At 44.5% G+C, this 144179-nt stretch overlaps 1 protein-coding gene across 1 annotated transcript; it reads left to right on the top strand.

Annotated features, from left to right (window-relative positions):
• The first annotated feature begins 53425 nt into the window (after positions 1 to 53425).
• Positions 53426 to 117573, top strand: PSAT1 (phosphoserine aminotransferase 1). Its single transcript, XM_077249009.1, has 9 exons — positions 53426 to 53580; positions 78676 to 78736; positions 82009 to 82078; positions 88671 to 88876; positions 95652 to 95824; positions 99221 to 99390; positions 110099 to 110227; positions 115981 to 116118; positions 117004 to 117573. Exons 1-9 carry the CDS (start codon positions 53521 to 53523, stop codon positions 117104 to 117106), a joined length of 1110 nt encoding a protein of 369 aa, XP_077105124.1. The 5' UTR covers positions 53426 to 53520; the 3' UTR covers positions 117107 to 117573.
• The last annotated feature ends 26606 nt before the right edge of the window (positions 117574 to 144179 follow it).

Below are 144179 nucleotides of genomic sequence, written 5' to 3'. Positions count from 1 at the left end.
GAAAATGGTCTGTGCTGACTAAATGGAATGATCATGCTTTGGGTGCAATTTTCAGAAAGGGTCTTTCTGAATCTGTTAAAGATGTTATGGTGGGGTTTCCCACGCCTGTTGGTCTGAGTAATTCTATGTCTCTGGCCATTCAGATTGATCGGCGCTTGCGGGAGCGCAGAACTGTGCGCGCTGTGGCGTTGTCCTCAGAGCAGATGCCTGAGCCTATGCAGTGTGATAGGATTCTGTCTAGAACGGAACAACAAGGATTCAGACGTCAGAATAGGTTGTGTTTTTATTGTGGCGATGCTTATCATGTCATTTCAGTCTGCCCTAAACGTAAAAAGAGAATCGCTAGTTCAGTTACCATCAGTACTGTACAACCTAAATTTCTGTTATCTGTGACCTTGATCTGCTCATTGTCGTCATTTTCTGTCATGGCGTTTGTGAATTCAGGCGCCGCTTTGAACTTAATGGACTTTGAATTTGCCAGGTGTTGTGGTTTCCCCTTGCAGTCTTTGCAGAAACCTATTTCTTTAAGGGGCATTGATGCTACACCTTTGGCTAAAAATAAACCCCAGTTTTGGCACAGGTGACCATGTGCATGGCGCCAGCCCATCAGGAAGATTGTCGTTTTCTGGTGTTGCATAATTTGCATGATGCTATTGTGCTGGGTTTCCCATGGTTGCAGGTACATAACACTGTGTTGGATTGGAAGTCTATGTCTGTGACTAGTTGGGGTTGTCAGAGGGTTTATAATGACGTTCCTTTGATGTCAATCTCCTCTTCCACCTCTTCTGAGGTTCCAGAGTTTTTGTCTGATTTTCAGGATGTATTCGATGAGCCCAAGTCCAGTTCCCTTCCACCGCATAGGGACTGTGATTGTGCTATTGACTTGATTCCAGGCTGTAAGTTTCCCAAGGGCCGACTTTTCAACCTGTCTGTGCCTGAACATACCGCCATGCGGAGTTATGTTAAGGAGTCTTTGGAGAAGGGGCATATTCGGCCATCTTCTTCACCGTTGGGAGCGGGATTTTTTTTTGTTGCTAAGAAGGATGGCTCCTTGAGACCCTGTATTGATTATCGCCTCTTGAATAAGATCACGGTCAAGTTTCAATACCCTTTACCTTTGCTTTCCGATTTGTTTGCCAGGATTAAGGGGGCGTTGGTTTACTAAGATTGACCTTCGGGGGCATATAATCTTGTACGTATCAAGCAGGGTGATGAATGGAAAACTGCGTTTAATACGCCCGAAGGCCATTTGAAATACCTTGTGATGCCATTCGGACTCTCTAATGCTCCATCTGTTTTTCAGTCCTTCATGCATGATATCTTCCGGAATTATCTTGATAAATTCATGATTGGATTCAGCCCACATCCGTGAAGAGCCTTCAGAAATTTTGGAGCTTTGCTAATTTTTATCGCCGTTTCATTGCTAACTTCTCCAGTGTGGTTAAACCCCTGACTGATTTGACGAAGAAAGGCGCTGATGTAACGAATTGGTCCTCTGTGGCTGTCTCTGCCTTTCAGGAGCTTAAACGCCGATTTACTTCTGCCCCGGTGTTGCGTCAGCCGGATGTTTCTCTTCCGTTTCAGGTTGAGGTTGACGCTTCTGAGATTGGGGCAGGGGCTGTTTTGTCTCAGAGGACTTCTGTTGGTTCCTTGATGAAACCGTGTGCCTTCTTTTCCCATAAGTTTTCGTCTGCTGAACGTAATTATGATGTCGGCAATCGGGAGTTGTTGGCTATGAAGTGGGCGTTTGAGGAATGGCGACATTGGCTTGAGGGAGCCAAGCACCGTATTGTGGTCTTGACCGATCATAAAAATCTGATTTACCTCGAGTCTGCCAAACGGCTGAATCCTAGACAGGCTCGATGGTCCTTGCTTTTCTCCCGTTATGATTTCGTGGTCTCGTATCTTCCGGGTTCTAAGAATATTAAGGCTGATGCCCTCTCTAGGAGTTTTTTGCCTGATTCTCCTGAGGTACTGGAACCGGTCGGCATTCTGAAGGAAGGGGTGGTCCTTTTGGCCATTTCCCCTGATTTGCGACGGGTTCTGCAGGAATTTCAGGCTGACAAACCTGACCGCTGTCCAGTGGACAAACTGTTTGTTCCTGACAGATGGACTAGTAGAGTGATTTCTGAGGTTCATTGTTCTGTGTTGGCAGGCCATCCTGGTATTTTTGGTACCAGAGATTTGGTTGGTAGGCCCTTTTGGTGGCCGCCTTTGTCGCGTGATGTGCGTTCTTTTGTGCAGTCCTGTGGGACTTATGCGCGGGCCAGGTCTTGTTGTTCCCGTGCTAGTGGGTTGCTTTTGCCTTTGCCGGTCCCTGAGAGGCCCTGGACGCATATTTCTATGGATTTTATTTCAGATCTTCCGGTTTCCCAGAGGATGTCGGTTATCTGGGTGGTTTGTGACCGGTTCTCTAAGATGGTTCATTTGGTGCCTTTGCCTAAATTGCCTTCCTCTTCTGATTTGGTTCCGTTGTTTTTTCAGCATGTGGTTCATTTGCATGGTATTCCGGAGAATATTGTGTCCGACAGAGGTTCCCAGTTTGTTTCTAGGTTTTGGCGGGCCTTTTGTGCTAGGCTGGGCATTGATTTGTCTTTTTCTTCCGCATTTCATCCGCAGACAAATGGCCAGACCGAGCGAACTAATCAGACTTTGGAAACTTATTTGAGATTCTTTGTGTCTGCTGATCAGGATGATTGGGTGGCTTTCTTGCCATTGGCCGAGTTCGCCCTTAATAACCGGGCTAGTTCAGCTACATTGGTTTCGCCCTTCTTTTGTAATTTTGGTTTTCATCCTCGTTTTTCTTCGGGGCAGGTTGAGCTTTCTGATTGTCCTGGTTTGGATTCTGTGGTTGACAGGTTGCAGCAGATTTGGGCTCATGTGGTGGACAATTTGGTGTTGTCTCAGGAGGAGGCTCAGCATTTTGCTAACCGTCGTCGGTGTGTTGGTTCCCGGCTTCGGGTTGGGGATTTGGTCTGGTTGTCTTCCCGTCATGTTCCTATGAAGGTTTCTTCCCCTAAGTTTAAGCCTCGGTTTATTGGTCCTTATAGGATTTCTGAGATTATCAATCCGGTGTCTTTTCGTTTGGCCCTTCCGGCCTCTTTTGCCATCCATAATGTTTTCCATAGATCTTTATTGCGGAAATATGTGGTGCCCGTTGTTCCCTCTGTTGATCCTCCTGCTCCTGTGTTGGTTGATGGGGAGTTGGAGTATGTGGTTGAGAAAATTTTGGGTTCTCGCCTTTCGAGGCGGAGGCTTCAGTACCTTGTCAAATGGAAGGGTTATGGCCAGGGGGATAATTCTTGGGTTTTTGCCTCTGATGTCCATGCTGCTGATTTGGTCCGTGCCTTTCATCTGGCTCGTCCTGATCGGCCTGGGGGCTCTGGTGAGGGTTCGGTGACCCCTCTTCAGGGGGGGGTACTGTTGTGAATTCTGCTCTTGGGCTCCCTCCGGTGGTTGTTAGTGGTAGTGCAGTTGTCTTGGGGTTGTAATCCAGGGCAGGTGTTTCTGCTGATTGCAGCTCTACTAGGTATTTAGGTTTGCAGGATCCATTACTCCTGGCCAGTTGTCCATTGTTCTTGGAGGGATTGCATCTCTCTCTGGTTCCTCATGCTCTGCTGCCAATTCAGCTAAGACACTTGTCTGTTTTTTTGTCTGTGCACACATGCAGTGTGCTTTGCAATTCAGTGCAATTCATTGTGTTTTTGTCCAGCTTAGACTTTGTTTGGATTTTTCAGTCATGCTGGACTCTCAGGAGTTGCAGATATACTTGCTATGTCTTTAGTTAGATGTAGAATATTTTTATTTTCTGCTGTGGATATTTTTAGGATTTTAATACTGACCGCTTAGAATTCTGTCCTATCCTTTTCTATTTAGCTAGAAGTGCCTCTTTTGCTAAATTCTGTTTTCTGCCTGCGTGTGTCTTTCCTCTAATACTCACAGTCAATATTTGTGGGGGGCTGTGTTATGATCCTAGTGGCAAGGATCGCAGGTCGGACTAGCTAAGTAACTGAACAGACTACTAGCTCTGGGGAAGTGGTAACTAGATTGACCGCAACCTGATCCTATCCGCAAACAACTATAGGCAGCCGTGGAACGGTACCTAAAAATCCTAGACGTCTCGTCACGGCCTGAGAAACTGACTATTCCTGGAGGGAAAGTAAGTCCTCACTTGCCTCAGTGGAATGACCCCAAAGATATAGAATAGCCCCCCACAAATATTAACGGTGAGTTAAGGGGAAAGCACAAACGCAGAGATGAAATCAGATTAGGCAAATGAGGCCCGCTAATACTAGATAGCAGAAAATAGGAAGGAAACTGTGCGGTCAATAAAAAACCCTATTCAAAATATCCACGCAGAGATTGCTCGAGCCCCCGCACCAACTAACGGTGCGGGGGAAGCAACTCCGTACCCCAGAGCTTACCAGCAAAAAGAAATCACATGTTAGCAAGCTGGACTAGACTCATCATACACAGAAATCTTATTGCAGGCAGATGAGCAAAAAATATTCAAACAGAACTTAGCTTATCCTGAAGAGGCAGAAAATGAGATAATCAGGAGAAATCAGAATAGCACTGAATACATTGACAGCCGGCAACAAGTGGAAGTGAAGCAGAGCTAAATAGGAGCCTCCCTGGTGAATAACGAGGCAGCTGATCCAGCAGACCCGCAGGATAATAAACCAAACCACCAGGGGGAGCCAAAAAACCAAAGTCACACAATACCATCTGTGACCACAAGAGGGAGCCTGAAAACTGAGTTCACAACAGTACCCCCCCTTGAGGAGGGGTCACCGAACCCTCATCAAAACCCCCAGGGCGATCAGGGTGAGCCACATGGAAGGCACGAACCAAATCGGCCGCATGAACATCAGAGGCGACAACACAGGAATTATCCTCCTGACCATAGCCTTTCCATTTAACCAAATACTGAAGCCTGCATCTAGAAATACGAGAATCCAAGATCTTCTCCACCACGTATTCCAATTCTCCCTCAACCAGCACAGGGGCAGGAGGCTCAACCGAAGGAACCACAGGCACCACATACCTCCGCAACAACGACCGATGGAACACATTATGAATAGCAAACGATGCCGGGAGGTCCAAACGAAATGACACAGGGTTAAGGACTTCCAAAATCTTATAAGGACCGATAAACCGAGGCTTAAACTTAGGAGAGGAGACCTTCATAGGAACAAAGCGAGAAGACAACCACACCAAATCCCCAACGCGAAGTCGGGGACCCACACAGCGACGGCGGTTGGCAAAGCGCTGAGCCTTCTCTTGTGACAGCTTCAAATTGTCCACCACATGATTCCAAATCTGATGCAACCTATCCACCACAACATCCACTCCAGGACAGTCAGAAGACTCCACCTGACCCGAGGAAAAACGAGGATGAAACCCTGAATTACAAAAAAAAGGCGAAACCAAAGTAGCAGAACTAGCCCGATTATTAAGGGCAAACTCGGCCAATGGCAAAAAAGTCACCCAGTCGTCCTGATCAGCAGAAACAAAACATCTTAAATAGGTTTCCAAAGTCTGATTAGTGCGCTCGGTTTGGCCATTCGTCTGAGGATGGAAGGCCGACAAAAAAGACAAATTAATGCCCATCTTAGCACAAAAGGTCCGCCAAAATCTAGACACAAACTGGGATCCTCTGTCGGAAACAATATTTTCAGGGATCCCGTGCAAACGAACCACATTTTGAAAAAACAGAGGAACCAACTCGGAGGAGGAAGGCAACTTAGGCAAGGGCACCAAATGGACCATTTTAGAAAAATGATCACACACCACCCAAATGACCGACATTCTCTGAGAGACAGGGAGATCTGAAATAAAATCCATGGAAATGTGCATCCAAGGCCTCTTCGGGACAGGCAAAGGCAACAACAAGCCACTGGCATGAGAACAGCAAGGCTTAGCCCGAGCACAAATTCCACAAGACTGCACAAAGGAACGCACATCCCGCGACAAGGAAGGCCACCAGAAGGACCTAGCCACCAAATCTCTGGTACCAAAAATCCCAGGATGGCCTGCCAACACCGAAGAATGAACCTCGGAAATAACTCTGCTGGTCCATCTATCCGGGACAAACAGTCTCTCCGGTGGACAACGGTCAGGTCTATCCACCTGAAACTCCTGCAGCACTCGTCGCAAATCTGGGGAGATGGCAGACAAAATCACCCCTTCTCTGAGGATACCAGCTGGCTCTGAATCACCAGGAGAGTCAGGCACAAAACTCCTAGAAAGAGCATCAGCCTTCACATTCTTCGAACCAGGCAGGTATGAGACCACGAAATCAAAACGAGAGAAAAACAACGACCAACGAGCCTGTCTAGGATTCAGCCGCTTGGCCGACTCGAGATAAATCAAATTCTTGTGATCAGTCAAGACCACCACACAATGCTTAGCTCCCTCGAGCCAATGTCGCCACTCCTCAAATGCCCACTTCATAGCCAACAACTCCCGATTACCAACATCATAATTCCGCTCGGCAGACGAAAACTTTCTAGAAAAGAAAGCACATGGCTTCATCACAGAGCCATCAGAGCTTCTCTGCGACAAAACAGCCCCCGCTCCAATCTCAGAATCATCAACCTCAACCTGGAAAGGAAGGGAGACGTCTGGCTGACATAAGACCGGAGCCGAAGAAAACCGGCGCTTCAGCTCCCGAAAGGCCTCCACAGCCGCAGGAGACCAATTAGTAACATCAGAACCCTTCTTGGTCAAATCCGTCAATGGCTTGAGAACACCAGAAAAATTAGCGATGAAGCAACGGTAAAAATTAGCAAAACCCAAGAACTTCTGAAGACTCTTAACAGATGTAGGCTGAGTCCAGTCATGAATAGCCCGAACCTTGACTGGGTCCATCTCAATAGCAGAAGGAGAAAAAATGAAACCCAAAAAAGAGACCTTCTGGACTCCAAAAAGACATTTTGAGCCCTTCACAAATAAAGCATTGGCACGCAGGACCTGAAACACCATCCTGACCTGCTTAACATGGGACTCCCAATCATCCGAAAAAACCAGAATATCATCCAGATACACAATCATAAATTTATCCAGATATTCGCGGAAGATGTCGTGCATAAAGGACTGAAAGACAGAAGGAGCGTTAGAAAGTCCAAAAGGCATCACCAAGTACTCAAAATAGCCTTCGGGCGTATTAAATGCAGTTTTCCATTCATCACCCTGCTTAATACGCACAAGGTTATACGCACCACGAAGATCTATCTTGGTGAACCAACTAGACCCCCTAATGCGAGCAAACAGATCAGATAACAATGGCAAAGGATACTGAAATTTGACCGTGATTTTGTTTAGAAGGCGATAATCAATACAAGGTCTCAAGGAACCATCCTTCTTAGCCACAAAAAAGAACCCCGCACCAAGAGGGGAGGAGGAGGGGCGAATAAGTCCTTTCTCCAAAGACTCCTTTATATAACTCCACATAGCAGCATGCTCCGGCACTGACAAATTGAAAAGTCATCCCTTAGGAAACTTACTACCAGGAATCAAATTTATAGCACAATCACAATCCCTATGAGGAGGTAGAGAACTGAGTTTGGGCTCATCAAATACATCCTGGTAATCTGACAAAAATGCAGGGACCTCAGAAGGAGTGGATGAAGCAATTGACACCACAGGAGCGTCGCCATGAATTCCCTGACAACCCCAACTTGACACAGACATTGCTTTCCAATCCAGGACTGGATTATGAGTCTGCAACCATGGCAGGCCCAACACGACAACATCATGCAAATTATGCAATACAAGAAAGCGAATCACCTCCTGATGAACAGGAGTCATGCACATGGTCACTTGTGTCCAGTACTGAGGTTTATTCGTAGCCAATGGTGTAGCATCAATTCCCCTTAGTGGAATAGGGAATTTTAAAGGCTCCAAAACAAAACCACAGCGCCTGGCAAATGACAAATCCATCAGACTCAGGGCAGCACCTGAATCCACAAAAGCCATAACCGGGTAAGATGACAGGGAACAAATCAGGGTAACAGACAAAATAAACTTAGGCTGTAAAGTACCGATGGTGACAGATTTATCAATCTTTTTTGTGCGCTTAGAGCATGCGGAGATAACATGAGCTGAATCACCACAGTAAAAGCACAACCCATTTTGCCGTCTATAATTTTGCCGTTCACTTCTGGTCAGAATTCTATCACATTGCATAGACTCAGGTGTCTGTTCAGAAGACACCGCCAAATGGTGCGCAGGTTTGCGCTCCCGCAAACGCCGATCAATCTGAATGGCCAGAGTCATTGACTCATTCAGACCTGCAGGCGTAGGGAACCCCACCATGACATTCTTAATGGCTTCAGAAAGACCTTTTCTGAAATTTGCAGCCAGGGCACACTCATTCCATTGAGTAAGCACCGAGCATTTCCGAAATTCCTGGCAGTACACCTCTGCATCATCTTGCCCCTGAGAGAGGGCCAGCAACGCTTTTTCAGCCTGGTTCTCAAGATTAGGTTCCTCATAGAGCAATCCAAGGGCCAGAAAAAACGCATCCACACTGAGCAATGCAGGATCCCCTGGAGCCAATGCGAAAGCCCAATCTTGAGGATCGCCACGCAAGAAAGAAATAATAATCTTAACTTGCTGAACAGAATCCCCAGAGGAACGAGGTTTCAAAGAAAGAAACAACTTGCAATTGTTCTTAACCCCTTCGTGACATGCGCCGTACTAGTACGGCGCTGCCGGCACTGCATTAGTGCCAGCCGCAGTACTAGTACGGCGCCCCGATCACCGCGGTCTCACGCTGAGCGCCGCGGTGATCGGGTGCGGGTGTCAGCTGTATATGACAGCTGACACCCCGCAGCAATGCCCACGATCGGCGCTGTCGCCGATCGCGGGCATTTAACCCCTCTGATGCCGCTGTCAATAGTGACAGCGGCATAGAGGGGGATCGCGCAGGGACGGGGGCTCCCTGCGCTCTCCCACCGGAGCAGCGCGATGAGATCGCGCTGCTCCGGTGACCTGGAAGGAGTCCTCGGATCCAAGATGGCCGCAGGACTCCTTCCGGGTCATAAGATGACCCTGCTTGCCGGCGTCTGCTGAGAATCCTCATAGCAGGCGCCGGCAAGACCCTGCAATGTGCCTGGCACATCGGTGATCAGACCGAGTGCTATGCACACGGTCTGATCACCGATCTGTGATGTCCCCTCCTGGGACAAAGTAAAAAAGTAAAAAAAAAATTTTTCCACATGTGTAAAAAAAAAAAAAAAAAAATTCCTAAATAAAGAAAAAAAAAATATATATATTCCCATAAATACATTTCTTTATCTAAATAAAAAAAACACCACACAATAAAAGTACACATATTTAGTATCGCCGCGTCCGTAACAACCCCACCTATAAAACTATATCACTAGTTAACCCCTTCAGTGAACACCGTAAAAAAAAAAAAAAAAAACGAGGCAAAAAACAACGCTTTATTCTCATACCGCCAAACAAAAAGTGGAATAACACGCGATCAAAAAGACGGATATAAATAACCATGGTACCGCTGAAAACGTCATCTTGTCCCGCAAAAAAAAAGCCGCGATACAGCATCATCAGCAGAAAAATAAAAAAGTTATAGCTCTCAGAATAAAGCGATGCAAAAACAATTATTTTTTATATAAAATAGTTTTTATTGTGTAAAAGCGCCAAAACATAAAAAAATTATATAAATGAGTTATCGCTGTAATCGTACTGACCCGAAGAATAAAACTGCTTTATCCTTTTTACCAAACGCGGAACGGTATAAACGCCCCCCCTAAAAGAATTTCAGGAATTGCTGGTTTTTGTTCATTCCGCCTCCCAAAAATCGGAATAAAAAGCGATCAAAAAATGTCATGTACCCGAAAATGGTACCAGCAAAAACGTCAACTCGTCCCGCAAAAAACAAGATCTCACATGACTCTGTGGACCAAAATATCGAAAAATTATAGCTCTCAAAATGTGGTGATGCAAAAACCATTGTTTGCAATAAAAAGCGTCTTTTAGTGTGTGACGGCTGCCAACCATAAAAATCCGCCCAAAAAACGCTATATAAGTAAATCAAATCCCCCTTCATCACCCCCTTAGTTAGGAAAAATAATAAAATTTTAAAAAATATATTTATTTCCATTTTCCCGTTAGGCTACTTTCACACTAGCGTCGGTACGGGGCCGTCGCGCTGCGTCGGCCCGACATACCGACGCATACTGTGCAAGCGCCGCACAACGGGGGCAGCGGATGCTGTTTTTCCACGCATCCGCTGCCCCATTGTGAGGTGCGGGGAGGTGGGGGCGGAGTTCCAGCCGCGCATGCGCGGTCGGAAATGGTGGACCGTCGGCACAAAAAAAGTTACATGTAACGTTTGTTGCTGCCGGCTGTCCGCCACAACACGACGCAACCGTCGCACGACGCTTGCGACGTGTGTCAATACGTCGCTAATGTTAGTCTATGGGGAAAAAACGCATCCTGCAGATGACTTTGCAGGATGCGTTTTTTCGCCAAAACGACGCATTGCGACGTATGCAAAAAAACGCTAGTGTGAAAGTAGCGCTAGGGTTAGGACTAGGGTTAGGGTTGGGGTTAGGGTGTCAGTTAGAATTGGGGAGTTTTCACTGTTTAGGCACATCAGGGGCTCTCCAAACGCGACATGGCGTCCGATCTCAACGCGTTTGTTTGCGTTAAAAACGCATGCGTTTTTATAGAAAAAAAACAGAACACACTGAAAAGTCACCCACCACCATCAAGGTGATAAAGGGATCCAAACCCTAACCCTAACCCTACCCCTAAACTCATCCCTAACCGTTTAATGAACATTTTCTGACAGTCATAGTGCCACGTATTTCAGTGCCACGTATTTCAGTGCCACGTATTTCAGTGCCACGTATTTCAGTGCCACGTTATTTCAGTGCCACGTATTTCAGTGCCACGTTATTTCAGTGCCACGATATTTCAGTGCCACGATATTTCAGTGCCACGATATTTCAGTGCCACGTATTTAAGTGCCACGGTATTTCAGTGAAATACGTGGCACTGAAATATCGTGGCATTTACGTGAAATACGTGGCACTTAAATACGTGGCACTTAAATACGTGGCACTTAAATACGTGGCACTTAAATACGTGGCACTTAAATACGTGGCACTTAAATACGTGGCACTTAAATACGTGGCACTTAAATACGTGGCACTTAAATATCGTGGCATGTACATGAAATACGTGGCACTTATATACGTGGCACTTATATACGTGGCACTTATATATGTGGCCACTGAAATATCGTGGCACTTGTATACGTATATACGTATATAAACGTATTTCAGTGCCACGTATTTCAGTGCCACGTATTTCAGGTTAGGGGTAGGGGTAGGGTTAGGGGTAGGGTTAGGGTTTTTTGATTTTTTCTTGTTTTCTTGTGTTTTTCTATAAAAACGCATGCGTCTAAAAAAACGCATGCGTTTTACCGCGATTACATGCGTTTTTTCACACATGCGTTTTTTAAAAAAACGCAAGTGTGAAACCAGCCTTATCCTTGGGAAAATAAAAACATGGGGGCTAAAATATAATTTTCGTGGAAAAAAAAATATTTTTTATTTTCGCGGCTCTGCGTTATAAACTGTAGTGAAGCACTTGGGGGTTCAAAGTTCTCACAACACATCTAGATAAGTTCCGTGGGGGGTCTAGTTTCCAATATGGGGTCACTTGTGGGGGGTTTCTACTGTTTAGGTACATCAGGGGCTCTGCAAATGCAACATGACACCTGCAGACCAATCCATCTAAGTCTGCATTTCAAACGGCGCTCCTTCCCTTCCGAGCTCTGCCGTGCGCCCAAACAGTGGTTTATCCCCATATATGAAGTATCAGCGTACTCAGGACAAATTGGACAACAACTTTTGTTGTCCAATTTCTCCTGTTACCCTTGGGAAAATAAAAATGTGGGGGCTAAAATATAATTTTCGTGGAAAAAAAAATTTTTTTTATTTTCATGGCTCTGCGTGATAAACTGTAGTGAAACACTTGTTGGTTCAAAGTTCTCACAACACATCTAGATAAGTTCCGTGGGGGGTCTAGTTTCCAATATGGGGTCACTTGTGGGGGGTTTCTACTGTTTAGGTACATCAGGGGCTCTGCAAATGCAACATGACACCTGCAGACCAATCCATCTAAGTCTGCATTTCAAACGGCGCTCCTTCCCTTCCGAGCTCTGCCGTGCGCCCAAACAGTGGTTTATCCCCATATATGAAGTATCAGCGTACTCAGGACAAATTGGACAACAACTTTTGTTGTCCAATTTCTCCTGTTACCCTTGGGAAAATAAAAATGTGGGGGCTAAAATATAATTTTCGTGGAAAAAAAAATTTTTTTTATTTTCATGGCTCTGCGTGATAAACTGTAGTGAAACACTTGTTGGTTCAAAGTTCTCACAACACATCTAGATAAGTTCCGTGGGGGGTCTAGTTTCCAATATGGGGTCACTTGTGGGGGGTTTCTACTGTTTAGGTACATCAGGGGCTCTGCAAATGCAACATGACACCTGCAGACCAATCCATCTAAGTCTGCATTTCAAACGGCGCTCCTTCCCTTCCGAGCTCTGCCGTGCGCCCAAACAGTGGTTTATCCCCATATATGAAGTATCAGCGTACTCAGGACAAATTGGACAACAACTTTTGTTGTCCAATTTCTCCTGTTACCCTTGGGAAAATAAAAATGTGGGGGCTAAAATATAATTTTCGTGGAAAAAAAAAAATTTTTTATTTTCATGGCTCTGCGTGATAAACTGTAGTGAAACACTTGTTGGTTCAAAGTTCTCACAACACATCTAGATAAGTTCCGTGGGGGGTCTAGTTTCCAATATGGGGTCACTTGTGGGGGGTTTCTACTGTTTAGGTACATCAGGGGCTCTGCAAATGCAACATGACACCTGCAGACCAATCCATCTAAGTCTGCATTTCAAACGGCGCTCCTTCCCTTCCGAGCTCTGCCGTGCGCCCAAACAGTGGTTCCCCCCAATGTATGGGGTATCAGCGTACTCAGGACAAATTGGACAATAACTTTTGTGGTCCAATTTCTCCTGTTACCCTTGGGGGAAAAAAAATTGCGGGCTAAAACATCATTTTGTGGAAAGAAAAAATGATTTTTTGATTTTCACAGCGCTACATTCTAAACTTTAGTGAAACAACTGGGGGTTAAAAGTGCTCACCACACATCAAAATAAGTTCCTTAGGGGGTCTTCTTTCCAAAATGGTGTCACTTGTGGGGGTTTCCACTGTTTAGGCACGTCAGGGGCTCTCCAAACACGACATGGGTTCCGATCTCAATTCCAGCCAATTTTGCATTGAAAAGTCAAATGGCGCTCCTTCCCTTCCGAGCTCTGCCATGCGCCCAAACAGTGGTTTATCCCCATATATGAAGTATCAGCGTACTCAGGACAAATTGCACAACAACTTTTGGGGTCCAATTTATCCTGCTATTCTTGGGAAAATAAAAAATTTGGGGCAAAAATATCATTTTTTGTGAAAATTAATATTAATTTTTTTTTACGGCTCTACATTATAAACTTCTGTGAAGCACTTGGAGGTTCAAAGTGCTCACCACACATCTAGATTAGTTCCTTAGAGGGTCTACTTTCCAAAATGGTGTCACTTCTGGGGGTTTCCACTGTTTAGGCACGTCAGGGGCTCTCCAAACACAACATGGGTTCCGATCTCAATTCCAGCCAATTTTGCATTGAAAAGTCAAATGGCGCTCCTTCCCTTCCGAGCTCTGCCATGCGCCCAAACAGTGGTTTATCCCCATATATGAAGTATCAGCGTACTCAGGACAAATTGCACAACAACTTTTGGGGTCCAATTTATCCTGCTACCCTTGGGAAAATAAAAAATTTGGGGCAAAAAGATCATTTTTTGTGAAAATTAATATTAATTTTTTTTACGGCTCCACATTATAAACTTCTGTGAAGCACTTGGAGGTTCAAAGTGCTCACCACACATCTAGATTAGTTCCTTAGATGGTCTACTTTCCAAAATGGTGTCACTTGTGGGGGTTTCCACTGTTTAGGCACGTCAGGGGCTCTCCAAACACGACATGGGTTCCGATCTCAATTCCAGCCAATTTTGCATTGAAAAGTCAAATGGCGCTCCTTCCCTTCCGAGCTCTGCCATGTGCCCAATCAATGGTTTACCCCAACATGTGGGGTATCGGCGTACTCAGGACAAATTGTACAACAACTTTTTTGGTCCAATTTCTCCTGTTACCCTTGGTAAAATAAAACAAATTGGATCTGAAGTAAAAATTTTGTGAAAAAAAAGTTAAATGTTCAATTTTTTTTAAACATTCCAAAAATTCCTGTGAAGCACCTGAAGGGTTAATAAACTTTTTGAATGTGGTTTAGAGTACCTTGAGGGGTGCAGTTTTTAGAATGGTGTCACTTTTGGACATTTTCTGTCATATAGACCCCTCAAAGTCACTTCAAGTGTGAGGTGGTCCGTAAAAAAAATGGTTTTGCAAATTTTGTTGCAAAAATGAGAAATCGCTGGTCAACTTTTAACCCTTATAACTCCCTAACAAAAAAAAATTATGTTTCCAAAATTGTGCTGATGTAAAGCAGACATGTGGGAAATGTTGTTTATTAACTATATTATGTGATATAACTCTCTAATTTAAGGGCATAAAAACGAAAAATTTGAAAATTGCTAAATTTTCATAATTTTCGACAAATTTCTGTTTTTTTCACAAATAAATGCAAGTCATATCGAAGAAGTTTTACCACTATCATAAAGTACAATATGTCACGAGAAAACAATCTCAGAATCACCAGGATCCGTTGAAGCGTTTCAGAGTTATGACCTCATAAAGTGACAGTGGTCAGAATTGTAAAAATTGGCCGTGTCACTTAGGTGAAAACAGGCTTTGGGGTGAAGGGGTTAAAATTCAGGAACCTAGATCTATCTCCAGAAAACAACTCCGGAATAGGTATTCTAGGCTCTGACATAGGACTGTGCACAACAAAATCCTGAATACTTTGTACCCTTGCAGCAAGATGATATACACTGGAGGCTAAACTCTGGATATCCATATCAGCAGCTGAACTCAGAGCCACACCAAGATTAAGAGGAGGAGAGAAGCCAGACACACAGCAGCTAGACACACGGCAGCATAAAAAAAAAAAAAATCTCTCCAAGCTTCTTTTCTCCTGCTTCTGCCATGCAATTAACACTTTATAGGCCGGCTGTACTGTTATGATCCTAGTGGCAAGGATCGCAGGTCGGACTAGCTAAGTAACTGAACAGACAACTAGCTCTGGGGAAGTGGTAACTAGATTGACCGCAACCTGATCCTATCCGCAAACAACTATAGGCAGCCGTGGAACGTTACCTAAAAATCCTAGACGTCTCGTCACGGCCTGAGAAACTGACTATTCCTGGAGGGAAAGTAAGTCCTCACTTGCCTCAGTGGAATGACCCCAAAGATATAGAATAGCCCCCCACAAATATTAACGGTGAGTTAAGGGGAAAGCACAAACGCAGAGATGAAATCAGATTAGGCAAATGAGGCCCGCTAATACTAGATAGCAGAAAATAGGAAGGAAACTGTGCGGTCAATAAAAAACCCTATTCAAAATATCCACGCAGAGATTGCTCGAGCCCCCGCACCAACTAACGGTGCGGGGGAAGCAACTCCGTACCCCAGAGCTTACCAGCAAAAAGAAATCACATGTTAGCAAGCTGGACTAGACTCATCATACACAGAAATCATATTGCAGGCAGATGAGCAAAAAATATTCAAACAGAACTTAGCTTATCCTGAAGAGGCAGAAAATGAGATAATCAGGAGAAATCAGAATAGCACTGAATACATTGACAGCCGGCAACAAGTGGAAGTGAAGCAGAGCTAAATAGGAGCCTCCCTGGTGAATAACGAGGCAGCTGATCCAGCAGACCCGCAGGATAATAAACAAAACCACCAGGGGGAGCCAAAAAACCAAAGTCACACAATACCATCTGTGACCACAAGAGGGAGCCTGAAAACGGAGTTCACAACAGGGCTGCCTATCCTTTGGGGTTCTGCTCTGAGGCAAGATAGAATTCCCATTTCCACCTATAGGGGTATTTAGTCCTCCGGCTGTGTCGAGGTGTCTAGGACGTGTTAGGCACACCCCACGGCTACTTCTAGTTGCGGTGTCAGTTTAGGGTTTGCAGTCAGTACAGATACCACTTACTCCTGAGAAAGTCTCTCATGCGGCTCCAAGGTCACCGGATCATAACACATGCTGAAACCCCCTAGTGGCAGAACGAGAGGACGGAGGATCAGCGTGGTGCCTGGGCGGGACAGGAAGCCCGGGGACAGCGGTGGAAGCAGCCACAGCAGAGAAGTCGGCGGCAAGATGACCAGAGCGGCGGGGGGAAGAGGAGCAGCGGACTCAGAAGCGGAGACAGCGGCAGGCACGACCGCAATGGGAGAGGAGGCGGTGCGATGCCTGGAGCGGGAAGTAAATACAGCAGATGGAGCAGCAGCCATAACAGTACCCCCCTTTAAAACTCCCCCTCCCATGATTGGCCAGAAATGTTTTCAAAATATGTGGAGCAGTAACATTCTCATGGGTTCCCAAGACCTCTCCTCTGAACCGAATCCTTTCCAATCGATAAGGAAGAAAGTCTTCCCTCTGACTTTCTTCATGGCCAGAAAATCTCTTACTTCAAAAATATTGTCTTCACCTAATGGCAAAGGTAAAACTGTAGGAGCAGAAGGAAACCTATTAAGAATAACTGGCTTAAGGAGCGAGACATGGAAGGCGTTAGGGACCTGAAGCGAAGCAGGCAACCTCAATTTATAAGCCACGTTGTTAATGGGTCCAAGAATCTCGAAGGGACCAATATACCAAGGACCCAGCTTGTATGACCGGATTTTCAAGTGAATATGTTTAGTTGATAGCCACACTTTGTCACCTGGATGATATGGTGACAGATCCCACCTCTTATCCGCATGCCTATTCATCCGAGAGACAGCTAGAACAAGAGCATCCTGAGTCTCCCTCCAAACCTGAGAGAACTCTTGAGAAAGGACATCGGCTGCAGGAACGCCAGAAGATGGGGACACAGGAAGAGGCACACCAGGATTTCGACCATAGACCACAAAGAATGGAGACTTGGTGGTAGATTCACTGGAATGGTTGTTATGAGCGAACTCTGCCCAGGGAAGAAGACTTACCCAGTCATTCTGATGGGCGTTAGTGAAGTTGTGCAGATAAGATGATAAAACTTGATTATTACGCTCCACTTACCCATTGGTTTGTGGATGATAGGAAGAAGAGAAATCCAGAGATATACCCAGAAGCTTACAGAGCACTCTCCCAGAATCGAGAAGTAAACTGGACCCCCCTATCAGATACGATTTGCAGAGGTAGCCCATGCAATCTGAAGAATGAAGATTTTGGCTAATTCTGGAGCCGAAGGTAAACCAAGCAACGGAACGAAATGGGCCATTTTGGAGAATCGATCCACTACCACCAAAGTAGTTGTGCATCCAGAGGAGAGGGGCAAGTCAGTGATGAAATCCCAGGCGATATCTTGCCAAGGACTCTGCGGTACAGGCAAAGGATGCAGAAGTCCGAAAGACAATTTTCTAGGTATTTTATTCCTTGCGCAGGTTGCTCAGGAGGCTACAAAGTCAAACACATCTTGACGAAGGGAAGACCACCAGTAATAGCGAGAGAGGAGGTTGAGAGTGTTCTTGGTTCCAACATGTCCAGCGATTTTGGAAGAGTGTCCCCAGTGTAGCACCTCCAGTCTCTTGTCTTGCGGGACGAAAGTCTTACCAGGCGGAACAGGAAGAAAACTCACGGGAGCTACTGTGAGGAATTTGACTGGATCAATAATATGCGAAGGAGCCTCCTCTGCCTCTTTGGATTGTGGGGACCGAGAAAGTGCATCCGCTTTAGTATTCTTACCACACGGTCGAAAGTGAAGCTTGAAATCGAAGCAAGAAAAAACAAAGATCATCTGTGTTGTGAATTCTGCTTTTGGGTTCCCTCCGGTGGTAGTAGGTGGTAATGCAGTTGTCCCTGGGTTGCAGTCCTGGTCAGGTGTGTCTGCTGATTGCAGTTCTGACTGGGGTATTTAGGTGTGCAGGATTCATTAGTCCTTGCCAGTTGTCAATTGTTGTTGGGAGGTGTTGGACCTCTGCCTGGTTCCTCCTGCCTTTCTGCCAATGCAGCAAAGATAAGTGTCTGGTTTCTTTTTCTGTGGCACACATGCTGTGTGCTTCACAATTCAGTGCTATTCTTGCGTTTTCTTGTCCAGCTTAGATTGTGTCAGTATTTTCTCAGTCTTGTTGGATTCTCTGGAGTGGCAGATATACATTCCATGTCTTTAGTTAGATTGTGGAACTTTTTGTATTATCTGCTGTGGATATTTTTGGAAGGGTTTTAATACTGACCGCCTAGTAATCTGTCCTATCCTTTCCTATTTAGCTAGAGTGGCCTCTTTTGCTAAATCCTGTTTTCTACCTGTGTGTGTCTATTCTTCTCCTACTCACAGTCATTATTTGTGGGGGGCTGCCTATCCTTTGGGGGTCTGCTCTGAGGCGAGGTAGCATTCCTATTTCCATCTATAGGAGTATTTAGTCCTCCGGCTGTGTCGAGGTGTCTAGGGTTTGTTAGGCACACCCCACAGCTACTTCTAGTTGCGGTGTTAGTTCAGGATTTGCGGTCAATACAGGTTCCACCGACTCCAGAGAAAGTCTCATGCGGCTCCAAGGTCACCGGATCATAACACATCTGGCTTGTCTGGAATTGAGTCTTTGTGCTGACTGGAGATAGGCAAGATTCTTATGATCGGTGAATATCGTAAAGGAATGAACGGCCTCTTCCAAAAGATAACAGCATTCCTCCAGAGCCATTATTATGGCCAGGAGCTCCCGGTCTCCCATGGTATAATTGCATTCTGCGGTAGAAAAAGATTCAGAGAAGAACCCGGAAGGAACTAGACGTCCCTAGGATGACTTCTGAGAAAGGACCGCCCTGGCCCCTGTGGAGGAGGCATCAACCTCCAGAACGAAGGGCTTACTGGCCACTGGCCAATGCATAACAGGTGCAGTAGCGCAGGCAAGGCCCGTTTCAGGACAACAAAGGTGTCTTCAGCCACCGGCGGCCAGGAATGAGGTTTAGATCCTTTCCGGGTAAGGATGGAGAGCGGCTTAGTCAGAGAAGAGAAATGAGGAACAAATTGTCTATAATAATTTGCCCAAGAAACGTAGAATGGCCTTAACCCCAAGTAGACATGGCCACTTAAGCACAGCGGACAGTTTCTCGGGGTCAATTTTCAAGCCGTAGTCTGAACTAATATAGCCCAAAAAAGGCAAAGAGGTTTGTTCAAACAGACATTTCTCTATTTTGGCATAGAGACGGTTCTCCCGAAGACGTTGCAGGACCAGGCGGACACTCTTTCTGTCGGAGGAAAGATCGGGAGAAAAAATGAGGATATCATCCAGATAAACCACAACACAAGAATACAGAAGATCCCGAAAGACCTCATTGACAAACTCTTGGACGACTGCCGGAGCCTTACAGAGACCAAAGGGCATGATCAAGTACTCATAGTGACCATCCCATGTGTTAAAAGCAGTCTTCCATTCATCACCGGCACGTATTCGGACCAAGTTATAGGCCCTCCGCAGATCCAGTTTCGAAAAGATTCGGGACCCTCTCAGGCGATCGAAAAGCTCAGTAATAAGCGGAAGAGGGTATCTATTCTTGATCGTGATGTTATTCAGGCCCCGGTAGTCTATGCAAGGCCGAAGGGATCCATCTTTTTTCCGAACATAGAAAAATACGGCCCCTGTCGGAGAAGATGACTTCCGGATGAAGCCCTTGGCCAAGTTCTCTCTGATGTAATCGGACATGGTCGAGGTTTCTGCTGGTGACAGAGGATAGGTTCTCCCTCTGGGAGGCGTGGTGCCAGGAAAAAGCTCGAAGGGGCAATCATAAGCCCGATGTGGAGGAAGAGACTCCTCCTCCTTTTTATCAAAGATGTCAGCAAACGATTGATATGCCAAAGGAAGACTGGGAAGATCAATGGATGCTTGAGAGGAAGTAGGAGTAACAGACCGGAGACAATGTTCATGACAGGAATGACCCCAGCGAAGAACCTCCCCGGAGCACCAATCAAGGACTGGCTCATGCGACCTGAGCCAGGGTAGACCTAGAAGCAAGGCGTGAGTCAATTTGGGCAAAACATAAAAGGCGATTCTTTCTCGATGAAGGGCTCCAACTTGCATCTCCAATTCGAGCGTAATGGAGGTGATGGGAACTGGTAACGGTCCGCCATCCACAGCAGTAATCCCATGCGGATCCTCAAGAGAAACAATTGGTATTCGGAATTTCTCCACCTCCTCTTGACGAATGAAATTGCCAGATGCACCCGAGTCCACATACACCTCCAAAGATCTACGCCCCCAACGTAAAGAGATCAGAACTGAAAAAGTTAGAGGTAGAGAGGAATTTGTCACCTAGGAAAGTCTCTCTTACCCTGACCTAAGTGGAGGAGTTTCCCACTCTCTCAGGGCAAGAAAGGATTAGCTCCTCCGCAGTAGAGGCACAACCCCTGCGCAGGTCTATCCCTGCGTCGCTGGTCCGACAACTTTATACGGTCAACTTGCATGGGTTCTGGGGAGAAGCACTGGGAATACTGGTCGAACTGGGGACTGAAAACCAGTTAAACCTAGGAGGTCTCCTATCCCTACCTGTCTCTCGAGAGCGTTCCTGGAACCATAAATCAATTTGTGTGGCCAGATATATAAGATCCTCCAGAGTGGTAGGGGTATCCCGACCAGCGAGCTCGTCCTTAATTTTACCCGAAAGTCCCCTCCAAAAAGCCCCAACCAGAGCCTCATTATTCCACCCTAGTTCTGAAGATAGGGTTCGAAAACGGATAGCTTATTGCCCCACCGTAAGAGTTCTCTGTTGAGGACTGAAAAGGGACTCGTGGTGGAGGCCTAGCGCCCGGGTTCATCGAATACCCTCCAGAAAGTTTTGCATATTAGTGACTACTGGATCATCCCGCTCCCACAAGGGATTCACCCAGGCTAAAGCTCCCCCCTCGAGATGGGATACGATAAATGCCACCTTTGCGCGATCTGAAGGGTATTGCTGGGGCAAAAGCTCGAAATGTAGGCGGCACTGATTCAGAAAACCCCAACATAATTTGGGATCTCCTGCATATCTAGAAGGTTTACTCAAACGAGGCGGCGGGTGACACACAGGATCACGGTGAGGAACCGAAACTGCTGTGGCCGCCGAGGACTGAAGAGACAGTAAATGGTCATCGACGGACGCCATGTACCTAAGAATATGGGACTGAGTATCCTGTTGCTGTGCAAGCTTCTGCTGAAGTCCATTCAAGAGAGGAGGGTTCCCTGGATCAGAGGACTGCAAAGCAGACAACCGGGTGTCCATAGATTTCATAACGGACATGATCCGGGTCTGATTCTCAAGCAAAAAAGTTATTATTTTTGTGTCGCGGCTGAGGAACCAGCAGGGTCCATGGCCTGATTATACTGTTAGAATGGCGGGAGAAATGTGAAACGAGAGTGGACCCTCTGGGTCATGGCACTGATGCTCCCATGGGCGAGCGGACCTGGGAAACCAACCCCTATACAGGGATCGTGAGGAGCAGGCCCGAGGGAGTCAGATACCGCAACAGCTGGAGCCAAGAGGGACGGCTCAGGAAGAAGGTATAACGGGACGGAACTCAGGTGTAGAGAGACAGACAGATCCGAACAAGAAGGTTGGAAGAACCAAATAAGCTAAATTGGTCAGGAAATGGGCCAGAAGCACACATGGACTGAACACGATAATCAGGCGTAGCCAGAATGGTGGAGCTGCCTGATATACCCAGGGCTGCAGACTGATTGGGATGCAGGGGCTGCTAGGAGGAAGCAGAGAGGGTTAAAATGAGTGAGAAATGTGCACCCGTGACCTATATGGAACAGAAACAGGCCAGGAAAATGAATGAGAAAGAGCACCACGATGAAACCCCCTAGTGGCAGAATGAGAGGATGGAGGATCAGCGTGGCGCCTGGAGCGAGGAGAAGTAGGCGGGACAGGAAGCCCGAGGACAGCGGCTGCAGCAGAGAAGTTGGCGGCAAGACGACAAGAGCGGCGGGGAAGAAGCGGAGCAGCGGACCCAGAAGGGGAGACAGCGGCAGGCACGACCGCAATGGGAGAGGAGGCGGCGCGACGCCTGGAGCGGTAAATAAATACAGCAGAAGGAGCCGCATCCGTAACACTGTACTTAGCCATACAGAGACTCTGCAGGAACGAAACACTATTTGCCTCCTGGAGCGCAGATTTTCCTAGAAGAGTTTGCGGACTCCATATACAGAGCCCCTCAAGTGACCCCATTTTGGAAATTATACCCCCAACGCATTGTTGAATGACAATTTAATGTACCATTACTACATTCCAACACTCTTATATTTTCATCCAGTGCTGTATCTTCTTCTTTTCCTTCTCCCCTGCTCCAAATCAGGGCAAATAGGGCCAGCACAGCAGGGTGAGCTGTCAAAGAGCGGGGGGCGCCATTGCGCAAGATTAAGGGTGCCAACCTCCGCAGGCAGGTAGGGGTCAGTTTAGTGTACTACAGGGATAGGCACCTCCCCTGGTATTTTTGATCTAGTTTGATACTAGTAATTTTTTAATCAAAATTTATTAATAGAACCAATAATTTAGTATACTCCTACATTTACTTTATTCTGCGAAAGTCACCTTTTATAGCAGAATTAAGTGAATGAATGTGAATACAGATATCTTTTCCTCTGCTTTTACAGTCTTAACATTGTGCTTAGTTTTGCTGGAAATTAAATTTAACCTTTAGACCACAGGTAGTATCACATGCTTAAGTAGTGTGTTGGGTTCATGTAGTTCATGCCTGTCTATGCACATTTTACTGACTGCTTTATTTCTTTTATGATAAATCAAGGCTACATTCACACATCTGTAAATGTAACCTGAAAAGGGAAGGGAGAGGAATAAGGAACGCTATCTTAACCCCTTTACAACTAATGGCGAACATAGCACATCATGAGAGGGTGTCAGTTCCCGCATCACGACGCGCAATGCCAGTCCTGACTTTAAACTGTCACTGTGTGTAAACACACAGTGACAGTTATGTGCCAAAAGCTGTCGGTGACAGCTGAGGGGCACAGGAAGAGATACGGGAGACCCATGTCATCGGTTCTATTCTGCCACCGAGGGTGAGGTGTGTCTGAGCGATGTGAACACGGTCCTCTGTATAAGCAATAGCAGATAGCGTTAACTCACTAACTTGTGCTAATATTTCTGTTGAGCTGCACGTGATAAGTTCGGTAGGATGATGCAGTGATGAATTCAACAGGTTTTATTTACAGTACCTTGATGAGATGAGGTGAGATATCAAAATACACGGATGATAACCCAGATTGGCAAAGAAAGGTGTAAATTTAGTGGAGGCGCTCTGAGAATTATTATATGAAAATTCGGCTAACGGCAGCAACTCCAACCAATCATCCTGGAGATGGCTGACATAGCATCTTAGATATTGTTCCAGCGTCTGGTTGGTACGCTCAGTCTGACCATTTGTCTGGGGATGGTAAGTGGAAGAGAGACAGACATTAATATTGAGTGCAGAGCAAAACCCCTTCCAGAATCTTGAAGTGAACTGTACTCCACGGTCAGAGATGATCTCATCCGGAACCCCATGCAACCTAAAGACATTCTGTATAACCAAGTTCACTGTATCTTTAGCTGAGGGGAGGCCAGTTCATGGAACAAAATGAGCAGCTTTAGTCAGGCGATCAACTACCACCATGATTGTATTCATGCCCCCCGATGTAGGCAGCTCCACAATAAAGTCCATTGATATAGACCCCCAAGGGCTGGACGGAACAGGTAATGGTTGTAGAAGACCCGTAGGTGCCACATGAGGAGTCTTGTGACGGGCACATACCTCCCAAGAGAGAACATAGTCCTTGGCATCCTTCAGGCAAGTTGGCCACCAGAAGAATCGACTCAGGAACTCTTGTGTCTTCTGTACACCCCTGTGACCAGCCAACTTGGAGTCATGTACCAACTTGAGGATCTGCGGACGGACGACCTCAGGGACGTAGATACGTCGATCTCTGAACCACATGCCACACTTAAAGACAAGATTAATATCCACAGGTGGGTTGGCCAGAAATACATCACCGTCATAGGCCTCCCTGCACTCCTTCCACAAGTCCTGGTCGTGGATAACTCCGATGAAATTGGCATCAGATAGAATGGTCTTGGACGGGGCTCCAGGTACGGAATCCGCAGCATGGATTCGGGATAAAGCATCAGCCTTCCCATTACGAGAACATGGACTGTTATGGACCTGGTGGTTAGGAGCACCCGAATTGACCTGATGCTTAAAACAGAAAACCTGGGACAAGCTCTGAGGAGGTGGTAACTCTACTGACCGCAATCCCTAATCCTATCACACACACTAGAAATAGCCGTGGAGCGTACCTAACTCTCCCTAGACGCCTCTTCACAGCCTAAGAGCTAACTACCCCTAAAGATAGAAATAGTAGCCTACCTTGCCTCAGAGAAATTCCCCAAAGTAAAGGTAGCCCCCCACAAATATTAACTGTGAGTTAAGAGGGAAGTGACAAACACAGGAATGAAACAGATTTTAGCAAAGGAGGCCGAAACTTCACTAGATAGACAGAGGATAGGAAATGGATCTATGCGGTCAGTATTAAAGACTACAAAAACCACGCAGAGTGTGCACCCCCAGAGCTTCCAGCTAGCAAGGAAATATCATAATAGCAGGCTGGACTAGAAACATAGCATGTACTGAAAAATATATTCAAAAACCGATGAACAGCAAATGACTAGCAAGGACTTAGCTTCTGCTGGAGTAGACAGGTCATCTGAGAAATCCAAGAGAGATCTGAACCAGTACTGAGACATTGGCAGCTGGCATGAACTAACGACCTGGGCCGAGTTAAATAGGGAAGCGAGCAGAAGCAATAAACGAGGGCAGCTGAGAAAGCTAACCTCAAAGATCAGCAGTTCCACTCAAAGCCACCAGAGGGTGTCCAAGGACAGAACTCACCAAAGTACCATTCACGACCACAGGAGGGAGCCTGAGAACGGAATTCACAACAGTACCCCCCCCTTGAGGAGGGGTCACCGAACCCTCACCAGAGCCCCCAGGCCGATCAGGACGAGCCAAATGAAAGGCACGAACCAAATCGGCAGCATGGACATCGGAGGCAACAACCCAGGAATTATCCTCCTGACCATTGCCCTTCCATTTAACCAGGTACTGAAGCTTCCGTCTCGAAATACGAGAATCCAAAATCTTCTCCACCACATACTCCAACTCCCCCTCAACCAACACCAGAGCAGGAGGATCAACGGAAGGAACCATAGGCGCCACATATCTCCGCAACAACGACCTATGGAACACATTATGGATGGCAAAAGAAGTTGGAAGGGCCAAACGAAATGACACAGGATTGATAATTTTGGAAATCTTATAAGGACCAATGAAACGAGGCTTGAGCTTGGGAGAAGAAACCTTCATAGGAACATAACGAGAAGACAACCAAACCAAATCCCCAACACGAAGTCGGGGACCAACACAGCGACGGCGGTTAGCAAAACGTTGCGCCTTCTCCTGAGACAACGTCAAATTGTCCACCACGTGAGTCCAAATTTGTTGCAACCTGTCCACCACAGAATCCACACCAGGACAGTCAGAAGGCTCAACCTGCCCTGAAGAAAAACGAGGATGAAAACCAGAATTACAAAAAAAAGGCGAAACCAAAGTAGCAGAACTAGCCCGATTATTAAGGGCGAACTCGGCCAATGGCAAGAAGGTCACCCAATCATCCTGATCAGCAGAAACAAAGCATCTCAGATAGGTTTCCAAGGTCTGATTGGTTCGTTCGGTTTGGCCATTTGTCTGAGGATGGAACGCTGAAGAAAAAGACAAATCAATGCCCATCTTAGCACAAAAGGACAGCCAAAACCTAGAAACAAATTGGGAACCTCTGTCCGACACAATGTTCTCCGGAATGCCATGCAAACGAACCACATGCTGAAAAAATAATGGAACCAAATCAGAGGAGGAAGGCAATTTAGGCAATGGTACCAAATGGACCATCTTAGAAAACCGATCACAAACCACCCAGATGACAGACATCCTTTGAGAGACAGGAAGATCAGAAATAAAATCCATGGAAATATGTGTCCAGGGCCTCTTTGGGACAGGCAAAGGCAAAAGCAACCCACTGGCACGAGAACAGCAAGGTTTGGCCCGAGCACAAGTCCCACAGGACTGCACAAAAGAATGCACATCCCGTGACAAGGAAGGCAACCAAAAGGACCTGGCAACCAAATCTCTGGTACCAAAAATCCCAGGATGACCAGCCAACACTGAACAATGAACCTCAGAAATAACCCTACTAGTCCATCTATCAGGGACAAACAGTTTCTCCACTGGGCAGCGGTCAGGTCTATCGGCCTGAAACTCCTGCAGCACCCGCCGCAAATCAGGGGAGATGGCAGACAGAATCACCCCCTCTTTAAGAATACCAGCCGGCTCAGGGACTCCTGGAGAATCAGGCAAAAAACTCCTAGAAAGGGCATCAGCCTTCACATTCTTAGATCCCGGAAGGTATGAGACCACAAAATCGAAGCGGGAGAAAAACAGTGACCATCGAGCCTGTCTAGGGTTCAACCGCTTGGCGGACTCGAGGTAAGTCAGATTCTTGTGATCAGTCAGGACACCACGTGATGTTTGGCTCCCTCAAGCCAATGTCGCCACTCCTCAAATGCCCACTTCATAGCCAACAACTCACGATTGCCGACATCATAATTACGCTCGGCAGGCGAAAACTTTCTAGAAAAGAAAGCACACGGCTTCATCAAGGAGCCATCAGAACTTCTCTGAGACAAAACAGCCCCGCCCCAATCTCAGAAGCATCAACCTCGACCTGAAAAGGGAGCAAAACATCTGGCTGACGCAACACAGGGGCCGAAGTAAAACGACGTTTAAGCTCCTGAAAGGCCTCAACGGCCGCAGGGGACCAATTCACCACATCAGCGCCTTTCTTCGTCAAATCAGTCAAAGGCTTAACCACACTAGAAAAATTAGCGATGAAGCGACGGTAAAAATTGGCAAAGCCCAGGAACTTCTGAAGACTCTTCACAGATGTAGATTGAGTCCAATCATAAATGTCCTGAACTTTAACAGGGTCCATCTCGATAGTAGAAGGGGAAAAAATGAAGCCCAAAAAGGAAACCTTCTGAACTCCAAAGAGGCATTTAGAGCCCTTCACAAACAACGCATTACCACGAAGAACCTGGAACACCATCCTGACCTGCCTTACATGAGACTCCCAATCATCCGAAAAGACCAAAATATCATCCAAATATACGATCATGAACCTATCCAGATACTTCCGGAAGATGTCGTGCATAAAGGACTGAAACACAGATGGAGCATTAGAAAGCCCGAATGGCATCACCAGGTACTCAAAATGGCCTTCGGGCGTATTAAATGCTGTTTTCCATTCATCGCCCTGTTTAATACGCACAAGATTATACGCCCCTCGAAGGTCAATCTTGGTAAACCAACTAGCCCCCTTAATCCGAGCAAACAAATCAGACAACAGAGGCAAAGGGTACTGAAATTTGACCGTGATTTTATTGAGAAGGCGGTAATCTATACAGGGTCTCAGAGAGCCATCCTTCTTGGCCACAAAAAAGAACCCTGCTCCCAACGGCGACGAAGACGGGCGAATATGCCCTTTCCCCAAGGACTCCTTTACATAACTCCGCATAGCGGCATGTTCTGGCACAGATAAACTGAACAGTCGGCCCTTAGGGAACTTACTACCAGGAATCAAATTAATAGCGCAATCACAGTCCCTATGAGGAGGTAGGGCACTGGACTTGGGCTCATCAAATACATCCTGGTAATCCGACAAAAACTCAGGGACTTCAGAAGGAGTGGAAGAAGAAATTGACATCAAAGGAACATCACCATGTGTCCCTTGACAACCCCAACTAGACACAGACATAGATTTCCAATCCAATACTGGATTATGAACCTGTAACCATGGCAAACCCAACACAACAACATCATGCAAATTATGCAACACCAAAAAGCGAATATTTTCCTGATGTGCGGGAGCCATGTACATGGTCAGCTGAGTCCAGTACTGAGGTTTATTCTTGGCCAATGGCGTAGCATCAATCCCCCTTAAGGGAATAGGACTCTGCAAAGGCTCCAAGGAAAAACCACAGCGCCTGGCAAACTCCAAGTCCATCAAGTTCAGGGCAGCGCCCGAATCCACAAATGCCATAACAGAGTAGGACGACAGTGAGCAAATCAGAGTAACAGACAAGATAAATTTAGGCTGCAAAGTACTAATGGTGACCGATCTAGCGAACCTCTTAGTGCGCTTAGGACAATCAGAGATAGCATGAGAGGAGTCACCACAGTAAAAACACAGCCCATTCTGACGTCTGTGTTCTTGCCGTTCATCTCTGGTCAAAGTCCTATCACATTGCATAGGCTCAGGCCTCCGCTCAGAGGAAACCACCAAATGGTGCACAACTTTGCGCTCGCGCAAACGCCGATTAATCGGAATGGCCAAAGACATTGACTCATTCAGACCAGCAAGCGTGGGGAACCTCACCATAACATCCTTAAGGGCTTCAGAAAGACCCTTTCTGAAAATTGCTGCCAGGGCACACTCATTCCATTGAGTAAGCACAGACCACTTTCTAAACTTCTGGCAATATACTTCTGCCTCATCCTGACCCTGACATAGAGTCAGCAAGATCTTTTCTGCCTGATCCACAGAATTAGGTTCGTCATAAAGCAATCCAAGCGCTAGAAAAAATGCATCCACATTAAGCAAAGCAGGGTTTCCTGGCTCAAGGGAGAATGCCCAGTCTTGCGGGTCACCATGCAACAAAGAAATAATAATCTTAACTTGCTGAATGGGATCACCAGAGGAGCGGGGTTTCAGAGCAAGAAACAGTCTGCAATTATTTTTGAAATTCAAAAATTTAGATCTATTCCCAGAAAACAAATCAGGAATTGGAATTCTAGGCTCTAACATCGGATTCTGAACTACATAATCTTGAATACTCTGTACCCTAGCAGTGAGTTGATCCACACAAGAGGACAAACCTTGAATATCCATACCTACACCTGAGTCCTGAACCACTCAGAGGTTAAGGGGAAAAGAAAGACAAAACAAGCTGCAAAGAAAAAAAAATTGACTCAGAACTTCTCTTATCCCTCTTTTGAGATGCATTAACACTTTGTGGGCCAGCTGTACTGTTATGGACCTGGTGGTTACGAGCACCCGAAGTGACCTGATGGTAAAAACAGAAAACCTGGGACAAGCTCTGAGGAGGTGGTAACTCTACTGACCGCAATCCCTAATCCTATCACACACACTAGAAATAGCTGTGGAGCGTACCTAACTCTCCCTAGACGCCTCTTCACAGCCTAAGAGCTAACTACCCCTAAAGATAGAAATAGTAGCCTACCTTGCCTCAGAGAAATTCCCCAAAGTAAAGGTAGCCCCCCACAAATATTAACTGTGAGTTAAGAGGGAAGTGACAAACACAGGAATGAAACAGATTTTAGCAAAGGAGGCCGAAACTTCACTAGATAGACAGAGGATAGGAAATGGATCTATGCGGTCAGTATTAAAAACTACAAAAACCACGCAGAGTGTGCAAAAGGACCTCCACACCGACTCACGGTGTGGAGGTGCAGCTCTGCACCCCCAGAGCTTCCAGCTAGCAAGGAAATATCATAATAGCAGGCTGGACTAGAAACATAGCATGTACTGAAAAATATATTCAAAAACCGATGAATAGCAAATGACTAGCAAGGACTTAGCTTCTGCTGGAGTAGACAGGTCATCTGAGAAATCCAAGAGAGATCTGAACCAGTACTGAGACATTGGCAGCTGGCAAGAACTAACGACCTGGGCAGAGTTAAATAGGGAAGCGAGCAGAAGCAATAAACGAGGGCAGCTGAGAAAGCCAACCTCAAAGATCAGCAGTTCCACTCAAAGCCACCAGAGGGTGTCCAAGGACAGAACTCACCAAAGTACCATTCACGACCACAGGAGGGAGCCCGAGAACGGAATTCACAACACTGGACGGTACGAGATAACAAAGTTAAATTGATTTAAAAATAAGTTCCAAAGAGCCTGACGAGGAGAAAGACATCTAGCGGATCTAAGGAACTCTAGATTGCGATGGTCAGTTAGCACTATGATCTGTTGTGCAGCTCCTTGCAGATGATGCCTCCATTCTTTGAAAGCTGCAATAATAGCCAGCAATTCCTTGTCTCCCACGTCGTAATTCTTCTCTGCTGAGGTTAGTCTACGGGAAAAGAAAGCACAAGGATGTAGCAGACCCTTCTCTCCAGTTCTTTGGGAGAGAATAGCCCCCAAAGCATTATCAGAAGCGTCCACCTCCACAATGAAAGGATGTGTTGGATCTGGGTGTATCAACAGCGGTGCTGATGTGAAACAGAGCTTAAGCCGATCAAAAGCTTCTTGAGCCTGTGATGACCACTTAAAGGGCTTTTCCTTCTTTGTCAAGGAAGTAATGGGACGGACAATATCAGAAAAATGTAGAATGAAGCGTCTGTAGAAATTTGCAAAACCAATAAAACGTTAGACCTCCTTATCGTTCTTGGGTACCGGCCAGTCAAGGATAGCCTGAATCTTACCAGATTCCATGTTCAGCCCCTGGGGAGAGATGATATAACCTAAGAACTGTATTTCAGAACGATGGAACTCGCATTTCTCTGGCTTGATATACAGATGGTTCTATTTCAGACTTCTTAAAACAGCTTTGACATGTTCTTCATGTTCCTGAGAGTCAGAAAAGATTAGAATATCGTCCAAATAGATCACCACAAACTGGTCCAACAAATCTCTGAAAATGTCATTAGCAAGGTGTTGAAACGTTGCAGGGGCGTTACAAAGCCCGAAGGGCATCACAAGAGATTCAAAGTGTCCATACCGGCATCGGAATACTGTCTTCCACTCATCCCCTGGACGAATACGCACCAAATTATAAGCCCCACGAATATCCAGTTTAGAGAACACCTTAGCATGGCGGACTCTTTCCAGTAATTCGGGAATCAGAGGCAAAGGGTAACGGTTTCGTATGGTTACCTTATTGAGTTCCCGATAGTCAACACAGGGTCTCAGGGTCCCATCATTTTTTACAAAAAATATAGGTGCCCCCCCTGCTGGTGAGGAAGAAGGTCGTATGAAGCCTTTGGCCAGATTTTCATCAATATACTCAAAGGGTATACGTTACCAAAAAGAATAGCTGCCCCAGGAAGCAGCTCAATGGGACAGTCATAATGCCTGTGTGGAGGAAGCTGATCTGCATTCTTCTTGTCACAGATGTCAGAGAACTCTTTGTATGCTGGAAGTAAAGAAAATACCTGCACATGTGGTTCCGTAGCCGTGGACTCAGGGACAGCTTCTGTTAACGCTGAGTTGCTCCTTGTTGGAAAGATAATCTCCTTGGTCTCCCAGTTGATAATTGGGTTCTGAGAACGCAACCAAGGAATGCCTAAAATCACAGGAAAATGAGGAGAAGAAATTAGCAAGAAAGAAAGTTGCTCCTGATGATTAGGCTCCAACAAAATTTCAAGGGGTACGGTCTCCTGATCCACAGGCCCAGAGATTAAAGGTGACCCATCCACTGTTTCCATGGTAATTGGAAAGGCTCTTTGCTGAATTTCAATACCATGTTTCTTGGTAAATGCGATATCCATGAAATTGCCACCTGAGTCAATCATAGGTGCACTGGAAATCCACTGTCCCGAACACAGGATCTTAATAGGGAGAGAACAGTGAGAGTTCTTCTCCTTCAGCTCCTGTGGGGGTGAAGTCATGGAAAGTGAATGGAATACAGCGTTTAAAGGCAGGCTACATTCAGAGATGTCAGATTCATCATCACAGTTGTCATACTCCCCTACTGCTGCTAGCACCTTGTTAGGACGTCTAGGACACTTAGGACAATTGATCAAGAAGTGGTCAGACTGGCCGCAGTAGAAACATAGACATTCACGAAGGTGATGCTCCCAGTGCTCATTGATCTCGCGCCTCTGAACGGAATCAATTTGCATGGGCACCTCCTCCACCTCCCGAGAGGTTTTACCTGCAGGCTCTTTGGAAGGAAGGGAAAAGTTAGAAATACGGTTATATGCAGCAAATTTCTCCTGCCTACGCTCAATAATGCGAATGTCTATGCGCACACAATGCTGTATAAATGTCTCTAGCTCTTGTGGTGACTAGTTCATCTTTTATAATACTAGACAGACCCCTTTTAAAAATAGGCAATTGTGCATATCTGTCCCAATTGGAATCTACCGCTAATCTCCTGAATTCAGTGGCATACTCAATAACAGAACGTTTAGCGTGGCGTAAAGACAACAAAGCAAATTCAGTGGTTGCACAGACATTAGGGTCATCAAACATTAATGCCATAGCGGCCAAGAAATCATCCAAGTTATTTAACCGTGGGTCACGAGACTCAATCATTGGATTCGCCCAGGCAAGCGCTCGTGAGGTCAGTAGCATTATTACAGACAATACTTTGGATCTATCAGTAGGAAAACAGTCAGCATGCACATCAAAATATAGCATACATTGATTCACAAAGCCACAAAATTTGTCGCGATCAACATTAAATCTGAATGGGGGCAACTTAGGTGGGCTAGCTGGTGGCGGTTGCCCAGAGGGTAAGGTAACTTGTGCAGCTATTTGCATGCTTATGTCCTGAAAAGCCCGTCCATACTGGGACTCTATGCCAGCAAGTTTGTTTTCCTGGGCTGCCATGCGGTTGCTTAAAGGGACACTGTCACCCCCTCCAGCCGTTATAAACTAAAAGAGCCACCTTGTGCATCAGTAATGCTGCAGTCTAACAAGGTGGCTCTTTTAGTTTTTGTTTCTGTTATTCCCACAATAAATGTATTTATAATTTAGCACTGCGCTTGTCAGACGCTCCCCCAGGCCCCCCGCCTTCCAGCGTTGTTCTGTGCGACTGTTCCAAACACCTGTATATTCCGGCAACGCTGGAAGGCGGGGGACCTGGGGAGCGTCTGACAAGCGCAGTGCACATGCCCAGGAATCCCAGCCCCGCACTGTGCATAATGCATAACACAGTGCGGGGCGGGGATTCAGTAACAGGCTGGCCGCACTGCCCGCACAGGCGCAGAACGGAACCCGGCACCAGCGCTATGACGGCAAATACTCTATGCTCCTGCAGAAGGCAGAAGAGCAGAGCGCACAATAACAGCGCTGAGGGGGCGGCGAAAATCAACTCAAGAGATGACTGACGGCGGTTGGGCGCTTCTAAGAGGAGGCTTCAGACCCGCCTCCAGGTACAAAGAGAGGTATTTCAGCTAAATTATAAATACATTTATTGTGGGAATAACAGCAACAAAAACTAAAAGAGCAACCTTGTTAGACTGCAGCATTACTGATGCACAAGGTGGCTCTTTTAGTTTATAACGGCTGGAGGGGGTGACAGTGGCCCTTTAAGTCCTGCAAAGTTTGTCCAAACACTTGTTGATTGTGTTCAAAGCTTCCAAACTTCTTTTACAGACCTTCCACATCTTTCTGCAGTGATCTAATTATGGAAAACACCTGCTCTAATCTGCTTTCTGCAGTCATTGTTCCAGCAGTCTCCTTTTTTTATGGCTAGAGTATCCTGTAATAATTATAGGGGATAACTCAGGAGACCTCTTTGCGTGGAACAAGACAACTACAGGACACAGTTTTATAAGTGGTAAAGTCTATATTATCACACGGTGATTCAAACAGGTGCAGAGAGAAACTCAAGTCCACAACACTTGGTGTAAATATTAAACGCAGCTTAGCAGTCTATAGGAAACTTCAGAGGAAAATGCAATCAAGCAGAAAGTCTATGAAGCACAGTTATTCTTGAGGATACTTGACACGAATAAATCCTTGTCTTAGTCCAAACACAGATAGATAAGCTTATAAGGCAGTTCAAATCATATCTTCGCTCAACCAGGGATGCCTGGTTAATAGTCTCAGGTTTTTGCAGAGCAGAAACAGCTTACATGTCCAGCACATGCAGATGGAAGTAAACACGAGCAGCAGATGAAGGAGGATTACTGAAAACTGGTGTATGCAGCAGGAACTCAGAGCAGAATAGCAGGATCACCACACAGGTTCACAGGAGCAGGTATATAGCCAGGGAGTAATCAGAGGTCAGGAGCTGGATGCAAGGCAGAATACTCTAGCACAGACTGAAGGCTGGGGTGGAGTTTTATAGCAGGAAGACACAGTGCACATGAGACCAAAGACGCCATCTTGGAAAAGGGCAGTAATGCACAAAAGGTAAAAAATGTTCAGAGTCCTGACACTCCCCTGCCCAGGAGCTGAGGTATATTCTGTACACGGTCAGACACAGAAATTTTAAAATGAACTTTCGTTCGTGGGAAAACCCCTTTAAATAGCAAATATCAACACCAACATGGCTCCTTCTAAAAAGTACGCCAATGACAATGAAAGGAAAGCATCAAAGGCACAACACAGCAGACAAGGGGGATAGCACATGGTGTAGACAGGTCAAAGAAGATAGCACAGACGGGAGAAGTCAGCACATGGGGAAAGAGAGAGTGGATAGGTGGGTGAGCACATGGGGGGGAGAGATTCTCAATGCTGCAAAGCCCACCCCCATCGTGACATTACCGCCCTCCCGATGTTATAGCATCTGGCCTCCATCTAGTACATTACATAATGTCCTATAATGACTGAATGTCTTGCAAAATATTAGCTAAGAGCACAGGTTCCCTGCACTCACAGGGCTCTGATCGGTCAGTCAATCTGACTAACCGATCACAACATGATCACGCAGGAGGTGCTGAAATATCAGCACCTTTTCGCCTGATCACAGCAGGAGCTCAGTGCTGTTAGTGGCCGAGCTCTTGCACTAACAGCCAGGTATGGTGCCAGCATCGTCCTTCATTATTTGACCGCCTAAATGCTGAGATTGACAGCAATCGCAACATGCAACATTTAGGAGGGGGCTCCCTCTGCCTTCAGATCTGCAGGGGCCCGATCGTTGCCATGGTGACCCAGTCTCAATGCATGGCCTAAGAAGCTTCTGTATAGGCATAATGCATTGTAATGCTGGTACATTGCAATCCATTATACCTGCGATCAATGTGAAAAAAGTGAAAGTCCCATAGATGGAATAAGTTAAAAAAAAGTACAAATATTTTTTTAAATGTCAATAATAATAATAATAAAAAATTATAAATATTTGGTATCGCTGGAACGACCCAATCTATAAAAGTTTGATATTACTTAATCCCTTTAGTGAATGACGTAAAAAAAAATAAATTAGAAAAAATGTGGCAAACATTGCTTTTTCATAATACTGCTGGAAAGAAGTGGAATAAAACTCAATCAAAACGATGAATGCAAAAAAAAAGTATAGCTGAAAACGTCATCTTGTGGAGCAAAAACAGCTGCCATACAGCTCCATCAGCAGAAAATTTAAAAACTCTCAGAATAAGGTGATGCAAAAATCATTATTTTTTCTATAACCGTTATTGTGTAAAAGCACAAAAACATAACAAAATGACATAAATCGGGAATAGCTGTAACCATACTAACCCAAAGAATTAACCTGCCTGGTAGGACCTTATGTGACAGCCGAAGTGGAGCAGTGTCCCGTATAAAGACCTGAGTGGCTGTACACTGCTCTACCAGTCCGACCACCTGGTCCAGAGGGCCCAGTTTCCCTTATCCCACCCAACGCTGTACGGCTGCTAGCAGAGTCCTCACCAGCCAGTCGACCACCACACTCTCTACCATCTGGAACGGGGGGAAAGCCTCAGACTGGAGCCAATTTTTTTTTACCAGCTGCGGCAAGTCATATGCTTGAGACCTGGCAGGAGGAGACTCCACAAAGGACCACTGGTACACCCACTGAGCACAAAAATATGTATTAACCCCTAGTCAGGCAAGGATCTCACCTCTCAGCTTCTCATAGTCAAGGGCATCCTCCTGACTGAGGTCCAGTTAAGCCTTCTGGGCATCTCCCGTCAGGAAGGGGCCACCACTACAGCCCACTGGGATCCTGGCAAGCTCTCCTGCTCTGCAGTGCATTTGAAGACTGTGAGGAAGGCCTCCATGTCGTCCTCAGGACTCATCCTCCTCAGCGCGGTCGAACTTTGTACCTGGTCTCCGACTGGAACGCGGTCGCTTGTGGGGCTGCCTCTTGCATAGCTGCGATCTGCTGCATTAACAGATTATTTGTCTGCTGCTGTTGCTGAAACTGCTGCTCCTGCCGTTGCTGAGCAAGGACCAACTGCTTCAAAAGTTCCTCCATGTTTCCAGCAGGCTTGAAATGTAGCAATGCTGGCTTACTCATGGATATGCAGCACGCTTTGGGGTATGCTTCAGTTCACACTGCTCTGCATTCTCCAGCCATATGTAGTGCAGTGGTAGCACGTTGTGCAGTGATGAGGCAGTGACCCAGCAAAGTTCAAAGCAAACGTCTCTTTAATGTTTAACACAAAAAACACAGCACATGTTATCCTCCGGTTCGCAGCCGGGAACCATACAGTATACAGTATACTCCAATATACTCTAGATTGCAGCCAATAAACACGCCAGTCCACCTCCTGAGACCAGTTGTCGTGGGTGACTGCACCACTGTGGGTGCCAGGCTTTTCCAGCTCCCTTGGCCGTTTGGCTCTGTTTTGCCTCACTCAGTTGAGCTTTGCAGAGCCTGCATGCAAGACCAAAAATGACATACCCAAACTCTTTACTGCAGGGATTTTAACTAGCAACCTGTGGCCCTAGGCCACCTGGAAAACCCAGCCAGGGATGGAAACAGACCAACCCCACTACCTTCCTGTAGTCCGTTTAAAAAATAAAAGCCCAAGGGTATGTTTCCACGGTCAGGAATGGCTCAGTATTTGTTCAGGATTTGACACAGGTAAAATCTGCACCAAACCTGCATCTGAGGTCACTGGTAGGTCACCTGTTATGATCCGGTGACCTTGGAGCCGCATGAAACTTTCTCAGGAGTAGGTGGAACCTATACTGACCGCAATACCTAAACTGACACCGCAACTAGAAGTAGCCGTGGGATGTACCTAACAATCCTAGACACCTCGACACAGCCGGAGGACTAAATACCCCTATAGATGGAAATGGGAATTCTATCTTGCCTCAGAGCAGAACCCCAAAGGATAGACAGCCCCCCACAAATATTGACTGTGAGTATTAGAGGAAAGACACGCAGGCAGAAAACAGGGTTCAGCAAAAGAGGCCACTCTAGCTAAACAGGAAAGGATAGGACAGAATGCTAAGCGGTCAGTAATAAAACCCTGAAAATATCCACAGCAGATAATACAAAAATTCCACCATTCTAACTAAAGACATGGAACGTATATCTGCATCTCCTGAGAATCCACTTGACTGGAAAAATCCTGGCACAGTCTAAGCTGGACAAGAAAAAACAATGAATAGCACTGATCTGTAAAGCACACAGCATGTGTGCTGCAGAAACATAAACCAGACACTTATCTTTGCTGAATTGGCAGCAGGGCAGGAGGAACCAGACTCAGATCCAAACCTTCCAAGAACAATGGACGACTGGCAAGGACTAATGAATACTGCAACCTTAAATAACCCAGTCAACACTGCAATCAGCAGGGACACCTGCCCAGGATTGCAACCCAGGGACAACTGTATTACCACCAACAACCACCGGAGGGAACCCAAGAGCAGAATTCACAACAGTACCCCCCCCCTTGAGGAGGGGTTACCGAACCCTCACCAGAGCCCCCAGGCCAATCAGGACGAGCCAGATGAAAGGCACAAACCAAATCAGCAGCATGGACATCAGAGGCAAAAACCCAAGAATTATCCTCCTGGCCATAACCCTTCCATTTGACAAGGTACTGAAGCTTCCGCCTCGAAAAGCGAGAATCCAAAATTTTCTCAACCACATACTCCAACTCCCCATCAACCAACACAGGAGCAGGAGGATCAACAGAGGGAACAACGGGCACCACATATTTCCGCAATAAAGATCTATGGAAAACATTATGGATGGCAAAAGAGGCCGGAAGGGCCAAACGAAAAGACACCGGATTGATAATCTCAGAAATCCTATAAGGACCAATAAACCGAGGCTTAAACTTAGGGGAAGAAACCTTCATAGGAACATGACGGGAAGACAACCAAACCAGATCCCCAACCCAAAGCCGGGAACCAACACACCGACGATGGTTAGCAAAACGTTGAGCCTCCTCCTGAGACAACACCAAATTGTCCACCACATGAGCCCAAATCTGCTGCAAACTGTCAACCACAGAATCCACACCAGGACAGTCAGAAGGCTCAACCTGCCCTGAAGAAAAACGAGGATGAAAACCAAAATTACAAAAGAAGGGCGAAACAAAAGTAGCCGAACTAGCCCGATTATTAAGGGGCAAACTCGGCCAATGGCAAGAAAGCCACCCAATCATCCTGATCAGCAGACACAAAGCATCTCAAATAAGTCTCCAGGGTCTGATTAGTTCGCTCGGTTTGGCCATTTGTCTGAGGATGAAATGAGGAAGAAAAAGACAAATCAATGCCCAGCCTAGCACAAAAGGCCCGCCAAAACCTAGAAACAAACTGGGAACCTCTGTCGGACACAATACTCTCGGGAATACCATGCAAACGAACTACATGCTGAAAAAACAACGGAACCAAATCTGAAGAGGAAGGTAATTTAGGCAAAGGCACCAAATGAACCATCTTAGAGAACCGGTCACAAACCACCCAAATAACCGACATCCTCTGGGAAACCGGAAGATCAGAAATAAAATCCATAGAAATATGCGTCCAGGGCCTCTCGGGGACCGGCAATGGCAAAAGCAACCCACTAGCACGAGAACAACAAGGCTTGGCCCGTGCACACGTCCCACAGGACTGCACAAAAGAATGCACATCACGTGACAAAGAAGGCCACCAAAATGACCTACTAACCAAATCTCTGGTACCAAAAATACCAGGATGGCCAGTCAACACAGAACAATGAACCTCAGAAATCACTCTACTAGTCCATCTGTCAGGAACAAACAGTTTCCCCACCGGACAGCGGTCAGGTTTGTCAGCCTGAAATTCCTGAAGAACCCGTCGCAAATCAGGGGAAATGGCAGAGAGGACCACCCTTTCTTTCAGAATGCCGACCGGTTCAAGGACCTCAGGAGAATGAGGCAAAAAACTCCTAGAGAGGGCATCAGCCTTAATATTCTTAGAACCCGGAAGATATGAGACCACGAAATCAAAACGGGAAAAAAACAAGGACCATCGAGCCTGTGTAGGATTCAGCCGTCTGGCAGACTCGAGGTAAATCAGATTCTTATGATCGGTCAAGACCACAATACGGTGCTTAGCTCCCTCAAGCCAATGTCGCCACTCCTCAAACGCCCACTTCATAGCCAACAATTCCCGTTTGCCGACATCATAATTGCGTTCGGCAGGCGAAAACTTACGGGAAAAGAAGGCACATGGTTTCATCAAGGAACCAACAGGATCCCTCTGGGACAAAACTGCCCCTGCGCCAATCTCAGAAGCGTCAACCTCAACCTGAAATGGAAGAAAAACATCCGGTTGACGCAACACCGGGGCAGAAGTAAATCGGCGTTTAAGCTCCTGAAAGGCAGAGACAGCTGCAGAGGACCAATTCGCCACATCAGCGCCTTTCTTTGTCAAATCGGTCAAGGGTTTAACCACGCTGGAGAAGTTAGCAATGAACCGGCGATAAAATTTATCAAAGCCCAAAAATTTCTGAAGGCTCTTCACGGATGTGGGTTGAATCCAATCATGAATGGCCTGAACCTTAACTAGATCCATCTCGATAGATGAGGGAGAAAAAATGAAGCCCAAAAAAGAAACCTTCTGCACTCCAAAGAGACACTTAGACCCCTTCACAAACAAAGCATTATCAAGAAGGATCTGAAATACCATCCTGACCTGCTTCACATGAGACTCCCAATCATCGGAAAAGATCAAAATGTCATCCAAATATATAATCAAGAATTTATCAAGATAAGTCCGGAAGATATCATGCATGAAGGACTGAAAAACAGATGGAGCATTAGAGAGCCCGAATGGCATCACAAGGTATTCAAAATGGCCTTCGGGCATATTAAACGCAGTTTTCCATTCATCACCCTGCTTAATACGAACAAGATTATATGCCCCCCGAAAATCAATTTTAGTAAACCAACTAGCCCCCCCTAATCCTAGCAAACAAATCGGAAAGCAGAGGTAAAGGGTATTGAAACTTGACCGTGATCTTATTCAAGCGGCGATAATCAATACAGGGTCTCAAGGAGCCATCCTTCTTAGCAACAAAAAAAAAACCCGCTCCCAACGGTGAAGAAGATGGCCGGCCGAATATGCCTTTTCTCCAAAGACTCCTTAACATAACTCCGCATAGCGGTATGTTCAGGCACAGACAGGTTGAAAAGTCGGCCCTTAGGAAACTTACAGCCTGGAATCAAGTCAATAGCACAATCACAGTCCCTATGCGGTGGAAGGGAACTGGACTTGGGCTCATCGAATACATCCTGAAAATCAGACAAAAACTCTGGAATTTCAGAAGAGGAAGAAGAGGAGATTGACATCAAAGGAACGTCACTGTGAACCCCCTGACAACCCCAACTAGTCACAGACATAGACTTCCAATCCAACACAGGATTATGTACATGCAACCACGGAAAACCCAGCACGATAACATCATGCAAATTATGCAACACCAGGAATCGACAATCTTCCTGATGGGCTGGCGCCATGTGCATGGTCACCTGTGTCCAAAACTGAGGCTTATTTTTAGCCAAAGGTGTAGCATCAATCCCCCTTAAAGGAATAGGATTCTGCAAAGGCTGCAAGGGAAAACCACAACGCCTGGCAAACTCCAAGTTCATTAAGTTCAAGGCGGCGCCTGAATCCACAAACGCCATGACAGAAAATGAAGACAATGAGCAGATCAAGGACACAGATAACAGAAATTTAGGTTGTACAGTACTTATGGTAAATGAACTAGCGATCCTCTTTGTACGCTTAGGGCAGACTGAAATGACATGAGAAGCATCGCCACAATAAAAAGACAACCTATTCTGACGTCTGAATCCCCGTTGTTCCGTTCTAGACAGAATCCTATCACATTGCATTGGCTCAGGCATCTGCTCTGAGGACAACGCCACAGCGTGCACAGTTCTGCGCTCTCGCAAACGCCGATCAATCTGAATGGCCAGAGACATGGAATCACTCAGACCGGAAGGCGTGGGAAACCCCACCATAACATCTTTAAGGGATTCAGAAAGACCCTTTCTGAAAATTGCCGCCAAAGCATCATCATTCCATTTAGTCAACACAGACCATTTTCTAAATTTCTGACAATACAATTCTGCCGCTTCTTGACCCTGAGACAGGGCCAACAAGGTCTTCTCTGCTTGATCCACAGAGTTTGGTTCATCATATAATAATCCTAAAGCCTGAAAGAAGGCGTCTACATTAAGCAAGGCCGGTTTCCCAGATTCCAGGGAAAATGCCCAATCCTGAGGATCGCCACGCAGCAGGGAGATGACAATTTTAACCTGCTGAATGGAATCACCAGAGGATCGAGGTCTCGGAGCAAAAAACAGTTTACAGTTATTTTTAAAACTCAGAAATTTGGAACTGTCACCAAAAAACAAATCAGGAATAGGAATCTTAGGCTCTAAAACCGGAGTCTGAACAATATAATCAGAAATACCCTGTACCCTAGCAGCAAGCTGGTCTACACGAGAAGCTAATCCCTAAATATTCATGCTAGCACCAGACTCCTCAGCCACCCAGAGAAAAAGAGGGAAGAAAAGACAAAGCAGGCTACAGAAAAAAAAATGGCTCAACACCCTTCTTCCCTTCTTCTGAGATGCATTTAACTCATTGTTGGCCAGTTGTACTATTATGATCCGGTGACCTTGGAGCCGCATGAGACTTTCTCAGGAGTAGGTGGAACCTATACTGACCGCAATCCCTAAACTGACACCGCAACTAGAAGTAGCCGTGGGATGTACCTAACAATCCTAGACACCTCGACACAGCCGGAGGACTAAATACCCCTATAGATGGAAATGGGAATTCTATCTTGCCTCAGAGCAGAACCCCAAAGGATAGACAGCCCCCCACAAATATTGACTGTGAGTATTAGAGGAAAGACACACGCAGGCAGAAAACAGGGTTTAGCAAAAGAGGCCACTCTAGCTAAACAGGAAAGGATAGGACAGAATGCTAAGCGGTCAGTAATAAAACCCTGAAAATATCCACAGCAGATAATACAAAAATTCCACCATCTAACTAAAGACATGGAACGTATATCTGCATCTCCTGAGAATCCAACTTGACTGGAAAAATCCTGGCACAGTCTAAGCTGGACAAGAAAAAACAATGAATAGCACTGATCTGTAAAGCACACAGCATGTGTGCTGCAGAAACAAAAACCAGACACTTATCTTTGCTGAATTGGCAGCAGGGCAGGAGGAACCAGACTGAGATCCAAACCTTCCAAGAACAATGGACAACTGGCAAGGACTAATGAATCCTGCAACCTTAAATACCCCAGTCAGCACTGCAATCAGCAGGGACACCTGCCCAGGATTGCAACCCAGGGACAACTGTATTACCACCAACAACCACCGGAGGGAACCCAAGAGCAGAATTCACAACAGTCACCTGCGTTTTTGATGCGTTTTTTCGTTGCATGCGTTTTTTGTAACTTTAAATAAAGCTAATTGAAAGTTGGCTTCTGGGAAGGAAAAGAAAAGTGATTTCCTGTTTGCAAATATATTGGGATATGTTCCCATGGTCAGTAAACGCTATCTATCGCTATATTTATCGTATCTATCTATGGCATCTATCTATCTTATCTATCTATTATCTTTCTATAGATAGATATATCTATAGATAGATAGATATATCGATAGATAGATAATAGACAGATCTGTAAGATATGATATATATATTGATATAGATAGATCTGCAATCCCGGCGCTTAGCCTCTCTTTTCTCACTGCCCTGTAGTGGTGGCATATGGGGTAATAAGGGGTTAATGTCACCTTTTGTAAGGTGACATTAAGCCAGCATAGTAATGGAGAGGCGCCAATAAGATACCTACCATTACTAATCCTATAGTTAGTAAAGGGTTAATAAAACACACACACATGCAGAATAAAGTATTTTACACTCCCACGGCCTTAATACGCCTCTGTGCGCATCTTGGGGGGAACATACTGTGACCCTCACATGTGACATCGGTCGGTCACTGCCTCACACCCTATATATGTGTTGCTGTGCTAATGTAACATTTTGCCCCTGTATAGTGTATGTGTAGGAGACTATACACATTGTACCAGTGCTATGTGTTGCTGTGCTGAGGTAACACTCTGCCCTTGTGTAGTGTATGTGTAGGAGACTATACACATTGTACCATTACTATGTGTGGCTGTGCTCAGGTAACATTCTGCCCCTGTATAGTGTATGTGTAGGAGAGTATACACATTGTTCCAGTGCTATGTGTTGCTATGCTGAAGTAACATTCTGCCCCTTGTACCATTACTATGTGTGGCTGTACTGAGGTAACATTCTGCCCCTTGTGACAGGGTCACAGGTGTCGTACATGAGGGGAGATATGTGTCACAAAGATTGCTATCCTGCGTGATGTGAAAGCCATAAGGGTATGTTCCCACAGTCAGTAAACACTGCGGATTGGACGCTGCGTACATCCGCAGTGTCCAACCCGCAGCGGCCAGATGTTACAGCATAGTGGAAGGGATTTCAAGAAATTTCTACTATGCATGCACGGATGCCTCCGGCTTCCCTGCAGAGACGAACATGCGGCACGTCTTTCCAGATCGCAGCATGACTATTTATCTTGTGAAGATGTTCAGTCTCCACAAGAATCACCTGCATTCAGAAACCGGCAGCGCTTTGGACGGAGCGACGTGCGCTGCAACCAAAGTGCTGCCGATTACTGACCATGGAGATGTAGCCTTTGTGTTTTCTCCAGCATGATATGTGCTGAGAGCAATCCAGTCGCTATATGGGCATGGCTTTTATGGTGGGTAGGTCAGAGATGGACGCCTATTATTATTATTATTATTATTGTTTATTTATATAGCACCATTAATTCCATGGTGCTGTACATGAGAAGGGGTTACATCAAAATACAAATATCACTTACAGTAAACAAAACTAACAATGACAGACTGGTACAGCGGGAAGAGGACCCTGCCCTTGCGGGCTTACAATCTACAGGATTATGGGGAAGGAGACAGTAGGTCAAGGGTTGCAGTAGCTCCAGTGGTGTTGAGGTGGCCGTGTAGTCTTTACAGGCTGTAAGCTTCTTTGAAGAGATGGGTTTTCAGGTTTCTTTTGAAGGATCCAAAAGTAGTGGATAACCGGATGTGTTGGGGCACTGAATTCCAGAGAATGGGTGATATTCGGGAGAAGTCTTGGATGCGATTGGGTGAGGAGCGAATAAGCGTGGAGGAGAGGAGGAGATCTTGGGAGGACCGGAGATTACGTGAGGGGGCCTACCCACCATATCTCCACCAACAGGGTGTGGCTGGAGGAAGTTAAATGTCCAGCCAGTTTTTTTTCTCTGTCTGTGTTGTGTAGAGGCAAGGAAGCATCTAGGCCGACGCTCTTGTGAGAGCTGCCGTATTTGTTTGCCCAGAAGTGCTGGGCAGGGCTGTTTATGAACTTTTTATTTCCTTTTGAGCTAGACAGGCTGTTTTTCTGTTACCATTTTGGGTTTATTATACAATAAACCACCCAGAGACTTTAACCCCACGTATTCCTGTGTCTACCTCGAGTAGCAGGTAAGTGAGCCAACCTTCCACAAGTGGTGTTTCAGATGCGGGCAAACGTTCCAGGCACAGCAAAGACAGATGGAACTACTGATTGGGAGGTCCGCAGCAGAGAAACTGCCCCTCCCTTACATCAAGGTGATGACTCCTGTCTCCGGAAAGTGGTAAGACGAGCCATGCAAAATATGACCCCAGGGGATGATAAAGAGATATTTTTGACTGTTTTTGAAAGGGTTGCAGAGCGGGAGAGGCTGCCTCCGGAGCAGTGGGCGGAGGTGCTGGCCCCCTATTTGACTGTTGAGCCCCAGAAGGCCTATTATAATTTGACATTACAAGATGCGCAGGAGTATGCCAAGTTGAAAATGGAGATATTGGCATGCTTATGGGTCACTATATCTGTCAGAGCCCAAATGGTTCATCACTGGGCGTATTTTGGTGATAAACCAAAAAGGTCATTGAGAAGGATGGTTGAGACTGGGACTACCTGCTTCCATTTTTGCTCTTTTCCATCAGGGAAGTTCCCCAGGCCTCTACGGGCTTCCCGCCGTTCGAACTCCTGTATGATCGACATCCACGAGGGCTCCTGGACTTTGCCAAGGAAACATGGGAATCTGAGGTCATGCCACACAGTAGTATTTAGAGTATGTTGCCCAGCTGCAGGAGAGAATGACAAAAGTGATGCCTATCGTGAAGGAGCATCTTCTCCAGGCACAGGAGGCACAGACAAGGGTGTATAACTGATCAGCGAAGCTTAGGCAGTTCAAGCCCGGGGACCTCGTGCTAGTGCTTATCCCCATGGTGGAAAGCAAGTTCCTAGCCAAGTGGCAAGGCCCATACAAGGTGGTGGAAAAACTGGGCAAAGTTAATTAGAAAGTACACCAGCTGGGGCGAAGGAAGCCGCACCAGGTCTATCATGTGAACTTGCTAAAGCCCTGGCGTGACCGAGAATCGCTGGACACCCCTTGCCTGGGAGCCAGTCCCAAAGTCACCGTGGACGATGTCACCACTGCAGACTCCGACACTGGCCCAGAGGCAACAGTTTCCGGAGGTTTTGCAGTGGAATCGGGACCTCTTCTTACAGTTGCCGGGGCATATGCAGGTGGTAGAGCATGAAGTGTTGACGGAACAGCATGTAAGGGTGAACCTCAAGCCCTATAGAATTCCAGAAGCATGGGGTGAGGTGATATCCAATGAGGCGAAGAGGATGCTAGACCTCTGGGTGATAGGAGAGTTACAAAGGGGATGGTCGAGTCCCATCGTCCTCGTACCGAAGCCTGACTGTGAGTGGCGGTTTTGCAAAGACTACCGCAAGCTGAATGAAGTCTCTAGTTTCAATGCTTACCCGATGCCTCGTGTGGATGAACTCATTGAGAGACTTGGACCCACAAGGTACATTACAACCCTGGACCTGACGTAGGGCTATTGGCAGATCCCCATGTCCCAGAGTGCCAAGGAGAAGACAGCCTTCTCGACGCCTGATGGGTGTTTTCAATACACCTTCCAGATAATGATGGATCGGATCCTGGATCCGCATAAGAAGTATGCCGCAGCGTACCTTGATGACATAGTGGTATTTAGCCCTGACTGGGCTAGTCACCTGCACAAGGTACAGTTTGTTCTGGATGCTTTAAAGGGAACCTGTCAGCAGATTTTGCCACTATAAGATGCGGCCACTGCCTTTCAGTCTAATGCTGTAGACAAGCCCCCGGTACAACCTGCAAGTGAAGAAAAATGTTTTATTATACGCACCTGCGGGGCAGTCTGGTCCAATGGGTGTCGCAGGTCTGCGTCTGGCGCCTCCCATCTTCTTGCGATGCCACCCTCCTGTTTGTTCATCGCTCCCTGGCATCGGCACTCCTGCGCAGGTGTACTTCTCTGCCCTGTTGAGGGCAGAGTAAAGTACTGCAGTACGCTGGGAAAGGTCAGAGAGGCACAGCGCCTGCACACTGCAGTACTTTACTCTGCCCTCAACCGGGCAGATAAGTACACCTGTGCAGGAGAGCAATGCCGGGGAGCCATGAAGCAAGCAGGAGGGCGTCTTCGCAAGAAGATGGGAGGCGCCAGTCCCAGACCTGCGACACCCATCGGACCAGACCGCCCCGCAGGTGAGTATAATAAAACGTATTTTTCTTCACTTGCAGGTCGTACGGGGGCTTGTCAGCATTATAGAAATCGGTAGATATTCTGAAAGGCAGTGGCTGTAACTTATAGCCGCAAAATCGGCTGACAGGTTCCCTTTAGGAAGTGTGGGGTTCACCATAAATCCAAAAAAAAGTGTGCCATAGGGAAGGAAGAGGTCAAGTAGCTAGGCTATATTGTCAGAAGGGGCAAAATTAAACCGCAGATACATAAGATCGAGGCGATTCAGAAGTGCCCGCAACCGCTTACCAAGAAGCAAGTGAGGTAGTTTCTTGGAATTCTCCTGACGAAGCTGCGGAGCCAGCGAAACGCGCGTCGAGGTATCAGTGTGACTTTATCCCTTGTCAACATGACCGCAGGTAATAGATTTACGCCATTACAATATGTCCTTTAATGGTTTTCCATCCCTGTAGATATGGGTTTGGTTCTCTTGGAGGGTTTTTGTGTTACACAAAATTAACCTATATCTACCCCCATCTATATTGGCACAACTGCAGATAATAGATTTATTTCATTATAATGTATCTGTCTGATGGTTTTTTATCCTGGTAGATATGGGCTTAGTTTAGTTGTCATGCCAAATTAGTTTATATATTTACCCACATCTATATGGGTTTAATGATATATTTATAAATCTATTTAGATATTATATTGGCATGCTCCATTAGTTTGACTCTTGAGAAGGAGCCACATTAATCCATAAACTATGGACCATTGTTGACATAACATCATTTACTGTATATTTTGGATGGAATAATGGCATTGGGATAGGTCACTCTCTATATTTTGTCTCTGTTGCCTAGTTCTAGTTAAGTCCATGTGCAGCAGTGGGTTACCACTGCTGCTTATTACATTTACGGTTATTTGTAGTTATATATAATTATGGTATATGTATAAATATATATGGAATATCCCTGTTTATATGAATAAAGAATTATATTTTATATAATTTGGATCGTGTTTGTGACTTCACTACCTCAGTTGGTTGTAAGTTTCTTGGAATTGTGGGCTATTACCAGCGGTTCATCCCAAATTTTGCTATAATCGCCACATCATTGACGAATCTTCCTAAAGGTACCAAGTCGACCATAGTTAAATGGACTGCTGACACAGAGATGGCATTCCAGGAGTTGAAGCAGGCTCTGTGTAAACATCCGGTTCTGGTCGCACCAGACTTCAGCAAGGAGTTTGTGATCCAGACGGATGCCTCAAAAGTCAGGTTGGGAGCCCTGCTGTCTCAGAAGAAAAATGGGGATGGGCATCCGATACTATATCTGAAACAGAAGCTCTCCTTATGCGAGAAAAATTATGCCATTATGGAGAAAGAATGTTTGGCCATAAAATGGGCAGTGGATACATTGAGGTATTACCTACTAGGGCAAAGGTTCAAACTCGTGTCCGATCATGCCCCACTGAGATGGTTAAGGGTGAAACAGGGTAAGAATGCCCTGGTGACTAGATGTTTCTTAGGCCTCCAGTATTTTAGGTTCCACGCAGAACATATGCCCGAGAAGCTATACCTGAATGCAGATGCCCTCTCCCGAATTCCCTGTTTGGTGTCAGAAGGTGCCAAAGCTCCCGGCTTTTGGCAGAGGGGGGAATATGTGACAGGGTCACTGGTGTCATACATGAGGGGTGATATGTGTCACAAAGATTTCTATCCTGCATGAAGTGAAAGCCATAAGTGTTTTCTCCAGCATGATATGTGCCGAGAGCAATCCAGTGGCTATATGGGCATGGCTTTTATGGTGGTCACAGATGGGCGGGATGCCTACCCACCATATCTCCACTTCCAGGGTGTGGCTGAAGGGAGTTAAATGTCCAGCCAGTTTTTTTTCTATGTCTGTGTTGTGCAGAGGCAAGGAAGCCTCCAGGCCAGACCTGGGCAAAGTGCAGCCATGCCCGCTCGCTGTCTCCATCCACGGTGACTACATTGGTGGAGGAGGGGCCTCGGGCCACTTCCACCTCCAATCATCGTGTGAAACAGCTGATGCGATAATGTCATTTCATCGCATCAGCTGTGTACTACGGAGAGTCAGCGCACTGCAGACACCGAGACAGGAGTAGAAGCAGTGTTGGGGAAAGGGACCGAGGTGAGTATGTGATATTTTTTTTTCTTTTTTAGTTATGTATATGGGATGTTTAGCTGCACATGGGGAGGCTATGGGGGTCTTACTGCGGACATCGGGAAGCTATGAGGGTCTTACTGTGGTCATGGGGAGGCTATGGGGTCTTACTGTGGACATGGGGAGGCTATGGGGTCTTACTGTGGACATGGGGAGGCTATGGGGTCTTACTGTGAACATGGGGAGGCTATGGGGGTCTTACTGTTTACATGAGGAGGCTATGGGGGTCTTACTGTGGACATGGGGAGGCTATGGGGTTTTACTATGGACATGAGGCTATGGGGGTCTTACTGTGGACGTGAGGAGGCTATGGGGGTCTTACTGTGGACGTGAAGAGGCTATGGCGGTCTTACTGTGGACGTGCTGAGGCTATGGCGGTCTTACTGTGGACGTGAGGAGGCTATGGCGGTCTTACTGTGGACGTGATGAGGCTATGGCGGTCTTACTGTGGACATGGAGAGGCTATGGGGGTCTTACTGTGGACATGGAGAGGCTATGGGGGTCTTACTGTGGACATGAGGAGGCTAAGGGGGTCTTACTGTGGACATGAGGAGGCTGTGGGGGTCTTACTGTAGACGTGAAGAGGCTATGGGGGTCTTACTCTGGATGTGAGGAGGCTATGGGGGTCTTACTGTGGACATGAGGAGGCTATGGGGGTCTTACTGTGGACATGGGGAGGCTGTGTGGGCCTCGTGCTGGACATGGGGAGGCTGTGTGGGCCTCATGTGCGGGACATGGGGAGGCTGTGTGGGCCTCATACAATATATAGAAGAGGCTGTATTCGGGTTCAAACTGTATATACATACCTCCCAACAGTCCCGGCTCCAGCGGGACTGTCACGATTTTGACAGTCTCCCCCGCTGTCACGGCCGGGACAAGTATGTCCCGCACTGGTTGGGGCAATGGGAGGTGTGCAATGTATCAGCTGGTCATCCCTGTACCCACAGAGCCTTACACCACATATTGGCTGCTCTGTGTGCACAGGACCTGTAATAAGGTCACAGGAGGGGAGGAATCAGGGGGTCACATGATCGGGACCTCCGTGGATTGCAGGACTCGGCTGTGCTGGTTGCCAACTTGCCATGGTGCTGCTGGATGAGGAAAGTAAGCTGCCTTATGTGTGGGGTCAGGAGGTGTTTACAGTGTGGATGTAGCAGAACCATGTGTGTATGAGGTGTATGGAGCGGAGCCATGTGTGTATGAGGTGTATGGAGCGGAGCTGAATGTGTATGAGGTGTATGGAGCGGAGCTGAATGTGTACGAGGTGTATGGAGCAGAGCTGAATGTGTACGAGGTGTACGGAGCAGAGCCGTGTGTGTACGAGATGTATGGAGCGGAGTAGAAAGTGCACGAGGTGTACGGAGCGGAGCCGCGTGTGTACGAGGTGTATGAAGCGGAGCGCGTGTGTACGGAGCGGAGCCATGTGTGCAAAGCGTACGGAGCGCAGCCGCGTGTGTAGGAGTAGCTATGTCTGGCCATTATACAGTACGAAGTATCATGTGCAGCCAATATACAGTATGGAGCATCATGTTCAGCCAATATACAGTATGGAGCATCATGTGTGGTCATTATACAGTATGGAGCATCATGTGCAGTCATTACACAGTATGGAGCATCATGTGTAGCCATTATACAGTATGGAGCATCATGTGGGGCCATTATACAGTATGGAGCATCATGTGGGGCCATTATACAGTATGGAACATCATGTGGGGCCATTATACAGTATGGAGCATCATGTGTGGCCATTATACAGTATGGAACATCATGTGTGGCCATTATACAGTATGGAGCACTGTGTGGCCATATTTTTTGTTTATAATTATTCTTTATGAAACAGTGTGATCAGCAGTGCTAAATGGGTGTGGTTGGGACGTGGATATGGGTGTGACTAGTTATGAATGGGTGTGGTCAGAGGTGTGGCCTAAAATTTGCCGCGATGCGCATTGCACGGCGCAAACTTTGTCCTTCTTTCCCATCTTCAAAAGTTGGGAGGTATGTATATAGGGTAATGTCGGCATACTTAATTCTGCTCAATATTGAGTGATAATTAATATTTATAATTATTATATCAATAATTATATGTTGATATTAATATTGAGCTTAATACATTTCAGCCTATTGGTTCGGCCCTCCACAACAGTCATGGTCTCTCAAGTGGCCCCTCAGGAAAATTAATTGGCCACCCCAGCTCTAGGCGGATGCTCCTGTGAGAGCTGCCATATATGTTCGTCCAGAAGTGCTGGGCAGGACTGTTTATAAACTTTTTTTTTCATTTTGAGCCAGACAGGCTGTTTTTCTGTTACCATTTTGGGTTTATGATACAATAAACCACCCAAAGAGTTTAACCCCACATGTGCCTGTCTACCTCAAGGAGCAGCTAAGTGAGCCGACTTTCCACACCCTGTATAGTGTATGTGTAGGGGACTATACACATTGTACCAGTGCTATGTGTGGCCGTGCTGAGGTAACATTCTGCCCCTGTATAGTGTATGTGTAGGGGACTATACACATTGTACCAGTGCTATGAGTGGCCGTGCTGAGGTAACATTCTGCCCCTGTATAATGTATGTGTAGGGGACTATACACATTGTACCAGTGCTATGTGTGGCCGTGCTTAGGTAACATTCTGCCCCTGTATAGTGTATGTGTAGGGGACTATACACATTGTACCAGTGCTATGTGTGGCTATACTGAGGTAACATCCTGCCCCTGTATAATGTATGTGTAGGGGACTATACACATTGTACCAGTGCTATGTGTGGCCGTGCTGAGGTAACATTCTGCCCCTGTATAATGTATGTGTAGGGGACCATACACATTGTACCAGTGCTATGTGTGGCCGTGCTGCGGTAACATCCTGCCCCTGTATAATGTATGTGTAGGGGACTATACACATTGTACCAGTGCTATGTGTGGCTATACTGAGGTAACATCCTGTCCCTGTATAATGTATGTGTAGGGGACTATACACATTGTACCAGTGCTATATGTGGCTATACTGAGGTAACATTCTGCCCCTGTATAATGTATGTGTAGGGGACTATACACATTGTACCAGTGCTATATGTGGCTATACTGAGGTAACATTCTGCCCCTGTATAATGTATGTGTAGGGGACTATACACATTGTACCAGTGCTGTATGTGGCTATACTGAGGTAACATTCTGCCCCTGTATAATGTATGTGTAAGGGACTATACACATTGTACCAGTGCTATGAGTGGCCGTGCTGAGGTAACATCCTGCCCCTGTATAATGTATGTGTAGGGGACTATACACATTGTACCAGTGCTATGAGTGGCCGTGCTGAGGTAACATTCTGCCCCTGTATAATGTATGTGTAGGGGACTATACACATTGTACCAGTGCTATGTGTGGCCGTGCTGAGGTAACATCCTGCCCCTGTATAATGTATGTGTAGGGGACTATACACATTGTACCAGTGCTATGTGTGGCCGTGCTGAGGTAACATTCTGCCCCTGTATAATGTATGTGTAGGGGACTATACACATTGTACCAGTGCTATGTGTGGCCGTGCTGAGGTAACATCCTGCCCCTGTATAATGTATGTGTAGGGGACTATACACATTGTACCAGTGCTATGTGTGGCCGTGCTGAGGTAACATTCTGCCCCTGTATAATGTATGTGTAGGGGACTATACACATTGTACCAGTGCTATGTGTGGCCGTGCTGAGGTAACATCCTGCCCCTGTATAATGTATGTGTAGGGGACTATACACATTGTACCAGTGCTATGTGTGGCTATACTGAGGTAACATTCTGCCCCTGTATAATGTATGTGTAGGGGACTATACACATTGTACCAGTGCTATGAGTGGCCGTGCTGAGGTAACATCCTGCCCCTGTATAATGTATATGTAGGAGACTATACACATTGTACCAGTGCTATGAGTGGCCGTGCTGAGGTAACATTCTGCCCCTGTATAATGTATGTGTAGGAGACTATACACATTGTACCATTACTAGAGGCTGTGCTCAGGTGAGGTTCCGTTCCGCCTCCTCCACATGTAGTTTGTTGCTGGATGGTGCAATCTCATTTCTGCCTTGCATCGCTGCTTAGCTGATCACGCGCTGAACTCGTGGACAGTTAGCCAATCAGAAATCCTGGCTGGAACATCCGTCCAACCATCGTACTGAAGCAAAAATCACCATGTGAACTTGACCAATAAGAAGCCCCTCTGCTTCATATTTACTGCGGCCGAGATGCAGAGCATGAAAACTGCTCCAGTACCGCGCTGAGTAACAGCCCCTCTGCACTGCTGCCATGGACATCATCACCCAGGTTCTTAATTTTGGTGCTGGACCTGCGAAGCTGCCGCCGTCAGTAAGTACTGCTGTGATAGTGGGGAATGATGAGCTAGGATATTGTGCACCGAGTGATAATGCCCGCCCTCAGCTGCCCGCCATCACCATGCTTTGCTATGTCGAACGCCTGCCTGCTGCTATAGACCGTGCCCTCGAAATGTACAATTACAACATAGGGAATGGATGATGTAAGTGACTGGGTTGTTCTTGTAGCCATGATCCTACGGCTTTCATACCCACAACTCCTCTAGCTGTAGGAGAGAATGTGCGAGCAATGCCAATAGTACTGCATTTCTACCTGCATAAGGCAGACACTAGGACTCCCATAGACCCCTATGGGCATGCATTTGTACTGAGATGGTGTGAGAGTGCAACACAGCAATGTGCCAGAGCTGAATGGATTATTCCTGCTGCATTATATAAGGACTCGCCAATCCTGATAAATGGAACCATTGCAGGAATGCCTGGGATAGTGGTGGGGCAGCAGGGCAGACAATGGTGGTTTGTCCTGCTGGTACAGATGAGACTCCATGCAGAGACATTGCATCAGTGTGTCACCCTCTGACCAATCAGAGGGAGGAAGAGTTCAAATGGGGGCTTGGTTTTCCCTACAATTTATCTCCCCAAGTCCCATACTCCTGCGCTGTCAGCATTTAGCCCCCAGCTATGCACATCATTGGCTGAATTGTTTTGAGTTTTGCTTTTATAAGTCCAATTCGTAAAGGGGGAAAAAAATGGAATGTGTTCTAAGAAGATTTTTCTAAATAACCATGATATAAAGAGCAATACTAATTGATGCCACATAGATTAAGGCTATGTGCACACGTTGCGGATTAGCCTTAGGCCGTGTGTCCACATTCAGGATGGCCGGCGGTATCGTCGGAGCGGCAAAGCCGCTCGGCGCTAAGCCCTGCCCCCTTCTGGGACGCGATGATGCCGGATGTGTTCATTGTACACATCCGGGATCATCGCACCCCTCGCATAGGGCCCTGTGTTATTCCTTGCGGCGACGCAGCGTCGCCGCAAGGAACACGGACATGCTGCGATCTGAAAAGACGTGCAGCATGTCCGGAGTCGCAGGGCCGCCGCGTGCGTGTTTCCACGCATAGTGGACACGGGATTTAAAAAAATCCCCTCCACTATGCTGGAACATCTGGACGCAGCGTTTCCTGAACGTGGACACACGGCCTTAGGAATTTCTGGTGCGGATTCTGCCTCTCCTGGCAGAAAACGCATCTGCGGATTTGTCGCGTTTTTTTGTGCGGATCCGCAGCATTTTTTGTGTGTTTTTGCTGCGTTTGCGGATTTGCTGCGGTTTTTACTCCTGCGGATTTCTATAATGGAATGGGTACAAAAGCGCTGCAGATGCTCAAAAAAGAAGTGACATGCTACTTCTTTTAAACCGCAGCGTTTCCGCAGCATGTGCACAGCTTTTTTTTTCCCTCATTGATTTACATTGTACTGTAAATCAATTGCGGATCTGCAGCATTTCTGCACCGCAAAAAACGCTGCGGATCCGCAGAAAATCCACAACGTGTGCACATAGCCTAACTGATAGGTCGGAGTCAAAATACCTTAGAATATGTCCGAGTGCTATGCGAGAAAACATCACATAGAATTCGGCCCAGTGTTAATCTATGGGACAGCTCACATGAGCATTTATTTTCTCAGCCATATTCGGCTTGCGTGTAAAATCACAGCAGGCTGCCATTGTCACCGATACTCGCCAATGCAGGCCTATGGGTGCGAGAAAAAAAATCGCACAGCACTTACACCGTGCGAGTGCTGTCCGATTTTTTTTTTCGCATCTGTGTCCTTATAAAAGCCCGCAATCCATGTGCTGCATAAAGTAAAATCACAGAGTGACAGGTTAGAATAGATATCCATTTATACACATATAGAAAACATAGATGTACAGATGTCAGTGACACATGTATATATATTACACAGATAGAAGAAAAGCCGGCAATTCAGCAGCCGCATAGTGTAAACTCACTGCAGGAGCTGACAGGATAGAATAGATGGATTACACACAGTAAATACATATAGAATAGGTAGATATACAGATGGCAGTGACAAATATAATTAGTACAGTGTGTGCAGCTTACTGTACATGTATTTAAGTAATACAAGATTATTTTTCTGAAAAAAAGAATGACTTGGGTTCCCGTGTAATTTTCTTAACCAGCAGAGGGAAAGCCGACAGCTGGGGGCCGATGTTTATAGCCTGGGAAGAGGGTAATACCCATGGAGCTTCCCAGGCTATTAATACAATCGCACAGCTGTATACTTAGCCTTTACTGTCTATTAAAATTGGGGGCACTAAAAAAAATGACGTAGGGTCCCTCTATAATTAATAACCAGCAAAGGCTATGCAGACAGCTGCGGGTTGATATTAATAGCCTAGAAAGGAGGCAAGGATACTGGCCCCCATCCAAGCTAAAAACATCTCTCAGCCGCCCCAGAAAAGGGGCATCTATAAGATGTGCCAATTCTGGCCTCGCTCTTCACACTTTCCCTGTAGCGGTGGCAAGTGGGGTGATAGTTGGGGGGGGTTGATGTTACATTTTGTATTGTCAGGTGCCATCAAGCCCTGAGGTTAGCAATGGAGAGGTGTCAATAAGATACCCCCATTACTAACCCCATAGTCATATCGTATAAAAACACACACCCAGAAAAAAGTCGTCCTTTAATTGAAAGAATGACAGACTCCTTTTAATAAATCTTAATTAAACCATACTTACGACATCACCCATTCCACTGACCCCATCGTCTTCTACAAAAGAGTTAAAAAAAAAACACAAAAAAACCCAACCATATTACTCACCTTTCTGCAGAGATGATAATCCATTTGTCCCAACACGGGTCTAGCTCTGCTACTTCTAGACGGCAGGCTGCATGATGCAACCATGCAGCCTGCCATCTAGCAGAGACACTGAGCACCGTGTGCTCAGTTTCTCCCTGTGAACTTCTATTCCCTGTCTGAGGGCACCACGGGGTTGAGAAAGTTCTCCTGCACACGGTGCCGTCAGACAGGTCCTGCAAGTTTAAAGCCAATGAATGAAAATTACCCACGGCGCTCGTGCTGACGTCAGATAATAATAATAATCTTTATTTTTATATAGCGCTAACAGATAGGTGAAGTGAGTTCATTGGCTGTGAACTCGCCGGACCTGCCTGACGGAATCTGAGCAGGAGAACTACATATATAAAATATATATATATATATATATATATATATATATATATATATATCCCAACCTGTCACGCTGTGATTTTTCTGTATGCGTCACATGAACTGCCTGCTTTTATTCTTTCTATCTATGTATAAAAAAGCACAGCAGCACTCTGTGAATGCCGAGACATATAGTGTCAATGGAAGTAACAACTTCCAACCGCATTGTCCCTCAGCAAGATGTACTTACAAAAAAAAGCGAAGGTTCTTGGCACATAAATTGGCAAATTCATTTGTGCCCATCAACCATGGCAAGGTGACACTTCTCTGATGGGTCCTATCATAACCCTTCCATATCCTACTGCACATGTCACTTTTGGGCTAAAAAGCCTACAATAATGGACAAAGATGTCTCTCCTGGGTTGCAAGCCTATGATTTGAATGGGCAAGTAGAATTGGTTGAGAACACTTGCAGGTCAATGGGAGGAGTGCAGTGTCAGAGCAGAGGGAGTCACATCCTCCATAGTCCAGTCAAAATACAGTTTGACCCGGAACAAATTCCAAGAAAGCGTTTTATGATTTTTTTTATTACTATTATATGTGGGGAACAGCATATTAAAAGTTTTCCAAAAATTGATCACCACAAAGGTCCTAACTATGACATAATAAATACGATGACAGCCATCGCACTAAAAATAACGAATATTCTCTATTTCAAAGCTGTAGCTTTAGGTTACACAAGAGTTTGCATTTTGTATAATATATTTTCATATAACAATTTTTATACAAAGTTTTATACTAACTACATGGACAGGGGAGGTCATGACGTCATCAATGACGTCATGACATATACGGTATGTACATTTCTAGAAATTATAGAATTAATACACAGTGCATTTTAAGACCTACTTCATCACTGAATAAGCGTGTCAGGTCAATAGTCACTATTTTCATCATCAGACACTGCTTCCTCACTCATTGTCACAATGCCCTTCTTGACATGGTCCGCATACCCGTGAACAGGTAAGTCCGTGTCTTTTGCAAGTGCACCGAAGTGTACTACAACCACGAGAACAAATGCAGTGAATTATTTTTAGAAGTGTTTCTGGCACGGGTGAAGTATTCGGGGGGTCTATAGTGGGGTCTATTGTTTTGTCCTTAGCAACATCAATAGCCTCACTGGATGCCAGGGTCTTGGCTTTCATTGACCGCTTGTACTTAACTGAAAACAGTGATTGACCCTCCATTGTTGCCACTATTTCTCTGCCAATGGTGAACAGGTTATGGACATTCTCATCCTTATTTGCACTGACACCGGTGATAATGTTGCGAAGAGACACTTCATCAGAGAAAGGTGAAAAGGTCTTGAGTTTATCTGCAATTTTCTCCAGGTCTTCACGATCTCTTCTCGTCCTTGACGTTGTTGCCTCCTTGTGTTGTTCACTGGTGACAAAGCTCTGGCGAGTGAAACCCTGCATTGCATCACTGTAGGAAGAGGACACTGGCACAGACAGAGTCCACAAGGCCCTCTGATGTTCGAACATTCCACTTTCTCTGGTGAGTCCTCCTGCAGTTTTTAGGGAGCGCATCAGAGCTTGCTCGATGACTAGGTCGCAACCCAGGCCTGCCCAGTACTGATCAGTGCGCCTTACAACATGCAAGCCATTCATAAATCTATGGAAGACTGATGGCATATCATCTTCCAGAGTGGTCATAGACTGGAGGTAAAGGTAGGCGGCCTTCACATAGTTCCCATGCCCAGCAGCTGCAAGAATGGGCAAATGTTCGGCTACATCATGAAGGTGCATCAGCCAGGATCCTGTACTATCGGCCTCGATAAGCTCCCTTTCAATTCCAACCATCTGTTGGTAATTCAGCCATAGTTTACTGGTGCGAAAGTGAGCAGATAATCCATTTCTTTTGGTGGACAAGAGGTGGAAAATTTCACACAGGTAGAAGTGATGACCGAATTCAAGTCACTCTCCCCTGTCAGTGTCCGAGCATACAACTGCTCAAGTTCTTGCAACAGGCCTGCAAAACCGGGATGGTCGCAAAGTACTTTGTCTGCAACTGACACTGATCAAGGAGGAGATGGCCACGAACTGCACGCTGAACTGCCTTTCCAGTCATGATGTGTTGCACAGCATTGTCACCGTAAATTGTTCCCAAGATCTCTTTGATTCCACTCCCATCCATCAACGTTCCTATGGCACCCATAAGATTCATCAATGTGTGGAAGCTCCCGAGCATCAGGACAACATCTTGAAAGGGCTGTCTTCAAGCACCTCGTGTTTGATTTCTGACGCTTTCCAGTAGAGTGGCTGATTGAATGTAACAACTGCAGCGGATCGGTGTTTATCAGCAAGGTTGCACAGATACTCAAGAGTAGAGAAGATGCATGACTTGTCTCCGGAATACATGTCATTGATGGGCAGGAAGATTACCGAAGACGACCCCGGATGATCACAGTCTTTATGTAGCATGTGCATCATTCCATTCCAGCTCGGTGCAGGCTGTTTGAAGCGTAAAGACATCTCCCACAATACAACAACACGATAGTCAATGGCGTCGAGAAATGGCAAGGGCTTGAATTTTATGTTTCGGCGAGTGTGTTTTGCGAAACGGTATTCCCTTACATCAACTCTGCTTTGTTCATCTCCAAGTCCGCAGTCTTCCGTCTGAGAACAGTGCGACTGACCTTCCTTCCTGGAGTCACAGTAGCTACCATCCCCATGCGGTGGAAAGTCCCCTTCCCATCTAACTTGATGATGTTATGATCGACGTTGTCCACAGCGAACAGCAGTGAAGTATCCAGTCTGTCTATGGTACCACCGAGTACATCCTGGCCAACAGAAGCGGCAGCGTTTTCCTCGAATCGCTGAACTTCCGAATATGATGAACAATATCCCATGGCTGAGAGACTGTGTACAAGAAATCGAGACCTGAAATGATGATGATGGAGCTGGACTGCTAACCAAAGCTGCAATGGAGCTACTACAGCCCTGGGACTTACAGCCTGAACAACTGATTGTCCAATGCTTGCGACTTTCCTGTGAATGTCCTTTCCAATGAAGAGGGTTTCAAGCAAGCAAAGCAAACTCAGGGGGAGATAATCTAAGGCAGACTGACATTCAAGCGAAGAAGTCTTCGGATATTCATCGGTTGAAGATGAGATCTTAGACTTGATATCGCTCTTGATTAGTTGGCCGCAGTCTCTGATGTCTCTCTTCTGGGCTTCTTCATCCGTTTCCTGACTACGGAAATAGTCCCTCAGGATTGTTCTGGTCTTTTCACGGAACGTTACAATGTTAGGCAACCCTTCACACTCTGCTATGAATTGCGAATCGCCATACCTCTCATCCAGCCTATAACTCAGCCATTTATTACTATATGCAGCACTGTCTCCTTCGACAAGATACTCCATAATTTTCTGTGCAAGATCTGTGACAGTCAGTTGCTCTTCATCGTTGTCCTCGAGAAATGCACACATTCTCAAGAACGCTTGCTCTTGGTCCATGTTCATCAGCCTCCCTACCTTCCGCGGTTTCTTTGTAGTAGATCCACAACCATGACGCATAGGAATTCTGTAATTTGTCTGAAAGTTAATGTCACATGAACGATGATACAGACAGTCTGCAGCATGTAAGTCCTTCCCAAAGTACGCGATTCTCCCTTGAATGGTGATTGCCCAGTCATCATTATGCTGTTTGCAATGTGACATGATGGACCTTACAAATCCATCCGTTTTAACAAGGCTATAGTCATCGAAATCACTGCTAGATCTTGTCTTCACCACTTCATGTCCACAGAACAAACACTGCGTCGTGCTATCATAGGATCCAGTAGACACCCGTGTACCTCTCTTGGCAGGTGAACGATGAACGGAAGTAGCTTTCTTATGCAAGTCTATTTGCTTCTTGTTTATGTAGTTCATGCGACATCTCTTGTGCACCAGTGCTCCAGCAGCTACCACAGTGCTAACGCCCCTCTCAATACTGGCTTTATTGATCCCTTCAGCTCCTTTCGCACCAATCACCACTCTTTCTCCGTCAACTTCTACTTCATGGCTGCATAAGGGGCAAGTTTCTTGACTTTCCATCATTCTCAGCTCTATAAAAGATAAATAAATTGTTAAATAATAAATATAATAATAGTAGTAATTGTAAAAGAAATATGATAGACACTGAAAGGTGAGTCGCATTTAACATTTTCTATTCGCCACGACAGCACCCACTGAGAGAGGGGATCCGCCCCTGGGAACAGGAAACCTACAGAGAGATAAAAGGGGCGGCCCCCCCTCGCTCCTCAGTTGGTTTCCTGTTCCTAGACGGGAACCCACAGAGAAGACTCTATGGAGTAGCTATGAAGAGGAAAACCCGCCTGTACGACTCTGCTGAGCGGCAGGGGCTCCAGAGCGGGTAGACAGAGACGGGGGAATGATCCTGTGGACCCCTCATCTGCTGATGCTATCAACAGTCTCCCTGCTGGGACACCGTTGTATGAGGCCACCGATAATGCGGAGCGGCACCTACCTCGTCCGGCCCGGACCTGGGTCAGGTAAATGGTGTATACTCCTGGGGTATGTGGAGCCGCTGTGGTGCTGGCGTCTCCCCGGTGTTTTTTTCCCCTCCTGGTCCCTCCGGAGTAGAGGTATTGAATTGCTAACATAGCTGCAGGTGCGGCGCTTACCATGGCGTCTTCCAGCGTGTAGCAGAGACGCCGGCGCATGCGCAGTAGCATCGGTGTCCCGGAAGTGCTTGGTTGAACTTCCGGGATCGCGAGGTCAGCCTGGGCTCAACTATAGGCGCCATTGCGGTTGCCGGTAATCACTGCAAAGCATCTGCGGCTGGAGAAGGAGACTGCGGGCCACACACCTGGGCTAATCGCTAATCTCCTCTATTGATCAGGTACAAAAAAAAAAAAAAGGGGAGTGTTTTCTCAGCTGTGAGGCACAGGCAGTGCTATATAAGGCAGTTTAGAGCTCTCCTGGTTGCGCAACATGTCGTCCCAGGAGGATATCGAGCGCCCACTGGAGGATTGAATCCTGCCTAGTGGTGATGCCAAAAAGAAAGGCAGTGGACACTCAAAGATGAGTGACTCCACTGAGAAATCGGCGAAAAAGTCAGGCCGCTCTGCACCGAAAGCTGATCGTACAACCCGGCAGACGGTATTTAACCTTACTCCTGGGTGAATGCGTAGCTGGCTTTATGGGGGCTAATGGTAGTTTCTCCTACTTCTATCTTATAGGGTAAGCGGACGGAGAAATCTAGGCACAAGCAGTGTGCGATGTGTAATGAGCCCCTGCCGGACTCCTATATTAAGAAATTATGTCAGAGTTGCATAGATTACACCTTGCAGCAGGAGAGTTCGGTCAGGATGAAGGAGATTCGTCTCATGATAATGGAAGAACTTCAGTCCTTGGGAGGTAGTCCGGCGGTGAATGTTGAGAAAAGAACCAGGAAAGCGCCTTCACCTGCAGCAGACACGTCAGCAGAAAGTGGGGAGGTCAGCTCAGACGTTTCTCAGAAATCGGGCTCCTCGGATGACGAGGATTACGTCTGCTTCCCTACAGACAGTGTAAACAATCTGATTAAATCAGTGAGAGGTACTATGGGGGTGTCAGAGTCCAAAGAACCTCAGACACCTCAGGACGTTATGTTTGCTGGTCTTTCACAGAAAAAAGGCCATGTTTTTCCGGTAAATCAGGCCATCAAGGACCTGGTTAAACGGGAATGGAGCAAAGGGCAAAAGGGGTTTGTGCCAGTCTCGTGTAAAAGGCGGTACCCCTTTGATGATGAGGACTTGACCACTTGGTCCAAAGTTCCTAAAGTGGACGCGGCTGTGGCATCCACCTCCCGCCGTTCCTCCCTACCAGTGGAAGATGCAGGTTCCTTATCAGATCCTATGGACAGGAAGTCTGACACACTACTTAAGAAGTCATGGGAGGCCTGTGTAACTGCCTTCAAACCTGCAATTGCAGCCACATCTACTAGCAGGTCTATGCTAGTTTGGCTCGACCAGCTGGACCAGAACATCAAAACTGGGGTATCCAGGGAGAAATTGCGCTCTGCTATTCCTTTGATTAAGGGAGCTGCGGCGTTTATATCTGATGCCTCTATAGACTCGCTCCGTCTGGCGGCCAGAACGGCTAGTCTTACTAATACGGCTCGTCGGGCCTTATGGTTAAAGAACTGGAAAGGAGATGCCCAGTCTAGATCCAAGTTGTGTGCCATACCCTGTCAGGGTGAGTACCTCTTCGGGTCGGTGTTAGATGAAATACTCACTAAGGCGGGTGAAAGGAAAAAGGGGTTCCCTAATCCCTTTATTCCTTCTTACAGAAGGGCGTTCAGGAAGCCACCATTCGGCAAGAAGGGAGGCTTTAAAGACCGGTGGAATAATAATAAAGAATTTAAACAAAAAGGGAATTTGTTCAATAAACGTCCCTTTAAGCCAGCGGATAAATTCCGTTAACCCTGTTTTGCCGGTGGGAGCTAGACTTCTAGAGTTTGTGGAGCAATGGAAGGAGATAACTGTCAATCCATGGGCCATCAATTTAGTATCTTCAGGCCTCGTTTTAGACTTCATTCAAACACCTCCGGATTCCTTCCTTCTCACATCCTTAAAATCCAGGCCTCAGCAGGAGGCCCTTGAAATGGAAATTAAATCCCTCATAACCAAACAGGTATTAATAAAGGTGCCGCCATCCCAGATAGGGAAGGGCTTCTACTCCCCCCTGTTTCTAATTTCTAAGCCCGACGGCTCTTTCAGAACCATAATCAATTTGAGAAAGTTAAATTCCTTTATAAAGCCCAGAACATTTAAAATGGAATCTATTCGTTCAGCTATTAAAAATTTGCTTCCAAATTGTTACATGGTAGTATTGGATCTTAAGGATGCTTACTACCATCTCCCCATACACCAATTACACCAGCAATTTCTTCGGGTAGCAGTGGTTATAGATGGGCAGGTCTGTCATCTACAATACCGGGCTATGCCATTTGGTTTATCCATGGCTCCGAGGGTTTTTACCAAATTATTGTCGGAAATAATGTCCTTTCTACGAGTAAGGGACACACTAGTAATTCCGTATTTAGATGACCTGTTGATTGTAGGTAAAGATTCCCTTCAGTGTGAGAAGAGGTTGGAGGAAGTAGTATTTTCTTTGCAAAAACTTGGCTGGATTATAAACTGGGAAAAATCCAGGCCCCAGCCAGTGACATGTCAGAAATTTCTGGGACTCTTATTGGACTCAGTTGACCAGATATGTAGACTTCCTGATGAGAAAAAGACCACCATAATACATAAAGTGAGTTTAGCCATCAGTAAGCGTAGTATGTCATTAAGAAATGCCATGTCTTTATTAGGGTCCCTGACTTCTTGTTTTCCTGCAGTCCAATGGGCGCAATTCCACACTAGACAGCTACAAAAATTTATATTACAAGAGGACATTAGGAAGGAAGGAAAGTTGGATAACACAGTCGTTCTAACGTCAGTTGTAATACACTCCCTTGCATGGTGGTTAGATTGGGGCAATCTATCTAGGGGAGTTTTGTGGGTTATCACTTCACCCGCTAATGTTACCACGGATGCTAGTCCGGATGGCTGGGGGGCACACTTTAAGGATCAGGTAGTCCAGGGTCTCTGGTCTTGTGCAGAGCTTGAGAATTCCTCTAATGTAAAAGAGTTGAAAGCTATATTTTATTCCCTGCTCCACTTTCTCCCTCAGCTGAGAGGCTCTCACACAAGGGTCTTCTCCGACAACACTACCGCAGTGGCCTATCTGAACCATCAAGGAGGTACACGGTCAGAAAATCTTATGAGAATTGCTTCAGACATCATGGAGCTAGCCGAAGGTCACCTACTATCCTTGTCGGCAGTACATATCAGAGGCATAGACAACGTTCGTGCAGACTTCCTCAGCCGCCACACTCTGCATCAGGGGGAATGGATGCTCAACAGGGAAGTTTTCAAGTTAATAACAGCCAAATGGGGGGTACCCCAGATAGACTTGTTCTCCACACGAGCGAACCGTCAGGTGAAGATGTTCGCCTCTCTATGCAGAGAGGACAATCCGGACATATTCGATGCCCTCCAGATAACATGGGCATTCGACCTAGCCTACGCATTCCCCCCATGGAATCTACTGCCTGTAGTCATAAGAAAGATAAGGGAAGAAGGGGCAAGAGTTCTGCTGATAGCCCCATTCTGGCCCAAGAGGCCATGGTTTTCGTGGCTCAGAGCGATGTCAATTTCAGACCCCTGGATTCTGCCTCAGACCAAAGACCTTCTATCTCAGGGGCCATTCCTACATCCTCAAGTAAGAGGAATGAACTTGACTGTCTGGAATTTGAGAGGCAGTTACTAGAGCTTAGAGGATTTTCTAGAGGGTTAATAAATACCCTCATGAGGAGTAGAAAGCCTTCCACTACCAGAATTTATGTTAGAATTTGGAAGAAATTTCTTGAATTCCATACTGCACAACTCTCTTCGGAGGTTCCTATATTCTCAATATTAGAATTTCTACAGAAGGGTCTGGACTTGGGACTCTCGGTTAGCACGTTAAAAGTTCAAATTTCGGCTCTAGGAGCTCTGTTTAATTCTGATGTTGCAGGCAATAGATGGATATCTAGGTTTATTTCCGCTTGCGAGAGATCAAAACCTATTAAGGTACCACAGATTCCTCAGTGGGATCTGACGTTAGTCCTGGATGCATTGACACAAAGCCCTTTTGAGCCTCTTCAAACTACCTCTTTGAAGCATGTCTCATTAAAGACGATATTACTAGTGGCATTAGTATCTGCCAGAAGGGTGAGTGATCTCCATGCCTTATCAGTAGATCCTCCATTCCTATCAGTGACTTCTGACAGAATAGTTTTAAAAACAGATCCATGTTATCTCCCTAAGGTAGCCACTAATTTTCATAGGTCTCAGGAGATCTTGTTACCTACCTTTTATGAGAACCACTCGACTCCAGAAGAAGCTAGGCTTCATACCCTAGACGTTAAAAGAGCTATTCTAACTTATATAGAAAGAACTAGGGACTGGAGGGAGAGTAGGGCTCTCTTTGTGTCTTTCCAGGGGAAGAACAAGGGATCCAGAGTCACAAAGAGCACACTGTCGCGCTGGATCCGGGATGCTATAATCTTGGCGTACAGATCTAAGGGAAGAGATCCTCCTCTGCATATCGGAGCACACTCCACTAGGGCCTTATCAACTTCCTGGGCAGAAAGAGCGAACGTGCCAATACACCTTATATGTAAGGCTGCAACTTGGTCTTCGCCTAATACCTTCTATAAGCACTATAGACTAGACCTATCTGCTGCTTCTGATCTAACCTTTGGGGTGTCGGTTCTCGGCTCAGTTAACCCACCCAATCTATAATCTCTGTAAATCTCTCAGTGGGTGCTGTCGTGGCGAATAGAAAATACCGGATTACTCACCGGTAATGCTCTTTTATAGAGCCCACGACAGCACCCATTCGATTCCCTCCCTTTTCTTTATTTACTTGCACGTGGTGTCTTGTAGGGAGATGTATATATTAGAGTAATATGATATGAAGTTGTAAATATGTATATATAACTAAACTAAAAAACCTGGCGGCGGTTCCTCCTTATTCTCTGTAAAACAACTGAGGAGCGAGGGGGGGCCGCCCCTTTTATCTCTCTGTAGGTTTCCTGTTCCCAGGGGCGGATCCCCTCTCTCAGTGGGTGCTGTCGTGGGCTCTATAAAAGAGCATTACCGGTGAGTAATCCGGTATTTTACAGCTTTGGCGGCCATATTTTTTGACGCCACATTGACCCTTTTTGGTAACCCTATCTTGGTAAACTTTTAGTATGTTTTTCCCTACATGTAATACTACAAAAAAAGAACTATAAAACGTTTTCTTGGAATTTGTTCAGGGTTAAGTATTTTTTTTTTCGTATTTTGACTGGACTACCAAACTAGCTATACAAGAAAACCTGACTAGCACCTCCCAAGTGTGAATAGGTGCAAGCTGTAGTGACTACAAAATATGTATAAAGAAAGTACAGCAGCACTCTGTGCATGCCAAGATATATAGTGTCAATGGCAATAACCACTTAAAGGGCACACATTGGCCAATTTATGCGCTAAGAACCTTCGCTTTTTTTGTAAGTACACCTTGCTGAGGGACAAAGCGGTTGGAAGTGTCTTGGCATTCACAGAGTGCTGATGTGCCTTTTTTTATACATATTTTGCAGTCACTACAGCTTGCACATATTCCAACTTGTGAGGTGCTGGTCAGGTTTTTCTGTATGTGTGTGTGTGTGTGTGTATATATATATGTGTGTGTGTGTATATATATATATATATATATATATATATATATATATATATATAATTATACACACACTCGAGTATAAGCCGAGACTTTCAGCCCATTTTTTTGGGCTGAAAGTCCCCCTCTCGGCTTATACTCGAGTCATACCCAGGGTCGGCAGGGGAGGGGGAGCGGGGGCTGACTAATTATTCTTACCTGCTCCCGGCACGGTCCCTGCTTCCTGGCGCCGGCAGCTTCTTCTTGTACTGAGCGGTCACATGGTACCGCTCATTACAGTAATGAATATGCTGCTCCACCTCCCATAGGGGTGGAGCAGCATATTCATTACTGTAATGAGCGGTGACCGCTCAATACAGGAAGAAGCTGCAGCGCCGGGGAACCAGGGACTGCACAGCGCCAGGAGCAGGTGAGTATAACGGGGAGGGGAGCGCTGCGCGATATTCACCTGCTCCTCGTTCCGGTGCCGCTCCGTCTTCAGCATCTTCTGCAGTGACGCTCAGGTCAGAGGGCGCGGTGACGTGGTTAATGCGCGCCCTCTGCCTGAACATCAGTGCAGAAGACGCTGAAGATGAAGCGGCGCCGGAACGAGGAGCAGGTGAATATTGAAAGTGCCGGGGGCCTGAGCGACGGAGAGGTGAGTATGTGAATTTTTTTTTTTTTTTTTTTTTTTTTTTATTGCAGCAACAGCAAATGGGGCAAGTGTCTGTATGGAGCATCTATGGGGCCATAACGTTTGTGCAGCACTGTATGGGGCCATAGTTAACGTTTGTGGAGCACTATATGGGACAAGTGTCTGTATGGGGCCATAATTAACGTTTGTGGAGCACTATATGGGACAAGTGTCTGTATGGGGCCATAATTAACGTTTGTGGAGCACTATATGGGACAAGTGTCTGTATGGGGCCATAACGTTTGTGCAGAACTGTATGGGGCAAGTGTCTGTATGGAGCATCTTGTGGGGCCATAACGTTTGTGCAGCATTATATGGGGCAAGTGTCTGTATGAGGCTATAACGTTTGTGCAGTACTATATGGGGCAAGTGTCTGTATGGGGCCATAATGTTTGTGGAGCACTATATGGGACAAGTGTCTGTATGGGGCCATAACGTTTGTGCAGTACTATATGGGGCAAGTGTCTGTATGGGGCCATAATGTTTGTGCAGCACTATATGGGGCAAGTGTCTGTATGGGGCCATAACGTTTGTGCAGCACTATATGGGGCAAGTGTCTGTATGGGGCCATAACATTTGTGCAGCACTATATGGGGCAAGTGTCTGTATGGGGCCATAACGTTTGTGCAGCACTATATGGGGCAAGTGTCTGTATGAGGCCATAACGTTTGTGCAGTACTATATGGGGCAAGTGTCTGTATGGAGCATCTTATGGAGCCATAATCAACATTTGTGCAGCATTATATGGGGCAAATGTGTCTATGGAGCATCTTATGGGGCCATTATTAACCTTTATGCAGGATTATATGGGGCATATTTTAACCCCTTCACCCCCAAGGGTGGTTTGCACGTTAATGACCGGGCCAATTTTTACAATTTTGACCACTGTCCCTTTATGAGGCTATAACTCTGGAACGCTTTAACGGATCTTGGCGATTCTGACATTGTTTTCTCGTGACATATTGTACTTCATGATAGTGGTAAAATTTCTTCGATATAACTTGCGTTTATTTGTGAAAAAAACGAATATTTGGCGAAAATTTTGAAAATTTCGCAATTTTCCAACTTTGAATTTTTATGCCCTTAAATCACAGACATATGTCACACAAAATACTTAATAAGTAACATTTCCCACATGTCTACTTTACATCAGCACAATTTTGGAACCAAAATTTTTTTTTGTGACGGAGTTATAAGGGTTAAAAGTTGACCAGCAGTTTCTCATTTTTACAACGCCATTTTTTTTTAGGGACCACATCTCATTTGAAGTCATTTTGAGGGGTCTATATGATAGAAAATACCCAAGTGTGACACCATTCTAAAAACTGCACCCCTCAAGGTACTGAAAACCACTTTCAAGAAGTTTATTAACCCTTTAGGTGTTTCACAGGAATTTTTGGAATGTTTAAATAAAAATGAACATTTAACTTTTTTTCACACAAAATTTATTTCAGCTCCAATTTGTTTTATTTTACCAAGGGTAACAGGAGAAAATAGACCCCAAAATTTGTAGTACAATTTGTCCTGAGTACGCTGATACCCCATATGTGGGGGTAAACCATTGTTTGGGTGCAGGGCAGAGCTCGGAAGGAAAGGAGCGCCATTTGACTTTTCAATGCAAAATTGACTGGAATTGAGATGGGACGCCATGTTGCATTTGGAGAGCCCCTGATGTGCCTAAACATTGAAACCCCCCACAAGTGACACCATTTTGGAAAGTAGACCCCTTAAGGAACTTATCTAGATGTGTGTTGAGCACTTTGACCCAACAAGTGCTTCACAGATGTTTATAATGCAGAGCCGTAAAAGTAAAAAATCATATTTTTTCACAAAAATGATCTTTTCGCCCCCATTTTTTTATTTCCCCAAGGGTAAGAGAAGAAATTAGACCACAAAAGTTGTTGTGCAATTTGTCCTGAGTACGACGATACCCCATATGTGGGGGTAAACCACTGTTTGGGCGCATAGCAGAGCTCGGAAGGGAAGGAGCGCTATTTTACTTTTCAATGCAAAATTGACTGGAATTAAGATGGGATGCCATGTTGCGTTTGGAGAGCCCCTGATGTGCCTAAACATTAAAAACCCCCACAAGTGACACCATTTTGGAAAGTAGACCCCCTAAGGAACTTATCTAGATGTGTTTTGAGAGCTTTGAACCCCCAAGTGTTTCACTACAGTTTATAACGCAGAGCCGTGAAAATAAAAATTCTTTTTTTTTTCACAAAAATGATTTTTTAGCCCTCAGTTTTGTATTTTCACAAGGGTATCAGGATAAATTGGACCCCAAACGTTGTTGTCCAATTTGTCCTGAGTACGCTGATACCCCATATGTGGGGGGGAACCACTGTTTGGGCGCATGACAGAGCTCGGAAGGGAAGGAGCGCCATTTGGAATGCAGACTTAAATGGATTGGTCTGCAGGCGTCACGTTGCATTTGCAGAGCCCCTGATGTACCCAAACAGTACAAACCCCCCACAAGTGACCCCATATCGAAAACTAGACCCCCCAAGGAACTTATCTAGATGTGTTGTGAGAACTTTGAACCCCCAAGTGTTTCACTACAGTTTACAACGCAGAGCCGTGAAAATAAAAAATCTTTTTTTTCCCACAAAACTTATTTTTTGGCCCCCAGTTTTGTATTTTCCCAAGGGTAGCAGGAGAAATTGGACCCCAAAAGATGATGTCCAATTTGTCCTGAGTACGCTGATACCCCATATGTTGGGGTAAACCCCTGTTTGGGCACACGGGAGAGCTCTGAAGGGAAGGAGCACTGTTTTCCTTTTTCAACGCAGAATTGGCTGGAATTCAGATCGGATGCCATGTCCCATTTGGAGAGCCCCTGATGTGCCTAAACAGTGGAAACCCCCCAATTATAACTGAAACCCTAATCCAAACATACCCCTTTCCCTAATCCCAACAATAACCCTAACCACTCCTCTAACCCAGACACACCCAACCCTATTCCCAACCGTAAATGTAATCCAAACCCTAACCCTATCTTTAGCCCCAACCCTAACTGTAGCCCCAACCCTAGCCCCAACCCTAACCCTAGCCCTAACCCTAGCAATAACCCTAGCCCTATCACTAGCCGTAACACTAGCCCTAACCCTAGCCCTAGCCCTAACCCTAGCCCTAACCCTAGCCCTAACCCTAGCCCTAACCCTAGTCCTAACCCTTGCCCTAACTCTAGTCCTAACTCTAGCCCTAACCCTAACCCTAATGGGAAAATGGAAATAAATACATTTTTGAATTTTTTTATTTTTCCCAAACTAAGGGGGTGATGAAGGGGGGTTTGATTTACTTTTATAGCGGGTTTTTTAGCGGATTTTTATGATTGGCAGCCGTCACACACTGAAAGACGCTTTTCATTGCAAAAAATATTTTTTGCGTTACCACATTTTGAGAGCTGTAATTTTTCCATATTTGAGTCCACAGAGTCATGTGAGATCTTGTTTTTTGCGGGACGAGTTGACGTTTTTATTGGTAACATTTTTGGACACGTGGCATTTTTTGATCGCTTTTTATTCCGATTTTTTGTGAGGCAGAGTGATCAAAAACCAGCTATTCATGAATTTCTTTTGGGGGAGGCGTTTATACCGTTCCACGTTTGGTAAAATTGATAAAGCAGTTTTATTCGTCAAGTCAGTACGATTACAGCGATATCTCATTTATATAATTTTTTTTATGTTTTGGCGCTTTTATACGATAAAAACTATTTTATAGAAAAAATAATTATTTTGGTATCGCTTTATTCTCAGGACTATAACTTTTTTATTTTTTTGCTGATGATGCTGTATTGCGGCTCGTTTTTTGCGGGACAAGATGACGTTTTCAGCGGTACCATGGTTATTTATATGCGTCTTTTTGATCGCGTGTTATTCCACTTTTTGTTTGGCGGTATGATAATAAAGCGTTGTTTTTTGCCTCGTTTTTTTTTTTTTTCTTACGGTGTTTACTGAAGGGGTTAACTAGTGGAGCAGTATTATAGGTTGGGTCGTTACGGACGCGGCGATACTAAATATGTGTACTTTTATTGTTTTTTTTTATTTTATTTAGCTAAAGAAATTTATTTATGGGAATAATATATATTTTTTTTCTTTATTTAGGATATTTTTTTTATTTTTTTTTTTTACACACATGTGGGGAATTTTTTTTAAACTTTTTTACTTTGTCCCAGGGGGGGACATTACAGATCATTGATCTGACAGTGTGCACAGCACTCTGTCAGATCGACGATCTGCTGTGTAGGGCTGCAGGCTTACCAAGTGTCTGCTCTGAGCAGGCACTCGGTAAGCCACCTCCCTCCCTGCAGGACCCGGATGCCGCGGCCATCTTGGATCCGGGACCTGCGGCGAGGAGGGAGGTAGGAGACCCTCGGAGCAACGCGATCACATCGCGTTGCTCCGGGGGTCTCAGGGAAGCCCGCAGGGAGCCCCCTCCCTGCGCGATGCTTCCCTATACCGCCGGTACACCGCGATCATGTTTGATCGCGGTGTGCCGGGGGTTAATGTGCCGGGGGCGGTCCGTGACCGCTCCTGGCACATAGTGCCGGATGTCAGCTGCGATATGCGTATGACGTACTATCCCGTCGGTGGTCATACGGGCCCACCCCACCTCGACGGGATAGTACGTCTGATGTCAGGAAGGGGTTAATATGGAGCATCTTATGGGGCCATCATAAACTTTATGGAGCAATATATGGGGCATATTTTGTATGGGGCTCCTGATTCAATATGGATATTCAAAAACACTTAACCTACTGATGTCTCAATTAATTTTACTTTTATTGGTATCTATTTTTATTTTTGACATTTACCGGTAGCTGCTGCATTTTCCACCCTAGGCTTATACTCGAGTCAATAAGTTTTCCCAGTTTTTTGTGGCAAAATTAGGGGGGGGTCGGCTTATACTCGGGTCGGCTTATACTCAAGTATATACGGTATATATAATGTGTATGTTTTGAAGAATATTTCCTTTGAAAATGATGTGTAAATGACTTAGGCAGGGTTCATATTGCGTTAGGGCAGTCTGTTCAACGCATGCATTAAACGGACTGTGTTAACGCAAGTGCTGTTAACCCCTTCCTGACATCCGACGTACTATCCCGTCGAGGTGGGGTGGGCCCCCATGACCGCCGACGGGATAGTACGTCATAGCCGATCGGCCGCGCTCACGGGGGGAGCGCGGCCGATCGCGGCCGGGTGTCGGCTGCATATCGCAGCTGACATCCGGCACTATGTGCCAGGAGCGGTCACGGACCGCTCCCGGCACATTAACCCCCGGCACACCGCGATCAAACATGATCGCGATGTGCCGGCGGTGCAGGGAAGCATCGCGCAGGGAGGGGGCTCCCTGCGGGCTTCCCTGAGCCCCCCGCAGCAACGCGATGTGATCGCGTTGCTGCGAGGGTCTTACCTCCCTCCCTGCCTGCTCCAGACCCGGATCCAAGATGGCCGCGGATCCGGGTCCTGCAGGGAGGGAGGTGGCTTCACAGACGCCTGCTCAGAGCAGGCACTGTGAAGCAGCCTGCACCTCTCGCAGATCGGTGATCTGTCAGAGTGCTATGCAAACTGACAGATCACCGATCTGTATTGTCCCCCCCTGGGGCAAAGTAAAAAAGTAAAAAAAAAAATTTCCAAATGTGTAAAAAAAAATAAAAAAAAATATTCCAAAATAATGGAAAAAAAAAAAAAATATTATTCCCATAAATACATTTCTTTATCTAAATAAAAAAAAAAAACAATAAAAGTACACATATTTAGTATCGCCGCGTCCGTAACGACCCCACCTATAAAACTGCCCCACTAGTTAACCCCTTCAGTAAACACCGTAAGAAAAAAAAAAAAAAAACGAGGCAAAAAACAACGCTTTATTACCATACCGCCGAACAAAAAGTGGAATAACACGCGATCAAAAAGACATATATAAATAACCATGGTACCGCTGAAAGCGTCATCTTGTCCTGCAAAAAACAAGCCGCCACACAGCATCATCAGCAAAAAAATAAAAAAGTTATAGTCCTGAGAATAAAGCGATACCAAAATAATTATGTTTTCTATAAAATAGTTTTTATCGTATAAAAGCGCCAAAACATAAAAAAATGATATAAATGAGATATCGCTGTAATCGTACTGACCCGACGAATAAAACTGCTTTATCAATTTTACCAAACGCGGAACGGTATAAACGCCTCTCCCAAAAGAAATTCAGGAATTGCTGGTTTTTGGTCATTCTGCCTCACAAAAAACGGAATAAAAAGCGATCAAAAAGGGTCACGTGTCCGAAAATGTTACCAATAAAAACGTCAACTCGTCCCGCAAAAAACAAGACCTCACATGACTCTGTGGAGCAAAATGTGGAAAAATTATAGCTCTCAAAATGTGGAGACGCAAAAACTTTTTTGCTATAAAAAGCGTCGCTGGTTTCACACTTGCGTTTTTGTCTGCAGCGTTTTTTGCACAAAAAAACGCATGCGTTTTTTCCCTATATTTAACATTGAAAACGCATGCGTTTTTTTTGTACACGTTTGGTCGCGTTTTCAAACGCATGCGGTTTTTTTCTGCATGCGTTAATTTTCAGAAATACAACCTGCAGTATTTTCTTGCGTTTTTAAGCACATGCGTTTGTTTGCGTTAAAAACGCATGCATTTTTATCGAAAAAAAAACAGAAAACACACTGAAAAGCCACCCACCACCATCATTGTGATAAAGGGATCCAAACCCTAACCCTAACTCTACCCCTAACCTCACCCCTAACCGTTTAATGAACATTTTCTGACAGTCATCGTGCCACGTATTTCAGTGCCACGTATTTCAGTGCCACGTATTTCAGTGCCACGTGTTTCAGTGCCACGTATTTCAGTGCCACGTATTTCAGTGCCACGTATTTCAGTGCCACGTATTTCAGTGCCACGTATTTAAGTGCCACGTATCACATATTTCAGTGCCACGTATTTCAGTGCCACGTATTTCAGTGCCACGTATTTCAGTGCCACGTATTTCAGTGCCACGTATCACGTATTTCAGTGCCACATGTTTCAGTGCCACGTGTTTCAGTGCCACGTATTTAAGTGCCACGTATCACATATTTCAGTGCCACGTATTTAAGTGCCACGTATTTCAGTGCCACGTATTTCAGTGCCACGTATTTCAGTGCCACATATTTCAGTGCCACGAATTTAAGTGCCACGTATTTCAGTGCCACGTATTTCAGTGCCACGTATTTCAGTGCCACGTATTTCAGTCACGTTTAGGGTTAGGGGTAGGGTTAGGGTTAGGGCTAGGGTTGGAGGTAAAGTTAGGGTTGGGGCTAAAGTTAGGGTTGGGGCTAAAGTTAAGGTTGGGGCTAAAGTTAGGGTTAGGGTTTGGATTACATTTACGTTTGGATTAGGGTTGGGATTAGAATTATGGGTGTGTCAGGGCTAGGGGTGTGGTTAGGGTTACCGTTGGGATTAGGGTTAGGGGTGTGTTTGGGTTAGGGTTTCAGGTAGAATTGGGGAGTTTCCACTGTCCAGGCACATCAGGGGCTCTCCAAGCGCGACATGGCGTCCAATCTCAATTCCAGCCAATTCTGCGTTGAAAAAGTAAAACAGTGCTCCTTCCCTTCCGAGCTCTCCCGTGCGCCCAAAAAGGGGTTTACCCCAACATATGTGTTATCAGCGTACTCGGGACAAATTGAACAACAACTTCTGGGGTCGAAGCTCTCTTGTTATCCTTAGGAAAATAAAAATTTGGGGGGCTAAAAATCATTTTTGTGGGAAAAAAAAGATGTTTTATTTTCACGGCTCTGCGTTATAAACTGTAGTGAAACACTTGGGGGTTCAAAGTTCTCACAACACATCTAGATAAGTTCCTTGGGAGGTCTAGTTTCCAATATGGGGTCACTTGTGGGGGGTTTGTACTGTTTGGGTACATCAGGGGCTCTGCAAATGCAACGTGACGCCTGCAGACCAATCCATTTAAGGCTGCATTCCAAATGGTGCTCCTTCCCTTCCGAGCTCTGTCATGCACCCAAACAGTGGTTCCCCCCCACATATGGGGTATCAGCGTACTCAGGACAAATTGGACAACAACTTTTGGGGTCCAATTTATCCTGTTACCCTTGTGAAAATACAAAACTGGGGGCTAAAAAATCATTTTTGTGAAAAAAAAAAAGAATTTTTATTTTCACGGATTTGCGCTATAAACTTTAGTGAAACACTTGGGGGTTCAAAGTTCTCAAAACACATCTAGATAAGTTCCTTGGGAGGTCTAGTTTCCAATATGGGGTCACTTGTGGGGGGTTTGTACTGTTTGGGTACATCAGGGGCTCTGCAAATGCAACGTGACGGCTGCTGACCAATCCATTTAAGTCTGCATTCCAAATGGCGCTCCTTCCCTTCCGAGCTCTGTCATGCGCCCAAACAGTGGTTCCCCCCCACATATGGGGTATCAGCGTACTCAGGACAAATTGGAAAACAAATTTTGGGGTCCAATTTATTCTGTTACCCTTGTAAAAATACAAAGCTGGGGGCTAAAAAATCATTTTTGAGAAAAAAAAAAAAAATTATTTTCACGGCTCTGCGTTATAATCTGTAGTGAAACACTTGGGGGTTCAAAGCTCTCAAAACACATCTAGATAAGTTCCTTAGGGGGTCTACTTTCCAAAATGGTGTCACTTGTAGGGAGTTTCAATGTTTAGGCACATCAGGGGCTCTCCAAACGCAACATGGCGTCCCATCTCAATTCCAGTCAATTTTGCATTGAAAAGTCAAATGGCGCTCCTTCCCTTCCAAGCTCTGCCATGCGCCAAAACAATGGTTTACACCCACATATGGGGTATCAGCGTACTCAGGACAAATTGCACAACATTTTTTGGGGTCCAATTTCTTCTCTTACCCTTGGGAAAATAAAAAATTGGGGGCGAAAAGATCATTTGTGTGAAAAAATATGATTTTTTATTTTTACGGCTCTGCATTATAAACTTCTGTGAAGCACTTGGTGGGTCAAAGTGCTCACCACACATCTAGATAAGTTCCTTAGGGGGTCTACTTTCCAAAATGGTGTCACTTGTAGGGAGTTTCAATGTTTAGGCACATCAGGGGCTCTCCAAACGCAACATGGCGTCCCATCTCAATTCCAGTCAATTTTGCATTGAAAAGTCAAATGGTGCTCCTTCCCTTCCAAGCTCTGCCATGCGCCCAAACAATGGTTTACACCCACATATGGGGTATCAGCGTACTCAGGACAAATTGCACAACATTTTTTGCGGTCCAATTTCTTCTCTTACCCTTGGGAAAATAAAAAATTGGGGGCGAAAAGATCATTTTTGTGAAAAAATATGATTTTTTATTTTTACGGCTCTGCATTATAAACTTCTGTGAAGCACTTGGTGGGTCAAAGTGCTCACCACACATCTAGATAAGTTCCTTAGGGGGTCTACTTTCCAAAATGGTGTCACTTGTAGGGAGTTTCAATGTTTAGGCACATCAGGGGCTCTCCAAACGCAACATGGCGTCCCATCTCAATTCCAGTCAATTTTGCATTGAAAAGTCAAATGGCGCTCCTTCCCTTCCAAGCTCTGCCATGCGCCCAAACAATGGTTTACCCCCACATATGGGGTATCAGCGTACTCAGGACAAATTATACAACAACTTTGGGGGTCCATTTTCTCCTGTTACCCTTGGTAAAATAAAACAAATTGGAGCTGAAATAAATTTTGTGTGAAAAAAAGTTAAATGTTCATTTTTATTTAAACATTCCAAAAATTCCTGTGAAACACCTGAAGGGTTAATAAACTTCTTGAATGTGGTTTTGAGCACCTTGAGGGGTGCAGTTTTTAGAATGGTGTCACACTTGAGTATTTTCTATCATATAGACCCCTCAAAATGACTTCAAATGAGATGTGGTCCCTAAAAAAAAATGGTGTTGTAAAAATGAGAAATTGCTGGTCAACTTTTAACCCTTATAACTCCGTCACAAAAAAAAATTTTGGTTCCAAAATTGTACTGATGTAAAGTAGACATGTGGGAAATGTTACTTATTAAGTATTTTGCGTGACATATGTCTGTGATTTAAGGGCATAAAAATTCAAAGTTGGAAAATTGCAAAATTTTCATAATTTTCGCCAAATTTCCATTTTTTTCACAAATAAACGCAAGTTATATCGAATAAATTTTACCACTAACATGAAGTACAATATGTCACGAGAAAACAATGTCAGAATCGCCAAGATCCGTCAAAGCGTTCCAGAGTTATAGCCTCATAAAGGGACAGTGGTCAGAATTGTAAAAATTGGCCCGGTCATTAACGTGCAAACCACCCTTGGGGGTGAAGGGGTTAAAGATCGCATTATGCGATAGCACTAGCACAGATGCTCCATCTGCGCTAGCGGTTCCGGACCCCGAAACGCTGCAGACCGCGTCCGAGGGTCCGTCACAGAGTGACGGCACATCGCTAACACATGCCAATTATGACAGGCGTTAGCGATGCGCTACATAATTGCAGTCAATGGGTGCACCTATCGCATCCATTTCATAGCGTTAGTGCCGCTATGTAACGGATGCCGTCAGCGCATTGCCATTAACGCAATATGAACCCTGCCTTAGAGAATTGCTCTATGTAAAAGCTCATGTTAAAATCACATTGCAATCGGGATAGCATTCGGATATAAATCGGATGCTAGGTGTGAAAAATCGGATAGTACTCGTATGACACTTGCATTACACTTGTTCGTCTCTCGGCATGGAGTCTCAGACCGATTTTTTTTTTTTTTTTTTCCATACGTTTAGTTTGACACCAGTCATAAGCTATACATTTATATACGGTATTCATTCAATAATATAATCATTTCCTCAAGCATGTCAGGCATGGCTTAGTGTAGCTTGTGTAGTTAGTTGCTAATAAATGCACATCTTGTGGGAATGGCACAACTGGTTGTACTAAGACTTAATGCACGTTATGTGTTTTTTCTTCTTTTGTTTTCTTACAGGTTTTGCTTGAAGCTCAGAAAGAATTGGTTGACTATAAAGGACTTGGCATAAGTGTTCTTGGTAAGTACACTGATTCTTAAAGAATTTCTGTTTTTTAACGTTCTTTTCTATAGTTGTCTAGTAAGTAAAATAACTCTGGAAATTATTTGCTTTTCTCTAGTATTTTTTTAAAGTGCTTGTTCCAGTCTGATATCTAGGTAGTCTCAATAGTCTGCTAGCTGTAGACATCGAAAAAGCTTCAGTTATCTCTTGGCTGTGTGACGGTAAACAGTGTTCGGCCATGTTCACAGTTTCTGGTTTTAGTTTACAAATACTAATGTAAAATACTGAACGTGTGAACTTGGTCTTATTTTGTAGGACCCCTACCAATTAGCCATTTGTAGCTCCCATTGAAGATGTGTGCACACAACCTACAGCGTCGGGACAGCACAACTTTGTTCTTGGGTACTGTAGTTTAGCTTCCATTTACTTCAATAGGAGCTGAGCTGCAGAACTTGATGGCGTCAACTACATAGGAGCTGTCCTAGCTGTAGACTGTACATCCAGCCCCTGCGGGAGTTTCTAGCAGCTAATCGTTTGGGGTCCTTACTGACTCTAGCAGAATGGTGATGCCTTATTTTCAATTTCTCCATCCGTTTGCTGGAGAAATCGGAAGAATGAAACATGACGTGTTATTTTATGAACAATGCATGTTTGTAATTAAACAATTGTCAAGACTAGAAGATTTACGGATCCTCTTATATAGTGGCTCTGTACATTATTCCTTCATAATGTGTAGGTCAGAATATCTCTATACTAAATAGCAGTCAATCTTGACATACGTACACTATGCATCCATAGCTACTGTAGCTGTGGTGTTTCTGTATCATGGATCTGTAATGGACCTAAGGTTGGCCATACACCTTAGATAGCGGTCAGTCATCTTAACCGACTCTCCCAAACACAGGAGCACTCATTGATCGCTCTTGAGCTCTCTAAGAAAGCCACCGACTGACATGCTGGCCGGTGGCTTATCACAGGGAAAACCATGCGATCAGTGGTCCGAAATCGGAAACGCACGAGCGACATCTCTCCTGACCATCAGTCGGCTGGCACCCGTGGGTTCGGCTCACATTGTCCTAATGTGTTTAGGGGCATAGACTACTGAGCAGCAAAGTTGGGTGCTGAAATTTGCAAAATTACTCCCAACTAAACACCAAAAGCAAAAACGATTTTTTTTTTCTGTGAGTGTTGCATTACTAATTTTTTTATAAAGGCCATTCCAACTGGTATCTCTGGGCCTGCTTCCATTTAGCAACTGAATTTTGTCACACTTTGACAAAGATTACAAATAATACAACGGGTTTGACAAAAACATAGCATGCTCTAAGGCTGCCGTCACACTATCAGTATTTCGTCAGTATTTTACATCAGTATTTGTAAGCCAAAACCAGGAGAGGAACAATTGGGGCCCCTTTCCACTTGCGAGGAAAACAGACGAGTGCAATCCGATAAAAAATCGGATTGCACTCGGACCAATGTTATTCAATAGGTGTCTTTTCATTTGCGATTTTTTTTCTCAGCCGAAATCGGACTGAGAAAAATCTGGATCGGCTGAGAAAAAAATCGCAGCATGCTGCGTATTGCTGCGGTTCTCGGACGAGACTCGCCAATGCAAGTCAATGGGTGCGAGAAAAAAATCACACCATGCGAGTTCTGTCCTATTTTTACGCACTGGTGTCCTTTGAAAAGCCGGTAATTCAGCACGGTGTACAGTAAAATCACACATAGAATAGGTATATATACATATATATATGTCAGTGAGACACCTATATATGTATATTTATATTTAATGCAGCGCTAGATAGCATAAAAGCCGCTAATTCAATTGCCGGCTTTTGCTCTCTCTTTCACAAACCCGACAGGATATGAGACATGGTTTACATATCCCTTCTTTTATTACATATTCCTCTTCACTAATGTAAGAAGTGTCTGTGTGTCAAATTTGGGGGCTCTAGCTATTAAATTAAAGGGTTAAATCGTGGGAAAAAATGGCGTGGGTTCCCGCGCAATTTTCTCTGCCAGAGTGGTAAAGCCAGTGACTGAGGGCAGATATTAATAGCCTAGAGAGGGTCCATGGTTATTGGGCCCCCCTGGCTACAAACAACTGCCCCCAGCCACCCCAGAAAAGGCACATCTGGAAGATGCGCCTATTCTGGCACTTGGCCACTCTCTTCCCACTCCCGTGTAGCGGTGGGATATGGGGTAATGAAGGGTTAATGCCACCTTGCTATTGTAAGGTGACATTAAGCCAGATTAATAATGGAGAGGCGTCAATTATGACACCTATCCATTATTAATCCAATTGTATGAAATGGTTAAAAAAAAACACACACACAATATTGCAAAGTATTTTAATGAAATAAACACACAGGTTGTTGTAATATTTTATTGCTCTCTCAATCCACCTGAAGCCATCAATGACCTATAGTCACCTTCAGTCGCGGTGATGCGCCCTCTGCTGGATGTCCTCCTGAACTGCAGCCTGGGAACTTTTTCCCACGCTCAACGTCATATGAGGACATCCAGCAGGGGGCGCATCACCGCGACTGAAGGTAACTATAGGTCATTGACCTACATTACCTTCATTCCCTGGGTTTTACAGGCACGAGCACAGCTGCATTATAGCAGAGCTCCTGCCTGTAAAATATTTTAACCCTTTCAGATGGATTTACATCGTGGGACGTTACAGATCTACGGAAGGTATGTATATTGTTGGTTTATTATTTTTAATTTGTTACAGAACGATGGTCTTCAGGTGGATTGAGAGAGCAATAAAATATTACAACAACCTGTGTGTTTATTTCATTAAAATACTTTGCAATATTGTGTGTGTTTTTTATATATATATTCTATTATATCTATTCTATTCTAACCTGTCAGTGTGATTTTACTGTACACAGCACTGATTTGCCGGCTTTTTAAAGGACACCGGTGCGTACAAATCGGACAGTAATACGGATGTCATACGGATGATGCGATTACAAAAAACGGATGATGCGATTAAAAAATCGCATTGCACTCGCATGACACTCGCATGACAATCGCATACGTTACATCCGTTTTTTCGGTCCAGATTACGGACCGTTTTTTCTCTCGCAAGTGGAAAGGGACCCTTAGAGGAAAAGTATAATAGAAACATATGCACCACTTCTGCATTTATCACCCACTCCTGGTTTTGGCTTACAAATACTGACCAAATACTGCTAGTGTGACGGCAGCCTAATCACTTGATTTGTAACATGATTGGAATTTTCAATATGACTTCTAGCCTTGAATGTTTTTTCCTACAGAAATGAGCCACAGATCATCTGATTTCACGAAAATTTTAAATACTACAGAGAATTTCATGAGAGAATTGCTGTAAGTCCCTGCAAGCTTTCAGATTTAATGCACTAAATAATGCTCAGTGAATAGTGTTGAGCATTCCGATACCGCAAGTTCCGATACTTTTGTGATATCGGAATCGGATCCATCTTCATGTAAAAAACAAAAAAGAATTAAAATAAAAAATATTGATATACTCACCTCTCCGGCGGCCCCTGGACCTTACCGATGTAACCGGCAGCCTCCGTTCCTAAGAATGAGCGCGTGAAGGGCCTTCGATGACGTCGCGGCTTCTGATTGGTCACGTGACCGCTCACGCGACCAATCACAAGCCGCGACGTCATCGCAGGCCCTTCACGCGCTCATTCTTAGGAACGGAGGCTCCCGGTTAACAGCGGTAAGATCCAGGGGCCGCCTTAGAGGTGAGTATTTCCATATTTATTATTTTAATTCTTTATTTTTTACATTAATATGGATCCCAGGGCCTGAAGGAGAGTTTCCTCTCCTTCAGACCCTGGGAACCATCGAGGATACCTTCCGATACTTGAGTCCCATTGACTTGTATTGGTATCGGTATCGGCGATATCCGATATTTTTCGGGTATCGGCCGATACTATCCGATACCGATACTTTCAAGTATCGGAAGGTATCGCTCAACACTATCAGTGAATAATTATAACTCTACTTGAAAATGGAATGGTATATATTGATGTTTTTTATGTATCTCTAATCCTTAAACTGCAAAAATTATTGATTATGTGACGACTTGTGTACATTAACCCCTTTCTGCCATGGGACGGAATAGGAGGCCCGCATCAAAGCCGGGACTTGTCAGCTGTTTTGAACAGCTGAGATGTGCCTGTAATAGGCGCGGGTGGAATCGCGATCCTCCCGTGCCTATTAACTAGTTAAATGACGCTGTCAAACTCTTTCAAAATATGAAAAAAATAAAAAATATATAAAAGTTCAAATCACCCCCCTTTCGCTCCATTCAAAATGAAACAATTAAAAAATCAAACATACACATATTTGGTATCACCACGTTCAGAATCGCCCGATCTATCAATTAAAAAAAAAAGGATTAACCTGATCGCTAAACAGTGTAGTGAGAAAAAAATTAAAAACTTCAGATTTAAGGTTTTTTTTTGGTCACCGCGACATTGCATTAAAATGCAATAACGGGCGATCAAAAGGAGGTATTTACACCAAAAAGGTATCATTAAAAATGTCTGCTTGGCACAGAAAAAAAATAAGCCTTCACCCGACCTGAGATCATGAAAAATGGAGACACTACGGGTCTCGGAAAATTTTTTGATTTTTTTTTTTTTTTTTTTTTAACCCCTTCACCCCCAGAGTTTTTTTTGTTTTCGTTTTTCGCTCCCCTCCTTCCCAGAGCCATATTTTTTTTATTTTTCCATCAATATGGCCATGTGAGGGCTTATTTTTTGCGGGACGAGATGTACTTTTGAACGATACCATTGGTTTTACCATGCCGTGTAACAGAAAACAGGAAAAAAATTCCAAGTGTGATGAAATTGCAAAAAAAGTGCAATCCCACACTTGTTTTTTGTTTGGCTTTTTTGCTAGGTACAGTAAATGCTAAAACTAACCTGCCATTATGATTCTCCAGGTCATTCCGAGTTCATAGACACCTAACATGTCTAGGTTATTTTTTATCTAAGTGGTGAAAAAAAAATTCCAAAGTTTGCTAAAAATAAAAAATTGCGCGATTTTCCGATACCCGTAGCGTCTCCAATTTTCGTGATCTGGGGTCAGGTGAGGGCTTATTTTTTGCGTGCCAAGCTGGCGTTTTTAATTATACCATTTTGGTGTAGATACGTTCTTTTGATCGCCCGTTATTGCATTTTAATGCAATGTCGCGGCGACCCAAAAAACGTAATTTTGGCGTTTTGATTTTTTTGTCTCGCTACGCCATTTAGCGGTCAGGTTAATCCTTTGTTTTTATTGATAGATCGGGTGATTCTGAACGCGGCAATACCAAATATGTGTAGGTTTGATTTTTTTTTTTTTTTTTATTGTTTTATTTTGACCACAGGGTGGCGCTCAAAGCAATCGGCCATCAACAACCATAGAGGTCTCAAGGAGACCTCTGGTTGTTATGGCAATGCACCGCTGACCCCCGATCATGTGACGGGGGTCAGGAGTGCGAGGAGTTGCGGCCGGGAGCGCTAGTTAAATGCCGCTGTCAGCGCTTGACGGCGGCATTTAACTAGTTATTGGGCGCGGGCGGATCGTGATTCCGCTCGCGCTCATTGCGCGCACATGTCAGCAGTACAAAACAGCTGACATGTCGCGGCTTTGAGGTGGGCTCACCGCCGGAGCCCACCTCAAAGAAGGGGATCTGCCAGCTGACGTACTACTCCGTCAGCTGGCAGAAAGGGGTTAAGCAAAGTTTGGATTTATTTTTTACCACTTACATAAAAAATAACCTAGACATGTTTGGTGTCTATGAACTCGTAGTGACCTGGAGAATCATAATGGCAGGTCAGTTTTAGCATTTAGTGAACCTAGCAAAAAAGCCAAACAAAAACGTGTGGGATTGCACTTTTTTTTGCAATTTCACCGTACTTGGAATTTTTTTCCCGGTTTCTAGTACACGACATGATAAACCCAGTGGTATCGTTCAAAAGTACAACTCGTCCCGCAAAAAAATAAGCCCTCGCATGGCCATATTGATGGAAAAATAAAAAAGTTATGGCACTGGGAAGGAGGGGAGAGAAAAACGAAAATGCAAAACCGAAAAAAGCTCCAGTCATTATAGGGTTAAGGCAGGGCCTATCAGTTAAATACACATTCCCACCTACTTGTTTTCCTTCTGTCTCCACTCCCCCCCTCTTCTTTCATAACTTTGGCTTCATAGAGCCAGAGAAGGGCAGATATAGGAGGAAAACAAGTTGGTAGGATGGTGCATTTAAATGATTGGCCTCCCCATGATGCACATGTACTTGGTTTAAACAGTCATTCTGTGCTGACAGAGACCCTTTTATAGGGAGCTTGTTAAGTCAAACTCTGTCCTAAATTAAGCACATGGGTACCTAAGGCAGCTTGCATATTGTCAAAATACTGTAAGTGGTCTTTATACCCATAAAACTATCTTTTATTGGATATGCTAATTAGCTTATTGGTGCGCTGTCTGGCCTTAAAGGGCCACTGTCACCCCCTCCAGCCGTTATAAACTAAAAGAGCCACCTTGTGCAGCAGTAATGCTGCATTCTAACAAGGTGGCTCTTTTAGTTTTAGGTGCATGTATAACCAAAATAAAGTGTTTTATATTTTCGCCAAAATACCTTTCTTTAGCCAGGGAGGCAGGTCCTCACCCCCCTGCTTGTAACGCCACATTGACGTCACTCAAATCTTCAGGGGTGCGGGGCACCGCCCCCTCAGCGCTGTTTACCCATGAAATCCGGCGCCTGCGCTGTGTATCGCTTTTTGGTGCAGGCGCAGAGAGCTCTGGTCGTCTGACGTCACAGCCAGGCTTGCAGACTGCGCCTGTGCGGCCACCCACCTTGGTAATCCCAGCCCCGCAGTGTGTTTTGCATTATGCAGAGTGCGGGGCTGGGATTCACAAGCAGGGCGGCCGCACAAGCGCAGTCTGCAAGCCTGGCTGTGACGTCAGACGACCAGAGCTCTCTGCGCCTGCACCAAAAAGCGATACACAGCGCAGGCGCCGGATTTCATGGGTAAACAGCGCTGAGGGGGCGGTGCCCCGCACCCCTGAAGATTTGAGTGAATGGATTTTATACTCCCTTTAAATCAATGTTTTTTATGTCCACTCCTTAGCTAGTCCTATGTCTCCCCACATACTGAAACTGCTTTTATTTTATACATATTCACACTAGAAAAGTTTGTTTATGGTTCCCATTTGGATCATTCTACTTATTGGCAATGTTCCCGTCACATGCTGCCATCAAGTAAAGCGTGATCGGTCTAATGCAGGTTTTCCCGAGGGGCCACATGAGACCATGACTGTTGTGGAGGGCTGAACCAGTAGGCTGAAATTAATTCTGCTCAATGTTAATATCGATATATGATAATTATCATATTATTGATAATTTTATTAATATTAATTGTATCACTTAATATTGAGCAGAATTAAATTTGCTGACATCCCCGATATATCGTTTGAACCCGAGTACAGTCCCTTCTGTATATCGTATGAGCCCCCCAATAGCCCCTTTATATGCGTCATGAGCCTCACACAGCTTCCCTATATACGACATGAGCCCCACACAGCCTGCCCCATATACAACATGAGCCCCACAGACTCCCTATATACACTTCATGAGCACCACACAGCCTCCCTATATACACTGCGTGAGCCACACACAGCCTCCCTGTATACACTGCATGAGCCCCACACAGCCCCCCTATATACACTGCATGAGCGCCACACAGCCTCCCTATATACACTGCATGAGCCCCACACAGCCTCCCGATATACACTCACTGCATGAGCACCACACAGCCTCCCTATATACAGCATGAGCCCCACACAGCCTCCTTATATACACTGCATGAGCCTCACACTGCCTCCCTATATACACTGCATGAGCCACACACAGCCTCCGTATATACACTGCATGAGCCCCACACAGCCTCCCTATATACACTGCATAAGCCCCACACAGCCCCCCTATATACACTGCATGGGCCCCACACACCCTCGCTATATACACTGCATGAGCCCCACACAGCCTCCCTATATACACTGCATGAGCCCCACACAGCCTCCCTATATACACTGCATGAGCCCCACACAGCCTCCCTATATACACTGCATGAGCCCCACACAGCCTCCCTATATACACTGCATGAGCCCCACACAGCCTCCCTATATACACTGCATGAGCCCCACACAGCCTCCCTATATACACTGCATGAGCCCCACACAGCCTCCCTATATACACTGCATGGGCCCCACACAGCCTCCCTATATACACTGCATGGGCCCCACACAGCCTCCCTATATACACTGCATGAGCCCCACACAGCCTCCCTATATACACTGCATGAGCCCCACACAGCCTCCCTATATACACTGCATGAGCCCCACACAGCCTCCCTATATACACTGCATGAGCCCCACACAGCCTCCCTATATACACTGCATGAGCCCCACACAGCCTCCCTATATACACTGCATGAGCCCCACACAGCCTCCCTATATACACTGCATGGGCCCCACACAGCCTCCCTATATACACTGCATGAGCCCCACACAGCCTCCTGATATATACTGCATGAACCCACACAGCCTCCCTATATACACTGCATGGGCCCCACACAGCCTCCCGATATACACTGCATGAACCCACACAGCCTCCCTATATACACTGCATGAACCCACACACAGCCTCCCTATATACACTTCATGAGCCCCACACAGCCTCCCTATATACACTTCATGAGCCCCACACAGCCTCCCTATATACACTGCATGAACCCACACAGCCTCCCTATATACTGCATGAGCCCCACACAGCCTCCCTATATACACTGCATGAGCCTCACACAGCCTCCCTATATACACTGCATGGGCCCCACACAGCCTCCCTATATACACTGCATGAGCCCCACACAGCCTCCCTATATACATTGCATGAGCCCCACACAGCCTCCCTATATACACTGCATGGGCCCCACACAGCCTCCCGATATACACTGCATGAACCCACACAGCCTCCCTATATACACTGCATGAACCCACACACAGCCTCCCTATATACACTTCATGAGCCCCACACAGCCTCCCTATATACACTGCATGAGCCCCACACAGCCTCCCTATATACACTGCATGAGCCCACACACAGCCTCCCTATATACACTTCATGAGCCCCACACATCCTCCCTATATACACTGCATGAACCCACACAGCCTCCCTATATACACTGCATGAACCCACACAGCCTCCCTATATACACTGCATGAACCCACACACAGCCTCCCTATATACACTTCATGAGCCCCACACAGCCTCCCTATATACACTGCATGAACCCACACAGCCTCCCTATATACACTGCATGAACCCACACAGCCTCCCTATATACTCTGCATGAGCCTCACACAGCCTCCCCATGTGCAGCATGTCACCCCATAGCCTCCCTATGTGCAGCATGTCGCCCCCATATGCAGCACCATGTGCACCATGTTGCCCCCATATGCAGCACCATGCCTCCTCATGCCCACCAAAACAGCCCATACACATGAGAAAAAAAAAACTCCACATACTCACCTTAGTCCCATTCCCCGGTGCTCTGCTTCTCTCCCTGTATCTGGTGCGTTGACTCACTGCAGCACACAGCTGACGCGATGAAATGACATCATTGCGTCAGCTGTTTCACACGCTGATTGGTGGAGGAAGTGGCCAGAGGACCCACCTCCACCAAAGGATTCGGCAGAGCCGCAGATGGAAACAGTGAGTGGGCGGGCACAGTGCGGCCCGTGGACCTCTGATTTCCAGCCCCATTGTTGTCTCGGTGCTCGGGCCGGATGTGGGCCGCACTTTGCCCAGGTTTGGTCTAATGGGTCTATTTTAGATAACAAATTGTCTTTTATGTGCTGTATTTATGCATTTTTTTTATTTTATTTTATTTTAAACAGAAGTATTCCAGACAATTATAAGGTGCTTTTCCTTCAAGGAGGTGGAAGTGGACAGTTTAGCGCTGTGCCTCTTAATCTTATTGGTTTGAAAGAAGCGAAGTGTGCAGACTACATCGTTACAGGCTCCTGGTCAGCAAAAGCAGCTAAGGAAGCTGAGAAATATGGAAAAGTAAACATTGTCCACCCTAAGCTTGCAAGTTACACAGGTACAATGTCAGCTCTCAATACATTTGTATTTGTTGGGTTGGGTTTTCTGTGAAAGTAAAGGGAATCGCTCCTTCCCCCATATCTTGTGTTAAATGTTTATCCTTTTTGCAGTTTTCCATTATACTTTCTGTATCCATTAATTTAATAAGAGAATTAGTAGAACGGCACTAGGATGAATGGCAATCCGACCATGAAGTGTCTGTTTTAACCGTTTCCTTGGTGGTAATTCACACCGACTGCGTGGTGCTCAACATCATATGTCAATTTAGATAATCCATTTACAAAAGAAAAAATGAAGGTGTGGCACTCACCCGGTTGTGATGCAATAAAAGTCCTTTTATTTACCCATCATGGGATGAGGACATTGTACATAGGCGGCAGGTACATCTGAGGGTGAAACGGTGATCTAGTAGGACGACGGCCGTTTCGCGCCGACTGCGCTTCAACGGGTCCAGGTGCGTGATTAAAAATGTAATTTCCTTTATAGGGTAATACCGATCATCGCATAATGAATAAAAACCTTCTCCTTACGTAAAACATACAGAATTACATAATACAAGTCAATAGTTATAATCACTTTACGGATGCAAGATCATTTTATATCAAAATTACAAAGACTGACATATCCAATTTATCTTTCAGTCCTATTGGACCTTGAGCATTACTTCTCATTATCCACCTGGCCTCATGTTGCAAGAGAATCCTGTTGTGGTTTCCTCCTTGCGGCTGGTATTTATTATATTACTAGATGGTGGCCCGATTCTAACGCATCGGGTATTCTAGAATATGTATGTATGTATATAGCAGACACATAGTATATAGCACAGGCCACGTAGTATATAGGAGCCATGTAGTATATAGCAGACAAATACGATGTGGCCTGTGCTATATACTATGTGGCTGCTATATACAAACATACATACATATTGTAGAATACCCGATGCGTTAATACAGGCCACGCAATATATAACACAGCCCAAACAGTATATAACATAGCCCACGTACTATATAACACAGCCCACGCAGTATATAGCAGCCACGCCGTATATAACACAGGTGACGTAGTATATAACACAGGCCACGCAGTATATAACACTGGCCACGTAATATATAGCACAGCACACGCAGTATATAACACTGGCCAGGTAGTATATAACACAGCCCACGCAGTATATAACACTGCTACTTCAGAACAATGATGATATATGGTCCAATAAAGTAGATGAAAAAATACAAACTTTATTAGATGATAAAAAAACACACAAGTGAATGGAAGGACAATGAATTGTCCTTCCATTCACTTGTGTGTTTTTTTTATCATCTAATAAAGTTTGTATTTTTTCATCTACTTTATTGGACCATATATCATCATTGTTCTGAAGTAGCTATATATAATCGATGATAGGCCCTATGGGTCTGGGTCACCAATGGTACAGATTACTGGTATATTGTATATTGCCATGGTGGCTAGCTGTATAAGTTGGTAAGTATATAACACTGGCCAGGTAGTATATAGCAGCCACGCGGTATATTACACAGCCCACGCAGTATATAACACTGGCCATTTAATATATAACACAGCCCACGCAGTATATAACACTGGCCATGTAATATATAACACAGCCCACGCAGTATATAACACTGGCCATGTAATATATAACACAGCCCACGCAGTATATAACACTGGCCACGTAATATATAGCACAGCACACGCAGTATATCACACTGGCCAGGTAGTATATAGCAGCCACGTGGTATATTACACAGCCCACGTAGTATATAGCAGTGTGTGCACCATATCCCTGTGAAAAAAAATAATTAAAATAAAAAAGTTACATACTCACCTGCCGGGATCCAATCCAGCGAAGCTGTGGCGCAGGCAATGAGTGCGCGGCTGCCGCCATCTTCCGTTCCCAGGATGCATTGCGAAATTACCCAGATGACTTAGCGGTCTCGCGAGACCGCTAAGTCTTCTGGGTAATTTCGCAATGCATCTCTGGGAACGGAAGATGGCGGAGGCCGCCCGCGGCTTGGCGGACTACGGAGGGTGAGTATAGCAGTTTGTTTTTGTTTGTTTTTTAAGCGGTGACTGGAGGGGAGCATGCGGGCGCCGGGCACTGACTGCGGTGACTGGAGGGGAGCATGCGGGCGCCGGGCACTGACTGCGGTGTCTGGAGGGGAGCATGCGGGCGCCAGGCACTGACTGCTTTGACTGGAGGGGAGCATGCGGGCGCAGGGTACTGACTGCGGTGACTAGAGGGGAGCATGCGGGCACTGACTGGAGGGGAGCATGCAGGCGCCGGGCACTGACTGCGGTGACTGGAGGGGAGCATGCGGGCGCCAGGCACTGACTGCAGGGGAGTAGGGAGGGACTAATCGGACTGTGCCCGTTGCTGATTGGGCACAATCAGCGATGCGGGATTTCTGTGACGGAAGTTGCAGACAGAAAGACGGAAGTACCCCTTAGACAAATATATATATATATATATATATATATATATATATATATATATATATATATATATATATATATATATATTTGAATTAAATATTCAATAGCGAATCTGTTCCTTGCGGTTTTCGAGGAAATATACATCAATAACATGTCCAACCCATATCTAAGGTACATCCGGACCTATTTGAGGTTCGTGGATGATGTATTTATTATATGGGATGGCCCAAAAGAGGTATTTGAGGACTTTGTGGAATATTTAAATGAAGTGAATAATGAGAATATGCAATTCACATCATGTTTCGGTGGAAATAGTTTAGAGTTTCTAGATGTAAAAATTGACATTGTAGATGGGGAAATTAATACTCAGGTGCATAAAAAACCTACTGCCACAAATATGTTGCGTTACGATAGTGCACACCCCATACACACAAAAAAGGGACTACTATAGTCAAATGATGAGATATCGAAAAATTATCAATAATCAGAAGAATTACAAAGAACAAATGGATGATTTAAAAGCTAGTTTTTTGAGCAGAGGTTATCCAAAACCTCTAATAGAGGAAGCAGAAAAACGGGTGGAAAACTTTACACAAATGGATCTGCTCAAAAACAGAAAATCAGACATAACAAAAAACTATCCAAAACAGAAAATTTGGAGCAGAAATTTTATTTTTAGCTTTAAACATAGTCCCATGGACAAAATAATCCACACTGCCATAAGAAAAAACTGGCATGTTTTGCAGACAGATAAAGATTTATCGAAAATAAATAAACCACGATTCGCATATAAACGAACACAAAATTTAGCCGACATCCTGGTACATAACCGACTTTTGCCGGTGGAAAGTAATTGGCTAAAAGTTGCCTCTCACAAGGGCAATTATAAATATCGTAGCTGTAATTTCTGCCAGTTTCATACTATGGAGAACCCTTTAAAGGGAACCTGTCACCACGTTTTTGGAAGATGGGATAAAAATAGCGTTAAATAGGGGCAGAGGTGGGCGTTACATTAGTGTGTGTGTTATGCGTTTATTACCCACCTAAGTTGCCGAAATAACTTTGCAAAGTCTCCGTTTTCGCCTGTCAATCAGGCTGGTCAGGTCGCATGGGCGTGGTGTCTTCACCCAGATTTGGCGTAGTTTTCCGTTGGTGGCGTAGTGGTGTGCGCATGCCCAAGGTCCCGAATCCTCTTCCAGGGGATTTAAAATAGCGCGGTGTTCGTTATTGCATTGGTGATCGGTGGGCGCGGCCATCTTCCTTTGGCCGCGCGTGCGCAGAAGCGGCGCTCTGCTGGCCGCGGCTTCAGGAAAATGGCCGCCGCGATGCCGCGCGTGCGCAGATGGATATCGCGGCGGCCATTTTCCTGAAGCCGCGGCCAGCAGAGCGCCGCTTCTGCGCACGCGCGGCCAAAGGAAGATGGCCGCGCCCACCGATCACCAATGCAATAACGAACACCGCGCTATTTTAAATCCCCTGGAAGAGGATTCGGGACCTTGGGCATGCGCACACCACTACGCCACCAACGGAAAACTACGCCAAATCTGGGTGAAGACACCACGCCCATGCGACCTGACCAGCCTGATTGACAGGCGAAAACGGAGACTTTGCAAAGTTATTTCGGCAACTTAGGTGGGTAATAAACGCATAACACACACACTAATGTAACGCCCACCTCTGCCCCTATTTAACGCTATTTTTATCCCATCTTCCAAAAACGTGGTGACAGGTTCCCTTTAAGGCTGTGTGCACACGTCGCGTGTTTTTCGCTATAAAAACGCTATAAAACCGCAAAAAAAAACGCTCACATTAAGCATCCTATTTAATAGAATGCAATCCGCATTTTTTGTGCACATGCTGCGTTGTTTTCCTGAGCGGAAACGCATTCCAGAAAAAAGCGCAGTATGTTCATTAATTTGCGGAATTGCGGGGATTCCGCACACCTAGGAATGCATTGATCTGCTTACTTCCCGCATGGGGCTATGCCCACCATGTGGGAAGTAAGCGGATCATGTGCTGTTGGTACCCAGGGTGGAGGAGAGGAGACTCCTCCATGGACTGGGCACCATATAATTGGTAAAAAAAAAAAAGAATTAAAATAAAAAAATCGTGATATACTCACCTTCTGATGGCTCCCGGAGTCTTCCCGCCTCTCAGCGGTGCACGTGGCCGCTTCCGTTCCCATGGATGCTTTGTGTGAAGGACCTGCGATGACGTCGCGGTCACGTGACCGTGACGTCATCGCAGGTCCTGCACATAAAGCATCTATAGGAACAGAAGCCGCCGCGTGCACTGCTGAGGAGATCGGGGGCCTTCGGAAGGTGAGAATAACCTTTTTTTTTTTTTAATTATTTTTAACATTATATCTTTTTACTATTGATGCTGCATAGGCAGCATCAATAGTAAAAAGTTGGTCACACTTGTCAAATACTATGTTTGACAAGTGTGACCAACCTGTCAATCAGTTTTCCAAGCGATGCTACAGATTGCTTGGAAAACGCTAGCATTCTGCAAGCTAATTATGCTTGCAAAACGCTAGGAATATGCATGCCAATTCCGCATGCGATATACCCGCGGCAGGAGTTGCAAAATAGGGAAAACTATCCGGCCCATGGCAACTAGATTTAGAGAACATTTTAATTCGATAACGTCTGGAAAAGGGTCATTAAGGCTTATAAAACATATGCAGGAGGAACATAATGCAAACCCTAGACTCTTAAAATTTGCTGGTATAGACATAGTTAAATACCAGCCGCAACAGGATTCTCTTGCAACATGAGGCCAGGTGGATAATGAGAAGTAATGCTCAAGGTCCAATAGGACTGAATGATAAATTGGATATGTCAGTCTTTTTGTAATTTTGATATAAAATGATTTTGCATCCGTAAAGTGATTATAACTATTGACTTGTATTATGTATGTAATTCTGTATGTTTTACATAAGGAGAAGGTTTTTATTCATTATATGATGATCGGTATTACCCTATAAAGGAAATGACATCATTTTTAATCACGCACCTGGACCCGTTGAAGCGCAGTCGGCGCGAAACGGCCATCGTCCTACTAGATCACCGTTTCACCCTCAGATGTACCTGCCGCCTATGTACAATGTCCTCATCCCATGATGGGTAAATAAAAGGACTTTTATTACATCACACCCGGGCATGTGCCACATCTTCATTTTTTCTTTTTTAAATGTATTTTTGTATCAATACTTCAAGGTTTTCGAGACCTCTTCTCACAGTAATTGCATCAGAAATTTCTTTGCTTACTGTATAGAGGTTTCAAATTTGTACTAGTTGCTAAGAATACACTGCCTAACGACCACCGTTTTTTCTATAGGATTGTTAGACAACTCGCATCTAACAACTTGTCGTTTTTTTTAAATCGTCAGTAGAATTCTGAGCCTAAAAGGGGTTGGCCACTACTTTTTTTTTTTTTTTTTTTATTGATGGCCTATTCTGACAGGTCATCGAGATCTGGTCGGTGAGGCTTCATCACCAGAAGCCCCCCGCTGATCAGCTGTTACAAAAACAGTGGCAGTGGCAGTGGCTGATGTTCTCAGATGTTGCTGGAACACAGCATCTCCGTCAGTTCAGTAGTGGCTGCGGCTGGGTACTACATATCCAGGGAGTTGAGCTGCAATAACTGTATGTGGACACTATAGAAGTGATGGAGCTGCTATGTGCTGGCAGCATCCAAGAACTTCTAGGTGTTTCATTCCCACTAATGGTCAGATATTGATGACCTATCCTGTAGATAGGCCATCAATTAAAAAACAGGTATTGCCAACATCTTTAAGGCTGCTTTCACACTAGCGTCGGCCCGACGCACTGCGACGCATACTGTGAAATAGAAGCACAACGGGGGCAGCGGATGCAGTTTTTCAACGCATCCGCTGCCCCATTGTAATGTTCGGGGGGGAGGGGGCGGAGTTCCGGCCGCGCATGCGCTGTCAGAAATAGCAGACACGACTCACCAAAAAATGTTACATGGAACTTTTTTTTTGTGCCGACGGTCCGCCAAAACACGACGCATCCGTCGCACAACGGATGCGACGTGTGGCAATGCAAGCCTATGGAGAAAAAACGCATCCTGCGGGCAACTTTGCAGGATGCGTTTTTTCTCCAAAACGACGCATTGCGACATGCGTCGTACGATGCTTGTGTGAAAGTAGCCTAAGGTAGAACTTCATTAGTGCAGTATTTTATCCAACCCAATTGCACCTTTTAAAAGAAAATATATATTTTTTTGCAAACAAAGTTAAAATAAGTATGCATCATAATTTTATTAGCAGATAAAATAAATTTGATTGTTTTCAGAAATCCCAGATCCAGACAGCTGGAATCTTAACCCAGAAGCTTCCTATGTTTACTACTGTGGCAATGAAACTGTACATGGCGTGGAGTTTCACGATATTCCTGATGTGAAGGGAGCACTCTTGGTTTGTGATATGTCTTCAAACTTCCTGTCTAGACCAATTGATATTTCCAAGGTATATAATTTTTATTTTTTTTTGTTCCTATTGTAAAAGAAACAAAAAATGTTGACCTATGATATTATCTTAACTAACAAAGTAGTTTTCAAGTAAGCTTGACGTTAAGATTTGCAAACTTGTGACATTCATGGGCAGAAAGTCACTAAAATGCCTTCTGGTTGGTTCCAGATGATCAAATATTCTAGATAATGGGGTCAGCAACCTTTATGTGATGTGCCAATTAAAAAAAATCCAAAAACTTAAAAAATGGAAATACCAGTATGTTATGCAGTATGAAAGCCATATAATATAAACTTATGGGACTGGTGATATTTGGCTAGCTACCTAGTTAGTTGTTGTCTGACACCCGGCACTACTGCTGATCAGCTGTTCTCGGTGTTGGCGGACGACGACCAGAACTGTTCTATTGCGGAGCTGCCCTGTCTTCTGGTAATAGCCATGGCAGGGTAGCGCACATCGGCCTCCAATTGATTTGAGAACAGCTGATTCCCAGGTGTGGTGGACCTTGATCATTAGGACATTGATGACCTATCCTTGGGATAGGCCATCAATGGAAAAAGTAGTGGACAACCTCTTTAAGCTCTTAGCATTATATAAGGTAATGTTTATATAGGATTCTGACCAGAGCTGACAATGGCGCCTAAATGCATAGCATGCCTTCATACATGGACTTTGCACACCTAACCAGCCTAATCTAAGCCATGCTTGCTGTACACTTTTTGACACTTTACTTGGGCATTATGCTCCATACCTTTTATATTATACCCAACTGGTAGATGTTGCCATATTAGTATCCCATCTGGCTGTTGCTGTTGTAGAAAACTCTGCCAAACCGCAGCTTTCCAGTGACTGCAGTTTGAATTTTTAAAATGGTTTGCAATTGACTAACCATAGTCGGGTGGATTTTCATTGATAGCCAGACTATAATTTTTTTAAAACAAGCACCAGTCCGACTGTCACTGCAGCTAACATCCTGCTCACCTGGACTTTTAGGCTGTGTGCACACGTTTAGGAATTTTAGCGTTTTTTTCGCTATAAAAACGTGATAAAACCACAAAAAAACGCATACATTAAGCATCCTATTTTTCGAATGCATTCCACATTTTTTGTGCACATGCTGCGTTTTTTTCCCCTGCGGAATCGCATTCCAAGAAAAAAACGCAGCATGTTCATTAAAGTGTGGAATGGCGGTGATTCCGCACACATAGGAATGCATTGATCCTCTTACTTCCCGCATGGGGCTATGCCCACCATGCGGGAAATAAGCGGATCATGTGCGGTTGGTACCCAGGGTGGAGGAGAGGAGACTCTCCTCCAGGCCCTGGGTACCATTTAGGCTATGTGCACATGTTGCAGATTTGCCTGCGGATTTTTCTGCACTAAATCCGCAGCTCTTGGCAGAAAACGCAGATGCGTTTTTGCACGGTTTTTTGCATGTTTTTTTGCTGCGTTTCCGCGTGTTTTTTCCCGCAGCATTTGCACAGCGTATTTGGTTTTCCATAGGTTTACGTGGTACTGTAGATCGCATGGAAAACAGCTGCAGATCCACAGCGTCAAAAACGGTGTGGATCTGCGGTAAAAACCGCAACGTGTGAACATGGCCTCAAAAAAAAAAAAAAAAAAAGAATTAAAATAAAAAATAGCGATAGTCTCACCTTCTGGCGTTTTTTTTTATTTTTAACATTCTATCTTTTACTATTGATGCTGCATAGGCTATGTTTGACAAGTGTGACCAACCGGTCAATCAGTTTTCCAAGCGATGCTACAGATCGCTTGGAAAACGCTAGCATTCTGCAAGCTAATTACGCTTGCAAAACGCTACTGTTTAGTGGGGAATACGCATGTCAATTCCGCATGCGATATACCCGCGGCAGGAGTTGTGGAATTGCCGCGGAAAGTTCCGCGGCAATCCTGCAACGTGTGCACTTAGCCTTATGTGTTCAGTACAGTGTGCCTGGCAAACTTGACCCGCATGCTAGCTGTGGCACATATACCAACAGTTGCTGACCCCTAGGCCTGATTTTAATATGATAATAAAAATATGCTTGTACAGCTTAATTGGAGTATTGCTTTTATTCTAGTTGGTCTTTTGGATCTTGTCTTGTAACATGCAAGTGTATCATGCTATTCTGTGCTGGATATAAAATAATTGAAATGCCTCATTAGAAGGAAAGGAGTTAATAAGTCTGTTATACACTTTAAACTGTGTTGCACAATATGCACAGTTCTTTCACAGCCATTATAGTGAAATAACAAAGAGAAAATAATAAACCCATTATAACTTAATGGGATGTTTTGCATAAATAATGAGTACATATCTGTCACAACGCCAGTAATGAAAAAAAAAAAATTAACACCTGTCAACAGAGCCTCATTGGTTCTAAGATTGTCATTAATGTTCAAAGTAGAATTCTAGTGATTCATTCTGTAGCTAGTCCACTAGTAAATATATCATTTAGATTTCAGCTAGTAATACTTTACTTAGAATCCATGGGAGAGGGGGGGAGAAGGTCAGAGCTTGACACTGTGAAAACATGCATCAAAAGCCGTTGCAAACTAATGTAGCTGGTGGATACCTGCTGGTGATTTCAGCCAATGTGGGCATCACGGTGGCGCAGTAGCCTTGCAGCGCTGGAGTCCTGGGTTCAAGCCCCACTAAGGACAACATCTGCAAAGAGTTTGTATGTTCTCTCCGTGTTTGCGTGGGTTTCCTCCTGGTTCTCCGGCTTCCTCCCACATTCCAAAGACATACTGATAGGGAATTTAGATTGTGAGCCCCAACGGGGACAGTGACGATAATGTGTGCAAACTGTAAAGCCCTATATAAAAATAAAAAATAAATAAATAATGTGAAGAAAAGGAGGGTTGCTTCCAGCACATCCATCCAAGCTTGGATAAAAGTTTATTTTATTAGAAAAGATTGAAAACTTTAAATTGTTCTAATAAAATACTTTTATCCAAACTGAATGAAGGTGCTAGGAACATCCCTCCTTTTCTTAATACTTAGTTGTTCCGTTTTAACTTAAATAATTATTACTGATACTGATGATTATACAGCTCCTGTCACAGTTGTCATTGAGAAGATGACTGTTAAGACTTGCTGACTCTACTTAACATCTATTAGCTTATTTAGGAGGATAGAGAACTGTAACTTCATCTTTACCTTAAAATGTGTCTAGACACCCATGTGATGCTGTACTAATGCATCATGGGATTGATAGCAGAATGTAGAGGCATAAAATGCAGGTTAAAATCTGGGAATCAAGATGGAGTCTGAAGAGAAGCAAATGAGCCTGAACTATGCTATTTATGTTTTAAAGAAATGCAGATTGTGATCAGGTGGTGGGTGCAGGAATGGAGAAAAAACTCAGCTTTTTTTTTTGCATTTTATAGTTTGGACTTGTATTTGCCGGAGCTCAAAAGAATGTTGGCTGTGCCGGAGTCACAGTGGTAATAGTTAGAGAGGATTTATTGGGTTCTGCATTGAAAGAATGCCCTACAATCCTTGATTACAAAATCCAGGCAGGAAATGCTTCTCTGTATAACACTCCCCCATGCTTCAGGTATGTAAATTCTAAGTAATTGTGATTCACAGTGTTTAGTAGGCAAGGCTTTTTGATGTAGTAAAAAAAAATATTGCCATATCTACATGGGCATAGCCACTTGAAATCTGCTGTCTTATTTCAGAAAAATCCATATTAAATGCAAAGGAGCTATTAAGCTCTGAGCCAGACACAGATCTGCATGAGAATCTACTTCAAGAGCTTATTTTAAATGAATTAAAGAAGTGTTACCAGTGTGAGACATGTAATGACTGACACTTTGCTCTTACAGTGGCTACGGAAAGTATTCAGACCGCTTTAAATTTTTCACTCTGTTTCATTTCAGCCATTTGGTAAATTCAAAAAAGTTATTTTTTTTCTCATTTAACCCCTTTCTGACATTAGACGTACTATCCCGTCGAGGTGGGGTGGGCCCGTATGACCACCGACTGGATAGTACGTCATATGCGATCTGCCACGCTCACGGGGGGAGCGCGGCCGGGTGTCAGCTGACTATTGCAGCTGACATCCGGCACTATGTGCCAGGAGCGGTCACGGACCGCCCCCGGCACATTAACCCCCGGCACACTGCGATCAAACATGATCGCAGTGTTACGGCGGTATAGGGAAGCATCGCGCAGGGAGGGGGCTCCCTGCGTGCTTCCCTGAGACCCCTGGAGCAACGCGATGTGATCGCGTTGCTCCTAGGGTCTCTTACCTCCTCCCTGCAGCAGGCCCGGATCCAAAATGGCCGCGGGGCTGCATCCGGGTCCTGCAGGGAGGAGGCTTCACAGCGCCTGCTCAGAGCAGGCGCCGGGAAGCCTCCAGGGGTGCACGTCAGATCGCTCATCTGACACAGTGCACAGCAAAGTGTCAGATCAGCGATCTTACACTATAACATGATGCTCCCCCCCCCTGGGGCAATGTTATAGTGTTAAAAAAATATATATATATTCACATGTGTAAAAAAAAAAAAAAAAAAATTCCACCCCCCCCCCAAAAAAAAATATATTGTTCCTATAATTACATTTCTTTATCTAAATAAAAAAAAAAACAATAAAAGTACTTTAGTATCGCCGCGTCCGTAACGACTCTACCTATAAAACTGTCCCACTAGTTAACCCCTTCAGTGAACACCGTAAAAAAAAAAGCGAGGCAAAAAACAATGCTTTATTATCATACCGACAAACAAAAAGTGGAATAACACGCGATCAAAAAGACGGATATAAATAACCATGGTACCGCTGAAAACGTCATCTTGTCCCGCAAAAAACGAGCTGCCATACAGCGTCATCAAAGAAAAAATAAAAAAGTTATAGTCCTCAGAATAAAGCAATGCAAAAATAATTATTTTTTCTATAAAATAGTTTCTATCGTATAAAAGCGCCAAAACATAAAAAAATGATATAAATGAGGTATCGCTGTAATCGTACTGACCCGAAGAATAAAACTGCTTTATCCATTTTACCAAACGTGGAACGGTATAAACGCCTCCCCCAAAAGAAATTCATGAATAGCTGGGTTTTGGTCATTCTGCCTCACAAAAATCGGAATAAAAAGAGATCAAAAAATGTCACGTGCCCGAAAATGGTACCAATAAAAACGTCAACTCGTCCCGCAAAAAACAAGACCTCACATGACTCTGTGGACCAAAATATGGAAAAATTATAGCTCTCAAAATGTGGTAACGCAAAAAATATTTTTTGCAATAAAAAGCATCTTTTAGTGTGTGACGGCTGCCAATCATAAAAATCTGCTAAACAAACGCTATAAAAGTAAATCAAACCCCCCTTCATCACCCCCTTAGTTAGGGAAAAATTTAAAAAATGTATTTATTTCCATTTTCCCATTAGGGTTAGGGTTAGAGCTAAGGTTAGGGCTAGGGTTAAGGCTAGGGTTAGGGCTAGGGTTAGGGTTGGGGCTAAAGTTAGTGTTAGGGTTGGGGCTAACGTTAGGGTTAGGGTTTGGATTACATTTACGGTTGGGAATAGGGTTGTGATTAGGGTTAGCAGTGTGTCAGGGTTAGGGGTGTGGTTAGGGTTACCATTGGGACTAGGGTTAGGGTTGTGTTTGGATTAGGGTTTCAGTTATAATTGGGGGGTTTCCACTGTTTAGGCACATCAGGGGCTCTCCAAACGCGACATGGCGTCCTGTCTCAATTCCAGCCAGTTCTGCATTGAAAAAGTAAAACAGTGCGCCCAAACAGTGGTTTACCCCAACATATGGGGTATCAGCGTACTCAGGACAAATTGGACAACAACTTTTGGGGTCCAATTTCAACTGTTACCCTTGGAAAAATACAAAACTGGGGGCTAAAAAATAATTTTTGTGGAAAAAAAAAAAGAATTTTTATTTTCACGGCTCTGCGTTATAAACTGTAGTGAAACACTTGGGGGTTCAAAGCTCTCACAACACATGTAGATGAGTTCCTTAGGGGGTCTACTTTCCAAAATGGTGTCACTTGTGGAGGGTTTCAATGTTTAGGCACATCAGTGGCAACATGGCGTCCCATCTCAATTCCAGTCAATTTTGCATTGAAAAGTCAATTGGCGATCCTTCCCTTCCGAGCTCTCCCATGCGCCCAAACAGTGGTTAACCCCCACATATGGGTTATCCGCGTACTCAGGACAAATTGTACAACAACTTTTGGGGTCCTATTTCTTCTCTTACCCTTGGGAAAATAAAAAATTGGGGGCGAAAAGATCATTTTTGTGAAAAAATATGATTTTTTATTTTTACGGCTCTGCATTATAATCTTCTGTGAATCACTTAATGGGTCAAAGTGCTCACCACACATCTAGATAAGTTCCTTAGGGGGTCTACTTTCCAAAATGGTGTCACTTGTGGGGGGGTTTAAATGTTTAGGCACATCAGGGGCTCTCCAAACGCAACATGGCATCCCAGTCAATTTTGCATTGAAAAGTCAAATGGCGCTCCTTCGCTTCCGAGCTCTTCCATGCGCCCAAACAGTGGTTTACCCCCACATATGGGGTATCGTTGTACTCGGGACAAATTGTACAACAACTTTTGGGGTCCATTTTCTCCTGTTACCCTTGGTAAAATAAAACAAATTGGAGCTGAAGTAAATTTTTTGTGAAAAAAAGTTAAATGTTCATTTTAATTTAAACATTCAAAAAATTCCTGTGAAACACCTGAAGGGTTAATAAACTTGAATGTGGTTTTGAGCACCTTGAGGGGTGCAGTTTTTAGAATGGTGTCACACTTGGGTATTTTCTATCATATAGACCCCTCAAAATGACTTCAAATGAGATGTGGTCTCTAAAAAAAAAAATGGTGTTGAGAAATTGCTGGTCAACTTTTAACCCTTATAACTCCCTAACAAAAAAAGAAATGTTGGTTCCAAAATTGTGCTGTTGTAAAGTAGACATGTGGGAAATGTTACTTATTAAGTATTTTGTGTGACATATCTCTGATATAATTGCATAAAAATTCAAAGTTGGAAAATTGCGAAATTTTTCAAAATTTTCGCCATATTTCCATTTTTTTCACAAATCATCACAGGTAATATCAAAGAAATTTTACCCCTATTATGAAGTACAATATGTCACGAGAAAACAATGTCAGAATTACCGGGATCCGTTGAAGCTTTCCAGAGTTATAACCTCATAAAGGGACAGTGGTCAGAATTGTAAAAATTGGCCTGGTCATTAACGTGCAAACCACCCTTGGGGGTAAAGGGGTTAATGTAATCTGCACTCCATCTTGACTGAAAAAAAACAGAAATGTAGTTATTTTTGCAAATTTATTAAAAAAGAAAAACTGAAATATCACATGGTCATAAGTATTCAGACCCTTTGCGCAGACAATTATGTTAGGTGTCGAGTTCCCGCCTCCACACAGGGGGATTCTCGAACCATGTCTGCTGTGGTCTCCCATTCTTCTCCAGCCGTAGTGGAGCCTGCTCAGTGGAGACGTCGGTCCCAGTGTCTGGCTCAAGCTGATACTGTGCGACTGGTTACTGCTGCCTTTCCAGGCTCTGCCTTTGTAGCCAGCACTGATCAGCAGCGAGCAGGTCTTTCTGGGACTAAGGGTACCGTCACACATTGAAATTTCCATCGCTACGACGTTACGATTCGTGACGTTCTAGCGATATCGTTACGATATCGCAGTGTCTGACACGCAGCAGCGATCAGGGATCCTGCTGAGAATCGTACGTCGTAGCAGATCGTATGGAACTTTCTTTCGTCGCTTGATCACCCGCTGACATCGCTGGATCGTTGTGTGTGACAGCGATCCAGCGATGTCTTCGCTTGTAACCAGGGTAAACATCGGGTAACTAAGCGCAGGGCCGCGCTTAGTAACCCGATGTTTACCCTGGTTACAAGCGTAAACGTAAAAAAACAAACCGTACATGCTCACCCGTCGGTGTCCTTCAGGTCCCTTGCCGTCTGCTTCCTGCTCTGAGTGCCGGCCGGAAAGTGAGAGCAGATCACAGCGGTGCTGCGATCTGCTCTCACTGTACGGCTGCACTCAGAGCAGGAAGCAGACGGCAAGGGACCTGAAGGACACCGACGGGTGAGCATGTACGGTTTGTTTTTTTACGTTTACGCTTGTAACCAGGGTAAACATCGGGTTACTAAGCGCGGCCCTGCGCTTAGTTACCCGATGTTTACCCTGGTTACCCGGGGACTTCGGCATCGCTCCAGCGCCGTGATTGCAACGTGTGACCGCAGTCTACGACGCTGGAGCGATATTCATACGATCGCTGCGACGTCACGGATCGTGCCGTCGTAGCGATGAAAATTTCAATGTGTGACGGTACCCTAAGTCCTGCTTTTCCCATACAAAGCATGCCCACGGGACGACCTCCCATTGGAGGTCAGGGGTCACATGCTCAGGTCCTGTTGCACCTCCTATTGGATCACCTGGAAGGTCCTATAGCACTACTGCTATAAAAGGTTTGCATGGTCACTCGGCCGTGCGCTAGTGTATACTTGAAAATGTGTGTGTGTGTGTAGATGTGTAAAAGTCGCTCTTTAATCATCCCCCTTCCTAGTGTTGTTGTTTGCTCGTGTATGGTGGATGTTTGCTATCTAGCGCTCGACAGTGCCATCTGCACACGAAGCACACGTTACAGTGCCTTTGCAGTGCCCGCTTATACGGCACCATGCGCAATCAGTGAGCTTTCCTGACAGCTTGTCAGTGTAGGGTGGGAATTCCCGCTTGGACTCAGCTTGGCCACCGAGGGTCAGAGCGGGTCCAATCACCAGCTTAGTGGGGGTGATTCATAGAGATCCCACTAGTGTCTTTCAGCTGCACCCTGTGACTGCTAACAGGGCGCAGCATATTTGTGGCGACTCTGTGAAGCAAGAGAGTTCGCTTCTATTCACACTGGGTGAGGTCTAACCCACGTGTGAGCAAGCGTCCATCCGCCATTACTCAGCAGCAGGTGTCATCTCTGCACGGTGGACCCCGAACTGCGAACGCACCTCATATTCCCTATTACTATTATTTGGTGCTTTCCGCCAGTCCTAACAACTCATATTTAAGTCACATGCTGTCCATTTCCTTTTAATCCTTCTTGAGCTGGTTCTACTCCTTCATTGGAGTCCAGCTGTATTTAAAGAGAACCTGTCACCCTAACCCCCCCCCCCAGGCGTATGAAACTAAAAAGAGCCACCCTGTGCAGCAGTAATGCTGCACTCTGACAAGGTGGCTCTTTTAGTTCTGGGTGCTGTAACTAGAGAAATAATCTGATTTATAATTTGTCTGAAATACCTGGTGCTCAGTCAAGGAGGCCGGCATTTCCCCCCTGCTTCAGACAGCACACAGCTGTCACTCACATCTTCTTGGCGCCGGGCGCCGCCTCCTCCTCACCGCTGTTTTCAAAATAGCCGGCGCCTGCGCTTTTTTCCCCTGTCTGGTGCAGGCGCAGTGAGCGCTGGCCGTCTGTCCTCATATGCAGCCCAGCTGACTGCGCCTGCGCGGCCGCCCTGCCTGTGATTCCCAGCCCCGCAGTGACTTATGATTTATTCACATTGCGGGGCTGGGATTCACAGGCAGGGCAGCCGCGCAGGCGCAGTCAGCTGGGCTGCATATGAGGAAAGACGGGCAGCGCTCACTACGCCTGCACCAGACGGGAAAAGAGCGCAGGCGCCGGCTATTTTGAAAACAGCGGTGAGGAGGAGGCTGCGCCCGGCGCCAAGAAGATGTGAGTGACAGCTGTGTGCTGTCTGAAGCAGGAGGGAAACGCCGGCCTCCTTGACTGAGCATCAGGTATTTCAGACAAATTATAAAACAGATTATTTCTCTAGTTACAGCACCCAGAACTAAAAGAGCCACCTTGTCAGAATGCAGCATTACTGCTGCACAAGGTGGCTCTTTTAGTTTCATATGCCTGGGGGGGGGTGACAGGTTCCCTGATAGGACTCGATTTGGAAAGGCACACCCCTCTCTATATAAGACGTCACAGTGCATGTCAGACCAAATGAGAATCATGAGGTCAAAGGAACTGGCCAAGGAGCTCAGAGACAGAATTGTGGCAAGGCACAGATCTGGCCATGGTTGCAACAGAATTTCTGCAGTACTCAAGGTTCCTAAGAGCACAGTGGCCTCCATAATCCTTAAATGGAAGAAGTTTGGGACCCCCAGAAGTCTTCCTAGACCTGGCTGTCCAGCCAAACTGAGTAATCGTGGGAGAAGATCCTTGGTGAGAGAGGTAAAGAAGATCCTTAAGATCACTGTGGCTGAGCTCCGGAGATGCAGTAGGGAGATGGGAGAAAGTTCCACAAAGTCAACTATCACTGCAGCCCACCATCAGTCAAGCCTTTATGGCAGAGTGGCCTGACTGAAGCCTCTCCTCAGTGCAAGACATATGAAAGTCCGCATGGAGGTTGCTATAAAACACATGAAGGACTCCCAGACTATGAGAAATAAGATTCTCTGGTCTGATGAGACGAAGATAGACCTTTTTGATGATAATTCTAAGCGGTATGTGTGGCGAAAACCAGGCACTGCTCATCACCTGCCCAATACAAACATGGTGATGGCAGTATCGTGCTATGAGGGTGTTTTTCAGCTGCAGGGACAGGACGACTGGTTGTCATTGAAACCTGAATGCGGTCAAGTGCAGAGATATCCTGAATGAAAACCTCTTCCAGAGTGCTCTGGACCTCAGACTTGGCCTAAGGTTCACCTTCCAACAAGACAATGACCCTAAGCACACAGCTAAAATAACAAAGGAGTGGCTTCAGAACAACTCAGTGACCATTCTTGACTGGCCCAGCCAGAGCCCTGCACTAAACCCAATTGAGCATCTCTGGAGAGACCTGAAAATGGCTGTCCACCAACATTTACCATCCAACCTGAAGGAGTTGGAGAGGATCTGCAAGGAAGAATGGCAGAAGATCCCCAAATCCAGGTGTGAAAAACTTGTTGCATTATTCCCAAGAAGACTCATGGCTGTACTAGCTCAAAAGGGTGCTTCTACTCCATACTGAGCAAAGGGTCTGAATACTTATGACCATGTGATATTTCAGTTTTGTTTTGTTTTTTATAAATTTGCAAAAATAACTACATATCTGTTTTTTCTAGTCAAGATGGGATGCAGAGTGTACATTAATGAGAAAAAAAAATGAACTTTTTTGAATTTACCAAATGGCTGCAATGAAACAAAGATTGAAAAATTTAAATGGGTCTGAATACTTTCCATACCCACTGTATAACCATACACAACTCTGCAGTGAGATTAGATTAGAACTACCAGTACAGCATAAGTGAACTTTGTCTCATGACAAACACATCTTCATCTACAGTTGTCCTCTCAGTTCTATCACCAAAGCTGTAGAGCTGTGCCTGATTATGACAACACAGTACAGCAGAATTGAGCTTTGTCTCATTACAAACACAACAATTTTGCAGTTGTCTTCTCAGTGATTCAGCTTCCATCTCACAGGCAGCCAGAGTGGGAGTGGGGGGAGGGGCAATACAGCACTGGCAGGACAACTGCAGATGTGTTTGTACTGAGATAAAGTTCACTTCTGCTCTACTATGTTAGCTCTGATCTCTGCAGAGTTGTGTGTGATTATAGTAGCAGTGTGATTTATAATAGCAGTGTCAACCATTACATATCACATTAGGAATGTCCCTTTTTTTTTTAAATAGGCTCTAGAGGCAGATTTTCAGGGACATCTGTGTCCGACCCATAGATCTGAACAGCTGATATGCATAAAAGAAAAACTTATATTTCATGGGAATAATGTTAGGAATACCTGCCATGGACACAATACTCTTCCTCCAGTTCTCAGACTGCTCTGCTGGTCTGTCCGCGATGGAGGCCGAGCTATTGCGCACTTGGGTGGTGCGACTACACACTGTGGTGCCTCGTGTGTGGAAGTGGTGAGTGATGTGATAACATGGGTGTCAAAGGGTCCTACTCCGGTACCACAAAATCAACAGAGCAAGAGAATAGTGAAAAGATCAAGAACCTTTATTTACGCAAAAATACAAGCGGTCCATATACTGTATACGATCCACCATACTGAGGATACAATAGTCCAGAACACGAATGCAGCTCAGTAACAGGATAAAAGTCCCAACAATCCAGCAGAGAGGATCGCATAGTCCATATACTCTTCTTTCTCTCTGATATCCTCTTCACATCATTCCACACCAGACTGATCTGTGTCTCACCTCCCTGATATTTACAAGTCTCCCTCCTCATTCACAGGTTAGGGGGGTGGGTCACAGGGGCTCATTGTTTCAACAAGCTAGGTCAACATGTCATTAGCATATTAGCAAACAACATTATTCACTGACCCTGTGGAGAGATAACAATACAGAACTGTGGGGAGAATATCAGATGGCAAATAACTCATCCTACAAGAGAACACCATGAAAATAAGTAAAATAAAATATACACAAAAGTGATACCCACATAGCATATCACACCATCACAATGGAAAGCATTCCATTTGTTTCACGGCCCTGCAGACATGGGACGCTATGTCTCCCGGTTGCCAGGCAACGCAGGACGCTGCCTTGCCTAGTGTTAGCCAGTGGTGGGAATGTGTTCACTGCTGTAGAGGTGAGCAGGGAGTGGCTCTCTGGACATGACTTGGAGGAATGCACCACCTGATTGTTATCTTTAGATTTGGGCTGGCTATTAAGGCCTGCTACTAATTCCGTACAGGTGAGGGCTCCCTGTCTGGGTTTTGGTTGCCCTACAGCAGTTGCTAATGGTTTTTACTGGTTCACTTTCATTAGCTATTGTCCCGGGATTTCCCTTTGGTTTTTATTTGGGTTTTTCACTAGCTTTGGATTTACACTTGTTACCTGACTCTACATTGTCCACGCCACCAGATGCCAGCTATCCTGCGATAGCAGTCGGGGAAGGGTTCTGTAAAGACCCCTCCCCTTCAGGGGGTGGGTGAAGAATATCCCAGCCCTTAAGGATTTGCCTAGCGGTGGTGGCTTGCACTTTTGCTTGTCCAGTGCGAGTCACTACAAAATAGTTATTCCTGTGCATAACTTAAAAGACATTGGATTGCAGGTATCATTTAATTCAACGTTCTGTTATTTGCATGCCCATGTAGATGGCTTTGGAGGCTAGATCATACTGACAGATGCCCTTTTAAATAAATAAAATGATTATCCTTCTATATTATTTCAAAACACTCTTTTTCGGTGATTCCTTTGTATCTCCGTTAATACTGCACCCACCCACACATACAAATGATACACCACTTGAAAGGTAAACTTTCCCCCTTCAGCAAGAAAATAGCCAAACCACACATCCACGATGTTATCACAAAATACATTTTAAACATTAATTTTCATAAAACTGCAGTAAGGAAAAATGACCTGCAGGTGGCACCACACTACCCCAAAGCACAATACCACAAGGCTGAAACAAATCCTAACATTTGCCTTGGGGGCTTTCCAGCTTGCCGTACTCCTTGCCCAGCCGATTTCAGGCAGGTACATATAAAATATTTGCTACATATGTGGAAGTAGAATAAAAGTAAAACTTTACCTGTTTTAAGACTTCAGCTTTAAAACTGAAGATATAAATTAATGCAGCCTAAAAGGTACCGGACAGGTTCTGAACCATCAGATTTTCCGTATTATTGGACAGTCATTGAAAAGTCTATCTTTCTTCTAAGGTTGCAGCTTATTGGTGACCTGGAGTCACCTCTGGTTCCAAGTAAAAAACTACAGCGTTGACATAACTCAGACTGTACATTGTTTCCCGATGGCAGAGATTGGTGGAAACAACCTTGCAAAAATTGGAAAAAAAAATCCAACCATAGGGTAAAAAAAATAAAAATAAATAAATCTGCAGATATTATTTTTTTTTTTAAAGGGATATTCCCAATTATTATACAATGGTGTAAATATGCTTAGTTATGGGGTCAATTCTCCTTCATCATTTTTACTGTCAAAGTGGCTCTGCTGTACAGGGAGCTGCTCTGTTCACATACATAGGGCTGTGTTACACTTCACTACACTGCACATACATGGCAGTGCTGCTGTGGAGGGGGAAAAAATGCTGCTGCCCCTGTTCTTTTGCAAGGTCCTGACAATCAGACCCCTTCTGATCAGTAAGTAAAATGCCATTATGTTTAATGTTGGGGATCTCCTTTAGGCTTCATCATTTTATCTTGGAGAAGGATATATTTTATAAGAGCTGAACATTTGATGGTAATGCCCAAAGAGGCTCACAGAATTTGGTAGTGTTGAGCTAACATACTGTGTAATTGTCTTTCAGCATCTACATAATGGGATTGGTGTTGGAATGGATTAAGAATAATGGAGGTGCAGCATGTATGGAGAAACTAAGCATCATCAAGTCAGAAATGATTTACAATATTATAGATGAATCCAATGGATTATTTGTGTAAGTTGTTAGCTGTAATCTATTATTATCTATAATCTGTTATTCTTTGCAGAATGGGGTTTTATCGATTACATATAATAATCTTTATTTTTATATCATGCTAACATATTCTGCAACGCTTTACAGTTTGCACACATTATCATTGCTGTCCCCCATGGGGCTCACAATCTAAATTCCCTATCAGTATGTCTCTGGAATGTGGGAGGAAACCGGAGTACCCGGAGGAAACCCACACAAACACGGGGAGAGCATAGAAACTCCTTGCAGATATTGTCCTTGGTGGGATTTGTGAAGGTTTCCTCGTCCCTTCTCCACTTGCTAAGACATTAAAGGGAATGTGACCTCTGAAAAAACAAAATTATACATATAATTACATATATTATTTTTTTCACCTTTGCCCATTTTATACAACAATTTCTGGAGTGATGCACATGTATGTCACATCAGGGAGGGGTTAAAAAAATGCAATAAACTGACCCAGACAGTATTGAATAGAATAATTATTGGTCATGCTTTCATTAGGGCAAAAGTAATTGTGATGTAAAGGTACCTTCACACTAAACGACTTTGCAACGAGAACGACAACGATCCGTAACGTTGCAGCGTCCTGGATAGCGATATCGTTGTGTTTGATACGCAGCAGCGATCAGGATCCCGCTGTGATATCGCTGGTCATTGCTGAAAGTCCAGAACTTTATTTGGTCGTCAGATCGGCGTGTATCGTCGTGTTTGACAGCAAAAGCAACGATGCCAGCAATGTTTTACAATGGTAACCAGGGTAAATATTGGGTTACTAAGCGCAGGGACGCTCTTAGTAACCCGATATTTACCCTGGTTACCATTGTAAAAGTAAAAAAAAAAACGCTACATACTCACCCTCTGATGTCTGTCACGTCCCCCGGCGTCCGCGCTGCTGCTCAGAGCTTCCTGCACTGAATGTGTCCGTAAAGCAGAGCACAGCGGTGACGTCACCGCTGTGCTTAGGGCCGGCGTTTACACAGTGCAGGGAAGCTGAAGGCGAGGGACGCGACAGACACGGCAATGTAAGTATGTAGTGTTTTGGGTTTTTTTTTACATTTACACTGGTAACCAGGGTAAACATCGGGTTACTAAGCGCGGCCCTGCGCTTAGTAACTCGATGTTTACCCTGGTTACCCGGGGACTTCGGCATCGTTGGTCGCTGGAGAGCTGTCTGTGTGACAGCTCTCCATCGACCACACAGCGACGCTGCAGCGATCGGCACATCGTTGTCGATATCGCTGCAGCGTCGCTTAATGTGACGGTACCTTAAGGGTGAGGGTGCGGTAACAATCACCTACTGTGAATGGTGGATTCAGTTTTGTCTGTCATTGTGATCCTACCTGTGATAATAATGAGGTTGGAAAAAATTCATCCGTGCCTATGAGAAGTGTGAGGTCGGGGTCACACTAGAGAGGAATGCGGACGAGGGAGAGGCACAATAACAACTCATTGCACATGGACCATTGATTCTCTGTGGGGCAGCTTCCATCACCGTATTTTACGGGCTGAGAAAATCGCAGCATGCTGCTCTTTTTTTTTTTTTTTAAACATTCCAAAAATTAACCTGAAGGGCTAATAAACTTCTTAAATGTGGTTTTGGTGGTTTTGAGCACTTTGAGGGGTGCAGTTTTTAGAATGGTGTCACTTTTGGGTATTTTCTATCATATAGACCCCTCAAAGTGACTTCAAATGTGATGTGGTCCCTAAAAAAAAAAATGGTGTTCTAAAAATGAGAAATCGCTGGTCAACTTTTAACCCATATAACTTCTTAACAAAAAACAATTTTGGTTCCAAAATTGTAGTGATGTAAAGTAGACATGTGGGAAATGTTACTTACTATGTATTTTGGGTAGAAACATCTCTGTGCTTTAAGGGCATGAAAATTCAAAGTTGGAAAATTGTGAAAATTTTCTAAATTTTTGCCAAATTTCCTTTTTTTTCACAAATAAACGAAAGTAATATCAAAAGAAATTTTACCACTATGAAGTACAATGTCACGAGAAAATATTGTCAGAATCACAAGGATCCATTGTAGCGTTCCAGAGTTATAACCTCATAAAGGGACAGTGGTCAGAATTGTAAAAATTGGCCCGTCATTAACGTGCAAACCACCCTTGGGGGTAAAGGGGTTAAAGTCTGGGAAATTTGCTATATAGCAAATTAAAAAAAAAAAAAGTGTTAAATATTTTCTGATAACACATTCTTTTGAAGTATAAAATGCGCTGTCCAAACAATGTGTTTTAAAGGGGTTGTACAGGACTAGAAAAGCATGGTTGCTTTGTTTAACCCCTTACCGACCTCTGATGCCACGTAGGCGTCATGAAAGTTGGTGCCAATCCGACCTGTGACGGCTATGTGGCCTCATGGCAGGATCGCGTTCCTGCAGATCTGGTGAAAGGGTTAACTGAAATTTCACCCGACCTGCAGGGACAGGGGGAGTGGTACTTCAGCCAAGGGGGTTGGCTTCGCCCCCCCATGGCTACGATCGCTCTGATTGGCTGTTTCACTTTCAACAGCCAATCAGAGCAATTTGTAATATTTCACTTATGAAAATTGTTGAAATATTACAATCCAGCCATGGCCGATGCTGCAATATCATCAGCCATGGCTGGAGACCCCGATCTGACCCCTCCACCAACTGATAGCGGCGATCTGCAGCCGCCGCCAGTGTTTCCTACCAATCCGTCTTGTCCTCCGCGCCCTCCTCTCCCCTTCGGCCCCCCGTCCTCCCCTCCGCAATCCCCCCCCCCCCCCCCGCGGTATGATCTCACCCCCCATACTTACCGAATCCCGGTGTCCCTCCGTCTTCTCCTATGGGCGCCGCCATCTTCCAAAATGGCGGGCGCATGCGCAGTGCGCCCGCCGAATCGGCCAGCAGATTCATTCCAGACTTGATAGGTTCTATTACAGTGATCAAAATAAACATAATAAAATAAAGAAAATATATTTATTTTTATTTTTCCACTAGGGTTAGGGTTAGAACTAGGGTTAGGGTTGCAATTAGGGTTAGGGTTGCAATTAGGGTTAGGGTTACGGTTAGAATTAGGCTATGTGCACACGGTGCGGACTTGGCTGCGGATCCGCAGAGGATTCGTAGCAGTTTTCCGTCACGTTTACAGTACCATGTAAATCTATGGAAAACCAAATCCGCTGTGCCCATGGTGCGGAAGATACCGCTTGGTATATTCCTCAGCATGTCAATTCTTTGTGCGGATTCCGCAGCGTTTTACACCTGTTCCTGTGTAGGAATCTGCTGGTGAAATCCGCACAAAAAACACTGGAAATCCGCGGTAAATATTCAGGTAAAACGCAGTGTGTTTTACCTGCGGATTTTTCAAAACAGTGCGGAAAAATCCACACACAAATCCGCAACGTGGGCACATAGCCTTAGGGTTATGGTTGGAATTAGGGTTAGGGTTGGAATTAGGGTTAAGGTTAGGTAGGGTTAGGCTTGTGGTTAGGGTTATGGTTGTGTATAGGGTTGGGATTAGGATTAGGGGTGTGTTGGGGTTAGGGTTGTGGTTAGGGTTGTGATTAGGGTCATGGTTAGAGTTGGGATTAGGGTTAGGGGTGTGTTTGGAGTTAGAATTGAGGAGTTTCCACTGTTTAGGCACATCAGGGGGTCTCCAAACGCGACATGCCGCCACTATTGATTCCAGCCAATCTTGCGTTCAAAAAGTCAAATGGTGCTCTCTCCCTTCCGAGCCCTGCCGTGTGCCCAAACAGTGGTTTACCCCCACATATGGGGTACCAGCATACTCGGGACAAACTGGACAACAACTTTTGGGGTCCAATTTCTTCTGTCACCCTTGTGAAAATAAAAAATTGCTGGCTAAAAAATCATTTTTGAGGAAAAATGTTTTTTTTAAATTTTCATGGCTCTGCGTTATAAACTTCTGTGAAGCACTTGGGGGTTCAGAGTGCTCACCACACATCTAGATAAGTTCCTTGGGGGGTCTAGTTTCCAAAATGGGTCACTTGTGGGGGAGCTCCAATGTTTAGGCACACAGGAGCTCTCCAAACGCTACATGGTGTCCGCTAACGATTGGAGCTAATTTTTCATTCAAAAAGTCAAATTGCGCTCTTTCCCTTCCGAGCCTTGCCGTGTGCCCAAACAGTGGTTTACCCCCACATGTGAAGTATTGGTGTACTCAGGAGAAATTGCCCAACAAATTTTAGGATCCATTTTATCCTGTTGCCCATGTGAAAATGAAAAAATTGAGGCTAAAAGAACTTTTTTGTGAAAAAAAAAAAAAAAAGTACTTTTTCATTTTTACGGATCAATTTGTGAAGCACCTGGGGGTTTAAAGTGCTCACTATGCATCTAGATAAGTTCCTTGGGGGGTCTAGTTTCCAAAATGGGGTCACTTGTGGGGGAGCTCCAATCTTTAGGCACACGGGGGCTCTCCAAACACGACATGTGTCCGCTAAAGACTGGAGCCAACTTTTCATTCAAAAAGTCAAATGGCGCTCCTTCCCTTCCGAGCCCTGTCGTGCGCCCAAGCAGTGGTTCCCCCTCACATATGGGGTATCGGCGTACTCAGGACAAATTGGACAACAACTTTCGGGGTCCAGTTTCTCCTTTTACCCTTGGTAAAATAAAAAAAATTGTTGCTAAAAGATCATTGTTGTGACTAAAAAGTTAAATGTTCATTTTTTCCTTCCATGTTGCTTCTGTTGCTGTGAAACACCTGAAGGGTTAATAAACTTCTTGAATGTGGTTTTGAGCACCTTGAGGGGTGCAGTTTTTAGAATGGTGTCACTTTTGGGTATTTTCAGCCTTATAGACCCCTCAAACTGACTTCAAATGTGAGATGGTCCCTAAAAAAATGGTTTTGTTAGTTTTGCTGTAAAAAGGAGAAATTGCTGGTCAAATTTTAACCCTTATAACTTCCTAGCAAAAAAAAAATGTTGTTTCCAAAATTGTGCTGATGTAAAGTAGACATGTGGGAAATTTAATTATTAACTATTTTGTGTCACATAACTCTCTGGTTTAACAGAATAAAAATTCAAAATTTGAAAATTGCGAAATTTTCGACAAATTTCCGTTTTTTCTCACAAGTAAATGCAAAAATTATCGACCTAAATGTACCACTAACAGGAAGCCCAATATGTAACGAAAAAACAGTCTCAGAATCGCTACGATCCTTTGAAGCGTTACTGAGTTATTACCTCATAAAGGGACACTGGTCAGAATTGCAAAAAATGGCCAGGTCATTAAAGGGAACCTGTCATCTGAATTTGGCGGGACCGGTTTTGGGTCATATGGGCGGGGTTTTCGGGTGTTTGATTCACCCTTTCCTTACCCGCTGGCTGCATGCTGGCCGCAATATTGGATTGAAGTTAATTCTCTGTCCTCCGGAGTACACGCCAGCGCAAGGCAATATTGCCTTGCGCAGGCGTGTATTCCGGAGGACAGAGAATGAACTTTAATCCAATATTGCGGCCAGCATGCAGCCAGCGGGTAAGGAAAGGGTGAATCAAACACCCGAAAACCCCGCCCATATGACCCAAAACCGGTCCCGCCAAATTCAGGTGACAGGTTCCCTTTAAGGTCAAAATAGGCTGGGTCATGAAGGGGTTAAAAAGGACAGTGCCACACTTGTCTACAGATTGAGCCCCATTTACATCAATCTAGCTCGGCTACAATATCAGATCCATCTCATTTATTGATCAGTTGTGAAACGGAGGTTGATTGTCTTGCCTTACAGAAGAACCATATTTTCTTACAGTTGTCCTGTAGAGAAAAAAAGCAGGAGCAGAATGAACATTCCTTTCCGTATCGGAAGTATCAAGGGTGACAGTGTCTTGGAGAAAGAATTTCTTGAAAAAGCTGTGGCTCTAGGCATGATGTCTCTAAAAGGACACAGGTAGAAATTTATTTCTGACAGTATCTAGTTTTTAGATAAGATACCCCGCAATAATTAAACACCATATAAATTAAGTGGACAGTGATACCACTTGATTTACTAACTGGTTTCTACTTCTGTAAGCTGAGGTTTAACATGGGATGAGGCTAGGTGCCCACATGAGAACAGGAGAATCCTCAGGTGTGCCCTGTGCAAGAGTGTGCCCACCACTCACTTATATGAGCAGTACTCTGCACAATATACATGAATCACTATGCACAGACAGGCAGCATCTTATTGATTTAACAATCTATCCATTTCATTGTTATATAAATTTGTGGTTGAGAATAATGTCCACAGCATGTAGCTGAAAAGTGAGGCCCTAGACTTGGCTACTGGTGGGCCCTTAGCACTGACTGCATCTGTGCTCCTAGCCACAATATACATTGGGAGCTTTTTACCATGTATACTGTAGCATCGCATTAGGCCACCTTTCATCAGACTGAGGACAAAAGTGTTTTCTTCTGTCTGGACAGTAAATGCCGGTTTAGCATTTGTTTAACTGTATAGGAAAATACAACAGAATGTACTTTCCAACTGCAACGAAACTTCTACCATGCGGTAGAAGAAGATACCATGCGATGTTTTCTTATCAGTGGGTCTCTAGTTGACGGATGCCTCAACATACATCAGGCACATATCCTCTAAGCGCATGAGCCTGACACTGGCCACAAACATAGTTTGGACTTAGCCTAAGCTCTCTAAAATTTGGAATGGGGTTGTTGGTATATGGACAGGGGTGGTCTGCAAACATTCATTTGCAGGCAGATTTATTTTTTATTCTACAGACCTTGTTAATTAACACGATTGGACTTCCATGTTCTAAATTTGTCTTTCTGTGTGTAGATCTGTTGGAGGAATCAGAGCATCTCTCTACAATGCTGTCACTGTGGATGATGTTGAAAAACTAGCAGATTTCATGAGACACTTCAAGGAGACTCATCAGTGATGAACTTCCTGGCTAATCTTCATTCTATTTTCATATCACTACTGTATAAAATATGGCACTTATCAAATAAGCTATTTTCATAGTTTAAAATTTGTTTGTAACTGTCATTTTCTTATGTAGCGAACAACCCAACTGTACTTGCTTTCTTTCCCTTTCTTACCATAAGTGGTGTTTGCAATAAGCTCTTTATTGAGATGCAATTTTACACAATTATGGCTTCCTCTGTGTAAGCCATGACTTTTGCCAACTGTTGAAGACTTATTTCAGCGTGTGTTGGGATTTCCATATGTTATACATATTCATCTGGTTATTTCTTTGGTGATAGTAATTCCATATCTTTGGTCAGGCTGCTTATACTTTATTTTTCTTGTCTGTAAATAGAGGTCAAAGTATTGTCCGGAGACAATTGATGTGCCTGCATATTATTATGCAAAGATAATAAAATGTGTATTGTAGTAGGTGCGTAATATGTGGTCTGTTATTTGTTTACATTCAAGAAGGTCTTCATGCAGATGGCAAATACAAAAACCTTTCTAGTGAATGGAAAAATGCATAGCATATGCTGAGTACTTGTGTCTAGGAGTTGGAAACATAACTTAATTTGTTATGCCATTATTTTGTTCTGCCCATAATGGTTTTCATTGTTACCTGAGAGCCACCATTCTAGATGGTTTTAATATGAGATGATTGGTGGTGTGCTAATCAAATGATATATACAGTTCTAAAAAAAATAAAATGAACACTTAAACAACACAATGTTACTCCAAGTCAATCACACTTCTGTGACATCAACCTGTTCAGTTATGAAGCAACTGATTGTGAATCAGTTTTTCCTGGTGTTGTGCAAATGGAACAGACAACAGGTAGAAATGAGAGGCAAGTAGCAAGACAACCCCTATAAAGGAGTTGTTCTGCAGGTGGAGAGGGTGACCACAGACCATTTCTCTGTTCTCATCCTTTTTGGCTGTAGTTTTGGTCACTTTCATTTTGTCATTGCTCTCACCCCTAGAGGTACAATAGCAACCCAGAGATGTTACTTAGGAAGTGCAGATCATCCAGGATGGCACAACAATGCGAGCTGTGGCAAGAAGGGTAGCTGTGTCTGTCAGCACAGTGTCCAGAGCATGGAGCAGATACCAGGAGACAGGCCTTACACCAGGAGACATGGAGGAGGCTGTAGGAGGGCAACAACCTAGATATTGTAGGACAAATTTTGATGCCATTTTTAGCCATTTCCTAAAATGAAAATATAAAATGTGGGACTAAAACAACATTTTTGTGGTAAAAATATAATTATTTTGTTCTTCATTGCCTAATGGTATACATTTCTGTGACACCCTGTGGTGTCAATATGATGCACCCCTAGATGAGTACATTTAGAGGTGTAGTTTGTTAAATGGGGTCACTTATGAGGGGTTCTGCTGTTCTGGCACCTTAGGTGCTCTCCAGTGGGTCATGGCACCCGCAAACCATAACAGTAAAATCTGCAATATAATATGACACTCCTTCACTTCTGAGCTTTGCACTGTGCCTGAAATGTATTTCTTGATTACATGAAAAATATTGGCGCAATCAGGAGAATTCTTTTACTTCAAACTAAGGTCCATTTTTCTATTAGCCCTTAGAAAAATTAAACACTTGGGGCTAAAACAACATTTTAGTCATAAAAATGTAATTATTCTTTCTTCACTGCCCAATGGTATAAAATTCTGTGAGTCATATGTGGTGTCAACATGATCACTCCACTGCTAGATGAAATCATTGGGGTTGTAGTTTGTAAAATGGGGTTAAATATGGGGAGTTTCTGCTGTTCAACCCTCATGGCACCCATTCCAGCAAAATCTAAACTCCAAAATGGCGCTTCTTCCCTTCTGAGCTTTGCACTGTGCCTCAAAAGTAGTTTTTGACCACATATGGGGTACTTGTGCACTCAGGAGACATTGCACAACACATTTTCAGGACCTTTTTCTTATGATATCCTTGTGAGAGTGAAAAAAGTGGCTATAACAGTTTTGTGTGGAAAAAAACTTTTTTTTTTCATTTTCACAGGTCAATGTCGTAAAAAAAATTTTAAGCATCTGTAGGTTCCAAAATGGTGAACTGCGGTGACCTCACTGAGCTCAGCCCTGCACTGTGAGGCTTTCTCCCTGTGCTAGCGGGGATCTCACCAAGGTCACCACAGTTCAGCCCAACTGGGAACGCAGGCTCAGTGACCAGCAGTAACCTCTCACGGTCATTAACGGCAGCAGGTGTCAGCTGATGGGAGCAGTAGTCCTATCATCTGACACCAGTGACTGGAGGTAAACTTTAAACCTCCTATCACAGCTGCGTGTTCATGCTGTCTTTTGACAGTGTGGGAACTGCGGCTGTTTGACAGGCGGTGATGATTTTACCGCCGATCAGAAGCAGTGTTTGCCATGCTGTCATGCGCATGACAGTATGGCAAACACTGTATGTTTGGGTCCCACATTCAAGTGAATGGGGTTCGTGTACTGTTCTGGTACTTAAAACCAAACTTTTTGTAACTGGCCAAACCTGAACATCCAGGTGTCTGCTCATCTCTAATCATGGGCTCTCCAAACGTGACATGACACCCACACACCATTCCATCAAAGTCTGCTTTCTAAAATGTCACACCTTCCTTTCCCTGCCATGTGCTCAAACGGTAGTTTTCCCCACATATGGGTTAACTTTGTACTCAGGAAAAATTGTACAACAAATGTTATGGTGCAATTTTTTCCTGTTACCCTTGTGAAAATAATTTAAAAAAAAATTGGGGCTAAAAAATATTTTTCACAGCTGAATGTTATAAACTTCTATGAAGCACCTGGAGGTTTTAAGGTGCTCCCCCATGTCTATATACATTCCTTAAGGGATCTAGTCTCCCAAATGGTGTCACTTGTGGGGTTTCCACTGTTTAGGCACATCAGGGTCTCTTCAAATGGGATATGGCAATCACTAATGATTCCAGCAAATTTTGTATTCAAAAAGTCAAATGTCGCTCCTTTCTTCTGAGATCTGCCATGCATCCAAACAGTAGTTTTCTCCCACATATGAGTTATCGGCGTAGCCAGGAGAAATTGCACAACAACTTATATGGTGCAATTTCTCATGTTACCCTTGTGAAAATAAAAAAAATGGGTCTAAATAACATTTTTGTGGAAAAAAAATAATTTATTTTCACCGCTCAACGTTATAAATTTCTGTGAAGCACCTGGTGGTTCAAAGTGCTCACCACATATCTAGATGCATTCCTTGAGGGGTCTAGTTTCCAAAATGGTGTCACTTGTAGGGGATTTGCACTGTTTAGACACGTCAAGGGTTCTCCAAACTTGTCATGGGGTCTGCTCATGATTTCAGCCAATTTTGCGTTCAAAAAGCTAAACCGTGTTCCTTCCCTTCTGAGCCCTGCCGTGCGCCCAAACAGGACTTTTCCCCCACATATGGGATATCTGCATGCTCAATAGGAATAGCACAAACAAACATTTTTAGGGTCAATTTTCTCCTGTTACTCTTGTGACAGTAAAAATATTGGGATACAAAGAACATTTTTGTGGAAAAAAAATTAGATTTGTTGTTTTCATGGCTCCACTTTGTAAATTTCTGTGAAGCACCTGGGGGTTAAAGGTGGTCACCACACATCTAGATACGTTTCTTTCTTGGTCTAGATTCCAAAATGAGGTCACTTTTGGGGGGGTTTCCATTGTTTAAGCGCTTTAAAGGCTCTCCAAACATGACATGATGCCCGCTCTAGATTCTAGCCAATTTTGCGTTCAAATTGTCAGGTGGTGTTCCATTTTTTTCCTTCCACATTGCAGAAATTCGCACTTGAAGGGTTAATAAACTTCTTGAATGTGGTTTTGAGCACCACGTGGGGTAGTTTTTAAAATGCTGTAAATTTGGGGTATTTTCTGTCATATAGGCCAGATAAAGTCACTGTGCTGTGGTTCCTAAAAAAAAAATTACTGGTTAACGTTTATGTTTCCAAAATTGTGCTGATGTAAAGTAGACATGTGGGAAATGTTATTAACTATTTTGTATGATATAACTTTCTAGTTTAAGTGCATTAAAAATAAAAGTTTCAAAATTGCAACATTTTTCAACATTTTTACCAAATGTCCACTTTTTTCTCAAATAAACACAAGTTATATCGAACAAATGTTGCCACTATGATGAAGTACAATATGTAATGAAAAAACAGTGGGATCTGTTGAAGTGTTCTAGAGTCATTACCACATAAAGTGACACTGCTCAGAATTGTAAAATTTGGCTTGGTCATAAAGGTGAAAACAGGCTCAGGGGTGAAGGGATAAATATCATGTATGTGCACCTTTGTAATGTTCAAGAAAGGTTCTCACTTTAGAACCGAAATGTCACCATGATGGGCCATTAAAGGGAACATGTCACCAGGAATAACGCTGTTAATCTGCAGGATAACAGCATTATGATGCTGTCCGGCGCCTGCACGTAGCCGAATGCAGCGGGGTGAAAATGATCTTTATCTTCCTGCCAGCATTTGGTATTCGTTTATGGGGGGTGGCGCTGACGCTGGTTCTGTCACTGCTCTGAGTATACACAGTGGCCGCTGTGACTGCGTCCCTGACTGACACTGGCTCTATATTGTGGCCGGCTGTCAGTCAGAGCCTGAGGCGTGGTTACAGCAGCCACGGTGTACTCAGAGCGGTGACTGAACAGGCGCCGCCCCTATGACTGAATGTAGAATGCTGGCGGGAGAAAAAAGATCACTTTCTCCCCACTGAATTCGGCTGTGTGCAGGCGCTGGACAGCATAATAATGCTGTTAGCCTGCAGATTAACCCATAACTGCTGCAAAACAGCATTATTTTGTATCGTATTAATTTTTATATCGCCTAAATGGCCGCCTATCTGTCTTTAAAAGGGAATCTGTCACCCTCTGGGATGCTTTTAAACTATTACTATGGGCATACAGGTAAAGGTTAAGCTAGTCTTACCTGTACGCCATATAGCAGCAGTCTAGTTGTTGAGAAATGCATTTTTAATGTTTTATGTTAGTGATTTCTTCCTGGCTCTGGGGCTTTCGGTGGCTGGAAGAAATCTCTGCCTCCTCTCTTCATTACAGTAGCACCCCCCCTCCCATGCACGTCAAACTGACCAGTGACATTCAGTTGTCACTCCATAGCTGACAGCGAGGTGCCGTGTGCCTCGTGACCGTGAGTACAGCACACGTGCCTTAAAGAGAGAACCGAGTACTAGATAGACTTTTGTAACCCACCTCATCAGCACTTATACTTTCCCGCCCACGGGAGACCCTGATTGTTCTGCGGCCTTGTTTTCTCCGGCCGCATATGTACATGGATTAGGGACTCAGCGGAAGGTACCGAAGACCGACCTCTGCCACCAGAAGTTTGAACACCTTTACCAGTAGAACCTTCTTGTACCAGCACCACACCAGCCGTTGTTGGCGCTATTCACTTCCTAGCAGAATTCACAGTCTAAGGAATTACTGCCAAGTGATTCACAGCAACTGCCTTTACCTGATTCATTGTCCCTCAACTCTGCATATTCATTTGCAATTAGACTGTTTATTCCCCTGTTTAACCCATTGCCCCCAACTTGTTAACCCTTGCTCTGCCTCCTGTCCGTCACTGCATCTCGCAACCTGCTCAAAAATCCATAGCCTTTGAGAGCGTGTGACCTTTGTATTGTCAGACAGTAATATATTTTGGGTACTTATCACCCCATGTGCTTGATGAACGGTGGCAGCAGTGTTAAGAAACTCGTGTGTGGATTGTGTCGGGGTGTGATTTTTGCTCACTTTATAGCCTAAAGCAGAGGTTGAGAGCTGGATTGAGAGTGACATGAGATAAATTAACCCGAGGCACACCCCATGTCACGTGCTGAGAAGTGTGTATATGACACCATTAGAGACCATAACATTATGCAGCAAGTGGGATTCTGTGTGAAGGCAATGTGATGATCATAGTTATAGTCATAGTAGCTCATGTAGAAGCCTGATTTCTCTTATATTTTCAAGTTGGAAGATTTAGAAAAAAATAAGAAATAATGTGAATATTTATCTTCATGAATTTAAATTATGATTGCCCTCTTACTTTGCACAATGATTTATTATTTTGTTACTGTATATTATAGCTAAAGCACCGCTCCAGCGGTTTTTATGTCAGCGCTAGAGTGATGTCACTAATATAAGTTCCTTGACCCTATTATTATACTTGCCAGCCCTGTCTTCAGCTGATCCCGGGGTGGCTCCGGTCCCGATTCGTTATCTTGTGACTGCAACGTCTGACTGACCAGAAATCAGAGGTAAGGGTGCCAAACTCTCAATGTAAGTATATGTGAGCCTTGCTTCTAGACTCATTCTGGCTTTCATAGACTTACATTGACATGTGTCCTTTGGCTTCCACAGTAAACACTGGAGCGATCCGACCGGCGTGGCGTTGATAACAGAAGAAGACAGCTACTGGTACGAATGATGCTACGTGCAGGGAACTTAGGTTTGTGACACCAATCAAGCTGTAAAATAAAAGAAGAAACGCTGGAGTGGTGCTTTAACCGCTTAATCCCATATGACGTACTATTCCGTCGAGGTGACCTGGGACTTACTTCCCAGTGACGGGATAGTATGTCATATGCTATCGGCCGCACTCACGGGGGGAGCGCGGCCGATCGCGGACGGGTGTCAGCTGAGTATCACAGCTGACATCCGGCACTATGTGCCAGGAGTGGTCATGGACCGCTCCTCGCACATTAACCCCTGGAACACTGCGATCAAACATGATCGCAGCATTCCGGGGGCATAGGGAAGCATCGCGCAGGGAGGGGGCTCCCTGCGGGCTTCCCTGAGACCCTCGGTACAAGGTGATGTGCTCACCTTGTACCGAGCGTCTCCTCCCTGCAGGCCCCGGATCCAAAATGGCCACGGGTCTACTTCCGGGTCCTGCATGGAGGTGGCTTACAAGTGCCTGCTCAGAGCAGGCGCCTGTAAGCCTGGAGCAGTGCCTGTCAGATCGCTGATCTGACACAGTGCTCTGCAAAGTGTCAGATCAGCGATCTGTCACTATGTAGTGATGTCCCCTCCTGGGACAATATGATAATGTAAAAAAAAAAAAAATCCTAAATAAAGAAAAAAAAAATATTGTTCCCATAAATACATTTCTTTATCTAAATAAAAAAACAACAATAAAAGTACACATATTTAGTATCGCCGTGTCCGTAATGACCCGACCTAAAGTGAGGTGGGAAAAAAATGATTTTTTATTTTTACGGCTCTGCGTTATAAACTGTAGTGAAACACTTGGGGGTTCAAAGTTCTCACAACACATCTAGATAAGTTCCTTGGGGGGTCTAGTTTCCAATATGGGGTCACTTGTGGGGGGTTTCTACTGTTTAGGTACATCAGGGGCTCTGCAAATGCAACGTGACGCCTGCAGACCAATCCATCTAAGTCTGCATTTCAAATGGCGCTCCTTCCCTTCTGAGCTCTGCCATGCGCTCAAACGGTGGTTCCCCCCCCCCACATATGGGGTATCAGCGTACTCAGGACAAATTGGACAACAACTTTTGGGGTCCAATTTCTCCTGTTACCCTTGGAAAAATACAAAACTGGGGGCTAAAAAATAATTTTTGTGAAAAAAAAAAAGATTTTAATTTTCACGGCTCTGCGTTATAAACTGCAGTGAAATGCTTGGGGGTTCAAAGTTCTCACAACACATCTAGATAAGTTCCTTGGGGGGTCTAGTTTCCAATATGGGGTCACTTGTGGGGGATTCTACTGTTTAGGTACATCAGGGGCTCTGCAAATGCAATGTGACGCCTGCAGACCAATCCATTTAAGTCTGCTTTCCAAATAATAATAATAATAATAATTTTATTTATATAGCGCCAACATATTCCGCAGCGCTTTACAAATTATAGAGGGGACTTGTACAGACAATAGACATTACAGCATAACAGAAATCACAGTTCAAAACAGATACCAGGAGGAATGAGGGCCCTGCTCGCAAGCTTACAAACTATAGGAAAAGGGGAGACACGAGAGGTGGATGGTAACAATTGCTTTAGTTATTTGGACCAGCCATAGTGTAAGGCTCGGGTGTTTATGTAAGCTGCATGAACCAGTTAACTGCCTAAGTATGTAGCAGTACAGACACAGAGAGCTATTAACTGCATAAAGTGTATGAGAACATGATGCGAGGAACCTGATTGTTTTTTTTTTTTATTTATTTATTTTTAATAGGCCACACAGGGATAGTTAGGTTAATGCGTTGAGGCGGTAGGCCAATCTGAACAAATGAGTTTTTAGGGCACGCTTAAAACTTTGGGGATTAATCGTATTAATCTAGGCAGTGCATTCCAAAGAATCGGCGCAGCACGTGTAAAGTCTTGGAGACGGGAGTGGCAGGTTCTGATTATTGAGGATGCTAACCTGAGGTCATTAGCGGAGCGCTGGGCACTGGTAGGGTGGTAGACTGAGACCAGAGAGGAGATGTAGGGTGGTGCTGAGCCATGGAGTGCTTTGTGGATGAGCAGGGCCGTATTTAGAGTTTCTGCTGCCCTAGGCACTTTTCATGCTGCCTCCCCCATTGGCAAGTATGACTAATGCAGACACTATCGGCAGTGACTTAGACTACTTTCACATCAGCGATTTTTGACATTTGCGGCAGATCCGGCAGTTTTTCCACATCCGTAACGGATCACTTATGGCAACACTGTGTTCGGCCTCATTCATTCCCTATGGGACTTGCGGCACTTGCTGCGATCCGGCAAATGCGGTACTTGCAGCAACAGGAAAAAAAATGCTGCTAGCAGTGTTTTTTTTGTCTCACCTCAAGTGCCACACATGTCCGCAAGTCCCATAGGGAATGAATGAGGCCGAACACAGAGTTGCCGGCCCTTAAGTGATATGTTACGCCACAGATGCGGAAAAACTGCAGTATCTGCCGCGAACGGAGAAAATCACTGATGTGAAAGTAGCCTTAGCAAACCTTTCCATTAGTTGTCATGTGAGAATCTGGTGGATCTCATACACAGTACACGGTCAGTTGATTCTTCCACGGTTGCAAGGTTTGGCTGACAGATTTTTAAGGGGAACCTGTCAGTCGATTCATACTACCAAAACCACGGGCAGCATCACTCAGACTGCAAACAGGGAAGTTTATCTCTGCAATGCTCGGATGTTTCAGAGAGAATAGTTTGAAGAGCTGGATGGGTAATTTAGTGAGAGAACTGACTAATCTGTTGCTATCGTCTGTGGGCTTCTCACTCCATGTCTCTAGATCAGGGGTGGGCAATTTATTTTCCCGAGGGGCCAGATGAAAGACCATGACTGTTGTGGAGGCCGAACCAATAGCATGAAAATAATTCTACTCAATATTAATTAATATTAATTGTATCACTTAATATTGAGCAGAATTAAGTATGCTGACACCCCCCTATATATCTTTAAACCCCCCACAGCCCCTTATATACAGCATGAGCCCCACACAGCCTCCCCATATACACTGCATGAGCCCCACACAGCCTCCCTATATACTGCATGAGCCCCACACAGCCTCCCCATATACACTGCATGAGCCCCACACAGCCTCCCCATATACACTGCATGAGCCCCACACGGCCTCCCCATATACAGCATGAGCCCCACACGGCCTCCCCATATACACTGCATGAGCCCCACACAGCCTCCCTATATACAGCATGAGCCCCACACAGCCTCCCTATATACAGCATGAGCCCCACACAGCCTCCCCATATACAGCATGAGCCCCACACAGCCTCCCCATATACAGCATGAGACCAGCCTCTCATCTCCTCACTCACATCAGCAGCCTCTCATCCCCTCACCAGCCTCTCATCTCCTCAGCAGCCTCCCCTCACCAGCCTCTCCTCAGCAGCTCTCATATCCTCCCCTTAGCAGCCTCCCCTCTTCTCACCTCAGCAGCCTCTCATCTCCTCACCAGCCTCTCCTCTCCTTTCCAGCCTCTCATCTCCTTTCCAGCCTCTCATCTCTCCTTTCCAGCCTCTCATCTCCTCTCCTTTCCAGCCTCTCATCTCCTCTCCTTACCAGCCTCTCTTCTCCTCTCCTTTGCAGCCTCCCCTCTCCTCACTCACATCAGTAGACTCCCGTCTCCTCTCTCACCTCATTCCTCTCTGCAGCTTCCTCTGAGTCCTCACACACTGCCCGCCTCCTCTCCCTGCTCACCGCCGACTTCAGTATCTTCTCCCACAAACATGACCTGCTTCTCTGCAGTCTGCTCCAGTGCTCCTACATTAAGAAGAGCGCGTAGTGTGTCACATGACCGGCGTCAGGACCATGATGCATTTGGGCCTGCTGCTGCTTAAAGGTACAGCACCCATTTCTGCCCCATACAGTAGTCAGGGCAGTAATGCCCTGATGGCGGCCCTGCGCCCGGGACCCCCTTCCCCCGCAGCAGCCGGGACTGAGGTGGGTGGGCGGGGTGACCCCGGACTTAAAAAAATAAAAATAAAAATTTAAACTTGCTCAGGTGCCGCCCCCAGCATTGTCCACGCCCTAGGCATGTGCCCTCAAGTGCCTAGTGGCAAATACGGCCCTGTGGATGAGGGTAGTAGTTTTGTACTGGATTCTGGAGTGGATGGGTAGCCAATGTAATGACTGGCACAAGGTAGAGGCATCGGTGTAACGGTTGGTGAGGAATATGATGCTGGCTGCAGCATTCAGGACAGATTTCAAGCGGGGAGAGTTTGGTAAGAGGGAGGCCGATTAGTAGAGAGTTACAATAGTCCAGACGAGAATCAATAAGTGAAACAGTAAGAGTTTTTGCAGAGTCGAAAGTAAGAAAAGGGCGAATTCTAGAAATGTTTTTGAGATGCAGATAAGAAGAGCGAGCCAGTGATCGGATGTGGGGGGTGAATGAAAGCTCTGAATCAAGGATGACCTCAAGGCAGCGGGCATGTTGCTTTGGAGTAATGGTGGAACCACACACGGAGATGGCAATGTCAGGCAAAGGTAGGTTAGTAGAGGGAGGAAACACTAGGAGTTCAGTTTTTGACAGGTTCAGTTTCAGATAGAGGGAGGACATGATGTTAGAGACAGCGGTAAGACAATCACTGGTGTTTTCTAAAAAGGTCGGTGTGATAACAGGAGAAGAAGTGTATAATTGGGTGTCGTCAGCATAGAGATGGTACTGGAAACCAAATCTACTGATTGTTTGTCCAATAGGGGCAGTATACAAAGAGAAGAGGAGGGGGCCTAGGACTGATCCTTGAGGAACCCCAACAGTAAAGGGAAGGTGAGAGGAGGAGGAACCAGCAAAACATACAGTGAAGGATCGGTCAGAGAGATAGGAGGAGAACAGGAGAGAACGGTGTCCTTGAGGCCGATGGAGCGGAGCATAGTGAGTAGGAGCTGATGATCCACAGCGTCGAATGCTGCGGAGAGATCCAAGAGAATTAGCATGGAGTAGTGACCATTAGATTTAGCTGTTAGTAGGTCATTAGAGACTTTAGTGAGGGCAGTTTCAGTAGAGTGTAAAGAGCGGAAGCCAGATTGAAGAGGGTCAAGAAGAGAGTTATCTGAGAGATAGCGAGTAAGACGGGAGTGGACCAGGCGTTCGAGATGGCGCTCCTTCCCTTTCGAGCTCTGCCATGCGTCCAAACGGTGGTTCCCCCCACATATGGGGTATCGGCATACTCAGGACAAATTGGACAACAACTTTTGGGGTCCAATTTCTCCTGTTACCCTTGGAAAAATACAAAACTGGGGGCTAAAAAATAATTTTTGTGAAAAAAAAAAAAAAAGATTTTTATTTTCACTGCTCTACATTATAAACTGTAGTGAAACAATTGGGGGTTCAAAGTTCTCACAACACATCTAGATAAGTTCCTTGGGGGGTCTAGTTTCCAATATGGGGTCACTTGTGGGGGGATTCTACTGTTTAGGTACATCAGAGGCTCTGCAAATGCAATGTGACGCCTGCAGACCAATCCATCTAAGTCTGCTTTCCAAATGGCGCTCCTTCCCTTTCGAGCTCTGCCATGCGCCCAAACGGTGGTTCCCCCCAACAAATGGGGTATCGGCGTACTCAGGACAAATTGGACAACAACTTTTGGGGTCCAATTTCTCCTGTTACCCTTGGAAAAATACAAAACTGGGGGCTAAAAAATAATTTTTGTAGAAAAAAAAATGATCTTTTATTTTCACTGCTCTGCGTTATAAACTGTAGTGAAACACTTTGGGGTTCAAAGTTCTCACAGCACATCTAGATAAGTTCCTTGGGAGGTCTATTTTCCAATATGGGGTCACTTGTGGGGGGTTTCCACTGTTTGGGTACATCAGGGGCTCTGCAAATGCAATGTGACGCCTGCAGACCAATCTATCTAAGTCTGCTTTCCAAATGGCGCTCCTTCCCTTTCGAGCTCTTCCATGCGCCCAAACAGTGGTTTACCCTCACATATGGGGAATCAGCGTACTCAGGACAAATTGCACAACAACTTTTGGGGTCCAATTTCTTCTCTTACCCTTGGGAAAATAAAAATTAAGGCCGAAAAGATCATTTTCGTGAAAAAATATGATTTTTTATTTTTAGGGCTCTGGATTATAAACTTCTGTGAAGCATTTGATTGGTCAAAGTGCTTACCACACATCTAGATAAGTTCCTTAGGGGGTCTACTTTCCAAAATGGTGTCACTTGTGGGGAGTTTCAATGTTTAGGCACATCAGGGGCTCTCCAAACGCAACATGGTGTCCCATCTCAATTCCAGTCAATTTTGCATTGAAAAGTCAGATGGCGCTCTTTCCCTTCCGAGCTCTTTCATGCGCCCAAACAGTGGTTTACCCCAACATATGGGGTATCCGCGTACTCAGGACAACTTGTGCAACAACTTTTGGGGTCCATTTTCTCCTGTTACCCTTGGTAAAATAAAACAAATTGGAGCTGAAGTAAATTTTTTGTGAAAAAAGTTAAATGTTCATTTTTTTTAAACATTCCCAAAATTCCTGTGAAACACCTGAAGGGTTAATAAACTTCTTGAATGTGGTTTTGAGCACCTCGAGGGGTGCAGTTTTTAGAATGGTGTCACACTTGGTTATTTTCTATCATATAGACCCCTCAAAATGAGTTCAAATGTGATGTGGTCCCTAAAAAAATGGTGTTGTAAAAATGAGAAATTGCTGGTCAACTTTTAACCCTTATAACTCCCTAACAAAAAAAAATTTTGGTTCCAAAATTGTGCTGATGTAAAGTACACTTGTGGGAAATGTTACTTATTAAGTATTTTGTGTGACATATCTCTGTGATTTAAGCGCATTAAAAATTCAAAGTTTGAATGTTGTGAAAATTTTCGCCAAATTTCATTTTTTTTCACAAATAAACGCAGTTAATATCAAAGAAATTTTACCACTATCATGAAGCCCAATATATCTCGAGAAAACAGTGTCAGAATCACCGGGATCCATTGAAGCTTTCCAAAGTTATAAGCTCATAAAAGGACAGTGGTCTGAATTGTAAAAATTGGCCCGGTCATTAACGTGCAAACCACCCTTGGGGCTTAAGGGGTTAAATATTTATCTTTTACATTATTTGATTTTATTTTCTCTACTTATAAATGAAAAAAAAATAAGAATTTAAACTTGTACAACATGAAATAATCTGTTTGGGAATGCCAAATTAAAGGGACTCTGTCACCTGAATTTGGCGGGCTATGTAAATGCCCTCTGTCCGGTCCGATCGGCGGTGTTTTCTCTCCTTTCATTCACCCCTTCCTTTCCCACTGGCCGCAATATTTTCTTGAATTTGAGTCTGTTTCCTCCGTAGTTCACGCGTGCTTAATGTAATCTTGTCTTGCGCACGCGCAGTATGCTTTGCCCAACTGCGGGCAAAGCCGAAAAGCATTAGTGCCCATGCGCCGCCGCACTATGTCCCGGAACACAGCAAAATACTCCCGGGACATAGCGCGGCGGCGCATGCGCACTAATGCTTTTCGGCTTTGCCCGCAGTTGGGCAAAGCATACTGCGCGTGCGCAAGGCAAGATTGCATTGCACACGCGTGAACTACGGAGGAAACAGACTCAAATTCAAGAAAATATTGCGGCCAGTGGGAAAGGAAGGGGTGAATGAAAGGAGAGTAATCACCGCCAATCGGACCGTAAACAGGGCCCGCCAAATTCAGGTGACAGAGTCCCTTTAAGGGGAAATTCTCCATTGTAAGAACCTTATCTATTTACTCTAATGAATGATGTCTACAAAGGGCATCTGAGGGGGAGAGAGGTCCTGGGAGCTCCAACATAGTAAACTTGTTGCACAGAGGTTAGGAATGCCGCTGATGGGTGCTGATCCTGCTGGTGAACACAGCCGTAATAGAAGAAAAAGGAGGGACCTGTTTCGGCATTCCAAATAGATAAAATCTCCAAAATTTAATAAGCCAATTTAAAAGAAGGGAAAATCCTGTTGTGGTACCTGATATATTTGTGAGTTATACATACAGTCAATTGATGAAAGGAAATCTTGTTTATTTTCCTTTGGTTAATTTATGTAAAATGAACAGTTTCTCAATACGGACAGCACACCCTAGAATCAACTTTTCACTGGACAACCATTTAACAAAAAGGGACAAGCCCTTAAAAACTCTGTTCTCACTGATGTTATTGGTTTGCTCCACAACTTTTCCATATTCCCCTACCGTCAGAATAACAAAATCTACCCAAAACCTGACAAACTCAATATAAAATGACAAGATTAGTGATGAGGGAATATACTCGTTACTCGAGATTTCTAGAGCATGTTCGGGCGTCCTCCGAGTATTTTTTAGTGCTCAGAGTTTTAGTTTTTCTTGCTGCAGCTGAATGATTTACATCTGTTGCTTAAGTACATGTGGGGGTTGCCTGGTTGCTAGGGAATCCCCACATGTACTTATGCTGGCTAACAGATGTAAATCATTCAGCTGCGGCAAGAAAAACTAAATCTCTGAGCACTAAAAAATACTCAGAGGACCCCCGAGCGTGTTCTAGAAATCTCGAGTAACGATTATATTCGCTCATCACTAGACAAGATCCATTGCTGAATGCTCCTGTCATATCCATCATTCATCCTATAAAAATGTTAAGTATTGATACCAAATGCACAGAGCCTAAATGAAAAGTCAGATATAATTTTTTTTACAATGCTTAATGATTTCCACTCAGAGAAATTATGTGAAACAAATCTAGACATGAACTATTGAGAAGTTGGAATGGAAAATTTTCCCTCGTGAAGATTTGTTCCGCATTACAAAATTCCCTCTACAGATATAAGCTGTCAAGATTGTCCAGCATAAATACACACGGTCTTATCTACTGTTTGTACAGATAAACTAAATGATCCAGCTCATCTCTGACAAAGCTCTGAACTCTGTCCACTTCCATGTATCTGATCATCTGAGAAGGTGAAATGAGCAATGCTGTATTGCTTTGAGGACACATTTCTTTACTTTTATAGCCTTTCGCAGGACACACGTATTATTAGAGATTTTGTGTTTTTCAGTGATTTCAGAATTAATTATATAGACCTGGAAAATAATTAGTAATATTTTCAAACTGTTTACCTTTGTTGTTATCGTCATTTCCATGAAAACGTAAAAAAAAAAGATAGACTGATACTATCACCCCCTTATATACCAATGATCCAAAAAGAGAAATACAAAAGGACAGATTATGCAGATTGATTGTGGCCTAGAATACATGTTTTCAGATACAGATTAATTAACTGTTGGCCGAATGATTAGTCAATCGACAGCCCCATCTCTTCCATAAACAGGAGTTCACCGCTCCTGTGTTTTATATAAGAGAGCCACTCCTTCCCCTCTGTGGTGACTTATCTCACAGAGACCAAGAGGATTGGACATGCCACAGGCCGGGTCCTTTTTGTTTCCCAAAATCATTTGACGGGAAAAACAGGAGGCCCCTATACGATTGGAACGTCAACCAGTCCGACTTGCTAATGTGCATGGGGGTTTTAAGTTACTGCCACATGCCTCTTGCTATTCTCCCTTGAGAAGAATGGATTGATCATATTGAAGTAGTACATGCCAAATCCTTCTGTTTTCCAAATACCTGCCAAATAATTCTGGCTGTGGCTTCTCTCCCATAAGAACAAAGCACTGGTCATATTGAAGTCACGCATGCCCAATCCTATTGTCTCCAAACATTAGGGCAACCCATACACCAAAACAAAAAGATTAAAGTCTTACAGATTAATGTTCTGTACAAATAAACTAGGGCAATATTTTCATAACTTTTCCTGTACAGATGCTGTTTTGTGACATGGATGCATTGCACATGAGACTAAGCCTAACCATGCATTTATATTGTCCACTATTCATTGGAATATTACAGACATGTCTTCTCCTTGATTTGCATTTTTCTCACGTTCCGAACCATCATTGCATCCCATAGTTGTTAGGTTACATATTGATAGGCTTGTGTGGATTTCCTGTAACTCTAGTTTTGAGTCACCATATCTTTATATACATTGACTCTGGCATGCATATTGATTACTTGCAGGTTACCATGAGTCTCACTATACTTACTCTTATACAATGGTCTCTTTACTAATATCCATTATATTCTGTTATTATTTATATGTGCATTGTTTAGTCGGTCTTCCGCTTTCATACTTTGGGTTTGTACATTGTCATGCATTTATTTTTCTTGGCTATGGTATGTAAGTTTTTAATGTTTTATTGTTCTGTATTGCATCTTTGCTCAATAAAAGTAGACTTTTATAGGTGTGCTGATCAGTAGTAGTGTATTGCTTTTTGTGTGGTAAAGTTTTTCACAAGGGTGGCGCAAAGTGACATGTTCATTTATGTTCGCCATGCCACAAATCTTACTCCAGTTAAGGACTGGAGTAAGATTTGTGAAGTAAAGAATGCCACTGTTCGTCATGAATTTGACAATCAGGGGTCATCACGCCTTGTAATGTCCCAGCTCCACCCACTTTGCCAAAAGCGGCAAAGATTGTGCTAAAACTTTGCAACTTAAGCTTTTTATGATGTTTTTTCACACAAAAAATGTATGATGAATTTAGTCCATAGGTTACATATTTGGATAGTTTTTTTTACAGTCTGTGATGACCTATACTGCTTGCACACAAATAATGCCTAGTTTTTTTAAGTGTCAAAAACAAAGTGTAAGAATTCAAAATCAATTATCTTCACATTTTATGGCCTGATAATACTAGTATGCGATTCATTTCACAAAAGAGGTATTTATATTCTGTAGCACATTACAGTCATCACCTTCTCTGTCCCCATTGGGGCCCACCATTCCCTATGAGTATATCTTTGGAGTGCGGGAGGAAATCCACACAAACATGGGGCGATCATACAAATGTCTTGCAGATTTTTGTCCTTGGTGGGATTTCAGCCCGTTCTACCCTAAAACTGAAATATTCCTTTAATTAAGAAGACGTAATAATGGAGATTACATAAAGTGATTGATATAGCATGTCCTCTGCTGTTTAGATTCTCTCACTTACTGTAATAAAGAGTCATTTTGTTCACGCAGTCATTTGTCACAACCCCTTTCTTGGGACTGTAGAGGCAAAGCTCATGAAGAGAAACCTCTATAATGAGTGTAATTAATACACGTGCCGTTGTTTTTTTTAACTCCACCTACCCAGACTTACTGGTACTAGTTGTGGTTTATAGTGATGGGTCCCATACTTATTTAATCCCAGTAACAGCAATTATGTCAGTTAAGTTACATTAATAATATAGGACGGCAAACTGTAAACCGCTGATGGAGAAAAGCACTTTCTTGCTGTGACATTTGCGTCTCATCTTGAAGTTGCTTTTTACAGTTTGAGAAGATTAAATCAATATAAATTAAAGCACTCTGAATACTTTACAGCCAATTTACTAAGACAAAAGCAATGGCTAATTGAATCATTTAAACAAAAAAAATGCTGTTTTGATCTTAATAAGGTCAGAAAAACACACAAGCAGCTTGGAGAAGCTGTTTGGAAAGTCATTTAGTTCACTGGCTGTAAAGTTTATTTCTGACAGTGTATGAGTCATTAGTCAGAGCTGGCAAAGCAGGAAATCATCGAAAACACTGTCTACTTTACAAATAAATAAAGCTGATTTAATGAGCGTGCACACACTTTTGGTGCATGACGGAATGGAATAGGATCATTATCAATGGCATACACCGTATCATTTCATCTGATTCTAGTGGTTGATATCCAAAACAGCCTATGACAACATTCTATTGGTTGCCTTTATTATTTTTTTATATTGTTGTGGAATATCTGCCAAAAATAATTTTTTTTGACACTTTAAGAATTTATTATATAATCAGTTTTATCACGAAATTGATAATATAGTTACACTAGTATATCCTCTACATCCTCTACATCTAGAAGAAAGAAGGTTTAATCATAGTCACAGACAGAGATTCTTTACTGTAAGAGCAGTGAGACTGTGGAACTCTCTGCCACATGAAGTAATGGTTGATTCACTGCCAAAATTCAAGAAGGGTCTGGATGTCTTTCTTGAAAAATCTAATATTACAGTTTATGTGTACTACTAGATGGTGGCCCGATTCTAACGCATCGGGTATTCTAGAATATGCATGTCCACGTAGTATATTGCACAGCCCACGTAGTATATTGCCCAGCGACGTAGTATATTGCCTAGTGACGTAGTATATTGCCCAGTGACGTAGTATATTGCACAGCGACGTAGTGTACAGCACAGAGCCACGTAGTATATTGCCCAGCCACGTACTATATTGCCCAGCCACGTAGTATATTGCCCAGTGACGTAGTATACAGCACAGAGCCACGTACTATATTGCACAGCGACGTAGTATATTGCCCAGCGACGTAGTATATTGCACAGTGACGTAGTATATTGCCCAGTCACGTAGTATATTGCACAGCGACATAGTATATTGCCCAGCGACGTAGTATATTGCACAGCGATGTAGTATATTGCACAGCGACGTAGTATATTGCCCAGCCATGTAGTATATTGCCCAGTGACGTAGTATATTGCCCAGTGACGTAGTATACAGCACAGAGCCACGTAGTATATTGCACAGCGATGTAGTATAGAGCACAGAGCCACTTAGTATATTGCCCAGCCACGTAGTATATTGCCCAGCTACGTATGTCACAGGTTAAAAAATAAAAAATAAACATACTCACCTTCCGATCCGAGGGCCCATTGTAGTTCTAAAATACTCACCATACTTGTAGTTCTGTCGCCTGTGCGTGGTACAGGCGGCAGGTTCCGGTCCCAGGGTGTGATGACGTCGCGGTCACATGACCGTGACGTCATGGCAGGTCCTTCTGCCATACGATCCTTGCTACCGGAACTTGCCGCTTGCACAGAGCGGTTACCGGAGGGTGGTTAGCAACGGGAAAGGCGGCGGAAGGTGAGTGTATAATGATTTTATATTTTTGTTTATTATTTTTAACATTAGATCCTTTTACTATTGACGCTGCATAGGCAGCCTCAATAGTAAAAACTTGGTCACACAGGGTTAATAGCGGCGGTAACGGAGTGAGTTACCCACGGCATAACGCGGTCCTTTACCGCTGGCATTAACCCTGTGTGAGCCATGACTGCGGGGAATATGGAGCGGCCGCACGGCACTGACTGCAGGGGAGTAGGGAGGGACTAATCGGACTGTACCCGTCGCTGATTGGTCGCGGCAGCCATGACAGGCAGCTGGCGAGACCAATCAGCAAATGAATAACCGTTACGGAAGTTGAGGACAGACAGACGGAAGTACCCCTTAGACAATTATATACACTCACTGGCCACTTTATTAGGTACACCTGTCCAACTTCTTGTTAACACTTAATTTCTAATCAGCCAATCACATGGCGGCAACTCAGTGCATTTAGGCATGTAGACATGGTCAAGACAATCTCCTGCAGTTCAAACCGAGCATCAGTATGGGGAAGAAAGGTGATTTGAGTGCCTTTGAACGTGGCATGGTTGTTGGTGCCAGAAGGGCTGGTCTGAGTATTTCAGAAACTGCTGGTCTACTGGGATTTTCACGCACAACCATCTCTAGGGTTTACCAACCATCTCTAGGGTTTACAGAGAATGGTCCGAAAAAGAAAAAAAATCCAGTGAGCGGCAGTTCTGTGGGCGGAAATGCCTTGTTGATGCCAGAGGTCAGAGGAGAATGGGCAGACTGGTTCGAGCTGATAGAAAGGCAACAGTGACTCAAATCGCCACCCGTTACAACCAAGGTAGGCCTAAGAGCATCTCTGAACGCACAGTGCGTCGAACTTTGAGGCAGATGGGCTACAGCAGCAGAAGACCACACCGGGTACCACTCCTTTCAGCTAAGAACAGGAAACTGAGGCTACAATTTGTACAAGCTCATCGAAATTGGACAGTAGAAGATTGGAAAAACGTTGCTTGGTCTGATGAGTCTCGATTTCTGCTGCGACATTCGGATGGTAGGGTCAGAATTTGGCGTAAACAACATGAAAGCATGGATCCATCCTGCCTTGTATGGAGCATCTTTGGGATGTGCAGCCGACAAATTTGCGGCAACTGTGTGATGCCATCATGTCAATATGGACCAAAATCTCTGAGGAATGCTTCCAGCACCTTGTTGAATCTATGCCACGAAGAATTGAGGCAGTTCTGAAGGCAAAAGGGGGTCCAACCCGTTACTAGCATGGTGTACCTAATAAAGTGGCCGGTGAGTGTATATAGATATTCTGTGATGGGACTTTGATCCAGGAAACTAGACTGATTGTCATATGTGGAGTTGGGAAGAAGTTTTTCTCCTCATGTGGAGCTATGAGTGTCAGCCCCATGGGTTTTTTGTCTTTCTCTGGATCAACATGTTAGGCTATAGATTGACCTTGATGGACTTCACCTTAAAAAAAAACTACATCACAGTTAAACAATGCTTACAGTTGTGGCCAAAAGTATTGACACCCCTGCAATTCTGTCAGATAATACTCAGTTTCTTCCTGAAAATGATTGCAAACACAAATTCTTTGGTAATATTATCTTCATTTAATTTGTCTTAAATGAAAACACACAAAAGAGAATGAAGCAAAAAGCAAAACATTGATCATTTCACACAAAACTCCAAAAATGGGCCAGACAAAAGTATTGGCACCCTCAGCCTAATACTTGGTTGCACAACCTTTAGCCAAAATAACTGCGACCAACCGCTTCCAGTAACCATCAATGAGTTTCTTACAATGCTCTGCTGGAATTGTAGACCATTCTTCTTTGGCAAACTTCTCCAGGTCCCTGATATTTGAAGGGTGCCTTCTCCAAACTGCCATTTTTAGATCTCTCCACAGGTGTTCTATGGGATTCAGATCTGGACTCATTGCTGGCCACCTTAGAAGTCTCCAGTGCTTTCTCTCAAACCATTTTCTAGTGCTTTTTGAAGTGTGTTTTGGGTCATTGTCCTGCTGGAAGACCCATGACCTCTGAGGGAGACCCAGCTTTCTCACACTGGGCCCTACATTATGCTGCAAAATTTGTTGGTAGTCTTCAGACTTCATAATGCCATGCACACGGTCAAGCAGTCCAGTGTCAGGCAGCAAAGCAACCCCAAAACATCAGGGAACCTCTGCCATGTTTGACTGTAGGGACCGTGTTCTTTTCTTTGAATGCCTCTTTTTTTCTCCTGTAAACTCTATGTTGATGCCCTTGCCCAAAATCTCTACTTTTGTCTCATCTGACCAGAGAACATTCTTCCAAAATGTTTTTGGCTTTTTCAGGTAAGTTTTGGCAAACTCCAGCCTGGCTTTTTTATGTCTCGGGGTAAGAAGTGGGGTCTTCCTGGGTCTCCTACCATACAGTCCCTTTTCTTTCAGACGCCAACGGATAGTACGTGTTGACACTGTTGAACCCTCGGACTGCAGGGCAGCTTGAACTTGTTTGGATATTAGTTGAGGTTCTTTATCCAACATCCGCACAATCTTGCGTTGAAATCTCTTGTCAATTTTTCTTTTCCGTCCACATCTAGGGAGGTTAGCCACAGTGCCATGGGCTTTAAACTTCTTGATGACACTGCGCACGGTAGACACAGGAACATTCAGAAAAGCCAAAAAAGGAAAAGAGCACCAGAAGAACCAAATAAGATAAAATAGAACTTTATTAAATAACATTAAAGAAAAACCATAAAAATACACATAAGGACATGACAAGGTAAGATAATGATCACCAAACCAGGACAGTGTGGATCCAACAGGTAAGGATATATATTAAGAACTAATTTATACCAAGCATATTCAGTGTGCTACTTATTCAGTAAACACATATAAACGGTCAGCCAATAAAGGTGCAAAGGTATATTCACAGTTAAAGTGCATCAGTGCAAGAATATGTAACACCTACAGGGCCGAAAAGATAGAAAAAGTAATATATCAATAAATCATATGCACACCCCCGGAAGAAGGCACCGCGCCGAAACGCGCGTTGGGGCTCCAGGCAGCGTGGGTCTTCTCTCAGGTATTATGATTTTATGAGTTCTTAATATATATCCTTACCTGTTGGATCCACACTGTCCTGGTTTGGTGATCATTATCTTACCTTGTCATGTCCTTATGTGTATTTTTATGGTTTTTCTTTAATGTTATTTAATAAAGTTCTATTTTATCTTATTTGGTTCTTCTGGTGCTCTTTTCCTTTTTTGGCTTTTCTGCTTATGATTCATTGCACTGAACCACATATATACATCTTGGCACCATTGGTTATTTTGGTTTGTGGTGCATGTATGGTCCGGTCTTATATGTTTTACAGGAACATTCAGGTCTTTGGAGATGGACTTGTAGCATTGAGATTGCTCATGCTTCCTCACAATTTGGTTTCTCAAGTCCTCAGACAGTTCATTGGTCTTCTTTCTTTTCTCCATGCTCAATATGGTACACACAAGGACACAGGACAGAGGTTGAGTCAACTTTAATCCATGTCAACTGGCTGCAAGTGTGATTTAGTTATTGCCAACACCTGTTAGGTGCCACAGGTAAGTTACAGGTGCTGTTAATTACACAAATTAGAGAAGCATCGCATGATTTTTCGAACAGTGCCAATACTTTTGTCCACCCCCTTTTTTATGCTTGGTGTGGAATTATATCCAATTTGGCTTTAGGACAATTCTTTTTGTGTTTTTTCATTTAAGACAAATTAAATGAAGATGATAATACCAAAGAATTTGTGTTTGCAATCATTTTCAGGAAGAAACTGAGTATTAGCTGACAGAATTGCAGGGGTGTCAATACTTTTGGCCACAACTGTACATACAGCCATGAGCAAATTGAATTAGACAATAGCTGATTGTGATATACACACATGTACAAAATTGTTGGTCCCCTTCTGTCAAAGTAGGAAAAACCCACACTGGTCACTGAAATAACTTGGAAAGGACAAAAGCAATTTTCAATGTAAGTTTACTGAATAGCAAGTAATGAAAATCAGACGTTGCTTTTGAATTGTGGTTCAACAGACATTTATAAAGACTTCTTTTTTTTTAATTTGTCTGTTGAACCACAATTTAAAAGCAACATCTGATTTTCATTACTTGCTATTCAGTAAACTTACATTGAAAATTGCTTTTGTCATTTTCAAGTTGTTTCAGTGACCATTGTTATTTATTTTTATTTTTTTACTTTAACAGAAGGGGACCAATAATTGTGTCCCTGTCTGTATATATGGAACCCACATAAAGAATGTGCACACAGAGTTTTTTTTTAATATGTCAGAAATGATAGGTTTTCTAATGGTAATCGCTTCAGGAAACACTCCTTTTTGAGGGTTTTTTAGAGGATTTTTTCTTTTCTTTAAAAGAAGTACTCCCATCAAAGTTTTCATCCTCTTAATATATTGCGTTCATCTTATTATATAGTACAGTGTACTTACAATTGCTCATTTTGCCTTTCTACCCAGTTAATCATTCTCCTTTCTCTGCTCTATGTAGAATCAAGAAGTATTTTTTCTCTGCATAAATCATCCCCCATCATGTGCCTTTAACAGCCGCAGGTGGATGGACACTCCAATCGCGGCTGTTAATCAGTTAAATCATGCTTTCAATCTCTGATAGTGGGATTTATCGGCCGGGAGTGCGTCATTAGTGTGTCATTATCAGCACCCCTATCACGTGATTTTTAGGGGGGGGAGCCAATGGGTTATTATGATTGCTGGGGCTCTGCAAAAGACCACTGCTCCTGTCAATATGATAGTCCTGTGAACACCGACTCGTGGCTGGCATTCATAGATCGTGATTCCTGCTATGTATAACTCCGGCGATTGCAGCTTCAAGTCTCCTAAAGACTAGTAAATAAAGTAAAAAGTGAAAAATAAAATAAAATAAAAATATGGGAAAAAAAAAAAAAAACAACAAAATTTCAAATCACCCCCTTTTGCCCCATTGAAAATAAAAGATTAAAAATAAAATACCGGTACACATATTTGGTATTGCTGTATTCAGAAATGCCCGATCTGTCAAAATATAAAGTAAACATTGTAATGGAAAAAAAAATAATCAAAACTCCAGAAATACATTTTTTTTGCAGCAGCAGCAACATTGCAATCAAATAAGCAATCAAAAAACTGTATCTACCCCAAAATGGTATAAATAAAAATGTCATCTGAGCGTGCAAAAAAAAAAGCCCTCATCCAGTCCCACATACCGAAAAATGGAAATGCTACAGATCTCGGAAAATGGCGACAAACGCAAAAACTTTATTTCGTACAAATTTCAGAATTTTTTTCAGGGGTTAAAGTAGTGGCAGGCACTTTTTTTTTCTCCAATAGGCATTTTTCAAAACAAAAAGTGTATGAAAACTGCTCAAAAGACAGAACATTTGAGTAGCAAGTTGGTTTTACAGTAGAAATGGACAAGAACAATTGTGAGTGATTTTTCAGGTGTTTTTGTAGCAGCCGCACTCTAAAAGACACCTTAAAAACTCTGTGTGCACTTCCCGAAACTGAAAACTTCAAAAATCCCAAATATTACTACTTTGATCCTATAATAGAAGAGACATCATAAGCATATATATATATATATATATATATATATATATATATATATATATACATAGTTGCATAGTTACATAGGTTGAAAAAAGTCCTAGGTCCATCAATTTCAACCTTTCTCCACCAATTATACATTTTGTCACTAAATTAACTATAACCCACAATGTCATGTGTATCAAGGAAATCATCCAGCCCTTTTTTAAAAGCTGTTATAGTGTCTGCCATTACTACCTCTTGTGGTAGGGCATTCCACAGTCTGACTGCTCTAACTGTAAAGAACCCTTTCATCTTTAGTGGCTGGAATCACCTTTCTTCCACCTGTAATGAGTGCCCCCTAGTTTGTACTGACCACACATATATTTATACATGTAAATGAGATCTCCTCTGAGAGGTCTTTTTTATAAGCTAAACAAGCCCAACATCTCCAACCTCTCCTCATATGAGAGGCCTTCCATCCCTTGTAAAAATCTAGTTGCCCTACTATGTGCAGCAAGAGGATTACTCCATCCTAAGTGCATTACTCTACATTTATCTACATTAAATCTCATTTTCCAAGTGTTTGCCCATTCAGACATCTTATCCAGATCATTTTGTAATATTGTACTGTCAAGGTCAGTTTTTAATATACTACATTGTTTTGTGTCATAGATTGACACCTTACTCTCAATCCCATCCAGAAGGTCATTAAAGTGGTTGGCTGGTCCATATTGATAAGTCAGCAGTCACTCTGTGTGACTGCAGACTAATGAAACCCCCAGTGCACACACTGAGCGCAAACTTACAAATTCAGCAAGGGATCAAATATGTATTTCCCCCACTGTATATGCAATGCCTATGGTACAGTATAAAAAGTGTAAAGCAAACAGTGGAATTATAGTAACTTATACAGTGCGAAAACATCAATTCAGCTACACTGGGCATTAGGCAGACCTCCCAACCTTCCCGGATCCAGCGGGGCAGTCCTGATTTTGAGAGTCTGCCCCACTGTTACGGCCGGGATCTTACTTTTCCCGCACTGCACTGACGGTGATCCATTATTCATTCACCCAATGGGTGCCAAGAGACATTAGGAAACTTCCTCTGCAGCTTTTCTTTGTACAACACAGGACCTGTGATGAGGTCACAGGAGGGGAGGAGTCAGGGGTCACATGATCAGGGGCCTCCGTGCATGCAGGACTCTGCTGTGCTGGTTGTCATGGTGCTGGATGAGGGTAAGTTTATGTATAGGGTCAGGAGGTGTTTACAGTGTGGAAGTAGCAAAGCTGTGTGTGTATGAGGTGTACAGAGAGGAGCCACATATGTATGAGGTGAGCGGAGCCACGTGTGTACGGGGTGTACGGAGTGGAGCCGCATGTGTACGAGGTGTACAGAGCGGAGCCGCATGTGTACGAGGTGTACGGAGCGGAGCCGCATGTGTATAAGGTGTACGGAGTGGAGCCGCATGTGTACGAGGTGTACAGAGCATAGCCGTGTGTGTATGAGGTGTACGGAGCAGAGCCGCATGTGTATAAGGTGTACGGAGTGGAGCCGCGTGTGTACAAGGTGTACGGAGCAGAGCCGTGTATGTGTACGGAGTGGAGTCGCGTGTGCATAACTCCCAACCAGCCCAGATCCAGTGGGACAGTCCCAATTTTGAAACTCTGTCCTGCTGTCCCGGCCGGAATCCTCCTTTTCCCTCATGGCCTCAGACCAAATGTACCGCCTCTTAAAACTGCTTGTGTGATCGCTAGCTGTGTTGGAACAGAGCAGATATCGCTCCTCGCTCTGACACTGACTGGCACAGGAGACACAGAGAGGTCTTTATCAGTAGCGTACTGGAGCTGTAGCGATGTGAGCAGTCATCGGCGTGGCGTGGCTGGATGACATCATTCAGCGTCGCGAGAGAGGAAGCTGCTGGCTGCTGCGAGGGAGCGCGGTTAGGTGTGTGCGGTGATGGAGAACGCAATTATGGGGGTGGGGTAAATATGTATGACCATTATACTGTACGGAGCATCATGTGAGGCCATTATACTGTACCCAGCATCATGTGGGGCCATTATAAAGTGGGCAGCATCATGTGTGGCCAGTATACTGTATGGAGCATCATG

The sequence above is a fragment of the Ranitomeya variabilis genome, chromosome 1 (assembly GCF_051348905.1).
Source record: "Ranitomeya variabilis isolate aRanVar5 chromosome 1, aRanVar5.hap1, whole genome shotgun sequence".
Lineage (NCBI taxonomy): Eukaryota > Metazoa > Chordata > Amphibia > Anura > Dendrobatidae > Ranitomeya > Ranitomeya variabilis.
Note: the sequence above shows the minus strand (reverse complement) of the source record. Positions and strands in the feature narration are given on the sequence as shown.

Excerpts from the sequence above, each read along its gene's own strand:
- PSAT1 (XM_077249009.1), top strand. The coding sequence starts at position 53,521 with ATGGACATCATCACCCAGGTTCTTAATTTTGGTGCTGGACCTGCGAAG. Across the intron at positions 82,079-88,670 it reads AATTTCATGAGAGAATTGCT|AAGTATTCCAGACAATTATA; the intron begins GTAAGTCCCTGC and ends TATTTTAAACAG. Across the intron at positions 95,825-99,220 it reads GACCAATTGATATTTCCAAG|TTTGGACTTGTATTTGCCGG; the intron begins GTATATAATTTT and ends TGCATTTTATAG.